The 121,226-nt window shown below is 35.3% G+C and overlaps 2 long non-coding RNA genes across 2 annotated transcripts; one reads left to right on the top strand and one right to left on the bottom strand.

Annotated features, from left to right (window-relative positions):
• Positions 1-3,491: 3,491 nt before the first annotated feature.
• LOC118142999 (uncharacterized) lies at positions 3,492-28,604 on the bottom strand. The gene is made up of 5 exons (XR_004727008.3): positions 28,335-28,604; positions 27,392-27,489; positions 9,508-9,748; positions 7,976-8,284; positions 3,492-3,695 (listed from the first exon to the last, which is right to left on the bottom strand). It is a non-coding gene; the product is annotated as an uncharacterized LOC118142999 (long non-coding RNA).
• Positions 24,758-115,423, top strand: LOC118143000 (uncharacterized). The gene is made up of 6 exons (XR_008473000.2): positions 24,758-28,800; positions 68,233-68,326; positions 82,021-82,054; positions 85,185-85,253; positions 85,817-85,991; positions 115,136-115,423. It is a non-coding gene; the product is annotated as an uncharacterized LOC118143000 (long non-coding RNA).
• The last annotated feature ends 5,803 nt before the right edge of the window (positions 115,424-121,226 follow it).

The following is a 121,226-nucleotide window of genomic DNA, read 5'->3' as shown; positions in this document are numbered from 1 at the left end:
GCCTCAAAAAGATTTCATGTGTAAAGAATTTGATTCACATTTATTAACTTTATGAGGCATAATAACCTCTAATGACACAAGATACCAAAAATATGCAGTATTGCCATGGAGTTAAAGAATCTTCTAGTTGTGACAGCAACCAACTTAACGAGCTGATTCTAGCAATAATTGAATTTCTGTGCTTTTCTTTTAATTTCACTACCTGATGATACCTGAGAGCAGCAGACTTTATTTCAGAATCCCATTAGGTACCATTATGAGATCCTATTTCCTAGGGTTTTAAAATCTAATTGTCAGTCAATGTGTTACAGTAAGCCTAGCTTTCATTTGATTCTCATGGCTCTACACAGTGGGAAAAAAACAAAAGAAGTATGTTCCATCATCCTGTCAAGGAGGTTTCTTAACAAATTACCTTTCCCCTCAAAAGAAAACACAGGGAGACTTTTTTGTTGCTTTAACAATTCTCATAGTTCGTATCTTCCTTTCTAAGCTATTAAAGGGAACAAAAACTGAAAACCCATAGACGAGTACAGACATCCTGACAACTGATGTCCTTAAGATTTATGAAGAATTTTAAGTATTCAGTAACTGTATGAGACTAAGCTGCACTTTTAAAAAATATTTTAGATCTATTCATAACCCTAAGCTTTGTCTAAAAATACGTATCTAACACATATTTTATTTGACCTGGAAGAACATTGGATTTAAAGTTTGAAAATAATTATTTCCTTTTCTATTAGATATTTTGTGATGAAAGATATCTTCTATGTCTTTTTTTGGAACACTTTATTTTCTAGTTCTAGCACATTGCTGGATTTTTAAAATCACACATTTTGAGTACAGTCCAATTCATTTTGGATTTCCACAAGATTCACCATGGCTACAAATCCGGAGTAAGCAACTCAAAGCTAGGGAAAGATTAAGTTATATGTTAAATTAGCTGGATGTTTTTGTAAACCCTGGGTTAGATATATTTAGGCTACAGTTATTTCACATAAAATAATTTTTACAAAGATAAAAATCTATCTGTGGGCTGGTATAATTCATAGATTTCTTACTGGTTTTTCATTGCATGTGGAAAAACTCCTCCAGTGGTGTAAAACAAAAGTCCTTCAAAGACTGCAGAAAGAACAAACTGCTGCTTATGACATTATGACAGCAATTGCTTATATATCACATGCCCCATAGGACTAAAAAATAATGAATGAAGGCATGCCTGTCTTCCTTCAAAATCTTAAAGATCTTGGTCATTTGCTTTTAGCTTGATGGGGAGAATTGGTTTATAAAAGGTCTCAGATTGATCTGTCAAAACACACTGAAGTGGCCCTGGGTCCTGGTCAAAGAGTCAGCACAGCATGTGTGTGTGTGTGTGTGTGTGTGTCATGAATGCAGCTGTCCTGCTGTGATTTTTCCAGGTTTTGTTTAATGCATTAAGTTATAGAAGTATGAACTCAGCACTCAGTTCCCTCATACAGTCTGTCATAGACTATCCTGATCTGTAGTTTCCCTCCAGAAGCAGTAGGAAGAGCAGCACACAATAGTAAGATATAATGTGCCCTCTGGGCAGGAGCTAGCCTTAACACATGACTTTCAGTTCCACCCTTACTGCACTTCCCATTTATCCACACACACTTCTTAAGTTATTAAAGAGCTCAGGCTAGTGAATTGTTTCCCAATGAATATATAAATAGATGGGAAAAGAAAACAGACTTATAACATCAGCAGAGCAACAGCCCTTTGGAGATGCGAAATCTGGAGTGAAAGCAGCAACAGAGAAACTCCTAAAATAAACCTTCAGGCTTCCAGTAATTCTTAGATGTTAGGAATAAGGGTTAGTAACTGAGAAAAATGTTAATTTTTGAACAATCACTTGTATCCAGCACTGCGTTTTCTGTTTTTTTCATTAACTATTTGCAGTAGTCTAATGAAGTAGACATAACCTTCTCCATGATACAAATAAAACAGCTGACACTGCCAGAGCTTTTCAAGGTTACCTAGTCAGTAAATAGCTAACATGGTTTTAAATGCACATCTTCGTGATTCCAAAGGCTGTGCTCATTATACCCAATGGTCCTTTAAATCTCATGCTCCTAAATCCATGAAAAATATAAGTACTATAAACTGTAGGAAAAGAATAACAAAAATTTACTTTTTATTATAATGTTTTTCTTCAGGTTTTAATACATCTCTGCTTACAGCACTTTTCATTGACTTCTTTGACTCCAAAGGCATTGATAAATGCTTAACCACAAGCATTTTATTTTGTATACTGTGCTGCACTCACTCTACTTTAGGCTGATGTCTTTGAAATATAAATAAAGTATAAATAGGCTTGAAATATGCTGTGAGTCCCTGCTATACAAACAAAGATTTAGAACATCAGCATATCACATTATAAGAAAAACCAGACATGAATATCAGATCAGACACTGTCCTTTAAAAGGCAGAAGGCAAATAGATGTTTAGTCACCACTTTTCTTTAGTTATTAGGCTAAATATAAGAATTCATGACAAGAAGATACATTTACATTTATATTAACACTTGTTGGTTTGTGTTTATAAATTTAATTCTGCTGGGATGGTAGATAGTGTATGCGTAACTTTTTCTAAGGGTTATTTTTGTAATTTGACAGTTATTAATAGATTGAAAAAATAATTTACTGTCTAAGATGGGACATTTTAAGAATTAACAAGGATATTAATAGTATCCTGGAACAAAAGGCATAAATGAGAATGTCCGAGGAAAATCGTGGTATCTGGTCAAATCTGGTCATTCTGTTTATGAAATGCCTATTTTGTGTTTAGGTTTATTCTAGAGGTTGTGGAAAGGCATAAAGAAATTAAAGGATGACCTCAAATGTTGACCATATTGTTAGAGAAGCAAAATTTACCAGTGATACATCTAGAGATAATCTAAAACAGGACATGACTAATTGCTATACACAAAGTACTTTCTAAGAGAAGCAAAATTTACCAATGGTACATCTAGAAGATGATCTAAAAAAAGGATATGACTAACTGCTAAACATAAAGTACTTTCTAAAAGTACTATTTTAATTTCAATAGAGGAAAGTTCCTTGTGGAAAGGATTCATGCAGGGAAAAAAAGTGAATTTTGCTGAGTATAGAAATCTGGATTAATATACAGAGAAAAGCTAAAATTTAAGTAGCATTAATTTAATACTCCTAACCTCTTTTTTATTTCTAACGCCTGATTAACAATTCCACAGGACCACAAAAGGGTTATGAATAGATACAAAAGGTGACAGTAATAGAGGAAAGCTACCTTATTGTCTATGGTTGAAAATACATTGGACTTTAAGTGAGAAAACATTAATATCCTCTAACATTATATCATAACTCTAAATAAGTTTATCAAAATGTTTCTTTTTGTATTCAGTGAATTCATCCCAGAAGAGTGATATCAAAAACCTGGTGCCATAACCTGCTGCATAAAAAACAACCCCAAAACTCAGTTTTTGAAACCAGAATGTATTTTCATTGCCACAAAGTCTGTGGAGTGACAGTGGTTCAGCTGATGTAGATGGGGCTTGCATGGATAGTTATGCTTCAGGCTGTGTATTGGTTACACTTGGATCCAGGCTGTGGTTTGCTTCAGGTCTCATCCATGTTTGCTCATTCTGTGACCCAGAGGCACAGCAGCTTCCTTGGGCATGTCATTTTCAAGGCAAGGCACTGGAACAGAGTGAACAAAACCACACATATGTATTTAAAGCTTCTACTTGTGTCATGTCCACTAAAAATTCATTGGCTTAAATGAGTTATATAGTCTGGCCTAACATTGTGGGATGAGGAAATTTACACTCCATCATCAGAGGATTATAAATACTTATTGGGCAATAATTTAAATGATCACAGGAATTATCCACCAGGAAACCCTCGTTTTGTGCAGACTGTCTTTAAATAGAGTTTTCATCTTGCCATTTCTGATTGTGTTGTCGATTCTCCAGAATTAATTATTTTCATTATCTAATGATTATGTAAAGACCAGAAGAGTATCAGTCAGAGGCTCCATATGTAAACAGATTTTACAGTTGAAGAAAGAATAAAAACTACTATTTACTACCTCTATTATATTGGAAACCCAAGTCAAGATATGAAGAAACACATTTCTGTTTAAATAAACAATTATTAATTTGTTCGAAAACATTTTCTTGGAGCATCTACTCAATTCCAGACACTGTCACTAGTACCAGACTCTAAGAACAGAAACATAAAAGCCACCCTGGAGCAGCCCACAGGCTATATCAGGGGGCAAGGTATGAGCAAGTGCAACCTCACCGTGTAAGTTTAACTTAGTTATAGTGATGTTGATAATGTTACATATAACTGCAAACCTACAGAGGGAGTACCATGGACAGGACACATTCTGGAACTAAAATGAACCAGTTAAGTAATATTGATACAAGTTGGAATAAAGCACGATAAGAGCTATAGATCCTCATTTTTCTTTTCTGCCTTCTTTTCAGCCACAGTACTAAACCTTAGAAGAACTGATTGTTTAATAATACCATTCAATCTGGAGAGTGATTAATCAAATATGCTTTTATTCTGTTTCTATGATTTGCCTGGTGTCCAGTGGTTATATAGGATAGAAATGATAGGTTTTATGTTGACATTTTTACATAAAGGGGCTGAACGATTTAGGACACTGGTTGTCAAAGTTCAGTGTAATTAAAAAAAAATCACCCAGGGTAGCTTATTAAAGGCAAGTTCAAGGCTTACATTCCCAATATTCTAGTACAGTATTATGGAGTGAGGCCCAGTACATTGCATTGTTAATAATCAATCCCTCCCTTCTCATTCCCCAGTCATTCTGAGGGAGAACGAACTTGTTTCAAATGTGGATACATTGCTTTACTCCAAGGTATTAGTGTTAATACTGGCAATGGAATTTGCAAAATTCTGCCTTTTATTATCCAATGTAATAATTTAGAATCACATGTTCGTTGTTGTAAATGAAGATTCAGTTTCACAGGGGCCAGGAGGAACCATTAAAGGTTAAATGAAAAGTAAAAAATGACTGACTGACCTTGCTTAGAGCAGAGTCTCCTTAATTGAATGGCCTATGTGTAACTTCTGCTCACATAAATATAGTTAAGAGTAATGAAAAGAAATCCAATTAAAATACATAAACACAAGTTAAGAACATTTGACAAAATACATTTTAAATGGAAAATATTTAAGAGAATAAAAATAACAAATTGTAATAAAAGACAAATTTATTAAGGATGAGAGACAGGAAAAGAGCTAATAGTGTAAGTAAACACCCAAGATAAAACTTATTCTGGTGAAAGTTTCAGGGAAAAAACTAGATAAATGATTTATGCAAAGATAAGTATAAGAAAAAAAAGATAAATAGAAAAATAAGTTATTGAGAAAAGACAAAGCAGGCTATAAAGTTTTGAGATACATTGAAACAGATAAGGCAATCAAATACGTTATTTTAAAAAAACACGGAATGACTAAAAGATTAAAAACCATAATGGTAAAGTAACCGAGGTAGTAAAATGGAAATATAAAAATATTGAGTGAAAAGAAGAAAAAATCTAAAGGAGAAAACCCTAAAAGCTAAAGGAGGCAGTAATAGTAAATCTAAGACCCACTGTCTGTATGAAGCAGCAATAGGGTGTTATATACCAGCTGCAGAAGCTTGCAAATTTACAGTCAGTGTTTGGGCCATTGTTTCAGAACCTAGAAACCTGTCTTCTGGGGCCAGGGGTCAGAAAGCAAAACTGTTTTTTGTCTTTGCTATCACACTCCAGGCATTCAGCCTGCTACGTTATCTGTAGAGAAAGGTCAAAAAACCAAACACCTTCTGGACCACATTTTTTAACCCTGTAGCAACTCCATACATTGCCTTCTGCTATTAAGCAGTGTGGTCCTTTGAGAAAGTTGCTTTGGTTTCCGTGCAAAACACCCAGTTTGTTGATGAGAGTGGGAGAATAGTACTTTCCTCTGCCAACTGGAGAGCTTACTTATATCCCACCTACTCTGTAGAGTTTATATATATCTGAAAAATAAGAGTCTTATTGATTTTCAGAAAACAGTTAAAAAGCTTTAGGTAAAAATCTTAAATTTTAATTGATAATAAAATTTTATTATTAATATTAAAAGAGCCCTGAATTATCTCAGATAATCTCTGACAATATGGGTATAAAGGTTGTCTTGTACTTTGTCACTCAGAGTTATTTAGCTTAATTAAATATTGCTGGCACTTAATAAGTATTAGTTTTTTCTTTCTTCCTTCATTTATTCGTTGACTTGACAGATACTCACTGAGCACCAGCCATATGTCAGGAAATGTACTAGGTGCTGATGTGTAAAGGTAAACAGGATAAACCAGGGGATTATTCTAATGAAGCTAATATCTTGAAAGATGACTAAATAAGAAAAAACAATAAACAGCCACAATATCAGATAGTGATATGTCTTATGGAGGGATTTAACTGTGTTGTTATGCTAGTGAGCAGCTGCTCTGCTGTGAGATACAGAGTAGACGCCTATGAGAATATGATTTTGAGGCTGAGCTGTGAATCTCAAAAATGTGCCATCCATTTATAACTAAAGGAGAAAAGTCCTAAGAGGGGAATGAGCTCGCCATGCTCTAGGAACTGAAGGGCAGCCAACGCAGCCAAAGCAGAGGAGAAAAGAAGTGGTTGTCAGGTGACATTCACAATGTATGCAGAAGCCAGATCAGAAAGGTCTCCGTGAACCTGATGAAAAGGTTGTATCTTATTCTAAATGCAACAGGAAGGTGTTGGAGGGTTTTCAATGGGATTGCCATGACCTGATTCACATGATTAGGGCAATCTCATTCTTGCTGTTGTGGGCAAATAGGTCAGATAGGACAAGAATGGAATCAGGAGATTAGTTCACTTTGAGACCTGCGGTAGCAGTTTACTCAAAGAGATCATGTAGGGTGGAAACAGTTGTGATGGGGCGAAGTGGTATGATCTGGATACATCTCAGATGGCAAAGTCCATAGAACTCTCTGCTTGCTGGTGTAATAAAAGAGGAACTTAAAAGTATTATTTTTTAAGCAACCAGATGGATGATTGCTATTCTTGTTGAGAGTGGGGAGCATTGGGAAAGAGAGAAGGCTTGGTCAGAATCAAAGTGAAATAAATAGGAAACCTCCCTTGGCAGCTTGTGTCTAACATGCCTATGTAGTTACATCCACCTAGTAATATAGGGTTCTGGGCAGAGAGTTACTACAGCTCAAATCATAACTGTGGGAATGTGTTGATTTGTTGATTGATTAGAAACTTCAGTTACTTTTTTATCTCCTGTGATGTCACTGTTTTCTAAATAACTCCTAGTAGAATACATTCTTTGTAGTAATCTTTATGAAGAATTAGGCCAGTCCTATACGTCTGCATTGTAATAATTTATGTCTGTTGGTCAATTAAGTTTGCTCATCAGTAAACCCAAGGACATTGGCAATGTATAATCTACATGACTTGTAGAGCTGTTGGATATGTCCTTCCAGAAACCTGGTTTTTAAAATATTTTATTAATACTCTGCACCTTGCCTATTCTACCACATCTTTTTCCTTCTTTTGTCTGTAAATTGTAGTTTTCTGAAAGCTTCAGTTCTTAGTAATGGGTCCCCTCCCTGAAATTTAAATATAACAGTAAATTTTTAATCACAGTTTTTCTCTTTCTAAAAGGATGATAAAATTATTATTGGCCTCTTAGGATTATTACAAGATATGATATTGGAATGAGACTTCCATTTATATAGATAAATATTTTCAGTATCATTGTTACTGGCAGAAACAGTTCCTGCTATCCATTTTATCAATATAAGAAAAATAAAACATAAACAATATTATAAAGAGCTTTACTTTCAGTGATGTCATCACGTTTGTGTTTTCCTTGGTTTAAGATCCTTTTTGTTGAGTTCACCTTAGCAAGAGGAAATTTAATGAAAGAATATTAGGGACTCTTACATAATTGACAGCCACCTGGGAGACAAATCTTGGGGGATGAGCAGAAATCAAAGGGGCTCCGATGGGAAGAAGACTCAGACAGCAGGGAGCTCAACAAATAATATCCTGAAGTTAATTGGGCCTTTCCCATGACTGCTGCTGCTGCTGCTGCTGCTGCTGCTGCTGCTGCTGCTGCTGAGCTATAATAAATACTTCGAAGGGTACTTGCTTGTCCTGTTTTGGCTAGGTCGACTTAAAAATTCTGGGAGAGAACTCTTTGCCTGATCTCCACTGGAGTATAAAACAGCGATATAAGGCTCTTCTGGTCACCTTCAACAATTCAAGTAAAGAACATGTCACTTCTAACAGAACAGTTATTAAAGAAGGAGAACAGATGCTGGACTACTAAAAACTTACCAAGTACTACTATAGCCTTTTGTAAATAGTGTCTTCTTAATTAAATTATCAGTCATTTACAAATATCCATTATATATATACTTAAAAATATGTAAAATATATATGTATGTGTGTATGTGTGTGTATAATATATATATAACATAGGATACACAAAATACCAATAAATACAATGCTTAATAGTGTTTGGTAGATATAAATAATGATTATCAATATCATTGCCAACATAAATATGACACAGGCAGTTTATGTCAGCTGTATAAAGAAAGTAAAACATTCACAATTTATTTTAGATTATACAGTAGCTTATAACCCAGTGTTTAAAAAGAACCCTTGTCTATTGTAAACCCAATATCTTTCAATACATATTTGTTTAAATATATAGAATTAACATTTTAATAAGTGCAATTGAATTTTTAAAGAACCAAATATCCAAAATAATTTGAATATATGTTCAAAGTGCAGTAGTTCATTTCACCCTAATAACTTGCCCTTCTAGTTATTGCATTTTTATGTTAGTGCACTGTCAGTTCTATAAAGCACTGTTTTCACAATTTCCCCAGATAAGTAATGTACAGAAGGAGGCATACATTCTTATTAATCAACAAAAGTTTCTGTCAGTCCCAGCCTTCAAATGTTAAATTGTATTCTCTTCAACAAGCCACAAAGCCCTTTTTGATATTAAAATATCTTTAATCTCATCATGGCATGCTACACAGTCCACTCCTTTAAGCTATTAATCTAATTATATAACCTCCCTGACCAAGTCACTCACTTTAAGAGGACTTCCATTTTCCCATCAATTGTAAAGGCCCAAGAAAAAGAAGATAGCTCTTTCCAAACCTCAAAAGGGAAGAAAGTGATCTATTCTTTATTACACTCTATTATGTCCTTAAAAATCTTATCATGTATTAGTAGTAATATTCATGACACCGGAGTATACTTCCAATAGTCAGTTCTCATGGTTATCAGAAAGCTTCACTTTAGCATTTAATCAACTCTAAAAGCCATTCATTGGTTTGGCTATTCCCAGTGCAAGGAACATTATCCATAAGAAGTTTTTTTTTTTTTTTTTTTTTTTTTTGCATGGAAAAGTAAGATGGCGTAGGGGATGAAAGGCAGCTCTACTAGGGACTTACCTAGTTTTTAAAATGGCATTTTAATTTCCATAATAGCTGCTCCAAAGAACCAGTTGAGTGGCTGTTTAATCTACTGAGTTTAGAAAAAACTGAAAGCCATCTTGCTTTCTGTCTTTAGGGATCCTTCCAGGGATTGAGTATCTTGGTATAACCTCCAACAAAGCAGCACCCCAAAGGCTGAATTTTGTAGCTGTAGTAGAATCTTCTTTCTTTTATGATGATTATTGGGACACAGAAAGTTCTGTCAAATCCAAACAAACTTTTATTTCAGTGGTGATAATATCTGTTGTTCTTCCAAATGAATTAGCTTCTTAGAAGCATATTGATTGAATCTAGGTTAGGAGATTTGAATTTCTGAAAGCATAAAACCCTTGAACCTCTACTTTCTACTTACCCCGTGAAACATCATCTCTGAGGACTTTGGGGAGCAGATAAGCTATTACTATTGTCTCATTATTATTACTATATTTTTATTAGCTTAATAGGAATTCAGTCATTGTTTCCTTAAAAATATAACCCATTTATCAGCCTGGAGCTAACAACACTGAAGGAATAAGGAGTCGGCTCTCTAAGCAACTCAACCCCAAATCCACAGTTGCTTTTACTTTGTGTATTTATTATATGTGACCTCTATGATGTGTTTAATACTTGATTTAACTTATTCTTACCCCTTTTATTGTCTGTGTTGCCCTTCTATATTTGTGACCATTCATTACCTACTTTGCTAATTCTGTTTGTCCTTCTGAAATCTGCCTTGTGAATGTTTACCAAGCTTACAGTCTGAAAAATGAGGAAAACCTTTATTTTCTTGCTCTATGAACTTCAATTCTTGCTTTTACATCTGAGCTCTAATCTCAGATCATATTACTATTTTGAACATTATGCTTGAAATTCCTACAGGAATATCCCATTAGCACTTTATGTACAATAATTAAAATGCTCAACCACACACAATTGTTTAGTGTATGTATGTTTGCCTCTGCTTTTATTATCAAATATTTGAGAGAATGGACAGTGTCTCTACTCCGGTTATCCCACTACAATTCCTCATTAGTTTTACATTACAGGTACTGTATAAAGATGCTGTTTACTCATGATGAAGAAAATTACTCATTATAAAATAAAGGTTTGTGGCAAGCTTTGCATTTTACTTACTTTATTTTACAATGATCTATGTCAGTATCTTCTAAGAACTAATGCTGATAATGTTAAGAAAAGCTGAAGCTGGACAGTAGTTAAAACAGTAAAAATGAACTTTATTCAGGAGTTACTGCAATAGAGGAAGAGATATCTCAATATAGAATTGGGCTTAATTACAAATACAACAAAGAAAAGTGGGGATGAATAGCAAAGGAGCAGGTTTGTGGTAGTGGTAGAGGTGGGATGGAAAATGATTAAGAGGAGACATAGAGGATGAGAATTGAATATTTGCTGAACAGGTCAGAGTGATCAGATATTGAGGGTAGGGGATGTGGAATTTCATTAGATATTGAGGATCAGATATCAAATGTGGGGAATTCTCTCTAAACTGACTTAGTATGATTCTTACTGAAACTGGGCAATGAAGTCCAGATAAAGATGGACACTAAAGCCCAAATTGAAGCATAGTTGGGAAGAGGGCTTGGAGGAGCCTGACTAAGATTTGATCAAGGAGACAGTAATTGTCAGCAAATATACATGTAGCTACCAAATAGCTAAAATTCACATCAATGTGCTTGACAGCATGTTAGGTCATTTGTATATATTATCTTATTTCAGTGCCACCACATTATCTTGTTCAGGGCTCAGTCAGTCTGGTAATTTTCTTTATTATCTATATTAGAGCTAAAGAAATTGAGGTTCAGAATAATTAAGCCACTTGTTCAAGATCTGGTCACTAACAAGCAGCAGAGTGAAGGGTCAAACCCAGGTCTGGCTGACGCCAGAATTTTACTTCCTAACAACTTGTCAGGGAGACAGCAAAGCTTCAGGGAGAAGAGCCCCAGTACTCTGGCATGACAAATACATTGCTCTCAGGCCTAAAGGGAACGTATCAACTGAGATAACAATAATCATGAAACCCAGACAATATAGAGAATGAAAGACAGATGAAGAGAGGGCATCCCCAGTATGTTGGCTTTGGATGTGGCCCAAGTGTTTTGCCTTCACTAGAGGATGGACACTTTTAAAATGGCTTAAGGCAGAATTTTCTCCAGCACTATGGACTGGGGACTCAGTCTAAATTAATGTCATTTAGATAAGAAATGAGGCATGCATTATTTTTACCCATAGGGTTACAAGGATGAAATTTTTATGTTTTTCCCTTATGTACTATAGCTTTATATTATTAAAAATCTATAGTCTTTAAATTCAGAAAAAATTGTGCAAAATTCACTTGTATATGTTAAAATTTACAAATTCAAAGCTTCAATTAAAATGAAAGATTACATGTTTTCTTCTCTTTGCCGTACCCTTTTATTCTTCTGGAATAAAGACTAAAAATCAGGGGCTGTGTTCTACAAAGATGTAGACATGCATGCATTAACCTCGTTTCCATTTCTGAATGATTTGGTGGTTGAATTTCCCAACAGTGAAGTTGCACCTAAACTTGATCAATTTCAGTGTCATCCACAGATGTCCCTAAAACCGTTAGTGACTAATGAATTGTTTAAAGGACCTTAGTAGCTCATTTGTCTCATCCAAACCCCATCAACTCAACCTTTGAAAGCATATTTTTTTGTCATTAGAAAATTGAGTCCATTGTCCTTTAATTTTTAAATGACATGTATTTCAAATCAATTAAGGCAGAAAGACCAATTATCTGGTGAATGTGTGACAACCAAAGTGTTTGGAATAGCTGATGCAAAAAGATAGCTACAATACATAGCTAACTATGTACTGACGAATCAGGTAGAGAAACCAAAAAGGAGATACTAACATTTTAGTTCCTAAAGGACTATTAAGTAACATATGTATGTCTTCTTCCAATAGCTCCCAGTGGTTTTTTTAGTTATGAAAACTTGTAATTAAAGGCTTCATCTTTTCTATACCTCTTTGAGGGATTCAAAAATATTCATGGCTTAAAAGTTCTCAGTTGTTTCTTACTGTTAAACACTTTTATCTTTTTTATTCTAATCTTCCAATATCTTGGGTTATATAATCTGCAATTTATTCTGTAATTAAAACATAACACTTTAATTTATAAAATTCATTCTTAGAAAAATAAACCAGAGATGTTTTCCCTTCATGTTTTGTATTATCTATAGTAATACATCTGATCCAAATTCTGGTCAGATAAATGCACATGCTATGCAAAATTACAGTATGTTTATTGTAATTTTTGTAAATGCTACAGTCATGGGATTTTAATGCACTTTTAATTGTCATAGTGTCACTGAAAAATTGGGTATATTTAGCAAGTTAAAAATAAACCCTTTGCTTTCATTCTTGCAAAACAGTTACTTGAATGCATATATGTGGTGAGGAAATGTGTATGTACTTGTAAGATACTCCAACTACATGATGTATTATTGAAGTTTTTACTTTATAACAGCATTTCCCTATTTTTAATCATACTGACTTCATCTAATATATTTTATTTTAAAAATCCAAACTTTTTACTTATAAATTATCTCACTTAGCAAAGAAATAGGTGAAAAATATCCTAGATTTGATTTAATACCACCAAGTTGTTTTACTCCTAATTTGATTAAGCTATTTTTTTTTGTAGGTGAGTAATTTAAATGGGGATATGTCAGGAAATGCCTTGTTGAATAAAAAGATTTATCCCTTTGTAAAAAATATATAATTTAAATACAGGAAAATAACGTTTTTAATGTCCAACTGTACAACTTTTGACAAATTCATATACTTGTGTCACCATCATCAAGATAAAGATATAGAATATTTCCATTGCACCCCAGAATTTTCCCTGAGTCCCTTTGTAGTCAACTTCCTATCTCATCCTTAGCCTGTGGGCAACACTGATCTATAATCTGTCCCTATAGTTTAGCCTCTTCCAGATAGTTTTATAAAGGGAAGTATTTAATATGTGGCATTTGGAGTCTTCTTGTAAATTGCATAATGCTCTTTAGAATCATCTATATTGTTGGGTTTATCAGTAGTTTGTACCTCTATACATCTCAGTAGAATTCCATTTTCTAGATGTACTAGTTTGTTCATCTAGTCTTCAACTGAGAGACATTTAGATTGTTTCTAGGTTGGAACAATTATGAGCAGATCTGCTTTAAATATTTACATAAAAGTTTTTGTGGGAACAAAGGTTTTCCTTTTACTTGGGTGAAACCTATGAGTAGGACTGTTGAGTCATATAGTAAGTGTAAGTTTAATTTTATAATAAAATGTCAAACTGTTTTCACAATTTGTCATTTCATATAAGCAACATATGAGAATTCAAGTTGTTGTACCTCTTTGTCAGCTCTTGCTGGTATCAAATAGGTCTGTTGTGGTATCTAGTTGCAATGCTGATTTGCATTTCCCTAATGGTTAATGGGGTTGGCATCTTTTCATGTCCTGATTTGCCATTCTTTGGTGGGTGAGTTCAAATTTTATTTACTTATTTAATTTTTAGTTGTTACCCTTCTTACTAAGTTTTAGAAGATGTTTATATATTCTAGATATGTGCTTTATTTTATATGTGCTTTGAACTTAGTTTCTTTTAGTCTGTCACTTTCAATTTAATAGTGTCTTTCAAAGAGCAAATGTTCTTAATTTTTATGAAGTCCAATTTATTCATATTTTTTGTTTTGATTCATTCTTTTGGTTTTTGTATCCAAGAATATCTTACCTTAACAAGGCTCACAGAAGTATTCTTCTTTGTTTTCTTCTAGATGTTTTATGATTTTATGTATTGTGTTTAGGTCAGTCATAGATTTTGAGTTAAGTTTTGTGTATGACATGAAGTAGAAATAATGATTACTTTTTGGATACGAATGCATACTTTTTATCATTCTTTATTGAAGACTACCCTTTCTCCATTGAATTGCTGTTGTAACTTTGTCAAAAGATTGACTCTATATGTGTGGCTTTATTTTTAGGCTCTCAATTCTGTTCCATTAATTTATGGGTTTGTCCTTTCTGCAATAAAATGTGGTCTTGATTTCTGTAACTTTACAATAGGTCCATATTTTTGGTAGTTTGAGTCCTTCAACTTTGTTCTTATTTTTTGTTTTTCTAGGTCTCTTCATTTTCATATATAATTCAGAACAGCTTATCTATTTCCATGAAAAAATAAACTGTTCAAATTTGGATTGGAATTGTGCCAAATCTAAGGAATAGTTTAATAACTCACATATTAAATATATTGAGTATTCCAATTTATAAATAGAATGAAACCCTCCATAAGGTGTTTTTTATTTCTTTAATCAGTATTTTGTTTAATCAGCATAGAGATCAGACATATATTAGTTTTATACATCACTATTTCCTGTATTTTGTTCTTACTGTAAATAGTATTTTTAAATTTGAATTTTCAATTGATCATGTTTATACTTTATTGCAGCACTATTCACAATAGCAAATATGGAATCAACCTGTGTCCATAAACAAATGACTAGATAAAGAAAATGTGCTATATAAAAAATATCTTTGTATACTATTCAGCCATAAGAAAGAATGAAATCATGTCTTTTGCAGCAACATGGATGGGACTGGAAGTTATTACCTTAAGTGGAATAAGTCAGAAACAGAATATCAAATACCACATATTCTTACTTATAAGTGGTAGCTAAATAATGTGTACACATGGACATAGAGTGTGGACTAATAGACATTGAAGACTCAGGATGGTAGTGGGGTGGGTAGGGGGTGAGGCGTGAGGAGTTACTCCATGGTACAATGTACATTATTTAGATGATGGTTGCATTAAAAGCCCAGACTTCATCGCTACACAATATATTCATATTAAAAAAGCTTCATTTGTACCCCTTACATTTATGCAAATAAAAAATAAAATAAGAAATATATGGGCTGGGCGTGGTGGCTCACGCCAGTAATCTCAGCACTTTGGGAGGCTGAGGCGGGTGGATCATGAGGTCAAGAGATCGAGACCCTCCTGGTCAACATGGTGAAACCCCGTCTCTACTAAAAATACAAAAAAAATTAGCTGGGCATGGTGGCGCGTGCCTGTAATCCCAATGACTCAAGAGGCAGAGGCAGGAGAATTGCCTGAACCCAGGAGGCGGAGGTTGCAGTGAGCCGAGATTGCACCATTGCACTCCAGCCTGGGTATCAAGAGCGAAACTCTGCCACAGAAAAAGAAAAAAAAAAGGAAATATATTTATTTTGTATATTGACTTTGTGTGCTGTAGCATTGCTAAACTTACTGCTAGCTCTAGTGTACATTTCATTTGTTTGTTTTATTTTTGAAGATTCCATAGAAATTTCCTCATAGGCAATCTTCCATTCTAATTTATATTTATATTCTTTTTATTGCTTTCTTGAACTTATACAGCCTCTGATGTGATGTTAAATAAGAATGGTAGAGCAAATATTTGTGCTTTGTTTTTGATCTTGGGTCACTGAGCATTAAGTATGATGTCAGCTTGTAGATGTTTTATAGGTCTCCTTTATTGATTTGGAGATGTTTGCTTCTCTTCCTAGTTTACTTAGACTTTTTATCATACATGTGTGCCGAAATTTGTCTAGTGCTTTTTTCTCATTGCCGATATTGAAATGATTATTTGATTTTTTTTCATCTTTTGTCTGTTCATATGGTGAATTATCTTGATTGCTTTACTAAGTTAAATGAATGGTGAATTCCTGGGGTAAACCCTATGCAGTTATAACGTTTTATTCTTTTTAAAGATGGTTTTATTCAATTGCTAGTGTTTTGTTTACAAGTTTTCCCCTTGTATACATGAGAGATGTAGGACTTTGCTTCTCTTTAACATCTTTGTGTTAATGCCTTTGGTTTAGGTACTGGAGTAATGCTAGCCCCATAAAATGAGTTGAGAAGTATTAACTCCTCTTTATATTCTGGAAGGATTTGTGTGTAACTGGAATTACTGTATCCTTAAATATTTGCTACAATTCACTGCTGAAGCTACTTGGATCAGAAATTTTTATTTTTGTAGTGTTTCCAATTGTAAATACAATATCTTTAATAGACACAAAAAGTTAGATTGTCTGTTTCTTCTAAACTGAACTTTAGTGGTATTTTTCAAGGAATTTGTCTATTTTATATAAATTGTCAACTTTGTGGATACAAGTTGCTGTAGAATTCCATGGTCCATTTTGCTTTTTGTAAAGTATGTGTAATGAAGTGATGTCCCCTTTTTCTTTTCTTAAATTTGGAATTTGTGTCTCCTGCCCTGTCCCCTTTCTCCCAACCATACCTCCTTTTAATTTTGTTTAGTCTAGCTAGAATTTAATTAATCCATTAATTTGTTTACTTTACATTGAATTGCTCTTTTTTTGTTCTTATTTCTAAATCTCAGCAAATTTATTATCTACCTTCTTTTTGAATACAGTCTTGTGCCACATAATGATGTTTTAGGTCAACAACAGATTGCATATACTACATCAGTGGTCCCAAAGATTATAATAGAACTAAAAAATTCCTATTGCCTAGTGATGTTATATCTCTTGTAACATCACAGCACAATGCATTACTCATGTGTTTGTGGTGATGCTGGTGTAAGCAGACCTACTGGGCTGCTAGCACTGTAAAAGCATAGCCTATACATAGTACATAATATTTGATAAACTACTATGTTACCAGTTTGTGTATTTACTATACTATACTTTTAATCATTATTTCAGAGTGTACCCCTTCAGCACATAAAACTTTTATCATTAAAGAGTAACAGGCAGGTCTTTCAGGAAGTATGTTAGAAGGCACTGTTGTCATAGAAGATAACTCCATTTGTGTTATTTCCCCAGAGGACTTTCCAGTGAGATAAGTGGAGGTGGAAGAAAGTGAAATTGATGATCCTGACCTTGTGTAGGCCTAGCCTAACATGTGTTTATGTTTTAGTTTTTGACAAAAAGTTTAAAAAGTAAAAAACCATATACATAAAATTTCAAAAACAGAAAAAAGCTTATGAAATAAAGATATAAATAGAAAATGTGTTTTTACAATGTGTATTCTAAGTGTTATTACCAAAGAATCAAATATTTAAAAATTAAAAGTTTATAAAATAAAAAAGTTACAATAAGCTAAGGCTAATTACTGAAGAAATCAGAAATTTAAAAATAAATTTTGTACAGCCTAAGCGTACAGTGTTTTTAGTTCATAGTAGTGTACAATAATGTCCGAGGCCTATACATTCACTCACTACTTACTCACTGACTCACCCAGAGCAATTTCCAATCCTTACAGCTTCATTCATCAAAAACGCCCTATATATCATTATGTGTCTTTTATTCCACGTTTTGACTGTATCATTTCCTGTGCTTAGATATGTTTAGGTAAACAAATAATTACCATTGTGTTATAATTACCTGCAGTATTCAGTACAGTACCATGGTTTACAGATTTGTAACCTAGAAATAGGCTATACTATGTAGCCTAGGTGTATAATAATCTATACCACCAAGCTTATTTAAGTAAATTCATAATGTTTGCACTATGATGAAATCACCTAATGATGCTAATATGGTTTGTCTGTGTTCCACCCAAATCTTATCTTCAATTGTAGCTCCCATAATCCCTATGCATCATGGGAGGGACTCAGTCGGAGGTAACTGAATTATGGAGGGTGGGTTTTTCCCCATCCTGTTCTCATGATTGTGAATAACTTTTACAAGATCTGATGGTTTTATAAAAGGCAGTTCCCCTGTACAGGCTCTCTTGCATCCACCATGTAAGACTTGCACTGCTTCTTCTTTGCCTTCCACTATGATTGTGAGGCCTCCCCACATGTGGAACTGTAAGTCCATTAAACTTTCCTTTATAAATTACCCAGTCTCAACTATGTCAATATGTCTTTATTAGTAGTGTGAGAACAGACTAATACAAATGTGTTTCTCAGAAAGTCTCCCCCTCATTAAAGAACACTTGGTTGTATTAACATAAATATTTTTCCTTAATATTGCTTTAGTAGCACCCCTGGCTTTTCTTATTTTTTTTATTTTTTTATTTTTTTTTAATAGAGACAGGGCCTCACTCTGTTGTCCAGGCTGAATTGCAGTGACATAACCACAGCTCACTGTATCCTCAAACTCTTGTGCTCAAGGTATCCTCTTGCCTCAGCCTCCCAAGTAGATAGGACTACAGGTGCATGCCACCATAACTATTTTTTTTTTTAATTTAATTTTTTTGTTGAGATAGGTCTTACTGTGTTGCAAAGGCTGGTCTTAAACTCCTGGCCTCAAGTTTCCTTCCACCTCAGCTTCCCAAAGCACTGGAATTACAGGCATGAACTACTGCTCCCAGCCTCAAATTTTTATATATTATATATTAATTATTTAATTAAATATTTTATGATTTAACTTTCTAAGTTTTTATTTTGGTAAAATCCACATATAAACTTTACTGTCTTCACCATTTGAAAGTTTACAGCTCAGTGGTAATAAACATATTTGTATTACAGTTACCTTTCATCTCTCTCTTCCTCCTCCCCTTCCTAGATTCCAGTAATCACCAACTACTCTCTAATTTTCATGAAATTAACTTTTTTCAGCTTTCATGAATGAGTGCGAACATACAATATTTGTCTTTCCGTGTCTGGCTTATTTCACTTAACATAATGACCTCCAGTTTCATCCATGTTGCTGAAAATGACAGTATTTCATTCTTTGTTGTGGTTGAATAATATTATATAACATTTTTCGCATCTATTCATCTGTTGATGAGCACTTAGGTTTTTTCCATAATTTGACTATTGTGAACAGTGCTGCAATAAACATGGAAGTGCAGATATCTCCTCAATATATTTTCTTTCTTCTGGCTATATACACAGCGGTGGAATTGCTAGATTATATGGTAGTTTTATTTTTAGCTTAGTTTTTTTTTTTTTGAGGAGCCTCCATATTCTTCTCCATAATGGTCATACTAATGCACATTCCGCTTTCCCCACATCTTCACCAGCATCTGTAATTGCCTGTCTTTTTGATAGAAACTATTTTAACTAGTGTGAAATGATATCTCCTTGTGATTTTAATGTGCATTAATCTGATGACTTGTGATGTTGAGCATTTCTTCATAAACTTGTTTCTAAGTCATTTGTATGTCTTTTGAGAAAGTGTTTTACCATGGTATCCTCCCAATTTTATTCTGTTTTTTTTTGTGCTATTTTATTATGCATTTAACTCTTACATATGCCATAAATAATGGTGCACTGCTATAATTTTCATTCTAAGCATTTCTAGACCAATTACAAGAAGAAAAAATTATATATTTATCTTTATTATTCTATTTTTAATATGCTTCTGTTTTTTGTGTAGATACAGGGTTTAGCCTGGTATTACATTTTTTTATGTCTGAAAAACTTCAATTAAAACTTCTTGTATTTAGATTTGCAGGTAAAGAACTCTGCTTTTCCACATATGAAAAAAAAAGTTTTATTCTCTTTTGTTTTTGAAAGGTGTGTTCACAGGCCTAGAACTTTGAGTTGACAATTTTTAATTTGTTTTTAGCATATCAAGGTGTTACTCCTCTGCATTTTCACTTTCATAGTTCTTCACAAAAATTCAGATGCAAATTTTATCTTTGTTTCTCTGTATGTAATGTATTGTGTTTGTGGCTGCCTTCAAGATTTTGTCTTACATTAGTAGCTATTAGAGTAAGATATATATTGCTTTTTTCTGTTTGTTTTCCTTCTTGGTGTCCTCCAAACCTATTAAAACTGTGCTTTTATTTTTCATTAATTTTACAAACTTATTGTACATACTCATTTTTGAGTATTTCTTCTGCTGCCTTCTTGCCCCACAAGTCCTTGGCTGCTCTGTTTTGTCCTAGGCATTTTGTTTGTTTGGTTTAAATTTTCATTTTTCAATGTAACTTTTCTTTTGCTATCTGAGAAATTTCTGTTAATGTATCTCCAATTCAGTTGTTCTTTTCTTGTTCGTGTTACCTACTGAGAAGACCATCAGAGACACCCTTCACTTCTATTACTGTGTTTCATCTTCAGCATTTTCATATATCCTTTCTTGTAGTTGAGCTTCTGACAGTACTTGTTGCTTACCATTTTCTCTAGAGCCTTCAATTTATTAGCTATATTTATTTTAAATTCCATGCCTGGTAGTTCCCAAAGCATTCTCATATCTAAATCTGGTTCTGTTGATTGCTTTGTCTCTTCTGGAACATGTCTTATTTTTCTTGCTGCTTTACATATTTTAATTTTTGAATAAAAGTCAGTATCTTATTAGACTAGTAGAAACTGAGGCAAATAATATTTATTCCTAGAAATGCACACAACGTCTTTTTTCTAAGTCTTTAGTGTCCATGACTGAGTAAAGTTAATCAGAAATCGGGTTAGGTTTCCTAGACTTGGCTTGTTGCTGATATGACTGCCTTCAGTGCACCACAGGCTACAAATGCCTCTTGAATTTCCTTGTGTTTAGGTTGACAACTGATCTTACAGAAAATTTTGCATTGCTTATTCTACCTTTAGCTTTGGGTCTCCTCGTTGCACCTATACTTCAGGGAAAGTCTCTTCTCCTTTGATATTTTTTCCAGATTAAACAGCTATTACTCATTACGTGACACTTGCTGTGCTGGTAGTAGTGAATGGTGGACAAAGTTTCAGCTGTTCTGGTTCAGCCTCAGTGTTAGGCAGGTGTAATGTCCCTGGTTCTCAAGGGACTTCTCAGTGAGCCTATTCTGCATCCAGCTGTAGAAGAACTCTTACCCTAGGCTCAAAATACATTTCTGCCTTTACCTCAGAAGTAGAGGGTATTTTTTAGGTTCTCTTCCTTTAGCTGTAGTGAGTTTTTATCTATGGTACAAGGGTGATAGTTTTTGTTGCCATTCCTCTGGAAGCTTTAGTCTTTTTTTTCCATGAAGAATATAAAAGGAGGGTCCTGACTGTGATTCATATCTTTTCCGCAGTGGCTATTATTCTCTTCTCCAGACTGGCATTACAAATAATGCTTTCTCCAGATACTTGTCCTACAACCAGTCTTTCTTATGACACAATAAAGTTCCTGGAAAAGAGCCCTCAAAAAGGTGTCAATTCCTCTTGTGTCTGAAGCATCCCAAGTTTCTACACTCATATGTGAACTGTCACACACAGTTTTGTAATTGCAAGTAATATAATATGAGTTAGAAATGTGGGTGAATCTGTGTTAAGAAACATGTTAAGACAATTAGGATGGTGTTATTTTATTTGGTGTATATATATTTCTGTGTGTATATATAAAGTATATGTGTTTTAAATGTAATATGAAGTATAGAAAATATTGATAAGTTTATAAAGTAAGAACATAATATGTCTTGATTATTAACGAGAGGCAACTCAGTGATTCCCTGTCATCTAACCTAACAAACCTGCTAGTTTACATACCAGAACAATAATTTTCTTATAAATACAAAAAGTGAGATTTCAGTACTGTAATCATTTAACACTTGTAGTCCATGGGAACAAGAGCTGCTGAGAATTTTAAATAAAAATCACTATGAAAATCGTAATCTCAGTATTCATAATGCATCATATATAGGTGACCCTGTATTTACAGTGGGGTTACATGCTGGAAAACCCATCTTAAGTTGGAAATATTGTAAGTCAAAAATGCATTTAATACATATAACCTGCTGTATATCATAGTTTAATTTTGCCTGGTTTAACATTACCACAATGGTTACATTAGCCTATAGTTAGTCAAGACTATTTAACCCAAAGCCTATTTTATAATAAAGTGCTGAATATCTCTTGTGCTACATTTCACTCACATGGCAAAAGGTCAAGATTCTAAGTTTATTTAGATGATTTGACACCATCATAAAGCTAAAAAAATCATTAAGTTAAACTGTCATAAGTTGGGGAACATCTGTACTGATATGTTTATGTGTCCTTTCTCTTTTAAATGCGATGTTTTTCCCTTCTTTCAAAAAAGGTTCACTTGGTTATGAGAAATTTAGCATAAAATTTCCATTAAAGAAATATGCATAATGTTTTCCAAGATGGATCTTTGCTTTAAATATTTAAGAAGATTTTTAAAGGCTGTAGAATTAGAAAAATTAATGCATTTTATTATTAGAATAAAAGATAGTATGTTCTTACTATACTGAAAATACTGGTGACTGGATTTATTGGGGTATACATATTGGGCCTGCTTTCTTGCTATGGGTGGTTCAAATTAAAAAAATTTAAAACTGAACCTTCTGGTTTTTATTCCAGTAAATGGAACTATCAGAAATTAAATACTCCTTCCCTCATGTTATATAATACAAGATGTGTATAATGGGGCACAGCTTGTATTGGAATTTTGTTTATTAATGAAAACAAAGCCTTCTTATTCAAAGAGAAAAAAATAAAATAGCATAAAAGAGAGATATGGTATACAATAAAAATTATGAATGCTGGTGAGAAAAATAAAATCTCTCATACTCTTTTCAAAAACTTTTCATTGAAGTTCAATGACCATGTAGAAAGCATCACATATCATGAGGGTACAGCTTGATGGATCTTCAAAAATAAACACCCTGGTCTGGTCAGCTCTGAGATAAATAAAAAAACAAAACAAATTCCTCAGGTCATCCAACACCACAGAAGCCCCAGTTCTTTTCCTTCCAGTCACTTCCTCTGTGAGAGTAACTCCTTACTCTGGCTTCTAGCAGCATAGATTTGTTTTGCATGCTTTTGCGTTTTATATGTAGGACATTTTCCTGTATGATTTCTTTTCTTTCTGACTGTGTTTGTTCAACATTATGTTTGTTAGATTTATCCATGTTTTTCTATGTAGTTGAAAATCATCCATTCTCATTTTTGTGGGGTGGCATTCCATTGTGTGAATATAATACACTTTATTTGATGATAGGCATTTGGGTAATTGCCATTTATAAGGAATTATCATTAATTGCTGCTATGAACATTCCAATACATATCTTGGGAAGACAAATGCCTTTTGTGTAGGTAAACATATGGAACTAGAATCACTATCTTCTCAGGTATACGTAGTTTTAACTTTGGTTGGTTGATTTGTCATGCAGACTTAATAAGTGATTTCACCAATTTGTACACTCACCAGTAGTTTATAAGTCTCAAGAACTCCATGTCTTTGCTAACACTTTACCTTTTCCATCATTTTTCCTTTAACCATGTTTTTGTGTATTTTATGGTATCACATTGTTATTTAATTTAAATTTTCCTAATGTTTGTCCAAATTTCTACCCATTTCTATTGGATACTATGTTTTTCTTACTGACTTATCCAAGAATTTGATGTGTCCTAGAAACTTTTCCTTAGACAGTTATATAGTGAATATCTTTCAATCTATGAAATTCTTTATGCTATTGAAGATGACTTAAAAAGAAAGATGACTTCAGATTAGTTCTTAATTTAACATCATCTCATTTATTATTTTTTCTTTTATGATTAACACATTTTGTGTCCAATTTCAGAAATTTTTTCCAATTCACCTTACAAAATTTTCTTCTATTCATCTCCCTAAAAGCTTTATTGATTTACCTTTCACATTTTGATCAGCTATCAATCTTTAATTGATTTTTCATAAAGTATGAGGTAGGAATTTTGTTTTGCCATATAATGGACCCAGCATGGCTGATTGAAAAGATTATTCATTCCTCAAAGAACCACAGGGTCACCTTTGTCATAAATCAGGGGAGCATTTATATGTGGGTCTATTGCTTAACTTTTTATTCTATTCACATGGTAAACTAGTCTATTGTTGAGTCAGTATCCCATTGTTCAAATTACTACTTTATATTAGATATTGATATGTGAAGTAAGTTTTTTAGCTTTGTTTGCTTTCTTCAGGATTGCTTTGAGTATTTTTGTTTTTATATAGATGTTAGAATCTGTCAGTTTACACACACACACACACACACAGACACACACACACTTGCTGGTATTTTGGTATTTTAATTAAAACTGCACTCAATCTATAAATTAATTTTGGAAGAATCGACATCTTTATAATTTTTGAGTTACCACTCCATGGATGTTTATTTTTAAATCTCTTTTTTTAGTATCTCTTCTACTCTTTCCTACTTTTAAAAATAGAGTCATTGCATACCTTCTGTTATATTTATTTAAGCATTTGATATATTTTGCTGTCACTGTAATATATTTTTAACTGTGATTTTATGTGTTCTGCTAATATACATAAATATAATTTAATTATGTTTGGCTCTATATGCAGTCTCCTGGCTAAAATCATTTATTGAATCTAAAATTTAACTTTATTCTTCTGAACTTTTACTGTAAACAATCATGTCTTCAGATAATACAAGTTTTATTTCTTTTTCTAAACCTTATGCTGACCCTCTCCCTTTCCCCCTTGCTTTATTGTACTGGCTAGTTATAGAATGAATCAAATGTTAAATAGGAGTGATGATAATATGCATCCTTGTTTTATTCCAAATGCCAGGGAGAAAAGCTTACAATAATTGAATATGATGACTGAATTTATATTTTCTATAATTTCAATTTCTTTTACTTAATATTTTTATTCCACTAGGACATATTTAAATATTCAGTGGATCCATTAGACAAAGTTGGAAAGAGAGAAGGAAAAGAAATTCCAGAGAAAATGGAAAGAAATTATAATGGTTTCTTTCACTGGTCCTTAATCAGCCTGTCTAGAGAACAAAAATGTTTAAAGAAAACAGGAAAGAAGAAAAACAATTTAAATATGAGAGTTCTGGATAGCTGACATCCTCTCAGAACTGTAGTGTTAGGATGTGTAAAAGAAAATAATAAAGAAGACCTGATTATATGACTTCCCCATATCTAAAATACTTTTGAAATGGCATCTGTAATTGTTGCTCAAAATTACCGTGGAACGATTTAATGCACAGTAAAGAGATGCTGTATTTCAAATAGTCTGTGTCTCTTACAAAGTGAGATCATTCTTTAAATCCTCTATTTATTTATAATATCACTACATGGAGATTGTTATTGAAACTTTAAGGAATATATTAATGTCTTAAGACTTTAAAAATATTTTCAGGGCTTAGAATAATTAGCAACTTAGATACTGTATATTTATGAGGAAAATACAACATATTTTGGTTATCGTGGTATAGCCCATGGGTTATATTATGATATAATCCAAAGGTGTATGTACATTCATTAATGCAAAAATATGTATTGAAATATTATGTCCAAAATACCGTGATGGTCTATGGGAATACAAAGATAAAATATACAGACAACGTAATGTAATTTAATTTCAAGATTTTGTCAAAACATTGTCGCAAATAATTCAGGCAATAGTGTATGAGTAAGTTTTTAACATTGCATCTTTGGAGACAGAATTTCTAATTTGCACTATTTTTCAATTCCCATAGTGTAAATACTCTGCTAATAGCCAATTTCGTGCTACTGGTGCTATAGCAACTTGCTGATAAAATATCCAAAAATTTAAAAATTGTCTTTCTCAAATAAATATGAGTTGACTTCAACACATCACTAGATTTATCAAGTAACATAAAGTCACAAGCAAGAACAAAGCATTAATTTAGGGTAGTGCCTAAGTTTCATACACAGGATTTCATCCCTAGACAGTGTTGCAAATTGTATTTTAGAAATGTCATCTAGTAGAGTGGGAGGTGGTATAGCAAATTTCACATAAAATACTGCATTAGATTTTAAGAAATTAATACCTCCTTGCCCAAATACAATCTTTCTTTATAAACTAGATAATATTGAGGATATTTGGGATAGGATTTTAGCCTAAATTTCATATTTATGTCATGTTAACTTACATCCTTTATTAATAAAACTCCTTTGGGTGGCACCTGACCTAGGTAAAAAAGAAGCAAAGGACACCAAAAAGGAATAGCCACAGAAAAAGTCAGAAAACCAACTTGGTATCCAAGTTAAAATATTTAAGGAGTGTGTAACCGACTGTACCAACTGTTGTTGATGGGACAAGTTGACTGCAGTTAAGCATTACAGTCAACAAGGTGGGTCAATATTGCCCTTCATAAGAACAACTTTAGAGTGAAGGCCTGGCTTAGGAGGGCTTAAAAGATAAGAATAGGTGAGTCTCTAAAAGTAAGATTACAGTCGTGGAGATTTCCTATAAAAAGGAGAAAAGATGTGTGATGGTATCTAGAAAGAGAAGGGTGATAAGGAAGTTTTATGATGGGAAAAATAACTATGTCAATGGGTTGATGACAATGATACAACTAAAAAGAAACATTGATGATATGAAAGAAAGAGGGGAGAAGAGCTGGAGAGAGATGCTTGAGCAGATTAAAGGCGTCTAGTTCAGGAGTTGTGGATTATAGAGAAACATGGAAATTGGTCTATGGGCAACAGGAATGGAGGCCTATGGTCTGGATACATATACAGCTAAACATGTCAATATGGTCTTGGGACTCTGTGAACATTGTTTTCTGAAAGCTTTGGTTTTCTCAGTGAAATCAAGGGTTATCAGCTGTGTAATGAAAAACGGGAGAATGTTTGTAGAGTATGAGAAAGAAAATATCAAATACTACTCATCAATAACTGGAAAAGGTAGTGAACTATGTTCTTTATAATATACTGGGTCACAGCCACTGGGAGGCACCAGCAGGAGATCAGCTGGGGGAACGGGTAGAGAGGTTTGAAGTTTCAGTCCTCCAAATGACTTCTGCTAGACTGCAAGTTGGCACGGATTATATTTCTAGTGGGTAGTCTTTTCCTAAAGCCATAGCTCTCTCCAAAATGTAGTAATTCTTCCTTTCTCTTGCCACTTTAAGCCTAAAGATAATAACAAGTTACCACTGCCTGGTAGCCCTGAGGAGCTTCATAGTCCTTGTTGATTTACTTACCGAAAATGGTGTCCACATTAATCTTTCCTTAATTACCCCATTAGGGCGTGCCATCTGTTTTCTGACTAAAAGAGTGATTGATACCAGGAGTAGCCCTCCTAGGAAGAGATCATAAAATTAAGATTCTGGGATTCAGTTCTTTACATATTTAGAAGCACATGTATAACCTTATACCCTCATCCAGGGTAAGGATGGTAATGGACAAGTGTTGCCATCTCAGTTACAAAAAATGAACACCAGAAAAGACACATTAGAAAGGGCTGACAGAGACATGATTTTGTGACCAAGTGTCTATATAGTAACAATAGTGCTTATAAGGTTTGAAACAGGGCTAATTCCTCTGAGGGTCCCAAGAGCAATGAGGAAACAAAGTGCCAATCATCTTTGATGCCAATTGCAGTGTTCAGATGGAAATTTAATTTTAAAAGGCAATTCTAAAGGAGTTTCTTATGTCCTAATAACATAGGGTCAAGCACAGAGCCTGATTATAATCACAGTAAACTTTCAGAACAAAACTTGTAAAATGTACAATTCTACTAGATCTTTATTCTAAGAAAAGGTCCTGGTTGGGAAAGAGCAGATAAATCTGAGGAATTTGAATTCCCATATACACCTAAAACATTGTTAATTGATGCAGCTTCTTTATATATAAACTGGAACAGTTGCCTCTCATTGGAATTTCAGTTGTTCTCAGGACTCACTTCCATCAGCTTATATGTTCTGCAGGTCGATAAGAAGAATTAGATGCCAGCAGAGTTCAAATGGAGAAGTATAAATACTAATCTGAAATGAAATAGCCTATCTGCTGAAAGAGATGTAGTATCTTGCTGATCAGCATCAATAAAAGTCCAGAGAGCATGAAAGGGATTCTAAAATTTTTAGGTCCAGGAGCATGGAATATAAGACCAATATGGGTTTAATTTATTGAAATAAATGTACTCACTCAGCAGCCAGGATTTGTGTTGGTTTAAACACACTGAAAGTAAATAGTAATAGTTTGCTTGGATGAAGAATTGAAGGCAGACCTACAGTCAATGAAATTGAGATGCTGGAATTTGCAAGGCACACTGAACAGGAAAGTTGCCTGAAGGCCTAGAACATGTTGGAATGAATGTATTACGTGCTATCTGCTTAACCAGTCCCTAACTTCAACTCTAGGGAAGCCTGAGGGATACTTGCTTCTCTAAGCCTTCTTAGAAAGGTGACTGTCCTTTTGCAGCCTAGAAATAAATTCTACTATGGAATTGAGCGCCCCAGTTTCCATGAGAGCAGTGGAATCTTGAGATCCTAGAGTAATAAAGGTACTTACCTGTTAGCACAGAGATAAGCACAATTATCATAATACACTTTAGAGAGCACAGAGTACTCTCCCAAGCTAATTGACCAAAGGATCTCTAGGAATTAAATAGGTAAGGGGACTATTAGGCTGTTTGTAATATGTTAAGTGGGAAAATTCTAGGTCTGGTGAACAGAAAGCACAATTCAAGTTGATATAGGGTATTTATGGTCTCTTACTCAAGTTCTAGATAGAATCTATTTCACAGAATTAAAGCTATTTTTTTTAATGGAGAAAGCCAGATGTCTATAAGGAAAATTCTTCTTCAATCCAGCCACAGTGAATTTTTAAAAAATGATTTCTCTCAGAGAGACTAGAAGAATTTATGAGGGTGACTGTATAGCAGAGAAAGAGTAAAACTCAGCCCTAGGATGTTTTTATACACTGGCTTTAGACTGATACTAATGCTCAGGACTTGAGACAAACTGGAGATTGGGGTTTATTAAGATTGGAAGTTAAATGGAATCTTGGCCCAAGTCAAACTCATGGTGACTATTTTCTCAGTCAGAATAAACAGTGAAAATAGTTATATTTAATAAATAACAAAATATATTCTTTCTTTGGTAGAATGTTCACTCTTATGGTAGAAATAACCTAGTAGAATCTGCTGGAACATTCCACCTCCCCATAACATACTAAAGGCAAGATTCTGTTCCTAGGGAAATTTTAGAGATTAGCTTTACCATGAAATATTTGAAAAAAAACAAAACAAAACCAGGAATACTGATGACGACTATATTCCCAATTAACTCTCCTATTTGGCCAGCATGAAAGGCAGATAGATGCATCTTGAAGCATGATTGGATATTTGTAAAAGAGTAAAGCCAAAAATAGCTGCATATAATTATTGTATCTGATTGAAGCAAGTTAGTATGGCAACTGGCCTCAGCATGCAGCTTTTTTTTTCTTTTTCATTTTTATAGGCACATAGTAGGTATATATATGTATGGGGTACATTAGATACTTTGATACAGGCATAAAGTATTTAATAATCACCTCAGGAAAAATGGGATATTTGTCACCTTAAGCATTCATCATTTCTTTGTTTTACAAGCATCCTAATCATAGTCTTTCAGCTATTTTTAGATGTGAAATAAATTATTGTTGACTATAGTTGCCTTGTGCTATCAAATACCAGATCTTATTCATTCTATCTAATATATTTTTGTATCAATTAACCATTTCAACTTCCCCCCACCATTAGACCCTCATTACCCTTCCCAGGCTCAATCCACTCTCTATCTGCATGAATTCATGGAGATGAACAATCATTCTACTCTCTATCTCCATAAATTCAATTGTTTTAATTTTTAGATCCCACAAACAGGTGATAACATGCAAAGTTTGTCTTTCTGTGCCTGGGTTATTTCACTTAACATAATTTATTTCAGTTACATCCATGTTGTTGCAAATGACAGCATCTCATTCTTTTTTTATGGCCAAATAGTACTTCATTGTGTATATGTACCCCATTTTCTTTATCCAATCATTTGTTGATGAACACTTAGGTTGCTTCTGAATCTTGCCTATTGTGAACAGTGCTACATCAAATATGGGAGTGCAGATATTTCTTCAAGATACTGATTTCATTTTCTTTAGATATATGAACATTAATGGGATTTCTGGATCATATATATGGTAGTTCTGTCTAGCTTTTTGAGGAACCTCCACACTGTTCTTCAGAGCGGAAGTAGTAATTCATATTCCTACCAACAATGTAAGAGGATTCCTTTTTATCCACATCCATGTTAGCATTCATTATTGCCTGTCTTTTGGATAAAAGCCATTTTTACTGGGGTGAGATAATAACTCATGGTAGTTTTTATTTGCATTTCTCTGATGATGAGTGATATTAAGTGCCTTTTCACAAAACTGTTTGCCATTTGTTTGTCTTCTTTTGAGAAATGTCTATTCAGATGTTTTACCCATTTTTAAATTGGATTACTATTTTTTATCCCATTGAGTGGCTTGAATTCTTTAGATATTCTGATTATAAATCTCTTGTCAGATGAATAATTTGTGAACATTTTCTCCCATCCTGTGGCTTTTTTTTTCACTTTATTATTACTTCCTTTGCTGTGCGGAAGTTTTTAATTAGATGTGATTCCCATTTGTCCATTTTTACTTTGATTGCCTCTGCTTTTGGGGTATTTCTCAAGAAATATTTGCCAAAACCAATGTTCGAGTCTCCTTCTTCTGCATATAAATATCTAGTTTTCTCAGAGCCATTTATTAAAGAATGTGTTCCTTCTTCCAATATATATTCTTGGCACCTTTGTTGAAAATAAGAAAACACTGTATGATATGGTTTGGCTGTGTTCCCACCCAAATCTCATCTTGAATTGTAGCTCCCATAATTCCCATATGTTATGGGAGGGATGTGGTGGGAGGTAATTGAATCATGGGGGCGAGTTTTTTCCATGCTGTTCTCGTGATAGTGAATAAGTCTCATGAATGCTGATGGTTTTATAAAGGGGAGTTCCCCTGTACATTCTCTCTTGCCTCTATGTAAGACTTGTATTGCTCTTCCTTCACCTTCTGCCATGATTGTGAGGCCTCCCCAGCCATGTGGAACTCTCAGTCCATTAAACCTCTTTCCTTTATAAATTACCCAGTCTCAGATAGGTCTTTATTAGCAGCATGAGAATAGACTAATACACTGTAGATGTATGAAATTATTTCAAGTTTCTTTAATCTGTTCTATTGTTTTATATGTATGATTTTATACCAGTTCCATGTTCTTTTGAGTACTATAGCTCCGTACCTATAGTATAGTACCTACAGTCAGATAATGTGATTCCTCCGCTTCTGTTTTGTTCAGGATGGCTTTGACTATTCTCGTGGTTTTTTGTTGTTGGTGGGTTTTTTTTTTTTTTTTTGTGCTTCCATATAAATTGTAGGATTTTTTTTTTTCCATTTCAGTGAAGAATGTCATTGGTGTTTTAAAAGGGATTACTTTGAATCTGAAGATTGTTTTGGGTAGTATGGCCTTTTTAACAATATTTTTCCAATGCAAGAACATGAACTAGCTTTCCATTTTTTGGTTTCCTCTTCAATTTATTATGTCAATGTTTTATAGTTTTCATTTTAGAGAATTTTCACTTTTTTGATTAAGTTTATTCCTAGGTATTTTATTTTATTTGTCTCTGTTGTAAATGACATTAATTTCTTGATTTTTTTTCCAGGTTGTTTGCTGTTGGCAAATAAATAGAAATGCTACTGAATTTCATTGTTGATTTTGTACCCTGAAACTTTTCTGAATTTATTAGTTCTAACAGTTTTCTTGTGGAGTCTTTAGGTTTTCCAACTATAAGATGATAATATCTGTAAACAAGGGTAATTTGACTTGTCTTTAATTTGCATGCTTTTTTTTTGTTTGTTTGTTTGTTTGATTGTTCTAGCTAGGACTTCCAGTCCTATATTAAATAACAGTGATAAATGCAAGCATTCTTGCTTTCAAAAAAGAAGTGTCGTGGTCACTTTCGAAGGGAGCATTATTTTCAACGTAAGATTTTTGCTTCAGATCTTAGAGGAAATGCTTTCACTTTTTCACTATTCACAGTTTAAAAGCTGTGGGAGTTTCATTGTGTTACATATTTCTTCAGTATCCAATTTTTTTAGGGTTTTTATCATGAACGCCTAATGAATTTTATCAAATTTTTTTCAGCATCAATTGACATGAACATATGGTTTTTGCCTTTAAATCTGTTATCACGTTGATTGATCTGCATAGGTCGAACCATCCTTGCATCCCTGCAGTGAATCCCACTTAGTCAAAACGAGTAATGTTTTTAATGAGTTGTTGAGTTCAGTTTGCTATTATTTTGTGGAGAATTTTTACATCAATATTCATTAGTAATAGTTTTCTTTTTTTGTTGTATCTTTGTCCAGTTTGAGGATCAGGGTACTTTTGGCCTCATAAAATGTGTTTAGAAGTATTCTCCTCTCCTCTATTTTTAGAAACAGTTTGAGTAGGATTGGTATTAATTTTTCTTTAAATATTTGGTAGACTAGAGTAGTGAAGACAGAGGTTCCCAGTCTTTTGTTTGCTGGGAGATTTTATTATGGCTTTGATATTTTTACTTGTTATCAGTCTGTTCATTTTTAAATTTCTTTATGGTTCAATCTTGGTAGAGTGTATGTATCTAGGAATTTATTTCTTCTAACTTTTCCAATTTATTGGCATAAAGTTGCTAACAGTAGCCTGTAATGAGCCTTAAATTTCTGCAGTATCAGTTGTAATGTCTCCTTTTTCATCTTTATTTTATTTATTTGGGTTTTTGCTCATAGTTTTTCATAATTATCTTGGCCAAAAAGTTGTTGATTTTACCTTTCCAAAACCACCTTTTCATTTTGGTGATCCTTTGTATTTTTAAAATTTCAATTTCATTATTTCTGCTCTACTCTTTATTATTTCTTTAACTAATTTTGAATTTCATTTGCTCTTGCTTTTCTAGTTCCTTAACATGTATGATTGAGTTGTTTATTTGAAGATCTTTTCTGTTTTTTTTTTATGTAAATGCTTACTGCTATAAACTTCACTCTTAAATCTGCATTCACTTATTTCATAGGTTTTGGTATGTTGTGTTTTTATTATTGTTTGTTTCAAGAAAATTTTCAATTTTCCTGATTTCTTGATTGACCTACTGGTCATTCATGAGCACATTGATTATTTTTCATGTAGTTTTCAAATTTTCTCTTGTTATTGATCTCTCATTTTATTCGATTATGTTCAGAGAAGATACTTGACATAATGTCATGCAAATGGAAGCCAAAAAAGAAAAAAACAGGGTAGCTATACTTATATCAGACAAAATAAATTTTAAGAGAAAAAATATAAAAAGATATAAAGAATGTCATTTCTGAAAAAACTCTTGTTTAATGGACAGTACTGAATGGATGCTCCATAAGCATCCCAATCTCAAGATGCTTAAAACTAGCCAGATGTTGAAGCTTACACCTGTGTTTCCAGCACTTTGGTAGGCCAAGGCAGATGAATCTATTGAGACCAGGAGTTCAAGATCAGCCTTTGCAACATGACAAAACTCAATCTCTACTAAAAATACAAAAGTTAGCAGGGTGTGGTGGCACCCTGTAGTTTCAGCTACTCGGGAGGCAGAGGTGGAAGGATTGCTTAAGGCTGGGAGGTCAAGGCTGCAGTGAGCTGAGATTGCAGCACTGCACTTTAGCCTGGGTGACAGCGAGAACCTAACTTAATAATAATAATAATAGTGTCAATGCAGCAAGATGATACAACAATTGTAAATATATATATACCCAACACTGGAGCACCCAGACATGTCAAATATTAGAGCTATTGAGAGATATAGACCCCAGTACAATAGGAACTGGAGATGTCAACACCTCACTTTCAGTACTGGACAAATCACTCAGACAGAAAATCAACAAGAAACTTCAGACTTATTGAGAACTATAGAACAAATGTACTTCATAAATCATTGCAGAGCATTTTGTGTAATGGCTGAAGAATATGCATTCTTCTCCAGCACACGGATTATTCTCAGATAGACCATATGTTAGACTACAAACAAGACTTAAAAAATTCAAGAAAATTAAAATTGTACCTATTTATGTGTTATATTTTTTATGTCTTAGAAAGGAAAGTGTTTATTAGTTTTGATGGATTCATATTTTAATCTTTCTACTCAAGAGTTTACACATGACAATTACTGTGTTATAATATTCTGTATTTGTCTGTGTATTTACTATTACCAATGAGTTTTGTACCTTCAGATAATTTTTGTATTGGTTCTGAATGTCTTTTTATTTCAGATTGAAGAATTTCCTTTAGCATTTCTTTTAGGACAGTTATGGTGGTGACAATATTCCTCAGCTTTTGTTTGTCTGAAAAAGTATTTATCCTTCATGTTTGAAGGATATTTGTGCTAGATACAATGTAAGTATTTTTATTTGAGTACTTTATCTCCCCATTCTCTCCTTCCTGCAAGGTTTCCACTGAGAAGTCTGCTGCCAGATGTATTGGAGCTCCAGCATATGTTGTTGGTTTTTGTTTTTGTTTTTGTTTTATTTTTCTTTTGCTGTTCTTAAGATCCATTCTTTATCCGTTACCTTTAGGACTTAGATTATTGAATGCCTTGAGGATGTCTTCTATGGGTTAAATCTGCTTGGTGTTCTACAACTTTCTTATACTTGGATACTGATATCTTGCTTTAAGTTTGGGAATTTCTCTGTGATTATCCTTTTGAATAAACTTCCTACCCCTTTCTCATTCTTTACCTCCTCTTTAAGGCCAATAACTCTTAGAGTGGGTATTTTCTAGATCTGTAAGTATGTTTCATTATTTTTTCTTTTTTCTTTTGTCTCTTCAAGTAGCCTGTAAATTTTCAAGTAGCCTGTCTTCAAGCTCTCTAATTTTTTTATTCTGGTTGATCAATTTTGCTATTAAAAGACTCTGATGCATTCTTCAGTTTGTCAATTGAATTTTTCACCTCCAAAATTGCTCCCTGATTCTTTTAAGTTATTTCAATCTCTTTGTTATATTTCTTTGATAGGATTCTGAATTCCCTCTCTGTGTTATCTTGGATTTCACTGAAATTGCTTAAAACAGCTATTTTGAAATTTCTTTTTTTTTTCTTTTTTAATTGTACTGGGATACATGTGCAGATTATGCAGGATTGTTGCATTGCATAGGTACATACATGGAAAGGTGGTTTGCTGCCTCCATCCCCCCATCACCTATATCTGGCATTTCTCCCCATGTTATCCCTCCCCAACCTCCCCACGCCCCACTGTCTTTCCCCTAGTGCACCAACAGACCCCAGTGTGTGATGCTCCCCTCCCTGTGTCCATGTGTTCTCATTGTTCAACACCTGCCTATGAGTGAGAACATTTGGTGTTTGATTTTCTGTTCTTGTGTCAGTTTGCTGAGAATGATGGTATCCAGATTCATCCATGTCCCTACAAAAGACACAAACTCATCATTTTTTATGGCTGCATAGTATTCCATGGTGTATCTGTGCCACATTTTCCTTGTCCAGTCTATCATAAGTGGGCATTTGCATTGGTGCCAGGTCTTTGCTATTGTAAATAGTGATGTAATGAACATACGTGTGCCTGTGTCTGTATAATAGAATGATTTAGAATCTTTTGGATATATACCCAGTAATGGGATTGCTAGGTCAAATGGAATTTCTATTTCTAGGTCTTTGAGGAATCACCACACTGTCTTCCACAATGGTTGAACTAATTCGCTCTCCCACCAACAGTGTAAAAGTGTTCCTATTTCTCCACATCCTCTCCAGCATCTGTCTCCAGATTTTTTAATGATCATCATTCTAACCAGCATGAGATGGTATCTTCTGAAAGTTTACATATCTCTGTCACTCTGTAATTGGTCATTCTTGCCTTATTTAGTTCATTTGGTTCAGGTAATGTTTTCCTGGATGGTCCTGAAGCTCTTGGATGTTAGTCAGTGTCTAAGTATCAAAGAGTTATTCTAATCTTTCCAATGGCACTTGTTTGTACCTGTCCAAGGAGATTGAGTATTGTGATCGAAGCAGTTGTTCATCTGCAGCCTTATGTGCATTAGGGGGCACTGCAATCTCAGTAACACTGTGACTCTAGCAGACTCATTGAGGCACTGCCTTGGTGGTCTTGGGTAAGATCAGGGAAAATTCCTTGGATTACCAGGTAGGGACTCTTGTTCTCTCATCTTACTTTTTCCCAAGCAAACAAAGTGTCTTTGTGTTCAGCTGCCTGGAGTTATAGAAGGGGTGCTGTAAGCACTTCTGTGTCCACCACCATTGGAACTGTGCTGGATCACACCTGAATTCAGCACAGTAGTATGTCTTGCCCAATGTCTATTGTGACTATTTCCTGGCTACTGCTGATGTGTTTTCAAGACCCAAGGGTTCTTTAGTCAGCAGATGATAAATTCTGCCAGAATTGAGTCTTTCTCTTTAGCGCAGTGAGTTCCCTTCTAGCCCATGGTGAGTCTAGAAATGTCATCCAGGAGCTAAGCACTCCTTTGGATTCTCTACCTCATGTTTCACTGGGTCATGTGCATGGCAAGTCCACTGGCTCTGAGCCCAGCACAGCAGCTGGATTTGCCAAGGAACGGCAGGTCTTGTAGACTATGCTGCCTTTCAAGTTTCTTTAGGACCCCAGAGCACTTAACCCTGCGTAACAAAGCTTTGCAGACTCAGGTCCCAATACTGGTATGGATGATTCTTCTCTGGCAACAGGTGGTTTAAATGCTCCCAGCAATTGGTTACCAGTGGAATTCTATCCTGTTTTGCTTTTCACTATGACAGAGCATCACTGAGTTCTAATGCAAAGTCCCATAATCACTTTGTGATAGCCTAACACACTCCATCTTAGATTTAAGCCTGACAAACTTCGTCTTAGCCTCTCCCTCCCAACCATTTCTCCTTTGGGTGCACACCTGGGTTGGGCTGTACCCAGTACCTTGTAACTGTTGTAACTACATCCTGCTTGGTGAGTCTACCTGCTATTGTGAATAACCTACTCCCCTTGGTGATTGATTGTATGGAAAGTCCCCCCTGCTACCCGCCTTGGTAACGAACTATCCTGGGAACCTCTTGCCTCCTCGTTACCAGCTTCCTTACCTAACTTGCTTGTTCTGCTTCTGTAAAATTCCACTTTGTCACCCTCCTTCTCTAAGCAAAGTATAAAAAGGAATCAAGCTCCTTCTTCAGGGCTGAGAGACTTTTGAGCCTGAGCTGACTCTCGGTCGTGAGCAAAAAAAGACTCCTGATTCAATCTCAGTGTGGTGCTTTTCCTTATGACTAGCTTGGTTAGAACAACTTTGCTCTTCCTCCCTTATGCACTGAGATTCTCTCTCAATACACGTGGCTGCAGCTAGCAGATGGAAGAGGGGTGACTTAGGCAATTTAAGGTTGTCTTTTCTACTTTCTTAGATGCCTCTTTCTTTGATATAAGGTTAAAACCAGGTACTATAATTGCTCAACCTAATATTTGGTACTATGAAGGTATTTTTATGTGGATAGTTGTTCAATTTGGTGTTCCTTTGTGTGTGCGTCTGTGGGGGATTTCCTGGAGAGTTCTATTCAGCTATCTTGCTCTGCCTACTCCTATGTAGCATGCAGCTTTTAATAGAGCATTTTTCTCTTTAATTTCTATTAAATTAGCTATTTTCCTTTTTATAGCAGTGACAAAATTACATTTTCACTGTCTTACCTAAGGATTTATTTTTTTTCCAATTTCCTGCCTTATATCATAATAGACCAGCAAAATTTTTATATTTTTATGATTATACAAAATACCACATTTGGCTTTATTATTTTGATGATATTATGCTAACTAGATATACCAGGTAGGGCACAGAAAAAGTTTTAATTGACTTAGACACATGATTGGTAGACGCTGGGAGATTAACTCCAAATGCCACCTGCCAAATCAGTGAGACTTCTGGGAATACAGTGCTCTTGTCCATGTTGAAAGAGACCCTGGAAAATAAGAGATAGGTTGTGGAGCCATTTACAGCCCACAAAACAAGTGACACACACTTGTTTGAAGAAACTCTGAGTTTTGGAGATAATATACATCACACCTAATTATGCAGCTTCAAATATTTTGCTATGTAATTTAAAAGACAATTTTAACTTGGACACAAAGAAATAAAGGTTCTATACTACTATAAAGCTGTCATACAAGTAGCCCTGGACTTGGACCTCATACTCAGCAAACCAAATAATGTAGAATATATGGGTAGCAGATTGAAATATTGAATGGATTTTCTGACAGATTCCAACGGGGATTTTGTTATGGCAGCAACTATTCTCCATTTCAAAAGCAGACTTTAGATTTCTTCTACACTTGAACATGGGGCATCATGTTACTATGTGACTTGAACTTCCCATTAAAAAGGATGCTATTTAATGTAAATTAAAAAAACTGAATGTTCAGCACAGCATTTCATGCTGTGTCAAGCATGGCTGAAAAGTACAGATTCATAACCACATGGCTCAGACTTCCCTGGAATGTGTTCTTTATTCCTGCATCTTTATTTGAGGGTAAAGGAAAGGAAGGGGAGAGAAGGAAAGCAAAAGAAGAAGCCAATGATGAAGGAATACCTCTTCCTATATTGAAAACCTAATCACCAATCTGATGGCATTAGGAGGTGGGACTTTTGACAGGTGCAATGTTTTGAATATTTCTCCTCCTAAATTCAGGCATTGCCAATGTGATGGTATTAAGAGGTGGGACTTTTAAGAGGTGATTAGGCCGTACTAATTAATAAGGGAGAAGCCCTCATTAATTAGATTAAGGAAGAGGCTTCATTTAATGTTTGCCTAGCTTGCTTGCTCACCCGTCTATCATCCATCATGTGAGGATGCAACAAGAAAGCCATCACCAGGCACCATTTGCTGGAATATTGATCATCAACTTTTTTGCCTTCAGAACTATGAGAAATACATTTCTATTCTTTGTAAATTACCTAGTTTCAGGTGTTCTGTTATAGCAGCACAAAATGATCTAAGACAGGAGGTGATTAGTTAACGAGGGTAGAGCCCTCATGAATGGCATTAGTGCCCTTATAAAAGAGGCCTCAGACAGCTGTCTTGACCCTTCTACTATGTGAGAACACAGCTAGAAGGAACAGGCAGGCCCTCACTTGCCAACAAATCTGTTGGTGCAGATTGGACCTCTTAGCCTCTGGACTGGACAAAATCATTTTCTGTAGTTTAAAAGCTACACACTCCATAGTATTTTATTATAGCATATCAAATGGACTAAGACAGATTGGCTAAAAAGGACAGGACTAGAAGAATTGTAACAAAGAGGCTGAAATCAAGGAAATGTGAATGGATCTTTCTGAACCAACAGAATATGAAGATATTCCCATGGAAATAGTCTCATGTAATGTCTACTGCAGGGGAACGTTTCAGTAATTCATTTGACATCACAGCCCTTCCTCTGGATGCCAGTCAGTTTTCTCTTCCCATTCCCTAGCCCCTTGCTTGCTCAATAGGCCCATTTACAAACTGGTAAAAATGGTGGCTATGTGTTAGTTCAACATTATAGACTTCTTGCAATGGCTGGTTGGAATACTACTACTGCTTATTGCCCAGTCTGCCAACAGCACAGGCCAATGTCGAGCCTCTGATAAAGCACTGTATCCCTGGCTGAGCAGCCAGCCATTTGATGGAAGTGCTAATACTTTCCATAATGAAGGAGAGAAGTTATCCTCATGAAAAAGATATATTTTCACATAAAATGTGCTTTACCTTCCATAGCATGTAGCTAGATAAAACATTGGAATGGCCTGCTGAAGGCTCAGTTAAGGTACCACCTCCAATACCATGGAGCTTTCCTATAGGATGCAGCATATGCATGAAATCTAAGACCAAGATATGGTGTCTCCTTCCTTGTAATTCGTGAATTTAGGAATTAATGCATAGAGGTAAAGTGGACTGTATCTCACTATTATATACAATAACTGTATTAAAGGACACTATGAATTGTGGCCCCTCAAAATGTATATTTTGAAGCCCTACCACCCAATCTGACTGTATTTGGAGATGGGCTTTTAGGAGGTAATTAATGTTAAAAGAGTTCATAGGGGTAGGGCTCTAATTTGATAGGATTGGTGGTTTCGTAGGAAGAGGAAGGGAAAGATATCTCTCTCTGTGTATATACACACTCACGTACACACACACTCACACACACACTCTCTCTCACTGAGGAAAGGCCATGTGAGCACAAAGCAAGGAGTCAGCTTTCTGAAAGCCAGAGAGAGAGCCCTCACCAGAACCCAAAATGCTGGTACCCTGATCCTAGACATCCAGCTTTCATAACTATGAGAAATTTCTGCTGTCGAAGCCCCCCAGTCTCAGTATTTTGTATGAGAGCCCAAGCAAACTAAGACAAAGTATTTTTGCTTCCATCTCATGATCTTATACTATAGGTACTCAGAGGTTTTAGTGTTCATGGTAGAACAGAGTACTTGTTTGAATAAATTGGAAGCTGAGACTGCTCCATAATCATTTTTGATGCTGCAAGCTGCTGAACAGGGAGAGAAAGAGTTCATTATATTGTTAGCATGACTGAGCTCAATTACTTGGTGAAAATGGGTTGCTTCTATACAATGTAAGCAAGAAAGTCACAGAACTGAAGGGCTTTACTGGGCTTACTGAAGTTTTAGTACTTCATTGTATAATAATTAGATGAATGGAAAAAAGAAAAAAATAAGGCAAGATCACAAAGCACTTAGATTTTGTGAGAATTAAAAATTGCATAATGCCACCAGTTAATAAGCCCATCCATTTGGAACGCTGGTAGAGAGTAAAAGAAACACAGAATGAGAGGAGGACAAAGACAGGTATACCTACTGAGGCTTGCCTTATGTCCAGTTACAGAGACAGGAACTAGAAAAAATAAATATATGCTGTCAATTTTCTCCCCATTTTTTCTTGATATCTTTGGAAAAAAGAACAGAAACATTAGCTAACATTTTCAGTTTGAAGTACGAGTGTGACTGAACCGACACCATGACATGCCAACCTGATAGGAAAGCTGAGGGTATTTTGTACATTCCTTCTCTGGGGAACATGAGGAAGAAAGACAAGTGTAGGAGCTAAAGGACAAAGAGGTAGACTGTCATTTATCTTCCATTTTCACCATTTCCATTCAACAGTCAATGGAACTATTGCTATTAACAGATTCATTCTGCATCCCCCCTTTCTCCCTGTTGATCCTAGGAGCCTTGCCTGTGTGAACAGGGCTCCCATAAGATTTGGTACTAATTGGAAGTGACCAATGGAAAGCTTGGACAGCATAGCAGTCAGAGGTAGGAAAGCGGGATCAGGGGTTTCATTTGGAGTTCCACCACCTCCTATTTCCACTTTTGAAAGTGTCTGGCATTCCATACATGCTGTGTGATCTCTGTGCCTTTTTATATAACATGCTCTGTCTGAAATTTTTTTTCCTCTTTTGCCTTGGAAAATCATCCATCAGAGTAAGTTCAGGTGTAGCCTTTGCAAGGAAACCTTCCCTGTCTGTTCAAGTCATTCTTGCTACTTTCATTTTATTTTTGTGTATATTATCAAGGTCATTGTTCTAAATATAATATGTCGTAACCACCAGTCTATGAAGTACTCTCTTCCCCAAAACTTGTGATCATGTTTTCTTTATATTTGCATTATAAGCTATAAACACGATACCTGGCATTGAGTAGGTTCTCAGGAGCACGTAAAGAGTCAATGAGAGAAGAGAAGGAATAGGCTACAGAGTGACATTGGGGGGATTTTGGAAGGTGATTTACCAAGATAGGCCTCAGGATATTGGGATGGTGCTGGTGAGTGAAAGGACAGCTAAACAATAGAAGATGTTGAAAACAAACTTCTTGTGTTATATGTCTTGTTTATAAATAGTTTTGAGTTCGAATGCAAAGCCTTTGATACAATGGAGTTTTATTAATATTCATTAGTCAAAGGAAAACAGAACAAAAAAATGAGACTATGTCTAAAAGCAGTGGTATCCTAGAAATGCCAGTACAGATCCAACATGTATTTCTCCACTGTGGCTATTCCTAGTTACTTCTAAGCCCGGAGCAAAACTGTTTTCCAAGGCCTACTCCCACTTGTAAATGCCCTAGCTAAATGCCGAAGGCAGTTTCAAATGGAAAAATTAAGGGCTTAAGAGAGATTCTCATAAACACTTTAAAGACTCTTACTGACTGAGCTGTCCTTAATTCTACTAGACTCCTGATATCCATTCCCATTCTAAGCTATGAATGTAACTCTAATAGTTTACTACATACACTTTGGACAGCAGGCATAATAAGCTATATTGATTTAAAATTATGTTATGAGTCAAAGTTGCATATGTAAATTTATCTTGAAAAATTAAGAGAAAGACATCGTTTCTAGGGAAGTTTTTTTCCTTCTAAAAAATGCTCTATGATGTTCTAATTTAAGAAGTACTCATAAAATAGTAGAATTTGGAAAAAAATTCAAAATAGGATGTATTTCTAAAATAAATGTATATCTTAAAACTTAGGATGTAGAAGACATTTAAAAAGTATTTGTTGAGTGTCTGAATCCTAGATTAAGTTTACTGAAATTGAAAATTGATGGAACTATTACTATTAATCATATTAACTACAACAGGAAGATTTTCTCTTACCCTGCCTTCAGGTATCTAGCACAGCATATGGTGATGTGCTGTATATACATAGGTAAATATGCTGTAGGAGTCACTGCCCATAATCAGCGATGAAACTATAAGTTATATGTATATGCCTCAAGTATTTTTAAGTACTTCCTTTCTGAATATTGTAGTCCTGCTGTCTCTTTCTGCTAACGTGGTAAATTGGACTTGTTCTAAGATTACCATGTTCTGAAGATTTATTTATTTATTTATTTATTTATTTATTTATTTATTTCGAGACGGAGTTTCGCTCTTGTTACCCAGGCTGGAGTGCAATGGCGCGATCTCGGCTCACCGCAACCTCCGCCTCCTGGGTTCAGGCAATTCTCCTGCCTCAGCCTCCTGAGTAGCTGGGATTGCAGATGTGCGTCACCATACCCAGCTAATTTTTTGTATTTTTTAGTAGAGACGGGGTTTCACCACGTTGATCAGGATGGTCTCGATCTCTTGACCTTGTGATCCACCCGCCTCGGCCTCCCAAAGCGCTGGGATTACAGGCTTGAGCCACCGTGCTGGCCCTTGAAGATTTATTTTTCTACACTCTGCTTGGAAGTAAGCATGCTGTTGTAAGAAATATAGTGAGACATGTTTATTGAAAGCTTATCAATTTTCCACTTCTCCAATAGATAATGAGTCATTTATTGTCTTCCATTTTGGCAACCTCTACAACCACATGCAGAAATTACACCTCCAGACACTTCATAATGCATACATAGCATTTCTTTTAAACAAACACAACAGTAAAACTTTAGCAAATAAGCATATTTTTACACTGAAAAAGTTGATGAGCTACTGTCAAAACCATACTCGGGAATATTCCAGCCTCACAGCTCTTGGTGATGTAAAGAAAAAAAAAGAATGTGTAATATGTGGATAATTGAAATGCCAGTTTATCTGCTGCTTTTGGGGTTTGGATGTTGATTGTTATTTATTCCTCCAGATTTTCCTTTTTTTTTTTTAATCCCTAGAATTTCTGTTGCTACTTTACATTACACAATTGAAAACTAGGGTATCTTTTTTTTAAATTTGAAATATAATGAAAACACAAGCACTGATTTTATGTTAGACCAAACAGTTTGAGATACGTGATTTATATGTTTGCATTTTATTTCTCTTTGTAATTTCTGCACATTTCCACTGAATTCTTGAATATCATGACATTAGGAAAAATATATTTTATTTCTGTGTAAAGAAATTTGCTGTTACTGCTTTGTAACTTTTTCTCCATCAAAATGAGAATTTCAAAATTGTCATGCCACAGCAAGTCTGATGAGATGGAACAAATGAACTGACAAGTGAAATAGAAGTTTAAGTGCATTTTGCATTTGTCTCATTAACCTTTTCCTCTCTATAGTCTAATTTATTCTTACAGAGAGGGTACAAGTTTTAAAATAACCTTGTAGTTCAATTTCAATGTCAAAAGCATTTGTAAATTGCCTTGTAAATAGTTACCTAAAGTTTTACATTTACTCCTTAGGAAGTAAGAACAGTACAGAAGAAATAAAGCAAAACAGTATATCTGCTAACTTTATATGGGATATTCAGTTTTTGAAATGTCACTTTTCAACATTTTCATAAATCATGAACAGTGTGGACCTTCCCTTAAATTTTCTGACCAAATTATTATAACAATTGAGTCTAAAATTATTTCATGTACTATTTAACAATCATTGTCAATTAAATCATAATGTAATTTCTTATGTAATTTTTATTTGATTATTTTGCAATCAAAATGATCAAGACTTATGTGGACATTTTAATCATGTGTCAAAACTGTGCATACCAATAAAGGAAAATAAGCAAAATAAATTGGTTAGGATATTCTTGATGTCAGCAAAATGACACCTAGAGATTCCTGACATCTATCCCCCAACAAGAAAGGACCAAGGTAACGAATAAACAGAAAATATTTATCTGCAGTGTCACAGGGGGACTGTTAGAATGCGTTTGGGAAGTGGAGAGGCACCTGTGGTGACAGGAAGTTCAGGAGGGCAGAGTGGAGGTATTCAGCCTCTGCAGCACCATCTTCCCCACATGGACTGAATTTGCTTGGCATCGGGAGTTACTTCCTGTTGTGACAAAAAAGTGTGCCCTCTTCACAGGGGAGGGCAGGAGCCACTGCCCCTTTCCAGCTCTGGGGCACTATCTTCATTATGCCAAGTCCACATTGGAAGTTGAATGCCACAACCTCTGCACTACAGAGCCTCGGCCCAGGATCAGCTGTGACTCTGGTTGTGCACAGTAAGGAAACCAACTACCACTCCCCTTACTTCCAGCCAGAGGAACCATCTGGCATTCCTGACCATTGTGAACCTGCCATTAGCCAACTAAACTGCTTCAAACTCTCCTCTATGTGGGAGTGGGCCTCAAGTCTCTGAGCAGCTGTCATGCTCTCCAGCTGGTGGAGTGGCAACACACTTTTACCCAGGGCCTAAGAAACAGCCATGGTACCCATCCCACTACAGCTAAGCCCCTGGCCTGCCCAATGGTTCTGCACCTGCTTTAGGGCTTGAGAAACAGCTGTGAAGGCCCCCTTGGCTGACCCACCCCAGGCCAACCAAGCATCTATGCACTCACAACCTTGGAGTGAGAAAGCGCCACAAGCTGCTCCTGGTAGGCAAGCCCACACCCGTCAAGCAGCTGTGTGTCTGCCGGGCCCAAGAAACAGCCCTAGAGCTGTTCCTGGCATGTCAGCCTCCAGGCAAACTGAGCAGCACTGCACCCACCTCCTGCACCTGAGAAGCATCCATATGGGCCACTCCAGCAGACATACTCCCAGGCCAGGTGAGCAGCTATGTGCCCTCCTGGGTCTGCGAAACATCCCCATGGGCTGTCCCTGGCAGGTATGCACCCAGACCAGTCAAGCAAACATGTGCATGTGATCCTGGCCAGAGCAACAGACCTATAACCCCAGTACCACCCCAAGTTGGTTGGCACAAAACAGGCACATGTCTCTGACCTGAAAATCAGCTTATCTCTTTGCCTCCCCTCTCCTTTTCTCCTCTCCCTTCCCTTCCCCTCCCCTCCCCTCCCTTCCCCTCCTCTTCTCTCCTTCCCTCCCTCCCTCCCTCTTTCTTTTCTTCCTTTCTTCTCTTTTTCTTTCTTCTCTTTCCTTCTCTTCTTTCTCCCCCTTCATCCCCTTCCCTTCCTCTCCTCCCTCCCCATCTCTCTTTCTTTACTTCCTCTTTCTTTTCTTTCTTCTCTTTCCTTCTCTCTTTCTTTTTTCTTTCTTTCTCTCTGTTTCTTTTTTTCCTTTTTCCCTCTCTTTCTTCTCTTTCTTTTCTCTTTTTCTCTCTCTTTCTCCCCCCCCCCTTCAGGACTCTTATCCAACATAGTGCTGGAATTCCTAGCTAGAGGAATTAAGCAACACAAGAGCATTTAAATGGGAAAGCATAAAGTTCAAACCATCCTTATTTGCTGATGACATAATCTTATATGTAGAAAAACCTAAATTTTCCATCAATAGAGCACTAGAACTGATAGAAAAATGCAGGAAAATTGCAGGATACCAAATTAACATAAGAAAATCAATAGTGTTCCTATACCCAAACCACAAACTACATGAAAAAGAAATTAAGATGTAAATCCCCTTACAATAGCTATAAAAAAAACCCTAGAAACAAATTTAACCTAGGAGGTGAAAAATCACTAAAAAATAAACTAAAAAGCTCTTATGAAAGCAATTGAAGATACAAATAAATGAAAAAATCCCATGCTCATTAATTCAAATAATTATGACTGTTAAAATAACCATACTAGCCAAGCAATCTACAGATTGAATGCAATCCTTATCAAAATACCCATGACATTCTTTAGAGTAAGAGAAAAAAATTCTAAAATTTGTATGTTACCACAAAAGACCCTAATACTCAAAGCAATCTTAAACAAAAAGAACAAACCTAAAGTAATGACACTATCAGACTTTGATGTATACTACAAAACTCGAGTAACGAAAACATCATGGTGCTGGCATAAAAATGGTCACATAGACTGATGGAACAGAATAGAGACTGCAGAAATAAATTCACACGTCTACAGCCAACTGATTTTTGACCAAGGCACCAAGAACATATATTGGGGGAAAGAGACACTCTTCAGTAAATGATCTGGCTAAAAATGGACATCTCACCCTAGACAAAAATTAAAATGAATTAAAGACCTAAATGTAAGACCGAAGACTATCAAGCTACTAGAAGGATATACTGGGAAAACATTTTCAGACATTGGTCTGGGAAGAGATTATATGAATAAGACCTCAAAAGCATAGGCAACAAAAGCAAAAAAAAAAAAAAAAACAAATGGGATTATGTCAAACTAAAAAGCGTCTGCACAGCAAGTGGAATAATCAAGAGAGTGAAAAGAAAGCCAACATAATGGAAGAAAATATTTGTAAACTATTCACCCAACAGGGGATTAATATTCAGTATATACAAGATACTTGAACATCGCAACAGAAGGAAGGAAGAAAGGGAGGGAGGGAAGAAAAGAAGGAAGAGAGGGAGGGAGGGAGGGGGAGAAGGAAGGAGAATCTATCCTATTTAAAAATGGGCAGGGGTAGGCCAGGGTTGGTGGCTCACACCTATAATCCCAACACTTTGGGAGGGTGAGGCCAGCAGATCACTTGAGATTAGGGGTTCCAGACCAGCTTGGCCAACATGGTGAAATCTCATTTCTACTAAAAATACAAAAATTATCAGGGTGTGGTGGCAGGCACCTGCAATCCAAATACTTGGGAGGACAAGACACAAGAATCCCTTGAACCCAGGAGGCGGAGGTTGCAGTGACCTGAGATCATGCCATTGCACTCCACTCCAGCCTGGGTGACAGTGTGAGACTCTGTCGCAAAAAAAAAAAAAAAAAAAAGAAAAAGACAAGAAAAAAAAGTGTACAAATATCGAAAGAAGACATACAAATGGCCAAGAAATTACTTTTTTTTAAAAGCCCATTACGAATTATCAGGGAAATATGAAACCACACTGAGGTATCATGTTACCCCAGTTAGAATGCCTGTTAACAACACAATACATAATAAATGCTGGTGAGGATGCAGAGAAAAGAGAACTCTTTTACACTGTTGGTGGAAAAATAAACTAGTACAGTTACCATGGAGAACACTATGGGGTTTCTCAAAAAAAACTACATATAGAACTACCATATGATCCAGCAATCCCACTACTGGGCATTTATCCAAAAATAAAAAGGAAATCTGTATATCAAAGAGACATTTGCACTCCCATGTGCTTTGAAGTACTGTTCACAGTATCCTAGATATGGAATCAATCTAGATGTCCAACAACAGATGAATAAAGAAACTGTGTCATATATAGAAAATTGAATACTACTCAGCCATAAAAAAAGATTAAATCCTATCATTCATGACAACATGGATGGAACTGGGGGACACTGCATTAGATGAAGTAAGCCAGAAATAGAAAGCTGAACAATACATGTTGTCACTCATGTGGAACAACTAAAAAAAGTTGTTCTCATGGAAGTCAAAGGTAGAATGGAGAATATGAGAGGTCAGGAAGGATAGGGGAAAAGGGGAGATCGGGAGAGATTTGTTACGAGATACAGAATTACAGCTAGATAGAAAAAATAAATTCTATTCTTCTATAGCACTTTAGAATGACTATAGTTAACAGCAATATATAGTCTCAAATAGCTAGAAGGAGGGTATTGAATATTTCCAACACAAAGAGATAATATGTGTTTGAATGATAGCCATGATAATAACCCTGATCTGATCACTATGCATGTATGTATCACAACATCACTATGTACCCCAGAAATATGCACAATTATTATGGTCAATTATAAAATCTTAAGTTACTTCACAACACTTTAAAATTCACTGAATTGTCCAGGCTCAGTGGCTCATGCCTGTAATCCCAGCACTTTGGGAGGCTGAGGCTGGCAGATCATAAGGTCAGGAGATGGAGACCATCCTGGCTAACGTGATCAAACCATGTCTCTACTAAAAATATAATAAATTAGCCAGGCATGGTGGCATGAGCCTGTAGTCCCAGCTACTTAGGAGGCAGACACAGGAGAATCATTTGAACCTTGGAGGCAGAGGTTGCAGTGAGCCAAGATTGCACCACTGCACTCCAGCTTGAGCAACAGAGCAAGATTTGTCTCTAAATAAATAAATTCAGTGAATTATAGTTATTTCCAAGTAGAAGCTGTATATCAAATGTGGGCACAAGGCAAAAATTAAAATGTTTCTAAAATTTCTTCGTATTCAGAATCTGACACTCCTGAATTACTTTTTGACATGGAGTTACACAATTTTTGTCTACATAATATCCTTCTTTGTGTTTCTCTTAAGTAGAGCTCTAGTATTATTGCCAGAATTTTCTTCCAAGCTGCTGATCCTAATTTTATAAGTTTGAAGCACATGCACAGAAAAAAAGACAGCTATAACATCATGACGTTCACCTGCTTTACAGTCTTTGTAATATACATTCTGATTTCAGACATACTGAAATATGAAAAAAGTCACTTAGAATCAACTATGTTATAATGAGAGTGCAAGAGTATTTTTATCTGTCCTGAGAAATAAAATAACCACTGTAGCAAGATCAACTACATTATTCCAACCATCCTGCAATTGCATTATATCCTGGAAAATTAAGACAGTTAAAAGTGATTCAAAGTAAAAGATGAAAAAGTGTGTGACTGAGGGTAACCAACATCTCATGACAAAATTTTTGGAGAATAAAATAAAATATTCAGCTTTTCTTTCAAAAAATATTGGTTGGACTTTTAAAAATACTATAGGCTATTCTATGATGCTACGCCACTGAATTTGTAATTCTATAGATATCACTCCAACATGTTCTACTTCTGTTCATCAAAGTATTAAATTGATCATGCTGTAGCTAATTCATTACAGTTGCTTAATTACTTCACAACTTATAAATAACAATGTTTAACAATAAATTGTATGAACTTGTCTTTGAGAAATCTTTATAATAGTCTGAAACAATGTTATGAAATTTTATTTTTTAATCCTAAAACTGAGTATATTATTGCCAGTAATCCAAAAAACTTCAGTTGGATTTTGTTTGTCTTACATCGAGTGTATCTAGACTGTCCTAAATATAAGACCTGGCATGATCGTTTATGTTAATAAGGTAGTTTGTGAAGATCTGAAAAAGATCTTTTCTCCAAATTGCCTGAGATCATCATATTTAATGTTTAATACTTCCAACACAATTATGAGCAACTGTTCACTGTGTCAAATTTTAAAAATCCCATTTAATTGCATTTAAATACATCCATTTTACTATGACATTATATATGTCTTCATTTGTATTATTTCAAAAATGTTTATTTACAAATACATTGTGTGTCACTATGAATTAAGATAGTCACTGCATCATTTTTTCATTTGGTAGAGAAATGCAAATATAAAATTTTTCTCGATGATACAGTTTAGATAACAAAATGTGGTCATGCTTTCAGGAAGTAGCTCTTAAACGCTGAAAATGAATAAAGCAACAAGAAATTCGATGAGGAAAAGAGAAAGAACAATGTGAACAGAAAGAGAAGGAGGAGATGTTAGACAGATTGATATGTGAGAAATGTCGAAAAACCCCAAGCTTAAAATTGGTTTCAAAATATCAAGTGTCTGCCTGTTGCATTACAACTAAAGATTTTTGCTGAGTTTTCTTGATAAGGTATGATGTTTCAGACTTGAACTTAAATATGGACTGAAGTTAGCTACTCTGTCCAAATTCTCAGCTTTCTTAAGGAAAAAAGATAGAAGAGTCTCAGATAAAAGGAAAATTATGAAAACATTAAAACATTCCTTTATTTAACTGAACTTCCTTTTTAGAGTAGATTTAATAATGAAATGACAATATTTCTATACATAAAATCTAATATTGAATAGTCTTTGTTTTCATTGTGAATTAAAAATTGTGTTCTAGGAAGAAAAAGACATAATCTGCAATATTACAAAAAATTAAATGACAGATTATTAATATCACAATAACAGAATTTTAAGTTTTTAATTGATACTGAATTATATTTAGATAATATACTAAACAAAGTGTTTACATTTAAAATTTTCAAAGGGGTAAAATGTCATTCTGCCAGCTGTTTAAATTTATTCAGAAAAAGAGATACCATTTATACTTTCGCAACTCAGCCAAATTTTAAAAATCTTATGGGAAGTCAAAACACTGGACTTTATGCTGTAGCTTGAGCTATTTTACAGTGACTTTAGTAAAAATAATTTTTAAAAAGTCTGTTTACCCTTCTCAGTACAATGACGAAAGATTGAAATTCTCATTTTATAGACTCAATATTTTTGCTCATAGCATCTCATTTAATCCTTATCAAGTGGTCAGTGTCATATGTACAACAAACCCATACATATATACATAAGGAATTAATGTTAGAGATAGAATTAAGGTTGCTAATGAGCTGATCTTAAAATAGGGAGATTATTTTGGATTATCAAGTCAGGTCCAATGTAATCACATCAGACCTTAAAAGTGAGACAGGAAAGCAGAAAAGTGGATCAGAGATATGAGAGAAAAGAAGAAAGCAATTTGAAGTATGAGAGGTACTTACTTACTGGCTCTGCTGAAGGAATTGGACCATGTGTCAAGGATGGCAGGTGGCCTTTAGAAACCAGTAGAAGCCCTCAGATAGCCAGAAAGAAAACAGAATTCCAGTCCTATTAGGAAAAAGGACTGAATTCTGCTAATCACCTGCAAGAACAAGGAGAGGAATCCTCCCACAGAACCTCCAGAATGGAACTCATTCCTGTCTATGCTTGAATTAATATTAACAAATTAACACATTAATATTTCATATGAAATTAAATATGTGTGTACATATACATTATATATAATTATATTTAATGCCTCCTCATGGAAATTTATTTGGGAAATTAAGAATTAAGTATTAAGGAATCTTTCACATGTTATCATGGACATGAATACAAGCAGTTTTGTTTAGCCTCTGGTTGCCTTGTCCATGATATGAAATGAATTGCATTTTGAACTAGTAGAGAAGTGATAGTGGCACATTTTTCTCTGTAATTGTCAATTTTTTTCTAAATACAGAACATATAGTTTGCGTTAAATTCAGAAAATAACAAACTTTATTTCTTCCCTTTTTAAATGGACTCTTCTGTCACATTCCTATGTCAGTTCACACTGTTTTCAGCTTGGCTGCTTGCTATACTGTACCCATCATTGAATGAACATAAAATGGACAATATAAGAGAAAAGTTCCTGAGCTGGAGGAAACATTATCTCTTCATTTCTGTTATATCTTCCTGTATTCTCTAGGACCTCTATGCTCATTGCTGGGCTTAAATATTTTTATAGTGTAACCCTCTTTATTATCATCTTTACATCTACCATAGATCTAAGTTTGATTCAAATATTGAGGTTGTAGTACTACAGTTTTGGCTGAATTGCTTTATTCTTCTATAATGAGTATTAATTTGGTGGTTTTAAATATTTCAGATTTTTCTCTCTGGGCAGAGTAGTAAAAATTTCATTTCATTCTTCTCTAATAATCTACCTTTACAAGAAGACACTAAAATTCAGTTTTGAGAAGATATCAACATAACATTATTGTTTTCATTTTCATACATTTTCTGTTCAACATCATTTGTGAATTCTTTTGTCCTCATTCACTGGCATAAATTTGGGACTTGCAGTAAAGTTCAATATCTGAAATGTCAAACAACAACAAAAAAAGAGAATCCCCAAAAGAAATGTGATCACAGCCATTTCTTGGGTTCCTATTTTGTTAGGTTCCAGCTCATCCCTATAAACCTGAGCTAAATACAACTCTCCTCTTTCCTACTGTTGTCATGGAGCCACTCAAGGACATTGCCCATCAAAACAACATTCTGATAGTTTGCGTGGGGTACGAGTTAGTTCCCCATCTGGGAGTAACAGTAATCTACAGTCTAACTGCTCTGTCTAATTTGCCTTTCACCCTAGTCCTCACTTTTGTATTCCACTACTTGAAAGAGTTCATTTCACATGCTAAGACATCTACACAAATAAGAGCTATAGATTTTGGAGATAGATAACATGCCACAGATAGTATTAAGAAGCAATAATCTCCTTTTTGGGGGCACCTTTATTCTCTATGTTGCTTAGTTAATAGCAAATTTAATTGCAACATGGAAACTTTAAATTTTGTAAATGGTTTAAAAACTGTTAGATGTTTTTCTCTTGAAACAGAAGTCTATATACTAGAACCAATAATTTGAAGCCTCCTATAAGGAACATTTTTCTAGATCACAAACTCTTCTTTAATCAGAAAGTAACAAAAGCTAAATAAACAATATGTCTGAAGTAACTAAACAAACACAAACTCATATCATAAGATCACTTTTCAGATTGTATAACTATGACATATCCATCCAGATCTCAGGCTGTTTTGGATAAATGGGGATTTTACTGATGTTACTTCAGTCAGACCATATTTGAAAGATGCCATTTAATATGAGATGCCATATTTTAAGTTACAATAATTGTTTATTACTCCATAGGGTTTTGTGAATCACACAGTAAGGCCATATATATTAAATTACCCATTTACTTAATAAATATGTACTGATTATGTAGTAGGACTATGTTGATATTAAGGGCATGTGACAAGTAAACCATAGACATAGCCATCAAGGAAATTTGGGCATTGTTGTCAAGCTGGAAATTGCTAGCCCTGCAATGGTGAGATTTGTAAAAGGCAAAAATAGCTGAATTCAACGTTTGAAATGTTTTACAAGCAAAGTAATAGTAGTGGTTGGGTATACTGATAAGTTAAAAATAGTTATTAAAGATGAAGTGAAATTACTACATAAAAGAAACCTGGAAAAATTACCAATATTTTAAAAATATTGTTAAACACATATTTAAGAATTTTTAAGTGCATAAGATTTAGCATGCCATTTTTTTTGATTTTCTGAAAATAAAATAGAAATGACTATTCTAAGAAAAGCATACTTTCAGTGAAATGAGTATAAATCTAGATGTTGGTTGAATATCTTATTTATAGAACAAATAGAATAAATGAGATTTGTTAAATTAAAGCAAAATATATAAACAATTAGAATTTTCTGATTATATTTTTAAATTTAATAACTTTATTACCATATAGTTGAAATTCAATAAAATATATATGGGGTAAATTTAATGTTATGACATAAGTAGGTATATAACCATGAAATCATTTATATAACCAAGGTAAGATCCTAGTTTTCTTGTGTCTATCTAATCCTTTTATCTAACTCCTTTTCTCTCCATCCCATCCCCAGGCAGCTACTAATATTACTTCTGCTAATATATATTTGTCTGCATTTTCTAAAATGTAATGAAATTGGAATCATTCAGTATGTACTCAATTTTGATAGCTTTTTTCACTCAGCCTAATTATTTTGAGACTCATCCATGCCCTCATACACATCATCTGTTCATTTCTTTCTATTGCTGAGAAGTGTTTCATTGCATAGAAACACCATTTGTATGGGAGTAACATGGGAATAACTCATTTTGATGAAAATTTGGGTTGTTTCCAATTTTTGGCTAGTACAAATAAAGCTATGAACATTCACTGGAGTGTTGACATACATTTTATTTCCCTGGGATAATTACTTAGATGTGGAATGGCTGAATATCTGATACTGTAGGTTTGCAATAAGAAACTACAAAACCATTTTCCAAAGCAATTGTACTATTTTCCAGTTGCACCAGCTTTAAGAGACTTGTGGTTCCTCTACATCCTTACCAACATTTCGGTATGGCCAGTCTTTAATTTCAGTGATTCTAATGACTGTGTAGTACTTTCTAATTATGCATCTAATTTGCATTTCCATAATGATTAACAAGGTTGAACATCATCTTCTGAGCCTTTCATCTGTATATCTTTGGTGAAGGGTCTATTCTAACATTTTGAGCATTTATATTGGGTTGTTTTCTTATTGCTGAACATAGAGAGTTTTCGATATACTCTAGAAATTAGTTCTTTATCAAATACATAATTTGGAAATGTTTTCTTTCAGTCTTTTCCTTCACTTTAATGGTGACTTTTGAAGTAGCAATTTTTTGAAATTTTGATAAACACCAATTTATTATTTTTTTCTGGAATGTACTTTTGATATATCTAAGAAATATGTGCACAATTCAAGCTAAATTTTTTTCTCTTTATTTTTTTCTGAAAGTTTTACAGTTTCAGATTTTACATTTGCCTATGGTCCATTTTGAATTGAATTTTCTATATGTTATTACAAAGTAGTAATCAGAGTTCAATTTTTTTCTTTTTACATAGGGACATACAATATTTGCAGCAAAATGTTTTGAAATGATCATCCTTTCTCTACTGAATTTCTTTGCACATGAGTCCAAAATGGTTTTTCATATGCACATGGGTCTATTTCTGGACACTCTTTTACACTATTGCTCTATTTATCTGCCTAAAGCCAGTACTACACTTATTTTAGCTTTATGATGAGTCTTCAAATCAGCGCATATTAGTTCCCCTGTTTTATTCGTTCCTTTTTCAAAGTTGTTTGGATTTTTCTAGCTCATTTGAATTTCCACATAAACATTAGCATAAAAGGATGTCAAATTTGATAAAAACAATAAGAAGAAAAAGAACAACTGCCGGGGTTTTCACTGGTATCACACATTACATTAGAGGACATTAACATCTTAACAATAGAGTCTTTTTAACCCATAAACAGTATTCACGTCATTTGTTTAGGCCTTCCTTATTTTCTCAGGAATGTTCTGAAAGTTTCATTATTCAGATCTTGCGCATAGTTTGTCAGATTTATGTTTAAGTATTTTATATTAGGGCAAATGACATTTAAACATTCATTGATTATTCCTAAGATATAAAAATACAATTAGTTATTATATTGATTTTGTACCCCGAAGCCTTGCTAAACTGATTTATTAATTGTGTTAGCTTTTTTTGTAGGGTCTTTTAAATTTTCTGTTTAGATGATCATGTTATTTTTGAATAAAGAAACACTTTTTTTTAAACTGGATGTATTTTCTTTCTTTTTTTTAACTGCATTTTAGGTTTTGGGGTGCATGTGAAGAACATGCGAGATAGTTGCATAGGTACACACGTATGATTTGCTGCCTTCCTCACCTTCACCTATATCTGGCATTTCTCCCCATGCTATCTCTCCCCAACTCCCCACCTGGCCCTGTCCCTCCCCTATTCCCCCCAACAGACCCCAGTGTGTAGTGCTCCCCTCCCTGTGTCCGTGTGTTCTCATTGTTCAACACCCACCTATGAGTGAGAACATGTGGTATTTCGTTTTCTGTTCTTGTGTCAGTTTGCTGAGAATGATGTTCTCCAGGTTCATCCATGTCCCTACAAAGGACATGAACTCATCATTTTTGATTGCTGCATAATATTCTATGGTGTATATGTGCCACATTTTCCCTGTCCAGTCTATCATCGATGGGCATTTGGGTTGATTCCAGGTCTTTGCTATTGTAAACAGTGCTGCAATGAACATTCGTGTGTATGTGTCCTTATAGTAGAATGATTTATAGTCTGTTGGATCTATATCCAGTAATGGGATTGCTGGGTCAAATGGAATTTCTATTTTTAGGTCTTTGAGGAATCGCCACACTGTCTTCCACAATGGTTGAACTAATTTACACTCCCAACAACAGTGTAAAAGTGTTCCTATTTCTCCACATCCTCCCCAGCATCTGTTGTCTCCAGATTTTTTAATGATTACCATTCTAACCGACCTGAGATGTTATCTCAATGTAGTTTTGATTTGCATTTCTCTAATGACCAGTGATGATGAGCATTTTTTCATATGTTTGTTGGCCTCATGTATGTCTTCTTTTGTAAAGTGTCTGTTCATATCCTTTGCCCACTTTTGAATGGGCTTTTTTTTTTTTTTTTTTTTTTGTAAATCTGTTTTAGTTCTTTGTAAATTCTGGATCTCAGCCCTTTGTCAGGTCAGTAAACTGCAAAGATTTTTTCCAATTCTGTTGGTTGCCGATTCACTCTAGTGACTCTTTCTTTTGCCATGCAGAAGCTGTGGAGTTTGATTAGGTCCCATTTGTCTATTTTGGCTTTTGTTTCCAATGCTTTTGGTGTTTTGGTCATGAAGTCCTTGTCTTCTCCTATGTCCTGAATGGTTTTGCCTAGATTTTCTTCTAGGGTTTTTATGGTGTTAGGTCTTATGATTAAGTCTTTAATCCATCTGGAGTTAATTTTAGTGTAAGGGGTCCAGTTTCTGCTTTCTGCACATAGCCAGTTTTCCCAACACCATTTATTAAACTGGGAATCCTTTCCCAATTGCTTGTTTATGTCAGGTTTATCAAAGGTTGTATGGTTGTAGATATGTTCTGTTGCCTCCGATGCCTCTGTTCCATTCCATTGGTCTATATCTCTGTTTTGATACTGGTACCATGCTGTTTTGATTACTGTAGCCTTGTAGAATAGTTTGAAGTCTGGTAGTGTGATGCCTCCCGCTGTGTTCTTTTTACTTAGAATTGACTTGGCTATGCGGGCTCTCTTTTGGTTCCATATGAAGTTTAAGGTAGTTTTTTCCAGTTCTATGAAGAAGGTCATTGGTAGCTTCATGGGGATAGCATTGAATCTGTAAATTACTTTGGGCAGTATGGCCATTTTCATGATATTGATTCTTCCTAACTATGAACATGGAATGTTTCTCCATCTGTTGGTGTCCTCTCTTTTTTCATTGAGCAGTGGTTTGTAGTTCTCCTTGAAGAGGTCCTTTACATTCCTTGTTAGTTGTATTCCTAGGTATTTTATTCTCTTTGTAGCAACTGTGAATGGCAGTTCATTCTTGATTTGGCTCTCTTTCAGTCTGTTTTTGGTGTATAGGAATGCTTGTAATTTTTACCCATTAATTTTATATCCTGAGACTTTGCTGAAGTTGCTTATCATTAACAGGAGATTTTGGGCTCAGATGATGGGGTCTCCTAGATATACTATCATGTAGTCTGCAAATAGAGACAATTTGGCTTCCTCCTTTCTTATGTCTATTTTGTTGATCTTTTCAAAAAACCAGTTTCTGGATTTATTGATTTTTTGAAGGTTTTTGTGTCTCTGTCTCCTTCAGTTCTGCTCTGATCTTAGTTATATCTTGTATTCTGCTAGATTTTGAGTTTTTTTTTATCTTGCTCCTCTAGCTCTTTCAATTTTGATGATAGGGTGTCAGTTTTGGATCTTTCCACTCTACTCATGTGGGCACTTATTGCTATATATTTTCCTCTAGAGACTGCTTTAAATGTGTCCCAGAGATTCTGGTATGTTGTGTCTTTATTCTCGTTGGTTTCAAAGAACTTCTTTATTTCTGCTTTCATTTCATTGTTTATCCAGTCAACATTCAAGAGCCAGTTGTTTAGTTTCCATGAAGCTGTGCAGTTCTGAGTTAGTTTCTGAATTCTGAGTTCTAACTTGATTGCACTGTGGTCTGAGAGATTGTTTGTTATGATTTCAGTTGTTTTGCATTTGCTGAGGAGTGATTCACTTCCAATTATGTGGTCAACTTTAGAGTAGGTATGATGTGGTGCTAAGAAGAATGTATATTTTGTGGATTTGGGGTGGAGAGTTCTGCAAATGTCTATCAGGTTTGCTTGTTCCAAGTCTGAGTTCAAGTACTGGATATCCTTGTTAATTTTCTGTCTGGTTGATCTGTCTAATATTTATAGTGGAGTGTTAAAGTCTCCTACTATTATTGTGTGGGAGTCTAAGTCTCTTTGTAAGTCCTTGAGAACTTGCGTTATGTATCTGGGTGCTCCTGTCTTGGGTCCGCTTATATTTAGGATCATTAGCTCTTCTTGTTGTATCGATCCTTTGACCATTACGTAATGTCCTTCTTTGTCTCTTTTGATCTTTGTTGCTTTAAAGTCTATTTTATCAGAGACGAGAATTGCAACTCCTGCTTTTCTTTGCTCTCCATTTGCTTGGTAAATCTTCCTCCATTCCTTTATTTTGAGCCTTTGTGTATCCTTGCTTGTGAGATGGGTTTCCTGGATACAGCACACCGATGGGTTTTGGCTTTTTATCCAATTTGCCAGTCTGTGTCTTTTGATTGGTGCATTTAGCCCATTTACATTTAGGGTTAATATTGTTATGTGTGAATTTGATCCTGCCATTTTGATGCTAGCTGGCTGTTTTGCCAATTCGTTGATGCAGATTCTTCATTTTGTTGATGCTCTTTATCATTTGGTATGTTTTCGGAGTGGCTGGTACTGGTTGTTTCTTTCTATGTGTAGTGCCTCTTTCAGGAGCTCTTGTAAAGCAGGCCTGGTGGTGACAAAATCTCTGAGTACTTGCTTGTTCACAAAGGATTTTATTTTTTCTTCACTTATTAAACTCGGTTTGGCTGGATATGAAATTCTAGTTTGAAAGTTCTTTTCTTTAAGGATGTTGAATATTGGCCCCCACTCTCTTCTGGCTTGTAGGGTTTCTGCTGAGAGATCTGCTGTGAGTCTGATGGGCTTCCCTTTGTGGGTAATCCGACCTTTCTCTCTGGCTGCCCTTAGCATTTTCTCCTTCATTTCAACCCTGGTGAATCTGACGATTATGTGCCTTGGGGTTGCTCTTCTTGAGGAATATCTTTGTGGTGTTTTCTGTATTTTCTGGACTTGAATATCGGCCTGCCTTGCTAGGTTGGGGAAGTTTTCCTGGATAGTATCCCGAAGAGTATTTTCCAGCTTGGATTCACTCTCTTCATCACATTCAGGTACTCCTGTCAAACGTAGATTAGGTCTCTTCACATAGTCCCACATTTCTTGGAGACTTTGTTCATTCCTTTTTGCACTTTTTTCTCTAACCTTGCTTTCTCGTTTTATTTAATTGAGTTGATCTTCAACCTCTGATATCCTTTCTTCTGCTTGGTCAATTCGCCTGTTTAAACTTGTGCATGCTTCGCAAAGTTCTCATGTTCTGTTTTTCAGCTCCATCAATTCACTCATATTCCTCTCTAAGTTGTCCATTCTTCCTATCATTTCGTCAAATCTTTTTTCAACATTCTTAGTTTCTTTGCATTGAGTTAGAACATGTTCTTTTAGCTCATGGAAGTTTCTCATTACCCACCTTCTGAAGTCTGATTCTGTCATTTCATCACACTCATTCCCCATCCAGCTTTGTTTCCTTGCTGGTGAGGAGTTGTGATCCCTTGTAGGAGGAGAGGTGTTCTGGTTTCAGGTGTTTTTCTCCTTTTTGCCCTGGTTTCTTCCCATCTTTGTGGATTTATCAACCTGTTGTCTGAGTAGTTGCTGATTTTCAGATTTGGTCTCTGAGTGGATGTCCAGATTATTGATGATGAAGTTATTTCTGTTTCTTAGTTTTCCTTCTAACAGTCTGGCCCCTCTGCTGTAGGACTGCTGAGGTCCACTCCAGGCCCTGCTTGCCTGGGGATCACCTGCAGCAGCTGCTGAACGGTAAGGATTGCTACCAGTTTCTTCTTCTGCTATCTTTGTCCCAGAATGATGCCATCAAATGTCAATCTGATCAGTCCTTTGTGAGGTGACTCTTTGGATATACAGGAGTCAGGGAGCTGCTTGATGAGACAGTCTGTTCTTTATAGGAGCTCAAGTGCTGAGCTGTGAGCTCCACTGTTCATTCAGAGCTTCTAGGCAGGTACATTTAAGTCTGCTGCAGCAGAAATCATAAACCCCCCTTCTTTCCCCAGGTGCTCTGTCCTGGGGAGATAGGGCTTTATTTATGAGTATCTGTTGTGCTGCTGCCTTTTTTTTCAGGGCTGCCCTGCCCAGCAAGGAGGCAGCCTAGTCACTGCCTGCCTGCAGAGGCTTTACTGAGCTGCTGTGGGCTCCACCCTACTGCCCTGTGAACTTCCCTGCAGTCCTGTGTATATGGGTGTGGTTAGAACTGCCTTGGCAATGGTGGCCCACCTCTGTAATGGCAGCCTCTCTCTGTTATGGTGGGTTGCCTCAGCAATGGCAGGCTGCCTCAGTAATGGTGGACTACCTCCGTAGGGGTGGAGTGCCTTGGTAATGGCAGACGCCCCTCCCCCACCGAGGTGCACCATCCTGGGTTCAGCTGTGCTTGCCGTGAAACTCTCAACCCCAATTGTTTCCAATTGCTGGGTTTTTTTTGTTTGTTTTTGTGGTGGTGGGACCTGCTGAGCCTGAACACCTGGCTCCCTGCCTTAGAGCCTTTTTTTTTTTTAGGTTGAACAGTTGACTCTCTCCCAGGTGTTGCAGTCACCTGCTGAAAGGGCGCCGGGATTTTTGTGATTTTTCCATGCGGTGACCTACTGTGCTGGCTTAAACATAGGCACTGCCTGGGAATCTCGTGGCCTGGCTCCCTGTTTCAGACCCGTTTAATCAGATGAATGGGCGAATCTGCCTTCTCAGAGCTCCGATTGCCAACTTAAAAGGACAACCAGATCAGTGTATTTTGTATGGAAAGCTGCTGCGCCGGGGTGCCGGCAAAACAGCTGCATCAGCCAAAACAGCCACACTGGCCAAAACAGCCACGCTGGTGTCCTGTGGGGCTTCTCCACCTGGGAATCTCCTGGTCTGTGGGCAATAAAGATTTGCCTGGATATGTGGCGTCCACTCACCCTCTGCACTTTCACTGGGAGCTGCAATCCTGAACTGCTCCTAAAGGGCCGTCTTGGATCTTCTCCTATTTCTTTATTTCTTGCCGTAATGCAAAGTGTCAAAAAGAACTCATTTCTAGAATGTATAAAGAACCCCCAATACTGAACAATATGAAAACAGTCTCTTACTATTAAGTGTGGTGTAACTGCAGGTTTTTCATGGATGCCTTTTTTCAGGTTGAAGAAGTTCCCCTATGTTCCTAGTTTTGAAGAGTTTGTATAAGGTGTATAATTAGATTTTGTCAGATGTTTCTCTGTTTATTTTGAGATGATCATATGGTGTAAAATTTTAGTTTGCGGGTATGGTGATTTTTGAATGTTAAATAAAACTTTCATTCTTGGGATACATTCCACGTTGTTATGATGAATTATTATTTTAATATATTGCATTTGCTTTGCTAATATTTTGTTTTAATTTTTCTATTCTCTGTTGGTTGAATGCATTGTTATAATGTGTTTCCCAGGTTTTGGTATTAGGATAATGCTGGCCTCATAGAATAAACTGGAAAGTGCTATATACATACAGTTTCCTGGAAGAGTTTTTAGATAACTGATAAAATTTGTTTATTCTGTATATCATAGAATTTTCCAATTAAACCAATGGGGCCTAGAGTTTTCTTTGTAGAAAGATTATAACTGCGTATTCAAATTCTTTAGTAGCTAGGGGTTTATTTAGACTGACTGTTTTTCTAAGAATAAGCTTGTAAACTGTGTCTTTCAAGAAATCTAGCCATTTTATCTAAGTTGCCAAATCTACTAGCATAAAATTTTTACATAATATTCCACTAGTGACCTTTTAATATCTGTAGAATCTGTAGCAGCATCACTTTCTCAGTCCACACATTAGCCATTTGTGTTTTCTCTCGATTTTTCTTGGTCAGCCTAGCTGAAGGTTTGTTGACTTTTTGATTTTCTCAAAGAAAAAGTTTGTTTTCATTGATTTTCTCAATTGTTTTCTGTTATATTTCTTTCATTTTTCTTCTTTCTTCTGCTTCCTTTGATTTTTATTTGCTGTTCTTTATTTTTAAAGGTAGAATCAGGCCATTGATGCAGGACATCTATTTTCTCCTAATACAAAAATTGAAGGCTATACATCCATCCCTCCCCACCAGCTACTGCTTCATTAACACCATTCAGATTTTGGTACCTGGTATTTCCATTTCATTTCATTTTATTCAAAATATTTTAGCTTTCTCTTTGATTTCTGTTTATGGGCTACATACTTCGTATAGATACACTTTCTATCTGGAATAACTTTCTTCTCCTGAAGGACTTTCTTTCCTTTTCTTGTTTTAGTCTTCTGGCCATGAATTCTTTCAGTTTTTGTATGTCAACACCTCTCTATTTTGCCTTTATTTTGAAGAGGTTATTTTTGGGTATATAATTCTACATTGATATAATTTTCTTTTCTTTTTTTTTTTGAGACGGAGTTTCACTTTTGTTACCCAGGCTGGAGTGCAATGGCACGATCTCGGCTCACTGCAACCTCTGCCTCCTGGGATCAGGCAATTCTCCTGCCTCAGCCTCCCGAGTAGCTGGGATTACAGGCACGCCCCACCATGCCCAGCTAAGTTTTTGTATTTTTAGTAGAGACGGGGTTTCACCATGTTGACCAGGATGGTCTCGATCTCTTGACCTCGTGATCCACCCGCCTCAGCCTCCCAAAGTGCTGGGATTACAGGCATGAGCCACCACGCCTGGTTGATATAATTTTCTTTTCATATTTGAAGGATGTTTCTCTACTATTTTCTTATTTGCATCATGTCCACAAGACCACAAATCTTCTGTCATACTCTGTAGAGAGTATAATCTCTCTGCCTTTTTACTTTTAAGGTTTGCTTGTTATCACTGTTTTTGGTTTTTGACAAATTAGATTTTAGATATATCTTAGTCCCCTTCATGGTGTGCATGTGTGTGTGTATTTCTGTCTGTGCACTTGAGGTTCATTTGGCTTCTTTGATATGTGGGTTTTCTAATTTTTGAAATCAAAATAGTATTTTAGACCATTTTTTTTAACCTCATTCCTTCAGTGTTTTCATTTACACATAATTAGACTGTATGAAATTGTTCTATAGCTCACTGACCCTCTTTTCATTGTTTTAGTTGTATTTTTTTCTCCATGTGTTTCATTTGGATAGATTCTATTTTTATACCAAGGTTATTACTCTTTCTCGAGTCAATGTTTAATCTGAAATTACCTTAATCTATTTAGTGTTGTTATAATAGAATAACAGAGACTGGGAAATTATAAAGAAAAGTAATTTATTTCTCATGATTCTGGAGGATGGGAAGTCTAACATCAAGGTGCCAGCCTCTGATGATGGCTTTCTTGATGCATCATCCCATGGCTCCATGGCAGATGGTGAAAAAGCAAGAGAAGATGCATAAAACAGTAGTAGGGGGCCAAACTCATTCTTATTATCAGAAGCCCATTCCTGCAATAATGACATTAATATATAGATTAAAAAGTGATCTAGCCACCTCTTAAAAGTCCCACCTCTCCACATTGTTGCATTGGGAATTAAGTCTCTAGCACATGAATTTAAGGGATACATTGAAACCATAGCACTCATTAATCTCATCTGGCTTATTTTTTCTCTCATTCATTTTAATTATTATCTGTAGAAGTTTGATTTAGATCTTTCAAAATATCTTTGATTCTCTATTTAAATTTTTAACACTTGGAATATAGTATAGTGACTTTCTTAATTTCCTTGTCTACTAAATCTAACAATTGTGTCTGTTCTGAGTTGTTTGATTGACTGATTATCTCTTCATCATAGAATGTTATGTTTTCTTGCTTTGCATGCCTGTTAACATTTCTCTGGATTCTAGTCATTGTATATTGTACAACTTTGAGTGCTGGATATTTTTGAATTCCTATATATATTATTGTGTATTGTTTTAGGATACAGGTAAATTGTTTGGAAACTGTTCAATACTGTAGGGTTTCAATTCAAAATTTGTTAGATTGCAACAGAGCTACGTCCCACCTAATACTTAGGGCTAAATATGTCCACTACTGAGTATTCTATGTGCATATTCCTGACTATCCTATATGATGCCCTGCAAATTATGAGGTTTTCTAGTTTGCCTGACAGACAGGCTATTTTCAATGCCCTACGTGAGCACTGGATATTCCATTTAATCCTTTTGGATTGTTTTTTTCCAACATTGGATAATTTCCTCACACACATGAGCTAATCAGTATTCTGGTGAATACACAGGGGAAATCTGTAATTCTCTGGCCTTCATCCTCTCTGCAGCACTCTCTCCCCTCAGTAGTTTGTCCTGTGATCTCTTGCTACCTTGTCCTTTCCAGATTCTCAACTGCATCAATAGAACCCAGACAGCCTGCCAGGTTCTGCCTGAGATTTTCCTCCCTGCACTGTGATCTGGACATTCTCTTGAAGCAATACAATGGGAAATCATAGGTTCACCTGACTGTCTGCCATTTTTTCTGCGATCACCATCTTGTATTGCCTGTCAAACCATTGTTTGATATATTTTCCTTGATTTTTGTTTGTTTCAGGAAGGAGACTCTTTATTACTGTGTCCTGGATAGAAGTATAAGTCTGCATTAATTTTATAAACCCTACTGTGGATGATTTAATTCTGTCTCATCATAGAATACACCTATGTGATGAATTATGTTTTCAATTTTCAATTCAAGGGAGAGAATTTTCATAGCTTTCACCTTTTTGTACAAGTCGTTATCATTGAAGATGGATTTCTTAAGGATTCATTACTTGCTTTTTTGTTTTTGTCCCTAGGAGCTTGCAAAATGCCTAGAATATGGTAGATTGATTGATGGCCTAGATGAATAGAAGGCTCAATGAAAGCATGTTCAGAAGAAAATAAAAAGTGGAGTGTGGTGTTGAATATATATTTGTTATGAGCTGAATGTTTGTCTTCTTTCCAAATTTACATGTTGAAACCCTAGCCCACAGTGACTGTATTTAAGAACCTAGTCTCTAACAAGTAATTCAGGTTAAATGAGGTCATAAATGTGAATCCTTGATCTGATAGGATTAGTGTTTTTGTAGAAGAGACTCCAAGAGGATACTCTTTCTCTCTCTGTGTGCACATAAAAGGAATCATGTGAACACATAGGGATAAGGTTACTGCCTGTAAGACAGAAAGAGAGCCCCCTCCAGAAATCAACCATGTTGACACTCTTATCTTGGAGTTTCAGCATCCAGCGCATTGAGAAAATAAATTTCTGTTGTTTAGGTGACCCAATCTATAATATTTCATTATGGGAGCTGGAGCAGACAAATATTCTATCTAAATTGGATAGATAAATCAGAAAAAAAATATCAGTGGGAATCACCTAAGTTGTTGAAAATCTTTACAAGTCTTTAGAGACTACAACTAATGAAAATACAATTCTCTCAAACAATTTTTCTCGCACTAATAGTCAACTTTTCTTGTTTAAATCACCTTGGAGAAAAATATATTTTAGGTTTTTATCAAAAGAAGTTTTTCATAGAATGACAAAAGCTGTCCAGAATAGTAGCATTTTACATAGTTCTCACTTCCAGTTGATATTCCCAAATTTCTGGAGCCCTATATCAGAAACTACAGGAAAGAGACTAATCATGGATGATATCCAGCAGATGGAAGTTTTTGTGGTTTTTACTTAAGGTGAAGATAGTTTGCTACATGCTTCTCAATTCCATGAAGATTGTGATGTTTATAGCTTTTAACATTAAAAAGACATATATTCTAAGAAAATGCATGCAAATTATCAAATTGATAATTTTTGAACTTTCCTATTGCTTTTGTTTATTTTAAGAAAATATAGGATGTATTTTCTTTTAATAGATCATATGAAGTCTTTAGACTTTCTGCTGGAACTGTGTTAGAGTCCTTGGGACTAAACTTTATAAAGTCCTCTGCCACTTCCTATTGTTGTTATTTTTAAAATTTGTTATTTGAAGAAAGATGACCATTCATTATAGTCAATACCTTTGTGTAAACTTCTTTTGAGTTAACAAAGCACTGAAAGTTCACAAAGCCCTATCAAATCAACCTTTACATCAACTCTCAGATATACATGGCATGTAACAGCCTCATTTTTGAAGTAAGAGAACAGAAACTGACAGACAATAAATGACTGTCTTTGGCAACCCCATTAAAGAGTGATTGCCAGAGGTCAGGTTATAACTGAGATCATGCTCAGGTCTTAGGAGGAGACCATCAACTTCTTAATTAGTGCTTATCTTCGGGTTAAAGTGGCCAATTGATGGTTTGTATAGTTACAAATCTAAGCTTAAGATTTAATGCTTAATGTGAAAGAAACCTGTTACTCTTCATCTGACATTAAGAACATCGCCCAAAGTAAACTCAGTAATATTTAGCATATTAATTTAAAATCAGAAAGGCAGAATGTTTTCCAGATCTGTGGTCTCACATAGATAGATATTTGTCAGAAATGAGACTTCAGCCCCTTATGACTGACATGGTGAAGTTTCAAAAAACTTTAAAATAGCTGAAAATAATAAAAATTGTAGCATTTTGGAACAACTCTACTTCAGAAAATTTTCTGAAAGAAATCCCATTAGCAAATCTAACAAATGGTTAGTGATACAAATAGGAGAAGATGGAAGGAATAATGAGATATCCTAGAGGAATCTTCTTTTAGTTATTAGTTCAAGATGATTGTAGGCTTCAAACTGAGTTCTTGTCAGGGAGAAAAAGAGATAAATCCTCTTTAATTCCCATAATGCTATTATGACACTGGGTACTCTTTCTCTCAAAATAAAATGCAATATATCAAGGCTACATACTATGTGGTTTGAAGTAAATGAAAGAACTATCTAATGCAGAAAAAAAAATTGGTTTAAAAATAGCACTTTTCTTCCTTACCCCCAATCATCATATCTTCAAACAGTGGTGGGTACTGAATTACTTAGTATTTTTAATTTTAGTAAAGGTAAGATTATTATTCTGAAGAGTGAGTTACAAATAAGGGCCATGGTAAGAAGTAAATACAGTATGGCACTTTATCAATATCAACCCAAATCAAAGTTTCTCACCTTTTCCTTGACTAGTACCGAGTTGGAACACTGTCTAGCACATGGTTAACACTAAGCAAATGGTAGCAACTATTGTTATTATCTACTTTTCCTAAATGAGATTTTTGTCAGTTTAGCACTTCACGTAACTGCTAATCTGCAGTTTTTCAGTTTTCACTAGAAAAATATCATTCTTCTAGTGGCCAAATAGAAAGATTTGTGACACTGTCTTCCCATAAAGCTTAAGGGCAAATGACGTAAGACTTGCCAACGTGTTCTAGAAAGGATTACTAGTCACATCTTCAATCTCTACCATGATTTTTCTAAATAGCATAGAGATTTTATTAGTCAAATTTATTTACTATGTACCATAGTCCTCCATATCACACTGTGATAATAAATTTAAGATTATTTTCTGAAAAACACCACATCATGTTATTTAAAACAATTCCTCTGAAAATTAAGCCTCTGTAAGTCATGTAGCATGTGTGAAGGAAATGAGGTATTCAGGTTCTCAGTACACTGTGTCCGATGGCCAGTTAGCTCACCATATTGGCATGGTGGAGTATAAAAACAGTATTCTATGTTCAAATTAAATGAGATTGGTATGTTAAACAAAGCAAAACAAGTTATTATGCTTTAGAATGTCTTAGAGCCTTGCCTGTCCAAATTCATGTTATAAATTTCCTAGGGGGAGCTACAGAACAGGCAGCATTAGCCAAACATATTTGCCGGTGGGACCTATTTTTCAGGCACATTGGTAGAATCTCCCTAAGGAAAAACAGGTAAGGATTTATTATTGTAGCAGTCAATTGTAGTGAATTTTTGTGACTAAATCATAGCTCAGATACAGGAATATTTTAACCAATCAATCAATACTAATAGGGATATAACTTAGAGGAAAATGCATTTTATTAATTTTTAGTAGATCCTATCATTAGATCTAAAAGGATCTAATAAAATAAATAGCTTTATTAAATTTTAATTTTTCATAGAAAGGCCATACAATTGAAGGTAAATATCTTATATACTCTATTTGATTTATAAAATATAAATCATATTTTTATAATTAAATGAGTTTTGATATATTTAAAGTATATTTTAGTTTAGAAAGAAAATCTGAATTATGGGTGAGATCCACAAGAAAGTAATGAAAATGATAAATTATGAGGGTATAGTCAACATTCACTGTTTCTTACTCTTTTGTAAAAGTTGTCAAAATGAACAATAGGACTTCAATAAGTATACTGTTCTCCTGAAAAAAAATAAAAATTTGAATAAAATATTATAAAATATAATTTTAGACTTGTGATCTAAAAGTGAACATGTATAAATGTGAGCTGGAGTTTTTTGTATTTGAGGTAAAATACAATTGTCATGATGAATTTTCCATTGGAAAGATTAGACTTAAGGGATTGGTTTTAGTTAGGTATTTCAAAGTTTAAAAATATATGGAGATGTTGGTACTAAATAATTCATAGCTTAAAGATTTGAAAATAAGGCCTAACAACAAAAGATTAAGAAATCATAGTTAATTAACTTTGGGAACAGAAGAATAAAGATAGGCTATCTGCAGGATGAGTTTAACAACCATGGAAGGAACTAGAAATATAACAATTACCAACATAGGTAAAAGAACAAGAATACAGCTTGGGAATTTTTTTTTTGATAGAAAAGAATACCATGAACTGTTACATAATAATAAAGCTTAAGGCGTAGAAAGCAATGATGTATTACAATGATGTTATATACAATTTTGTTTTTAAATATGAAGAAATTACATATATATATTTCCTTTGAGATAGATATATATACATAAAATATATAATATATCTATCTCAAAGGAAGATATTTCTTTTGTGTAAGGAAATCCTAATTTCCTTTGAGATAGCTCCTTACCCAAAGGGCTATTTTAAAGTTACCGAAGACCCTGCCCAACTGAGAATGCTTGATAATGTAACATATGGACAACTCAACCAACCAAAGTTTTTAGTGATCTATTTTACAGTGGAAAATTAGATGAACCAGATAAATAAAGTTGTTAAGATAAAAAGGTGATATAACCTACTGTCTCTTCATATATATGCAAAATGTGGATGATAATACACACATTTTGATAGGGTTATTAAATATATTGTAAATATAATATCTGGCCAATAAAGATAGCAGTGCTTATTGATAACTTACAGATTTTTAAATTAATTTTATAGCTATGTTAATGGATACTCAGAAAAAATATGATATAAATAGGAAGAGAAAATTCCTGTGATCTGAATCTATCTCCCTGATTTATAACTCAGTACCCTCTCTATCCCACCATAGAAGCTTCTCTCTGCTTTCTGTAGTTCATCACAATTTCACATTTCCTTTGTTGAAGATCTATATTTTTATCTATTATGTTTGTTAATATGTTTTTAAAGCTCATGCATATTTATATCCTTCAGTTTATTTCAAAACTTCTTAATATATTATAGATGTTTCCAAATTCTTATGGAATGAAAAAATTAATGAATTAGGAATAGCCACAATAATTAAATTCCCTTACAGTAGATCCAAGAACTCACCTAATTCTGGATTCTTCTTTGGTGAATACATTGGTATGAGGATGCAGCATTTAAAAGTCATTAAGAATAACCCAACTGTACCTTCTGGCAAGACACTATGTAGGTGTAGCATCATGATGTTGATTTGAGCTTACATTTAATGTTTCTCGATACTTGCATTGCCATGATACTGCTCTAGATTTTTTACACTACTTGACTGTCTAAAACTTTTGTGATTACTTAAAAAAATTAATAGAAGTAATTCAATTTCACCTTTTTATCATGATTTCATACAGTTAATAAAATGCTGAAAACTGTACTAAATTACATTTTGATAAAAAAATTAAAGGAATTCCTGTATGGAGACACATTGCATATTTTGAATCCTAATGCAGATATTAAAAGTTAATCATTAAATGCAATAGAAAGTCATCTCTGGTTAATAAGTAGATTAGTTTTAAAAAGGAGTTTGATGTTATAATGTACTCTTATGCTAGAAATAATAAATTACAAATTTCAAATGATAACATTTAAGATATAAATGTTAAGAATTTTGGAGAACTATTTTAAAGATAAGACAGAAAACAGAGTTTGCTTCTGATTTGTCAGAATTGCAAAATCCATAGATAGGAATCAGACTGAGTGATGTCTCTAACCTGCAATCTAAGACTTGATGAGAAGCAGCTGAGTGAGGATTACCAGGAAGAGATGACACCAAATGAAATGGAGACATATGAAAATACTCAGGCTCACACTGCAAAATGGTAGTATATGTAAATTCTACTGGAATCTTTGAAAGTTTATGATTAAGTGCTCAATCAGCACAGTAGCAAATGTTTTTCTCTCCTATAGTCTATGTTGAAATCCTCATGCTAATTATTATTACAGGCAAATGTCACATATGGATTTAAGTGGAAATTTCTGAAAGCTATAAAATACAGATTCTGTATTTGATTGAAAATAGTTGAAGAAATGCATGAGGAAAGAAATTGCTCTATATGGAGATTAAGACAAAGTCAATGGCCCCTTGGGACACATTAATTTTATTTTATCCAGGCTCATCTATAACACCTGGTATTTTTGTGAAACTGCAGTCCTAACAATATAGTAATTGAACCAGTAAGCACTTGTGGGTGAAATACCAAATTTGAGAAGCCAGGCAGTCTCAAAAGAAATTGTTAAAACCAAACTCTTACTAAGGGAGCCAACCAATATACACATAATCAGTTCTTCCTTTAGATACCTTTGTTATAGCTCTCTAGTTACTTTTTAATTCTTTCCATTAGAAAAAGTGCATTTGTAATTGTTCTTTTTTTAGCTACTAGTTTTTATTTTGAGGGTAGAAATGTTAGCTCACAGCAGCTCAGAAAAGGAATTTTTTGAAACCCAGGACTATCAGAATAAATGAGATACATTTAATCCAAATATAAGTATTATTATACACCTAACACTTCTATACTAGGACTTGTGTGACTTTGAAGGGTGTAAAATACAAAGCTTGCAACTATAAAGTACTTGCAATTCTGTTGAGTATGTGAGATATACTTCATCTAACAGTTCTAGCCAAGAATTTTATGTATTCATTCTGTTCATCCACTCTATAGGTAAGGTCTCTTGGCATGACCTCCAAAATCCATTTCAAATCTTTTAATATCTTTGCCAACACTTCACTCTGAGTTTCCATTACTTTCTCCAGGACTAATGTAATAGCTTTCTAAAGAATCTCTATATCAACTGTTCCCCTTCTCCTTGCATACCTCTCTACACAATGTATCCTCTAAAAACAGCAAGAGTAAAATTTTTTTAAGACATATTCCTTGACTGCAGATAATCTATCACTGACTTTCCACCAAACTTGGAATAAATCCAAGTATGTGGCCATGGCCTTTGCAACTTTAAATAAATTGTCCTCTCCCTACTTATTTAATCTCACTTTATACTACTTTTACTTTCTTCCACTGTGTATAAACCATATAGGCCTTCTTTCTGGTTCTGAATACCATGTGCTGTGAGTACTTGAGTATATTTACATTAGCCATAAGCACTGTCTAGAATGTTCTTCACTTGGTGTGTGCTTAGGTGTCTGCTTATAATGTATGTCTCAGCTTAAACATTTTCTCAGGTAAGCTGCATTATTGATATATTGCTGTGCAACAAATTATTCTATAACTTATTATTTAAAACCACAAACATTTATTATATCAAAAGTCCTGTGGGTCAAGAATAACTTAGAATGGCTTAGTTGATACCTCTGACTTACCGTCAAAGTATCGGTCAATGCCACAGTCATCTCAAATCTCCACTGGGGGAGGATTCACTTCCTAGCTCACTTATATGTCTGTTTACAGCCATTAGGCACTGATTAATATTGGTTTTTGATATGTGGCCCTCTTCATAGGGCTGCTTACAATATGGCAATTGGTTTTCTTCCGAGTGAGCCAGCAAGAGAAGGAGAAAGGCTGCCAGAGATAGAAATCATGTTCTTTTTATAAACAAATTTCGGAAGTTACAACTCAGCACTTCTGTTGTATTTAATTCATTAGAAACTAGTCAATAAGTTTAAGAAACACACAACAAGAAGAAATTACACAAGGATGGGAACACCAGAAAGTAGGGATCAACCATCTTAAAGGCTGCCAATATCGGTCTATCCTAAGGTCTCCAGTGATTCATGTCTCCTCCCTGTGCAAAACACACATCATCCCAAAGTTTTCAGAAGTCTAATTCTACCATATCAGGAGTTGAAAATCTAGAATTTCATAATTTAAATCTGGTCTAGATATGGATGGGGCCCCTGGAGCATAGTTTGTTAAGTATAGCTAAGTAAGTATGCTTCTTTTTTATGCATATAACTATGAAACTATGGAGATAATATCTGCTTTCCCCACCCACATACATTTAAAATGCAATGGTGAGACAGGCATAGGATAATCACTACAGATCCTCTTTAAAAACAAGACATAGAGAAGTCACTAGTATAGTACTTATGAAATCCAGCTAGAGATAAATGTTGGAAATTTCTTGATTAATTAATTTCAAGGCCTGAAAAATAATTCTTCAGGTTCCTAGCTCTATCCTGTGAGTATTCTTCCTTTTTCATGGAAGGTGGAAGATGTTTTCAGATGAGTAGCTTTCTCAGTCCATTTCTTGCCAGTAGAGTTGTGAAAGTCTAACTGCCTCTTTTCCTTTTGTACTAACTCTGTCTCTTTCCTCCATGCTGGTAATTTTTCTGCTGCTATAATTCTTTGAAAACTTTCTGGGCCGCTTGTGTATTTCACTGGAGTTAACTAAAAAAAATCACTCCTGCAGATTTCTTCTAAGTCAGCCCTCTTTTATTTTGGGATCCTAAGATTGAGGGAATGTGTTCTTTTTCCGGGTTCACAAGGGGGTATAGTTTTAAGGGCAAGAACTTCCCAGTGCCATGTCCCCTTCCCATCTCTCTCCATCCAGGAGATTTAACCATTTATGTTTAGATTTCCTAGGCGCAGGAATAAACTAAGAGTCAATCACACCAGCAGAAGTTCTAAGGAACTCCTTTCATTGGCCTGGGGTCTTAGAGAAGATAGGGGTTCCTCCCAGGTTAAAGTCCCCTTCTTCCACACTCCTTCAGACTCCATGTTTGCATCCCCCTCTATGAACATTCTTGTGGAAGCTGTTTTCCCTCTGTCCTGGATTTTCCTTCTGGAGTCCCCTTCCACACTCTCATGGAAGCCTGTCTTCCCCTCCTAAACACCATCTCTCTCTTTATTCCCTTCCACTCAGGGTAGAAGCTGCTTTCCTCTCCTGGATTCCATCTTTCTGGATTCTCTCACTCAGTGTGAGAGCAGCTTTCCTTTTCTGGTTTCCCCCCTCTGGGAACCCTTCTTACTCAGTGTGAGAGCAGCTTTTCTTTCTCTCAATCAGTATGAGAGTTAGCTGTTTCTCTCTCCTTCTTTTCTCTCTCTAAATAAATCACTTTCTACACTTTTGAGTCCAACATTGATTGCATACTGCACCGTGGTCCCCAGTCTCATTCTTAAGAGAGCAGGAGACCAAGAACCTGAAGAAAAGTCCTCTCATGGGAGCTGAGGGCAACCCCAATATTACAAGATGACTGAAGGACAATGCCCTTAAACTTAGTTCAACCATTGTGGAAGACAGTGTGGTGATTCTTCCAAGGATCTAGAAACAGAAATTCTATTTGACCCAGCAATCCCATTAATGGGTATATACCCAAGGACTGTAAATCATTCTACTATAAAGACACATGCACATGTATGTCTATTGCCACACTATTTACAATAGCAAAAACTTAGAACCAATCCAAATGCCAAATAATGACAGATGGGATAAAGAAAATGTGGTTCATAGACACCATGGAATACTACCCAGCCATAAAAATGAATAAGTTTATGTCCTTTGCAGAGACATGAATGAAGCTCAAAACCATCATCCTCAGCAAACTACCACAGGAATAGAAAACCAAACACTGTATGTTCTCACTCATAAGTGGGAGTAGAACAATGAAAACACAGGATGGGGAACATCACACACTGGGTCCTGTTGGGGGGGGGTGGGGGTAAATGCAAGGAAGGGCATTAAGGCCATATCTAATGTATGCCAGGCTTAAAACCTAGATGATAGGTTGATAGGTGCAGCCAACCACCATGGCTCATGTATACCTATGTAACAAACTTGCACGTTCAGCACACGTATCCCAGAAGCTAAAGTAAAATTTAAAAAAAATTCTAGTGACCCTCTTGCTTAATTGAAAGAATCTGTGAGACACATACTTAGTCTCTCTCATGGCTTTTTGTGTGACTGAGTAGCACACTGAGCAAAACTTTTGGTCTTAACAAAAGTTTCAGAGTCACATCTTCAGCTTCATCATTCCATCATCGTTTTCTGTCAGTACCATGGATTTCATGTGAGCTCAGAAGCCATTTCTTCAGCTTTAGAATAATTTGCTGTGTAGAGAGGCTACGAATCTTCAGAACCATCAAGTCCTGGCTCTTTTTTGTTTACTAGTCCTCCCGTCTAGCTCTCTCATCTTGCGTATTACTAGAAGTAGCAAGAAGAAACCAGGGGGCATCTTCAACACGGATTTTGAAAATGTTCTTCACCACATCACTCATCACAGTTCTTTAGGTATACTTTCTACATTATGTATAACTTCTCACAGCAATGTTGCTACATGTTTTGCCAACACGTACCAAGTATCTGCCTTCCTTAAGTGTTTAATAAGATTTACCTCACTTTGATGCAAGCCCTCACCTGCAGCATTCTTAATGTCTAAAATTCTATGAACAGTGTGTTCAAGGCATTTTACCCTTTTATTAAAACTTTTCCCAATACCCGCTTCCCAGTCTAAAGGTGCTCTCACATTTTCAATATTTGTTATGTCAGCATTCCAATATCAGGTACCCAAATATGAATTAGTTATCTATTGTTGTGTAACAAACACTCAAAAACAAAGCAGCCTAAAATAACAAACACTATGTATATTTTCTGTGAATCAGTAATCCAGGCACAGCTAATTGAATGCCCCTGGGTCAGTGTCTCTCAAAACTACAACCATGCTGTTGGTCAGGACCACAGTCATCTCAGTATTTCGCTGGAGAAGAATCCTCTTACAAGCTCACTCATGTGACTATTGTTAGATTTCAGGTCCTTACTGGTTGTTGGCCAGCGACCTTGCCATGTATGCCCCTTCATAGCTGGCTCCCCTAAAAGTGAGCATAGCAAAAGAACAAAAGAGGGAGCCCAAGGCAGAGCCACAGTCTTTTTACAACCTAATCTCATAAGTGGAATCCCATCACTTTTGCTGTACCCTGCCCTGTTTATTAGAACTGAGTCAGTAAGTCCAGCTCCCATTCAAGGAGGGGGATTGTATAAGGGTATGAATACTAGGAAGTGGAGATCATTGGGAGACATCTTAGAGCTACTCACTCAGGGTGAGTTATAACCACTCACTCATTGCTTATATCATCCTATATTCTACCTGTAGTAATTTTATCTGATAGATGATTCATTTATGTCTGCACTCATTGTCACAAATTAGAAACACAAGACACAGCTTCCAAAACAGACGAGCAAGTTAATGGAAAACGTATAAAGTATGTCAGGGAGAATGACATGATCAGATCTGCATTTTGGACTCAGAAAAGGAGGGCTAAGATATACACCAATTTAGCCTGGTGCCAAAGGGAGCTCATCAAAGATAAGGATGATTTGGCATGAAAGATCGAAATTAGGTCAGGCTTTATAAATGTGGATATCTAGATTTTAGAAGACATAGAGGTAGGAGAAAATTTAGGTGAAGGAAATAGGACAGAGGTTTGAAATGAGAATGTCTCTTCCTGGATTTGTAAAGAGTTTGACAGAAGGAAGAATATCGAGAGACAAGATTTCAAATACAAAATTGATACATTAAGTTTTAATAAGCAATTGCTATGAATATTTGGAAAACTGCTGATCAGCCTATCTGTTTTCTTCAAAGCCACCCTACCAAATTATCTCTAAATGTGATTTGAAACATTATGATCTTGATTGGAAGCCTTTTTAATATTCTGAAGGGCAAAATTCCAAGGCAAATCCAGATAATAAAGCACTCTGTAAGGTTTATTCCATTGTCTACCTTAAATAACTGTATCATGGAGAGTGTTGAGGGGATTAGAAAAGACTCTTCGAACAAAATTAGAAGAGAAGAAAATAGTTTATTTTCAGTGATTTTTTAGAGCTGGCAATCCAGCACCCTGAGAATATGGGAAAATATGGTCAGATAATCACCTTGGAAACCACAGTAAAGGCATAAACCTTTTTCTCTCTGTCCCACCTAAGTGGAAGCCAAGCTGTCTACAACTTATTCTCAACAGTGCAACAATTCCCTTAATTTGTTCATATTAAAATCTCCGCACAGGTTTGTTAAATGGAATTAAGTTGTGCCTCTAGTTCTGTAATGAATTCTTCAGTGTGACTGAAAGAGTTCTGCTGGGTACTATGATGTGACATGTAATGTGACATGGAGGATCGACTCTAGTATTTTCTGAGTTGCAAAGTCATTTCTCTGTGCTCAATGTATAAGGAAAAGCAGGCCACTTAAAAAATTATCCCACAGGCTGCTGTTTAGTCAAAACCACTGACATAAATGATAATTCTTTACTTTTTTGTCTAGCTCACAACACTTTGACATTATTACAATTCTGCATGAACAGTTGAGAATATTATAATATTTATGCCTTATAATATCTTAAATTGATTCAGACTCGATAATATGTTTATAGAGCAAAACAAATACTGCTTTGGCAATAGTTGTCACCCACTTTTATCACCACGTATCATTTATAACATGGTAAAATTAAAAATTCATTCAATCATATAAGTTGAGTGAGCAATATGTGCAGTGAATGAAGCGTGTATCTACTTTTAGTGGTGACTTTTTTAGACAGAAAATAAAATCAATATTTAATTCAAGTGTTAAATGTGTTTGTATTTTAAGTACTCATTAAAATTTATATGTATACATTTATAACAAGTATTCCATTGAGGAAGAATGTTCTCTCTCTCAGGTTTAGTATTTGTAGAACTTAAAAAAATGTTCATATATGCAGCATTAAAAATATGTTATTTAAGCAGACTGAAGTAAGCTAGCAAATACTTTAAGATCAAGATTCCATACAAAGTAGAGTTGACTATAATTTTAAAAAAACACACATAAAAATAAAGAATCTGAACAAACAAAAGGTTTATAAAACAGATACTTTTTAGACATAGGTGTTTTATAGAAATGAGAGACTTTTTAGTGAAACTGGAGAAGAGAATTTGTTCTCTATATATATTTTATAAATATTAAAAATGCATAAAGAAATTTTTAATGTGACAATCGTCTATATATTACTTTAGAATAGTTTTAGGGATAACAGAAGGCCAGTATGTTCTTCAATAAAGTTCAGTGTTACGGATCTGGTTGTAACTATATCCACATTAGTAGATGCTATTCAACTGGAGTTGTCAAAACAATCTTTAGTATTATATCTTTGCTTAAAGGTGATTTTTTTTAAAAAAAAAGCACAGTACATTTGGTCAAGGACATGTCGTATGAACTCATGTGATTACTTTCCCCACACTGTATTCTGAAATGTGTTACCATTATATTGTTCACAGTTTTCTTTTTATATATAGGTGTACAAACTCAGACTTATAATGAATCTAAAGAAACAATGTCAACCGAAACCACTTTGTGCTCCTTTTCTGTGTAATTTATCTTTTCAGTTACAAATAAAACTCTCTAACATTGTCAATATCACTCAGAAGATTTGGACAAAGACCCTGATGGGTACCATTACCTCATAGCTAAAGAAATCAATCAGTGATCTTTGTTGACACTTCACTACTCTGGCCTTCTTCCCTCCTAACCACGTGTAAATCCCACTCAATTTGAAGCACTACCCTGCCTTTTGAGTCTTTAACTAGGGCTCTATCTATTTCTGTAATGAATTTATAAAGGATATGTTGATGTGATCTTAACAAAAACTCTGTTGTAGCAAGGGAGACATTAGGAAGAAAAAAAATGAGTTTCTTTGTTCAAAACAAATCAAGCCAGATGGTTTTACAAACTACAGTAGCTAAATAGTATATCATTGATTTCAATGTGAATGATAAAGGGGTTTAGGGACTGATCCTCTCATACATGAGGTTTTGGTTTCCAATATCTAGCAATCTGGATACTTGCCATGGAAATAATTACTTCACGTGGGTCACAAACCCCACTTCAAAGTAAAGAAACAGTATAATGGAAAAGATTTTGAAGAACAGATGACGAAAGTGAGTAAAACTGACTAAATAAAATATAAATTCTTATTTTATAACTTTGAAGATCATGATTAATCTTTACAGTTTCAGCGGACTGAACACTTCTGTTTTAAACATACCTTATCAAATTTATAGTGAGTAGTACTATTTTGCATTAGCTTCCACCATAATCACTTGCTGGACTGTCACTCAAGGAATGTAGAAGGGTTTGAAATTACCCATGAAGCTCATTTTGATAGTTCATATAAAGGTGTATTTATTATTTGTTATTGAATGTTAAGCTGAGAGCTTTAAAGCATTAATTTAATAATTTTTCTTGAAATTATTTTTCAGTTTAGAGTGTATCCTTATTGGAAGTACTCCAAAAAAAATGCAATGCTATTATTTTCTTTAAAAATCTCAGGCCAGGCAAGCTGACTTATGCCTGTAATCCCAACACTTTTGAAAGCCAAGATGGGAGGATCACTTGAGCTCAGGCATTCAAGACCAACCTGGGTAACATAGTGATACCTCATCTCCAAAATTTTTTTATAAAAAGCTTGTTCAGTGCTTATATTGTCAACAATGATAAAGTCTTCCTAACCTCTAACCAAAATTGTTTTAATTTAATCATACATTCCAAAGTCAATGATGGCATGGCCATACAGGTTATTTAAATGAGCAGAGCAGACTAGACACGTTGGAGAGTATAGCAATCCAAAAGCCACATCTTACCCAAAAGAAATTGAATTGTTTCTTAAGAAAACGAAACAAACAAAAGAAACCCTAGGTAGCCAAACAAAATCAATCTAGGAGTTGAGTTGTGACTGGGGTGGCGTGGGGATTACCATATTTTTACCCCTTATGTCTATGACAACTATTTATGCTAGATGTAGAAGCTGAAAAAGCTGTGAATAGCTATTTTTATTATTCATTCACTTGAAGAAATGTTATATGTTCTGTTATAATGCTTTAATGAAAATATGAGATGTATGGTTAATACAATATTTCTCAGCTCTCTTTTTTTTTCTCAACTCTTACCCAGAATTTATCATATTTCTGACCATAAATGGGAGATTTGTGAAGATAACCTCTATTCTATCCATTTATAATTTATAGTTAAGAAGAACAAGACCTACAGAGGTTATGTACTTTACTCAGTATCCCCTACCCAGTTACACAAGATTCAAAGGCTTTAATTCAGACATAGTTCATGAATATATGTGAAGAATAAGGAGAAAAGTCACAGAGCATATGTTTATGTGTCACATTAATTACTGTAAATCTCTCAGTCAGTATCATGCCTCACTCAATGTCTTACCACTACATTCTATACTGAGCCTGACTAGTATTTATCAGGTATATTCCAAATAAGTTTTGATTGCATTTTAATTTTGTTTGAGTAAATGACATTTTCAAATAAATCAGAAGCACTCTTGGCAAAAATTAATTTTTTGGGATTGAAATTATACTGCCTAAGTTGTATAGTGATCTCTATAATCTAGCACAGGGTAATGTTAGTTTAACTTTTCTTCCTTTTTTTATAACAGGCTTTGTTTAAATATGCAGAAGATAAAAGTTATTTTTAAAACATCTATAAATGCTTATAGTTTCATCAAACAAGCAGGATGGTCTAAGAGTTGATTCTATCTTTGGTGTTTAGAAAGCAGAAAGATGTTAAAGAGGAAATTAACACATTTATCCTAGGTAACAAGGGCTATTCACTTCAACAGATGTTCCAGAGACCTTTATAATGATCTAGGGAAGCTTGTAAGTAGAGGGAAATATAAGGCAGTATTTATAGAAGTAGAGCTTAAACAGTGAAATTAAAGCATGATTTAATTGAAACAGCACAAAACAGTATTTAAAGAAGTCTTCAAGTTCTGGCTCTATCTTGTGCCTAAGTTTCCTTACCTGAAAAATGGCGATAATGATGTAAGTTGGGAAAAACTCTAAGAATGATCCCTGGTGACTCTCACTCATATATAATGTCTTCCCTACATGTGACTAGACCTGTGAATATAATGAGATATCAGTCTTTCAATTATGTTAAGTTATATGGCAAAAGGAAGATTATTTGGTTGGGCTTAATCTATTCACGTGAGATTATAAATGCAGTTTTCTCCAGCTGATAACAGAAAAAGAAATCAGAGATTCTATGCGTGGAGGGATTTGATGTACCATTGCTGGTTTTGAAGATGGATGAAGCCATATGTAAAGGAATGTGAGAGGTGGGAGTAGCACTCAGCTGACAGCCAGTAAGAAAAGGTGATCAACCACAAGAAACTGAATTTGTTCAGACTTGAATATCTCAGAAGTGAATTCTTCCCCAGAGCTCCAGGTAAAAGCCTAGCCTGGGTGATACTTGATTTTGGCCTTGTGAGGCCATAAACAAAGTTTCTAGGTGAGCCAGCCAAGACTTCTGAGCCTCCAAACTGTAAGATGGTAAATGAGTATTATTAAACACCAGATATGTTGTGCAGCAATAGCAAATTAACATACTATCTCATAGGGTTGATACGTGGATTAAATAGTATAACATCTGCAGATTTCTTAATATATGCAACTTCTTGTCAAGTTGTAAACACTCAATCAGTGGTAGCTATTTTGTTGTTGTTGCTGTTAGATATGTTATTTTGAGCAAACCTCAGAAACCCATAGACTCTGGAAACCTCATACTTCTATCTTTAAGAAGATAATTGTTCTAGTACACAGAATTCTTAAATGATACATGATAATGCATATTCGTGTGCTTATATAAATTAATATGCTAATGTTTTCCTAAAAATGTCATTTTATTAATTTTATAAGAGAGAAAGATTATAATATTATAATCAGTGAAGATTTAACTTAAAAACCAAGACCTGAACCTGAAAAATGAGTTAGATTTATATGAGTGAGAAAGACAAAGAAACGGACTTAAGAGGGAGGTGATAGGGTTTGGCTCTGTGTTCCAACTCAGATCTCATGTTGAATTGTAATCCCCACGTGTCAGGGAAGGAAGCTGAAGTAAGGTGATTGGATCATGGGATCAGAGTTTCCTTGTGCTGTTCTCATCACAGTGAGTGAGTCATGAGGTCTGATGGTTTAAAAGTCTGGCACTTTCCCCTTTGCTCTCTCTCCCTTGCTGCTGTGTAAGACACGTCTTCTTTCCCTTTTCCTTCCAGGACACTTGTAAGTTTCCTGAGGCCATGTGAAACTGTGAGTCAATTAAACTTCTTTTTTAAAATAAATTACTCAGTTTCAAGTAGTTCTTTATAGCAGTGTGAAAAAAAGACTAAAACAGAAAATTGGTATTCATAATGGGGCACTGCTGTAAAGATACCTGAAAATGGGGGAATAACATTGGAAATGGGTAACAGGTAGAGTTTGGAACAGTTTGGAGGGCCCAGAAGAAGGAAGGAAGATGTGGGAAAGTGTGGAACTTTCCTAGACACTTGTTGAGTGGTTTTGACCAATATGCTAACAGTGATATGAAGGATGAAGTCCAGGCAGAGGTGATCTCAGATGGAGACTAGGAACTTACTGGAAAGTGGAGTAAGGCCACTTTTGCTGTTTTAACAAAGGAGCTAGTAGCATTTTGCCCCTACCCTATAGATCTGTGGCACTTTAAACTTGAGAGAGATAATTTAGAGTATCTGGCAGAAGAAATTTCTAAGCAGGAAAGCATTCAAGAAGTGACATGGGGGCCGGGCGTGGTGGCTCAAGCCTGTAATCCCAGCACTTTGGGAGGCCGAGGTGGGTGGATCATGAAGTTAAGAGCTCGAGACCATCTTGGTCAACATAGTGAGACCCCGTCTCTACTAAAAATACAAAAAATTAGCTGGGCATGGTGGTGTGTGCCTGTAATCCTAGCTACTCAGGAGGCTGAGGCAGGAGAATTGCCTAAACCCAGGAGGCGGAGGTTGTGGTGAGCCGAGATTGCACCATTGCACTCCAGCCTGGGTCACAAGAGTGAAACTCCGTCTCAAAAAAAAAAGAAGTGACATGGGTTTTTCTAAGTGTAGGCTTATATGTGTGAAGAAAGAGATGGTCTGAAATTGAAACTTATGTTTAAAAGAGAAGCAGAGCATAAAAGTTTGGAAAATTTGCAGCCTAACCTTGTGGTAGAAAAAAAACCATTTTCTGGGGAGAAATTCAAGCCATTTGCAGAAATATGTATAAGTAACAAGAAGCTGAATGGTAATCAGCAAGACAATGGGGAAAATTTCTCCAGGGCATGTCACAGATCTTCACAGCAGCCCCTCCCATCACAGACCTGGAGGCCTAAGGGTGAAAAATGATTTCATGGGCCAGGTACAGCCTCAGGATTTGGTGCCCTGCATCCCAGCTACTCCAGCTCTAGATATGGCTAAAAAGCACCAATGTATAACATGAGCTGTTGCTTCATAGGATGCAACCCCCAAACCTGGCAGCTTCCACATATTCCTGGTCTTAAAGGAGCACAGAAGGTAAGAATTGTGGTTTGAGAATCACCACCAAGATCTCAGAGGATATGTGGAAATGCCTGGATGTCCAGGCAGAAGTCAGCTTCAGTGGTGGAGCACTCATGCAGAACCTCTGCTATGGTAGAGCAGAGAGGAAATGTGGATTTGGAGCTACCACACAGAGTCCCCACTGGGACACTGCCTAGTGGAGCTGTAAAAAGATGGCTGCCATCCTCCTGACCCCAGAATGGTAGATCCACTGACAGCTTGCACTGTGCACCTGGAAAAGTTGCAGGCACACAACCAGTAAAAGTAGTTATAGGGGCTTTACCCTGCAGAGCCACTGGTGCAGAGCTGCTCAAGCCCATGGGAGCCCTTGCATCAATGTTCCCTGGATGTGAGACGTGGAGTCTAAGGAGATTTTGGAGCTTTAAGATTTAATGGCTGCCCTGTTAGGTTTTGGACTTGTATGGGGGTCTGTAGCTTTCTTGTTTTGGTCAATTTCTCCCTTTTTGAGTTGAAGCTTTTACCCAATGCCTATACCCCCACTGTATCTTGGAAGTAATTAACTTGTTTTTGATTTTACATCATAGGCAGAAGGGAATTGTCTCAGATGAGACTTCAGACATGTACTTTTCAGTTAATGCAGCAATTAGTTAAGACTTTTGAGGGGCTGTTGGGAAGGCATGTTTGGCTTTTCAATGTGAAAAGGATATAAGATTTGGGAGAGACCAGGGCAGATTGATATCATTTGGATCTGTGTCACCCAAATGTCATGTCAAATTGTAATCCCCATGTGTCAGGGGAGGGACGTAGAGGGAAGTGATTGGATCATGGGAGCAGACTTCCCTGGTGCTGTTCTTGTGATTGTAAGTTCTCATGAGATCTGTTGGTTTAAAAGTGTAGCACCTCCCACCTCACTCTCTTTCTCCTGCTGCCATGTTAGATATGTCTTACTTTTTCTTTGCCTTCCACCACTATTTTAAGTTTCCTGAGAACTCCCAAGCCATGTGGAAGTATGAGTCAATTAAACCTTTTTTTTTCTTTAATTACCCCATCTCAGGTAATTCTTTATAGCATTATGAAAATGAGCTAATATAGTGGGGGGACCAGCTGAATAAAGGATTGAAAGCAATATGAGCATTATTTTATTTTTTATTGCCAGCAAAAGAATGTCTGGACTCAACCAAATGTTTTCTTTACTATTATCGTTACTTACCAGAGCACATCTAGGAGATTGTAATATGCTAAGTATGGTTAATGTCCAATTGGGAGTAGAGGTGTTTTGTGACACATATTAGATTATGAGCCCCTCTATTACCCTCTCTTCTTCTAATATCATCTCATTAGTTTTTTTTGTTCACTTAGCTTTTGTTTTCTTTTAAATCCTTAAGGCTGTAGACACTATGCCAGGGCTGAGTATAAAAAGGCATGCGAGATCCATATAATTCTAATCCAAATAAAGAAAGATATATTTTTAGCTCTGAAGAGAAAAAGTGGACAGGAGATCTCACTAGTTCTTTTCAGCTCTTCAAGTCCAAATTAGTTTCCCTATTTTAATTCTGTGTGTTAAGCCTGGTCTCTATCTAAAGCTTTTAGCAGAATTATACTATTTAATGAACATGATATGTCTTCTAATAGCTGTGCCACTTACTGGCAGCAGTGGGAGATATGGACTATTATTTCCAGCTTCAGAAAAGTTTCATCAATAATTACATCCATGTACAATACCTCAATATTCTGAATATAAATAGTTTTCTAGTCAACACTGTAGATTTTCTAGTAACACAACTGAAAGTGGATATCTTTCAGTCATTGTTTAAAACACAAATCTCTGCTATGAGTTTCAGCAGCTAGAAGTAATACCAATCAAAAAGAAATGTGGATATTTCTCTCCTGTCCAGCTTAAAATGATCAGTTCTGAGATTTATCAACAAAAGAGTTCATTGGAGGAAAATTACTTTTCTTGAAAGGTGAGCATACATTGTGAACTAAGAATTGTTTGTAAGTGTTCTTTGGAGAAATTAGCTGTTTAATTTGACTTTTTGATCAGTCATTTTACAGTTCCCATTTAACAATATTCATGCTATAAAATAGAGTAAAAGTTGAAGTCTTAGTTTCAGAAAAGTATTGAAAATATTGAAAATTCTTTTACAAAGAATGATAAAAATGGACTCTAGCCTTATTTCTATATTCATCTGACTATTCATTATCTCTTAAACCCATTAAGGTATATGGCTGGTAGGATGTCTAAATTGTGTATATATCTTTTCATTTCAATGATATTTTACCATAAAAACATGTGTAATAGTTTGAATTTCAGTTGGAAATAGCATTTCTTTGAAAAGTTTGGAAGGACATTATTAAACATGTTAATAGGATGTTTCTAAGATTAAACAAGTTGCAAGAATAAACACCTCAACTCTAGTAAATTCCTTATGGGCACTCAGTTATTTAAGACCAAATTAATAATTTTGATTTAAAAAGAATGTAATAAAGCATTTGTTTGTTTGTCTGTTTTTTATTTTTTTTTAAGAAAGAAAGAAAGAAAAAGGAATGAAGAAGAGGAAAAAGGAAGAGGAGGAGGGAGAGAGAACGGGAGTGTTGCTTAATTGCCCAGGCTAGAATGCAGTCTAAAAATGGGTATTGAAAACCTCCCTTATACCATCAATCATGCTTAATAATGGCCAACCAATATTTCATTTAAACCTGTGAGTAGGTGTGATGTGGTACTGATAAGAGTGCGTATCTTGTGTGTTTAAAGTAGAGAGTTCTATAAATGTTTATTAAGTTTACTTGTTCCAGATCTGAGTTCAAGTCCAGGATATCCTTATTAATTTTCTGTCTCATTGATGTATCTAATATTGATGTTGAATTCTCCCACTACTACTACTGTGCGGGAGTCCAAGTCTCTTTACAAGTCTTATGTATCCTGTATTGGGTGGGTACACATCCAGGATCGTCAGCTCTTCTTGTTACATTGATCCTTTTACCATTATGTCCTCTTTTGATCTTTGTTGCTTTAAAATCCATTGTATTAAAGCATTTTTTCATGACTTTATAAACAAATTTATGATGCACATGAGCTCTCTGGTATCTTTTCTTGTAAGAATATTAATCCTGTCAGGGACCTACTCTTTTGACCTCATTTAAAAGTTAATTTCCTCCTTTATAGGAAATATTCGTATACAGTTTTTAAGTAATAAATTTTGCAAATAACCAAAGATTTTTGTTATCTTCCATGAGTCATATCAACATTCATCAAGCACTGGTTATAAGAAAGACACTTATTGAGATTCAGTGGAAAGTAGTTGAATAAGATTTTAACTACCTAACCAGAAAAGAACATCTTCTAAACATTAAAATACCAACTAAATAAATCCAAAGGTGATAGGTGCTTACTGATATCAAACAAAAGATAAAGTGGGCCGGGCGCGGTGGTTCAAGCCTGTAATCCCAGCACTTTGGGAGGCCGAGGCAGGTGGATCACGAGGTCAAGAGATGGAGACCATCCCGGTCAACATGGTGAAACCCCGTCTCTACTAAAAATACGAAAAATTAGCTGGGCATGGTGGCACGTGCCTGTAATCCCGGCTACTCCGGAGGCTGAGGCAGGAGAATTGCCTGAACCCAGGAGGCGGAGGTTGCGGTGAGCCGAGATCGCGCCATCGCACTCCAGCCTGGGTAACAAGAGCAAAACTCCGTCTCAAAAAAAAAAAAAAAAAAAGATAAAGTGAGGGTAGATATTTAAAAAAAATACAGTCACATTTTTTAGATGAATTCTAAAGAAATCAGGATATCTATCATATAAAGTGTGGCTTTATAATTTCTTTTAAAAAAGCATACTACTTGATATATTTGACACAAATCAAGTAAATACATACTTGTAAGTTCTTATGAAGGTGAAACTTTCATTAAAATTCTGGTAGACCATGTTATATTCCATGACTTAAAATGTATCTCCAGACCCAGTTGATTTTTGCCTGTGATGTGTCTTTGGGTTTTGTTCACTAATGTTTATTCTCTCTACCAACTGGGGTATTGCAATAGTCTTCTCTTGAGTTTTCCCATCCCTCACACAACACGTCAGGAAAAACTATATGCAATTAGTGCTTAAACTGTGATCTTTGAATTAGAAAAGCCTGAGTTTATATTCTGGATCTATCATTAGTTAGCTCTGTGACATCAGGTAAATTATGGAATATCTACAAATGGAGGGTTAAGTATATTGCATATGTCATATAATTATGAATATTAAATGCCATGATGCAAGTTGAGTGCTTCCTGCATGGCATGTAATAATCAATGATTTATTACCTATCATTACTATATCATATGAAAACGAGACTGTAATAAGCACATTTCAGTAAAAGAGCAACATAGTCAGTTCTGTGCCTTGGAATATCTGATCGCAGTATCCTAAATAGATTGGTTTGAAGAGGCCTAGTTATAATCCCAGTAATTAAGCTTTATGCAAAAGATAATTATCTTATCTAGGGCAGCAGTAACAAAGCACCCCAGGCTGGGTGGCCTAAGTGGCAGACATTGATTTTCTCATAATTCTGGAGCCTGGGAGTCTGAGATCAAAATGCCAACGTGGTTAGTTTCTGGTGTGCAGGCAGCCACAATATCCCTGTGTGTTCACATGGTCTCTTGTTTTGTGTGCACACGGTGGAGGAGGAAAGAGGTAACTTTGATTACCTCCTATAGGCCCCATCTCCAAATATAATTACACTGGGGGTTAGAGTTTCAACATAGGAATTTTGGGGGAACACAGTTCAGTTCATAGTATTAATGAAGGCCTAGTATAGGATACCAACCATGGGAATGTCATGAAAGGATCAATGGAATTTGTGAGTCAGTTCTGTTAAAGATGGAGAGAATTTGACATCTATTTGGCAAAGGTAAAGACAGCCATAGAATCTAGAAAGTGACCTCCAGATTCTCACAAAGGTGACTAGAGGAAAGCAACACAGTAACAAACAGTAACAAATATTAAAAAGGGAAAGAAGCAAATGAAAAATGAAAAGATGTAAAAAGGTGATGATGACAGTTGTAGTTTTCCAGAAGTCAGTTGAAAATTCAGTCATTAATTCTTGTATGCATTGATCCCTAACCATAAGCATTCTACTGGGACCTTGCAAATGAACTGTGAGTAAGAGAGAGTTCTGTCCTTGAGGACATCCTAGTCTGGTGAAATGTTGGACTAGAACTCAGTGAGAAGACCAATGCTAGAGCTTAGGGACTCATACACATTAAGGTATTAGTAAAAATTATATGCTTGGCAATGAACAAAGTATCAGGATGAAATATGGGAGAAGACTTTGTTTAACTATTTTAAATGTTACTGATCCACAGTAAGTTTTGCTGCATAAAAAGCGCATGTGTATATACCTTATTTTAAAAATAAACTATTTTTGTCAAAAGGATTCTAAATAACTGTATTTAGAGGTCAATGTAGAGATTTCACCCTTAGCAAAATAAAACAAAAATCCACAGTTCTCATTAACATTTTTTCATAAAGGGTGGTGCTAAGTTTCATACACTACAGGAAGGTTGTATATTGTATGACTATTAAATATCTGGTTAAACAATAATAAAATAAATATTCTGCCACCACTTCTTACACGCAGCTTATATGTTCTTTGTCTTTCACCAATAAGATGAAATTCACCAAACTATTGCCACATACATGAAACAAAATAAAGCTCCCCAGTGTGATCTCAGAAAATCTTGATTAGTACTTTGTGCAAAGTGGCATTCAAAGCAGTTAATAGGCTCTTTTGGTTTTACTTAGCTTTCCAATAAAAATTCTTTGTGACCCTGGGTTTAAAAGGGAGGTAAACTGGAATTTTACAGCAAAGGGCAGAGAGAGCTCAGGGAGAGCAGGTCATAACTTTGTTTAAAATGAACTTGTCAATGGGAAGAGGAGGGGGCCAGTTTATACAGCTGCAATAGACACTGTGAGAAAGTCTCTAGCAACGTAATAAATGTACTGTCTTTATACCCAGTTTAGTGAAAGTTGGAATATAGTTTAAAAACATTCCTTTTATCTTTCTCTTCTTCCTAAAATGAATCAATTTATGGAAGAAAATAGTAACACATCTATTCACATATCTGTGAGAATTTTCTCTTTTGGTCATGCAGGAAAAACAGACAATCTTTCTTGTTATCCGCTTCATACACACAATAAAAAGAGAAGATATTAGACATATGTTGTTTTGCTCAATGCTTTATAACTTAGGAATTTTGACAGTTTAATGATTTTATTAATGACTTCATTTTGTACCAACTTAAAAATTTATGATTTTCATTTCAATAGATTCTGTGAAAACCAAAGAATATTGTTAACAGGAAATTTAAGCAAATCCTTTAGGAAAATTAAAATTTTTTCCAATTACAAAGTGTCTCAGTACTGTGCATGTGTGTGTGTGTGTGTGTGTGTGTAATTCATATAAAAGGATTTAGTGATAATTTAAAATGCATACATTCTACACTAAAAGATACAAGATTATATTACTTTGAATACTGTAGATCTGTGCTGACCAGTACTGTAAACTGCTAGTCATATGTGGTGATTTAAGTTGAAACACCATATTTAAATTAAAATTTAGGCCCTCCATTGCACTAGCTACATTTCATGCTCACACTACCTATACATATCTAGTGGCTACTATACAGGACAACAGAATTTATGAAATATTTACATCATCACAAAGACTTATATTAAATAGTGCTATTGATTGTATAAATTTTGTCTTAGACAAAGCCCTACCTTCCATCTGCTGACTGCCTAATAGGGAGAGCTGAGATTAACCAATTAACTAAAATACTTATGAAAAACTTAAAGACAGAGTAGGTGCTAGATTTCTAGTAGAAAAATGAGAAAGGTAAGTTTTTTGTTCTTTCTGTGTTCACAATTCTCAAAATTAAGTAGTTCAAAACATCTGAGTCTTTTAGGAATGTTTCTTCCTTAGAACTCATTATGACATGTTAATTTTAATCTTGTTAAACTATGGGTTTGTGGATAGGATTCTACATAGCCACATTAGTCTGTTAAGAGTATTCCTCTAAACATAAAAAAAACCCACAAGTATCCAGATAATTATCAAGCTACAATTATTTAATAGATCTTGTACTCTGTTTCCAAACTGTTACACAAAATTTATTTATAAGCCATATATAAAACTAAGAAGGAAGATAAAATGAGTCACACCTTGTGATGAGCAGAGCACTCTACACTCCATATACTGTTTGTTTTAACACTGAGAATTGGATGACTATAGAATTCCAAATAATTGAGGACAGAGGAGTTGCTGTGAAGACTCCAACTGAGTAGACAGAAGAAATGTTAACACGTTGCAACATAACTATCCGCAGTCCCAAATTTGACAGCAGTAGACAGATTCACCTGGCATATAACAAGACAACATCAGGTGGCTCTGTTTGAGGTAAGCTTCCATGCAGTCAGAGAGATGAAGAGACTAAGCCACAGAATGTGACGAGTCTTAAATATGAGTGTCTGGCTAAGCTTCTATATGTTGGCACAAGGATTATCTGAAACACCCGAGGATTTTAGTTCCACCTTTATATATGCATCATGATATTGTCAGTGACATTTAGAGACAACTTAGGAACACTTGAAAGGGAGTGCACTTAATTAATGGTTTGATAAAATCATTTTCCTTGTCCTTTAATTATGGTTATTTTATAGATTGTGGAAATAATGTGGAACTTTATAAAGGGTCACAATCAAGTTTTCATTCTACTCAGTTGCTCCTTTTTATTTGATCCAGAGTCCATGTATAAATAAAATTTGCATGATTATTGGAATCTCTGCGATGATTCCAGACATGCTCTACCCACTGAGACCTATTAACCATTCATGAATGCTCTGTGCTGTTTACACCTCCAGGCACTTACTTACAGGGCATTTCTGGAATGTCATTCACCCACTCAATATTTTTTATTCCTCCTTCATAAAAAACTCAGGAGTCAACTCCTCTTTCATTTGTATGTTCCAAAAATGCTTAGTGGGTGCTTACTGTATTCCAGGCACATTTCTAGGCTTGGGGAAACAGCAGTGAAAATAAGAAAGAATGAAATCCTTGCCCTTATGAAGCTTAATGTCTCTGGAAGAGGCAATAAAATACAAAATAAATAAATGCTGTTAAAGCCAAGGCTGTGTTAGTTACATGAAGAAAAGTAATACAGGATATAGAATATGAGTGGGTTATCTTAGGCAGACCGAGATGCATGTGTATCTGTGGAGGGGACACTTTGGGAAATTTCTCAGTGGAATGAGAGAGTGAGCTATAGGACCGCCATGAGCAGAGCATGCCTGGCAGATGGAACAGCAAAACTTAAGCCTCCAAGTTAGCACAAAAACACAAAAGTAGTAAAAGGTAGCTGTGAAGAGGACAGAAATGAGAGTTGAGTTTAGAGTGAGCCAGAAGCCAGAGGAAGAGGGTACTGGAGGGCCATTGTATTGAGTTTAACTTTGCGTGACCAGAAAGTGTTGCAAAGTTTGAAATGTGAAGTCACAAGATCTGTTTTAAGATTACTTGACTGCCTAGGTGGGGCTAGATTAAAGGGTTGGGAAGAGAAGCTCAACATCGGTTGGAAGGTCATTGAAGTGGGTAGGTGAAAAATGACGAAAGCTTAAACTAAAGTGAGAGCAGTAGATATTGTAAAAACTGGACAAATTCAAAACAAATTTTAAAGATCTAGGCTATAGTATTTGCTGATATGTTGAACATGAGCATGAGGGGAAAAAAAAAGCAAAAAAAAAAATCTCTTAGATTTTTGGCCTGAGAAACCAGGTGAATGCAGCCAATTAAGATAGGAGAAGTTGAATGGGTGTGGTAATGGGAGTGAGGGGTCATATATTAAAGGTTCTTTTAGTTATGAAAAGTTTCAGAAGCCTACTAAGCATCCAGGAGAAAATGTCAAGTTGATAGTTGAACACATGCATTTGGAGGTTGAGAGTCATCAATGTATTGATGGCCTTGAGAAGCCAAGGAGTCAGTTGAGGACCTAGAAGGAGAATATTGAGAAGAGGGGAAGTTCAAGGAGTAAATCACTGGGCCCTAACTCATATGGAAATTGGCAAGAAAAGGAGCTGATGCAGAAGAAATCACTTCCACCACTGACCTACCCCTAAAATAGGTCTATCATAGTAGCTAACCACATTGCACTGTGTTTATTTTACTCTTATTACTCACAGCTACCTAATAGATTTCTTAATTATTTATTTTTGTATCAAAAATGTCCCTCCCTGAGTTTAACACATAATGGCACTCAAAATATATGTGGAATTAATAGATACTTGAATAAATTATTTGTAAGTGGCCTAGATAATTTTGAAATATTATTATGGAAAAACTATAAATGGTACAAGGCAACACTTAAATGTACTAGTATTCTTGGAAAACAATGATAATGTATTCTTCTGTAAATCAGATATTTTGTTTCTTTTCTCTAAATTTCCTCTATTTGCTATAGACATCTCAACTATCTTTCAATTTGCTTTTACTTTCATTCTATGTTTATTATTTATTTATATTCTCTTACTAATAATTTTTTTGAGACTAAGCTCCTTTTCCATCAACTTTCTTTCTATTATTGAATGTGATATAAATTAATCCATTCCAAATAAAGGTCAGTTTCCACTAAGGACTTGCAATCACAGTCCATTGGTTCAGTGAGTTATACTTTATGGTATACACCACATATACGACTAAACACTGCAGATATAGAGTCTACAGGCTGTCTGGTATCACACCTATTCCTGCAGGCAGGTATCTGCAGATGATTGGCTTCAGGTGTTTGCCTGCAGGAGCTTATTAAAAGTCAATGCAATGAGGCCATTTTCCCTAACAGAAGACATTAACCTGCAGGAAACTTGTAGGCACAGGTGTATTTTGGGACAATAACAGTACACTTCTTAAATGTATATATAATATTATACATTAATCATGAATAGTAGGTCAACAAAGTGAAGAATGCTCAATAAAATAGGTGGAAGAGGAGGAGGGGACTCAAGATGGCGCTGTGAGAACAACCCAGGATTGGAGCCCGCATTGAATTCGCAAACGGTGAGTCAGTGCTGCATTTCCAGACTGATCTTTGTTGCCCACAGAACGGGGAAACTCCCAAGTATAAAAAGACATGGGACGCCAGGCAGTAGGTCTGCCTGGCGAAGCCGGCAGCCGGGGCGGCGGCGGCCGGCCCTACCCAGCAATCCCCACAGGGCGCGCTTGTCCGGGTGCCTTGTTGAACCGGCAACCTGAGACTTGAGAGGGCTGGACTTGAGACTGAACGAGACTTGCACAGTAGCCCAGCCCAGGGGATTGCAGGGACAGATCGGTTGGGATACCCAGTGGGACGAACAAAACCGCGATTTCAAACTATCCCGGGCAGACGGTCCAAGACGCTCTGTGGGGGAGGGGCGTCCACCACTACGGAGGCAACCTGCCCCAACTGATATACACGCCCACTGCTGAGGCAGCCAGCCGTTGCCGAGGCAACCCGTCCCTACTGAGATATACGCCCACTGCTGACGCAGCCTGCCGTTGCTGAGGCAACACGCTACAATGAAGAGACTCCGCCGCAGGGCGTGGCGGAGACCACAGCAGAGCCAGCAGGAACAGCGCGAATCACACAACAGCAGGGCGGAGCCTAGGCAGCCAAACAGTGGCTAGTCTGCCTTCAAGCTGGGCAGGACACCTGATCGGACATCCAAAAATAAAGCCCAAACCCCTCAACACAGAGCATTTGAGAAAAAAAAAGGGTTGTTTAATGAGCTGTGTTGCAGCAGAATCAAACATAGCAGCCTAACAGCCCTGAATGAACAACAGAGTGCACAGCTCAGCAATTAAACCCCTATAAAGTACAAACTGTCTCCTCAAGCAGCTCCCTGATCCCTCTATACCCAAAAGACTGTCATTAGGCAGGCATCATCCTGGGACAAAGAGAGCAGAAAAAGAAACTGGTAGCATCCCTCGCTGTGCCACGGCTACTAGAGGTGCACCCCAGACAAGCAGGGTCTGGAGCAGACCTCAACAGTCGTACAGCGAAGGGGCTAGACTGGTAGAAGGAAAACCAAGCAACAGAAATACTTCATCATCAACATTCTGGGTGTCCACTCAGAGACCCAAACGAAAAGTCAGCAACTACGCAGACGACCAGCGGAAAAATCCACAAAGATGGGAAGAAACCAGCGCAAAAAGGAGGAAAACACCCGAAACCAGAACACATCGCCTCCTAGAAAGGACCAAAACTCCTCACCAGCAAGGGAACAAAGCTGGACGGAGAATGACTGTGACGAAATGACGGAATTAGACTTCAGAAGATGGATAATGAGAAACTTTTGTGAGCTAAAAGATCATGTATTAAATCAATGCAAAGAAACTAAGAACCTTGAAAAAAGATTTGAAAAAAGATTCGAGGAAATGATAACAAGAATGGATACCTTAGAGAGGAATATGAATGAATTAAAGGAGCTGAAAAACACAATACGAGAACTTCGAGAAGCAAACGCAAGTTCCAATAGCCGAATTGACCAAGCAGAAGAAAGAATATCTGAAGTCGAAGACCAACTCAATGAAATAAAACGAGAAACCAAGATCAGAGAAAAAAGCGCAAAAAGGAATGAACAAAGTCTCCAAGAAATGTGGGACTATGTGAAAAGACCTAACCTACGTTTGATAGGTGTACCAGAAGGGGACGAAGAGAATGAATCCAAGCTGGAAAATACTCTTCAGGACATCATCCAGGAAAATTTCCCCCATCTAGCAAGACAAGCCAACACTCAATTGCAGGAAATACAGAGAACACCACAAAGATATTCCGCAAGAAGAGCAACCCCAAGGCACATAATCGTCAGATTCAACAGGGTTGAAATAAAGGAGAGAATACTAAGGGCAGCCAGAGAGAAAGGTCGGGTCACCCACAAAGGGAAGCCCATCAGACTCACAGCAGATCTCTCGGCAGAAACACTACAAGCCAGAAGAGAGTGGGGGCCAATATTCAACATTCTTAAAGAAAAGAACTTTCAACCCAGAATTTCATATCCAGCCAAACTGAGCTTCAGAAGTGAAGGAAGAATAAAATCCTTTGCGAACAAGCAAGTACTCAGAGATTTTGTCACCACCAGGCCTGCTTTACAAGAGCTCCTAAAAGAGGCACTACACATAGAAAGGATCAATCAGTACCAGCAATTCCAAAATCACACTGAATGCTAAAGAGCTTCAACATAATGAAGAATCTACAACAACTAACAGGCAAAACAGCCACTTAGAATCAAAATGGCAGTATCAAATTCACACATAACAATATTAACCCTAAATGTAAATGGACTAAATGCACCAATCAAAAGACACAGACTGGCAAATTGGATAAAAATCCAAAACCCATCAGTGTGCTGTATCCAGGAAACCCATCTCACATGCAAGGATACACAAAGGCTCAAAATAAAGGGATGGAGGAAGATTTACCAAGCTAATGGAAAGCAAAAAAATGCAGGAGTTGCAATTCTCATCTCTGATAAAATAGACTTTAAAGCAACAAAGATCAAAAGAGACAAAGAAGGCCATTACATAATGGTAAAAGGATCGATACAACAAGAAGAGCTAACGATCCTAAACATATATGGACCCAACACAGGAGCACCCAGATACATAAGGCAAGTTCTTAATGACTTACAGAAGGACTTAGACTCCCACACAATAATAGTGGGAGACTTTAACACTCCACTGTCAATACTAGACAGATCAACCAGACAGAAAATCAACAAGGATACCCAGGGCTTGAACTCAGACCTGGAGCAAGCAAACCTGGTGGACATTTACAGAACTCTCCACCCCAAATCCACAGAGTACACATTCTTCTCAGCACCACATCACACCTACTCTAAAATTGACCACATAATTGGAAGTAAAGCACTGCTCAACAAATGCAAAACAACTGAAATCATAACAAACAGCCTCTCAGACCATAGTGCAATCAAGTTAGAACTCAGAATTCAGAAACCGACCCAGAACCGCACAGCTTCATGGAAACTGAACAACTGGCTCTTGAATGTTGACTGGGTAAACAACGAAATGAAGGCAGAAATAAAGAAGTTCTTCGAAACCAATGAGAATGAAGACACAACGTGCCAGAACCTCTGGGACACATTTAAAGCAGTCTCTAGAGGAAAGTATATAGCAATAAGTGCCCATATGAGGAGAATGGAGAGATCCAAAATTGACACCCTATCGTCAAAATTGAAAGAGCTAGAGGAGCAAGATCAAAAAAACTCAAAACCCAGCAGAAGACAAGAAATTACTAAGATCAGAGCTGAGCTGAAGGAGATTGAGACACGAAAAACCCTTCAAAAAATCAATAAATCCAAGAGCTGGTTTTTTGAAAAGATCAACAAAATAGACAGACCACTAGCCAGATTGATTAAAAATAAAAGAGAGAACAACCAAATAGATGCAATAAAAAATGATAAAGGGGAAATCACCACAGATTCCACAGAAATTCAAACCATCATCAGAGAATATTACAAACAACTCTATGCGCATAAACTAGTAAACCTGGAAGAAATGGATAAATTCCTGGACTCCTGTGTCCTCCCAAGCCTAAACCAGGAGGAAGCTGAAACTCTGAATAGACCAATAACAAGGTCTGAAGTTGAGGCAGCAATTAAGAGCCTACCTCACAAAAAAAGCCCAGGTCCAGATGGGTTCACAGCCGAATTCTACCAGACACACAAGGAGGAGCTGGTACCATTCCTTCTAAATCTATTTCAAACAATCCAAAAAGAGGGAATCCTTCCCAAATCATTTTATGAGACCAACATCATCCTGATACCAAAACCCGGCAGAGACCCAACGAGAAAAGAAAACTTCAGGCCAATATCCATGATGAACATAGATGCAAAAATCTTCAATAAAATATTGGCAAGCCGATTACAACAGCAAATCAAAAAACTTATTCATCATGATCAAGTAGGATTCATCCCGGGGATGCAAGGCTGGTTCAACATACGCAAGTCTATCAACGTAATTCACCACATAAACAGAACCAAAAACAAAAACCACATGATTATCTCAATTGACGCAGAGAAGGCATTTGACAAAATTCAACAGCCCTTTATGCTAAAAACCCTCAATAAACTCGGTATCGATGGAACGTATCTCAAAGTAATAAAAGCTATTTATGACAAACCAACAGCCAATATCATACTGAATGGGCAAAAACTGGAAGCATTCCCTTTGAAATCTGGTACTAGACAAGGATGCCCTCTCTCACCACTCCTATTCAATATAGTACTGGAAGTTCTAGCCAGAGCAATCAGGCAAGAAAAAGAAATAAAGGGTATTCAAATAGGAAAGGTGGAAGCCAAATTGTCTCTATTTGCAGACGACATGATAGTATACCTAGAAGACCCCATCGCCTCAGCCCAAAAACTCCTGAAACTGATAAACAACTTCAGCAAAGTCTCAGGATATAAAATCAATGTGCAAAAATCACAAGCATTCGTCTACACCAATAACAGACTTAAAGAAAGCCAAATCAAGAGCGAACTGCCATTCGCAATTGCTACAAAAAGAATAAAATACCTTGGAATACAACTCACAAGGAACATAAGGGACCTCTTCAAGGAGAACTACAAACCACTGCTCAACGAAATCAGAGAGGACACAAACAGATGGAGAAACATTCCATGTTCATGGTTAGGAAGAATTAATATTGTGAAAATGGCTATACTGCCCAAAGTAATTTACAGAATCAATGCTATCCCCATCAAGCTACCATTGACTTTCTTCACAGAACTGGAAAAAACCACCATGAACTTCATATGGAACCAAAAGAGAGCCCGCATAGCCAAGTCAATTCTAAGCAAAAAGAACACAGCGGGGGGCATCACACTACCGGATTTCAAACTATACTACAAGGCTACAGTAATCAAAACAACATGGTACTGGTACCAAAACAGAGATATAGACCAATGGAACAAAACAGAGGCACCGGAGGCAACACAACATACATACAACTATACAATCTTTGATAAACCTGACAAAAACAAGCAATGGGGCAAGGACTCCATGTTTAACAAATGGTGTTGGGAAAACTGGCTAGCCATGTGCAGAAAGCAGAAACTGGACCCTTTCCTGACACCTTACACTAAAATTAACTCCAGATGGATTAAAGACTTAAACATAAGACCTGGCACCATAAAAACCCTAGAAGGAAATCTAGGCAAAACTATCCAGGACATAGGAGTAGGCAAGGACTTCATGAACAAAACACCAAGAGCATTGGCAACAAAAGCCAAAATAGACAAATGGGACCTAATGAAACTCCACAGCTTCTGCACGGCAAAAGAAACAGTCACTAGAGTGAATCGGCAACCAACAGAATGGGAAAAAATTTTCGCAGTCTACCCATCTGACAAAGGGCTGATATCCAGAATTTACAAACAACTCAAGCAGATTTACAGGAAAAAAACAAACAAGACCATTCAAAAGTGGGCAAAGGATATGAACAGATACTTTACGAAAGAAGACATATATGAGGCCAACAATCATATGAAAAAATGCTCATCGTCACTGGTCATCAGAGAGATGCAAATCAAAACCACATTGAGATACCATCTCACACCAGTTAGAATGGCGATCATTAAAAAATCTGGAGACAACAGATGCTGGAGAGGATGTGGAGAAAAAGGAACACTTTTACACTGTTGGTGGGAGTGTAAATTAGTTCAACCATTGTGGAAGACAGTGTGGCGATTCCCCAAGGCCTTAGAAATAGAAATTCCATTTGACCCAGCAATCCCATTACTGGGTATATATCCAAAAGACTATAAATCGTTCTACTATAAGGACACATGTACACGAATGTTCATTGCAGCACTATTTACAATAGCAAAGACCTGGAATCAACCCAAATGCCCATTGATAATAGACTGGATTGGAATAATGTGGCACATATACACCATGGAATATTATGCAGCAATCAGAAATGATGAGTTCGTGTCGTTTGTAGGGACATGGATGAATCTGGAAAACATCATCCTCAGCAAACTGACACAAGAACAGAAAATGAAACACCGCATATTCTCACTCATAGGTGGGTGATGAAAAATGAGAACACATGGACACAGAAAGGGGAGTACTAAACACTGGGGTCTATTGGGGGGAAAAGGGGAGGGCCAGTGGGAGGGGGAGGTGGGGAGGGATAGCCTGGGGAGAAATGCCAAATGTGGGTGAAGGGGAGAAGAAAAGCAAAGCACACTGCCATGTGTGTACCTACGCAACTGTCTTGCATGCTCTGCTCATGTACCCCAAAACCTATAATCCAATAAAAAATTAAAAAAGAAAAAAAAAAAAAAATCCCTGGTTAAAAAAAAAAAAAAATAGGTGGAAGAGGAGGTAAGACATAAGTGACATGGTACAATTGGAAATAATGCTTTTGTATACTTCTCTGCATGGTATATTTCATGTCTGCCACCATTCTAACTCTCATTCTGCCATGATTTTAAGAAAAAACAATTTTAAAATAATCTTAAGGCAGGTTGATAAAAGGACAGTGAAAGAGAATCAAAAGAAATTTATTTGGAATTATGCTGTGTCTTAAATACAGAAAATTTATTAAGTTTAAGCTAAACTGCATAAGGTTCAAAATATTTTTCTGTTTCTAAATGATACTAAGTATTCAATACTAAAGTTTAGTAATTCTGTAAGGTCACATTGAGCTATGTAACTGGATAATAATTGAAAGGGTAGTCTAGATTTTCTACCTTTGAAAATTGTTACCCTTTTTGATACATTTTAAAAGTGAAAGGATAAAAGAAGCTCACCACTTTCTCTAACTAACCACCTCCTGGTGATCTTTTCCTAACCACAGTTAGTGTTTTCACAGTTTGCACTTCTTCATTACACACATGCTGAAATGTTGCCCTAGGAACCAATGATTTTACTTATATAAGTTCTTTTCCCATCATCACGTACATTCTAACTTTCCTGAAACTCAGATATGTATTCTCTATTTATTACACATCTTCCCATCCTTGCCTCCACAAGATGCATTCTTAACTGAATTGAATTGTATAGCAAATTCTTAAAACTAAATGGTTTCTTTGAATGTATAATGGAATTACTAGGATACAAGACAATATTTGTGGGGGTGGAAGGGAAGTTTCAATGCTTTATGCGTATCACACAACATTCAAATTAAAACATATATTTGACATTTGCAGGGGATTTAGTCCTGCCATAATTTCATATGCAGGTGGAAGCTTAATAAATAATTTTTGGCGACAAGCCAAGAAATGCTGTATATAGGATTTGAACATATGCTCTATGATATTAATAATAAAACATATGTTTAAAAACATTTTTATCCAAGCCTGGGACATAATGCCTTCATCCTTTACTGAACATCTCCAAAAAGGCCTCCTCATCTTGAAATTAAAATGTTTTAAAATCTAGGAACATTCCCTTGCTCTAGTTCTTCTTCCTGCTTGCCAGTAATGTAACCTTCAAACAGGTAAGTCTGAGATTGCCTGCCTTGCTTAAAAAATTTCAAAATCTACAGCATGGCGCCCAGGACCCTTCATACATTTACAGTCTGATCCCAATAGCTTTTCCAGCCTTGTTTTGACTATGTTCCCACCCACCCTATTAAACAGCAATTTGTTCATCATTCTCTGAACACAACATGAAGTTTCACACTTCCATGCCCTTTTTTAGTATAAAGGAATCATCCTGGAATGTGTTTTCCAACTAACTCTACATCCTAAGCACAACTAAAACTCTAGCTCCCTTCTAAAAAGTTGTCTCCTCTGAGAATTCTTCCCCTATTTCCTGACCCTCCTCTCACCTGTCCTGTTTCACCTCTCAGCTAACTTTTCCAACTTGGTGACTCTCTTATTTGTATGTTCACACTCCCTGTGGCTTATCTGTAATGAGTATGGGTAATAGCTCAGCCAACAAGAATAACCATGGTTAAGTAATATTCTTTAGGCGATTCCTCATATCTATTTCACTCATTCTGAATACTTCATTTTACTGATTTTTTGGTAAATAGCTCTTAAATTTCAGAAACCACATGTTTCTGTAGGAAGAATTTGAACCTTAAAGTTATACATGATAAAGATATGTAGAAAATATGTAAAGTAAAATTTATTCAATTCATCTAGTTTCTTGGTTCGGAAGTAAATATTTTAAACAGCTTGATGTACATTCTGTCAGACCTCTTTTTGCTACACATAGTCTCAGATATAAAAAGCTAGTTGGAATTTTTTAGAAAAATCATATTTTTTAATATGCAGCTTTATTTTATCCAGTTGTAATTCTTTTTGTACATCCAAACAGCCAGATCTACCCTACATCTTTATAGCTTGTCTTATCCCTTATATCTTAAACCTCTAATGTCTCTATAGCTGAGCTATAGATTACTTATTTATTGTTTTTGATTAATATTTAGATCGTATTCAATAGCCAAAAAATGCTTCAGTATACTTTCTTGGATATATGTCTTTCCCCTGGTGCAGAACAAGATAGACACCAAAACCTAGGATCTATCTTGTTCTGCTCCCTATTCTTTAGAATAATAAGAGTCATAAGTCAGAAAAAAATAAATATAAAAGGAGATTGATTAATCGCATAATATGAAAAAAAGTTGCATATATGACTCATTTAAATATGATATATGTAGCAAACCATAAATATTAAGTAGCAGAGTTCTCATTCAGTTTTCCAATTCCCCCTCACTTAATCTTTGCAGCTCTTAGCCTGTGTGACTGAAGAAACTGTATTTTATCTAATTTGGAGTATTTCTTTTCCTTAGCAATCAACAATCAATAGTCTCCTCTACCCCTGTTTTTTTTTTTTTTTTTTTTAATTTCATGAGATACTTATTCCACACTTATCTTTTTTTTTTTTTTAATTTTTATTGCATTTTAGGTTTTGGGGTACATGTGCAGAACATGCAAGACAGTTGCATAGGTACACACATGGCAGTGTGTTTTGCTTCCTTTCTCCTCTTCACCCACATTTGGCATTTCTCCCCAGTCTATCCCTCCCCATCTCCCCCCCACCCCGCTGGCCCTCCCCTTTTCCCCCCAATAGACCCCAGTGTTTAGTACTCCTCTCCCTGTGTCCATGTGTTCTCATTTTTCATCACCTGCCTATGAGTGAGAATATGCAGTATTTCATTTTCTGTTCTTGTGTCAGTTTGCTGAGAATGATGTTCTCCAGATTCATCCATGTCCCTACAAACGACACAAACTCATCATTTCTGATTGCTGCATAATATTCCGTGGTGTATCCACACTTATCTTAACTGGGATAATCTTTTTAAAAAATTTAGGGTATTGCTAATTAAAGACTATTCCCAGTTCCTGCATCACTACTGCCAGGGGTTAAATGCATAGTTTCCAGTCACTGCATGTAATGGGAGTTACCTTCCTATGCTGCATTGCAAAATGCTAGTTTATTTTCATCAGATTATGAAGGTTATAACCGTTTTCAGGACTCTGAGGCATTCTGCTTTAGTTTTCAGCTGTATTTATGTCTCCGAATACTTGTATCTTTGCGTGGACAGCTACTTTTAGTTTATTTTTTGCTGCTATTTGCCACTCTTCCGGCAGAGAAAATTGTGCTATTTTTCAGAGGAAGAAATAACTCCCAGAGTGAGGATTCTCCATGAGGAAGATCCATGTGGAGAAACACTATTTTACACCCCTCTGGCTATAGCAGCCTCTGCTTTTACTATTTAACTATTTCTTACTACCCTATAGTAGGCTTTAATATGACATAAATCAGATTGTATTGTGTCTATGTGAACATGTCCTTATCCTGGCAGAAATGTGAGCTACTTTTAGAAATGGTGAATTCATCATTGTTCCCCACTACTAGGCAGAATATTTGACTCAAATTACTCAATCATTCTTTGATGAAAGAAAAAATATATACCCAAATGAATAAAGTTAACATTTATTAAGGATGGAATTTTAAACAGTGCATTTTTATGTTAGAGGTATTGATAAGATTGATTCAGTTGGAATTGTTATTTGGCAAGAAAACAGTAACCATAGCTTAATCTAAACTACAGTGTTTTAAGTTTCTCATAAGCCCTGAACAACGTTTTTGGGGAGTGTGTCTTTTTTAATAATAAAGAAGAGAAGAAAGAAAAGAATAAGGAAGAGAAGAAAGGAGAAAAATTTCTTGCTACAATATACTGAAAATCCAAGGGTGGATTTTTTAAATCTCTTGCACAGAAGCAATATTTTATTTTTTAAAAGAAGAAAAAAGATGATGTGCATGAAGAAAAGTTACAGTCAAATTAATATTTTGAGCAAATAATGGCTATTTGGGAAAAGAAGTCTTTATGCTTATACTTCAAGTTGAGGAATAATTTTCTCTGATCATATTAGAGCTTATTCTTTACAGTTATGTTCTTCATGTTTATCTCAGAAGACAAATTAGAAGGCAGCAAGAAGGGGCAATCTACAATTTTGTCAAAACCAACTGTTCAACCATGTTCTCAGTGAATATGTTGACCATCTGATGATAGAATGAACACATAATGGAGGCAGCAAACCATGAAGGCTGTTCAAACCCTTCATTTTCATTTTCATTTGTGCTTGTTTCCTCAGCCATCCTTCTGCAAATAATTGTATCTCTCTGTAGGAACAATTTTGACTGTCATTGCTCTTAGATGCTTTCTTTAAATGTACTCTTTGAAAAAATATGACTGGAAATGATTTCTGAAGCTGTGTATACAATGCCTTAACCTCAGAACTTGAACATGCTGATGCCTCTCTTTAATGAGAATAGAAACTAGCAAATGAAGTTTCCCATGAATTCAGCCTCCTGTATAAGTTTGAGAAAAATCCATATTTAACTTTCCAAAATTTATTTCTGGTCACCAGTAGTAGTTTGTACCATAGACAAATTCTATACATATCCACTTACCTTTGTAAAAACTCTCTGATTAGCTTGTATATTTTAACATTTTTCTATGAAATGCATAAGTAGATATTTGTTTATCTACTTATATTGTTTTATACAGTCAAAAATTAATTGACTTTCATAATCATTTTTGTAGTATGCTTTCTCCATCTAATTTTTTGAGTAAGTAAACTGTAGAAATGGAAACAACAGCCTCCAAATGAATTAGTTTGAAAATATTACAGGTAAGTTTCTTTTATGATTTCTTTGTCCAGAGCGCTACTAATATTTTATTTTTTATTTTGAATTGTTTCCACTATGGTAATTTTGAGTAAAAGGCAGTCAGAATCCTCAATGTCTGCTTAAAGACATATTGTCCAGTGAAATTCATAATATTCTATAAGGGGCAATTTATACTGATATATTTACAGTATTTCCCTTCCCTTGTCTCTTTGCATACTAAAAAATGAACAAATGTAGGAATATAGTGGATTCACTACATAATATTAGTTTGAAAAATATGTGAATAACACATTGGGATAATATCAAACTTTTTAGCCTTTATCATAACTGTTTTATCAGTATGCAGGAATCTTCAAAATAGAAAGCAATTATGCATCTTTAGTGAAGCTTTTTTTTACTGACTAAAGTGATTGACCTAGCAGTTCTAAAACCCCATGGAATTATATCAAACTGGCACAAGACATCCAATTGTCAATTTTAGTTGACATATTAATCCATCTCTCCCTTGGCTATGCTTTAGTAAGTCAACTGCATTGTATTAATCAGAAGGCTAGTGGGTGTAATTGGATAACAACTGTGTAAAAGGGGAAGAGTGTGGGAAAATTGTATAAATTCATGTCTGTCTTAGGACCGAAGTAGAAATGTATAAATAAATCTATGAGTTGGCCATTAATTCATATGGATTAATATCAGAAAGCTATAATCTCTGAAGATACTTTCTAAATGAATTAAGTTAATATAATTTTCAAAAAATATGGAAATGTAGGAACTTATGAGCAGACATTTAGTATCTATGCATTCTTATGTGTTACATAAAAACAATAAGAATTTTCTGCACCTTCATTAGTTAGGGTGACCAATCTAAAACTGTCCATTCTAAGCTAAGTTCAAACTCTACTTGTTATTTACTACTGAATGTCATTTGGAGATTTATTTCCTAGCATGTTATTATGTTCTGGTTTATGATATGTTTCCAGAGAGTTAACACTTTTTTGTCATTATTAATTCAAAACATATTTATTAATTCTAGTTAAGAATTTAGAAGTGCTTTTACTATTTTGCCTCTCTAGCTCCCAAAAGAGATGTATGGTGTGGATTTATCAAATTAGTACATGGTTATGACTTATTTATTCTGAAGTGATAGAACGTTCAAAGTATGTTTAAGAAAATTGTAACAGTGAGAAATTTCATATATTTTTCTCTTTTCCCAGTCTTCTGATTTTCTTTCTCATCTTACCTCTAAGAAGCTTTAAAATATTGGCCAGGTTAAAATGATACATAAAAATTCAAACTTTTTTTTATCCCTGATAATAACTTGTGGTAAGAAATGAATTTGGGATGGATATGGAAAGATGTAAGAGGAACTTGACACACCAGTATAGTCGAAACTTACATTATAATTGTTCTTCATAAGGTACTTTAAAATTACTTTTAAGGTTTGACATCTGAGTTTTACCCAAGAGTATTGTTTACTCAGATGACAGAAAACAATTTAACTTATGATAACTGTACATAATTAGAAGACATTTAGTCATTTTAATTTTACAAATGGATTTTCCAGAATGATATGTTTCGAATCTTTCTATATGTGTGTAAGGAAAGAAAGAAAATAGAAGTAGTTAGAGCTCAATTATAAGCTATATTTGTCACCATGTAATCATAACCTTTTTCATTTATGTTTCAATCGCAAATGTCATTTCCACTCTTTAAGGATTTTTATGAAGTTGTTAGTAACATAACATCTAGAATGTAGGCCTGGAAAGCAGAGGAGCATATTGAGTAGATGGAATGGAATATCTCTGCACACCACGTCCACTAAAATGCACGTATATTGCTCAAATTCTAAGAATTCCATCTTGAATTAAATTTTATGGTACGACAATATTATTGATAAATTCTGGAATAAAGTTTAAATAATAGCAGCCTTATACTTGGAGCATCTGAAAGTTCTGTGTTTGCAGATATAGAGTTTATGGATTTTTATGTGACAGGGAAAGCTCTTCAGCAATAAAGTAATGGTGGATGGAAACAGCCTAGTTCATTAAGAGGCTTCAAGACTCTGAGGAGGGGGTGGTTAGAGCCAATGCTAAATGGGCAGTAGAGTATCTCTTAAAGACAAAGCTCTAAAATTGATGTGAACTTAGAAGTGGATGCCTTAGGCTGTATTATCATCTTGCAAATAAACACTTATCTTTGAGGACACTATTTTTTAATAGTGAGCAAATAATCTGCAATTTAGATAGATAAAAAGAGATATGCATATTAGTCTCTGATGTTTGAAGGGAAATTCAAAACAAGCTTCTTGGTAAATTTTTTGTGTCTATGTGCAGAACTACAACATTCCTTTGCTTTAGATAAAGCATTAACATCAGTCCAAATCAGTAAAGAGAGTCAAATTTTCAACAGGAATTTTTGATAGTTTTAGATCAAAGGATTAGCCCATATTCAATGATATAACTAAAGTGTCTGCAGGGATTGCTTTGGATGCTTACATAGTAGCTGTGTCTTCACTTTTCAAGGTAATGTTTCACAGTACATTGATTTAAAAAATATGTGTAATCCAAAATAGAATTGAATTCAGCTTTTTTGTTCTTTCCACCATGTAACTTTAAATAGTTTATTAGAAATGATTGGCAGCTGGATTTCAAATTTCATATATTTCATTTCAGAGGGAAATAAAATTCCTTCTTGTTGAACCATGCATTTTGCATGAAGTTTTGTATTTAATTTGTTAGATCATTTTCCTTCTGCTTGGACATATACTCAGTAAGATTTTGGTTTTCTTTTCTTGATTGTTGTTAATGTTGCTCTGATTTTTTTTTCTCTCAACAACCGATACTTTATAATAGGACAACCAACACCATTATCAAGATAGATGAGATGTGTTATAATCACAGACAATACTTTTATAATTATAAAATCAGTAAAAAGAATGCCAGAGTGGGAGAGGAGTGACCAAAAAAAAATCACACAAAAGTCAAAGTAAGTGCTATTGGACACTTACTGCACATACTATACAAAAGTTAAGATACTGATTTTTAAATATCCATACTTTATTCCTTAGAAAGGAAATGAAACAAATATAATGCAGTTAGGAAGGCAAGTTACATCATTACAAAAGTGAGTGAATTGAAACATTTTTCAGGCTACTCAGTGGTTGTCATACTTGAATTACCAATGCAACCAGACAAATGACCAACCACCAAGGTTTTGCTTCCGATGCTGCTTGTCTCAGAGTCCTTTATTATTTCCTTTGGGTTTTCTTTGCATATTTTACCCTTGCTTCTCTCAGAATATAAGTTGTCTAAGCTGTATTCAGTTACAATTACATAAAGTCAAAATCAGTGCTAAATAAGGATATTTAATAATTACCGGTGAGCTTAATCCCAACCATGTAATTCATAGTGTATAAACCCTGAGTTTAAATGAAATCATACAGTTTCATAAAGGATATTCTATGAGGTTTTTGTCTTTCAGCACTTCAGCATAACAATTAAATTAGATTGCACAAAAAATTAAAAGCATTTTCCATAAAGCCATTGATCAAATTTAAAAAACTAGCTCTTATTATGTTTTTAAAATCAAATTGTATTAAGCTAATTTTCTTTATTCTTATTTATTCAATGACTATGTAATTAAATCCATTCTTCTCTATTATGCCATTATTCATATATAAATACTATCACAGTAAGGTTTTTGCAACATCCAACTAAAATGTCTAAGAAAAGATGTATTCTGAGACTAGAGTGACGAAGAGATTGTAAAGCTATTGCTGAATTAGCTAAACTTGCCATACTGATTAAAGTAAGCATTTAGGTTTCACACACACAGGAAACTTCTAGTTTTCTTTTTCTGAGTTACTGTCAATTATTAAAATGGCATGTTTAACTGCTGCTTCTGCTCTTCAAAAATGTTTATACAAGAATGATTGGGTATTGCCAATGAAAATTATGCAGGAAATAGTTTACCTATGAAAACGACTATGCTGTTATACTAATTTGTACTAACATTTTAAAATCTTATATTAACACATATGTTAGAAGATTTGCTGCTGATAGATCACTGTAATGAATGCATGTGGGACTGTATAGACTTGAGGAAAGTAAATTCACTATGGTCATAAACATGGACCTTGCTTTCTGACTGTTTTGGCCTCTTTCACTTAGATAACCACTAGGTAGGGCTAACCTGGAATTTATTTATCATAGTGGTTTCCAAGGTACCTCCAAAGCACATTCTATTTCCTACTAATTTCCACTAACTTCCTTTCCAACTTTTCTTTTACCAATATCTTTCTGACTCAGTTCCGATTCCGAGGCCTACCTTAAACATGCTTCTTTGCCTGGCTCTTTTCATCTCTGGTATTTCCATCTCTTTTCTATTCTTCCAAACTGTCCAAAGTTATATTCTGAATGATAAGTCAACCAGTAGATGAGATACATATGCAGGGAACTACCCTGCCCTTCATTGTTTCTGGCTCTTCAAACGATCTAATTCAGTAATAAATATGAAAATTTCCAAGTTTTCTATTAGGACTCTTATTGCTGTGCTTAACATTTTAATATTTTATATAAAGTTTCTGACATTTTAGTTCCATTTATTTTAAAAAGTCTAAATTAATTTGACTTTACTTTAAACACATTTGACTATTCTCTCACATCTACAGCCAATGTAGGATTATAACAATCTTTAGAGACACCATAAATGTTTGAGGTACGTCAGATCTGTAGTCCACAGCAATAGGTGTCCAGATGAGGATTTTTTTAAATATCAGATTTATACTTTATTATAATTTTGAAGTTTAGATGGGCTTTCTAAAAAATGAAAAATTATTCACATGAAAGTGATTAAAAACTTGAGTAAAGCTATAAGGAATCAGAAAAATGATCATTGTAATATATTAGTACCTATTCACATAATTCTTTTTAGTCTTTTATGTTTTTATATCATAAGGTAATGCTGAATATGCAAGCTAGTATCTTGCCTTTAAAACATTTATTTTTATGTAGTTTTATATCACAGGTATTTCTTTATATTCTATATAGATACTTCTGGTAATATTTAGAACTTAGACTCTGGAGGCTACAAACCTAAACTTTGTTCCTGGCTTTGCTCCTTTTAGCTGCATAACCTTGCATAAACTCAAGTTCTGTGAGCCTCCGTTCTTATATATATGCCACAGAGATAATTATAAGGCAATGATGGCTAATTTTATGTGTCTACTTGAAGGGCATTTTGGATGAGATTAACATTTATATCAGTGAACTTTGAGAAAGCAGATTGCCCTCCAAGATGTGAATGGGCCTTATATAATTAGCCTTATACAATCTACTTTTCAGTAGAACTGAAAAGAATTTAAAAAACAGGCCACCCCAAGCGAGAGGGAATCCCCCCATAGAGTGTCTTTGGACTGGGTCTGCAATATTGGCTTTCCTGGGTCTTCAGCCTACTGGTTCTCACTGCAGATATTAGAGTTGTCAGCCTTCATAATTGTGCAAGTTAAGTTTTTATGGTCAATCTCTGTGTGTGCGTGTGCGTGTGTGTGTGTGTGTATGTACATGTGTATCTTAATGATTTTGTTTTTCTGGAGAACCCTGAATAATACAAGTGCCTACTTCTTTGAGTTGTAAAAATTAAATGAAATAATAAATGTAAAGTACTCAGTTCTTGTCATATAATTAATGCTATATAAGAATAAGCTAGTCTTCCTTATAATGCTTTTCATAATATTTAAAAGGCTATATATTTTTAAACTACAAATAATGCTGTAATGAACATCTGAAGTCATCTTTTTTATTTTTCTAAATTTCTGGTTGTTTCCATAAGAAAAGATTCATAGGCATAGAATTACTGGGTTAATAGAAGCAGCTATTTAAATTCCCCTGCAACAGTTTGGCAAATTAATTTCCAGAGAAATCACCACATTATTCTCAAGCCATATATGAAGGAGCCACACTAACTGCACCCATGTCACATGATGTCATTATGAAGTGATGCTCTTTCCTTTTTCTGTATTGACATAAATTGTGCTTCTCAGATTTAGAGAGGGTTTTCAGGAAATTACTATGTTACTGTGTCATATACAGCATGCAGTGTTCTCGTCCTGCATCTGGAAATCCTCTGGTATACTTGTGTTGCTTTCCATATTACAAAAAAATAAGCTCTTGTTACTATGCATGGCTACTCACATGAATAAATAAAGCATATTTCTACATCAGCAATATGTGGAGGTATTCTGGCCAATAGTTCTGTCCCATATACCCATTTTACAATTACACAGGTAACCTGAACAGTTCTTCATACTTACCAAACTTCTGCTTCTCATTGATTTATCTTCCTTATAAATCATTAGTTGAGTTTACTAAACACTTTGCTCCGGATTTTCTTATTGCTGTGTGTGTGTGTGTGTGAACATGTTTTGCGGTAAGTCAGTTTCTTGTGATCTAACCTCCAGCTTCTACTGGCAAGTAAGCTCCTCAAAGGCAGACATGAGATCACATTTATTTTACATTAAAACATGACTAAAAAAATACAAGTGCTTACAAGTAAATACAGGCTAAAATTGTCAATACTTTTAAATTCTCGGCATGCACTGAAACGTGCTGATGGGTGAATTTATTGTTTCAATGAATTGGCAGGCATTTGAAAGCAAAGATGAAGGTTTCTAAAGGAATGCCCTGACCGCAGGAAAGAATGGCTAAAGAGATCTTTTTCTTAATTTACTACTCTTAATCTTCCATGGTTTTAGAGATTATTACTTCACTGAACATTAAACCAAAGAAATAGCAAAAGCCAGAAAGAAAAAAATAGCAAGAAGTATAGATAAGTAGAATTGAGAGTTCTAAAAATTTTCTTGATGCTCATTTCTTTAGTTTTAGCTTATAAAGTATCTTTCTAGATATAAGTTGCAGGTAATAGAGCTCCATATTCCCCAAGGTTTCTGTTGCTTTCTGTGATGTGGCCTTAAAGTCAGAAGCTGGATGATTTAGCTTTAGAAATTTTTAATGTTCAGTAGAATTTTTTAAGCAGATTACAAAACAAAAATTCCAAAGGAGAATTCATTCTTTTAAATGACAACAAACTTAGCTTTGAAAACAACAAAAAATGGAAAAAGGTGTTGTAGGGGATGTTTCTGGATAACTGTGGCTGTATAATGAGTGGAGCCAGGATGAGACAACAGAAGTCACAGAATTCAGGTATAGAAGAATGACAGTTGGCTGTGTGTATCTTGCAGCTTATTCATGTCAAACAATACTGCATTTATTGGTCCATCTCCCTTTATGCCACAAACAGTACCAGGATTTCTGACTTGTTAGTAAATTTTAATTAAATCACAGTAAGATTAACCAAATTTAACTGAGTGAAAGAATCTTTGTAGTTTCTTCTACTGTATTGTTTATAGGGTACATCATTGTCTCAGTTAAGAAACATGTCACTGTGAATAATAAAGCAGTAACAGTATTTTAGTGTTTTCTAGGTGTCATGCACAATATTCGGCATTTTATGTAGAGCATTTTTTAATCATCTCTTTCAATTATTCCATGAAGTAGGCTGTTACGACATAAATGAGAAAATTGTGGTTAACTTGCATATGGCAGAACTGGGTTGCAAAAATATACAATGAGAGCTAGCAAAATATGTGTTTAGGATAAAAGTCCACTTTTAGTGTTAAGAAGCATGTATTCTTTCTCTCTATTTCTTCACAGAACACTGTTTTTATGTCAAATTTTCTCCATCTTCACTTGCAGGTGGTCACTTGATCTGTCCAAATTAGAAAAGAATGGCACCTACATGGTCCCTAGATTTTCTAGGTTGATATTTCAATAACTGTTTCATACACCCTGAAGACAAAATAGATACTTGTTTCATTTATTAAGTAATTAAGTTAGAACAACTTAATAAGCATTTGGAAAAAATGCACAGAAATTAAAAGAAAAAATCTTATTTTATTTTAGATAACTACAATTACAAACAAGTGGGATGCCTATGCCTGAGTACTACATACTCAAACAGTATAATTTGATCAAATACCACCATCTTAATTTCCTGTGACACATTGTTTTTTGCATGAGACTTGTTTTTTATCACAGCGATTGCCAAAATCCTAGCTTTGCAAATACATGACACCACTACAAATAATGTTAACAACCCAATGTTCAAATTTTGAACTCCCTTTAACTAGCAGTTTGCATGGTATTTGACAGAGGTTGAATACTTCAACATTTAAAAATTCCTTACAGTGGTTCTGTGAGTTTCTTGTAGCACCCAAGGCTACACAAAGTTTGGAAACCATGGGAATATACGTTTTGTGCTGGTCTCCAAGGCACATTATTTATATGGAAATCTTCTTCTGTATTGGCAGAGAATGTTCAGGAATTGACACTTTTATATATAGATATTCCCAATTATGGCTGAGATAAATAAAGTCATTAAATTTTGACTCTATCACAAGTTTCTAACTCTCAGTTGTTGTTATCTTTTTTGAAATTAAGAGAGAAAAGCAGGCAATAAATACTGACCTGTATAGATTATTATAAGTTCTCAATTAAGTAGTAGATCCACTTTTATTTCTTCCATCTGACACTAACCGCCATAAAACCATGGGCAATCACTTTGCCTGTCTAGCATTAAGCTTCCTCATGGATGAAATGAGGGGCTTGAGCTATGTTGCCTCTGAAAAAAGTTCCTGCTCTACATGTCTTTGTTTTCAGGACACTCAATAGATTTCTTTGACTTTGTTCATCTAACACGAAGTTTTTTGCTAATATTCTGTACATACTGGCATTTACTACATATTGACATTTAGTTAAAGCCATACCCACAACACTGATTTGTATTATCATATTTTTTACAACACTCATTAATTATTTTTCTTTCTTTGCAATTTCTTTGGATTGGAATTATGTCACAGGCAGCAGTTGTGTATGTGTGTTTATCTTTTGAACTGCTACACACATTAAAAAACCATCAAAATCTTCAATAACGGAAAAGTCAACAGTTTGGAATTATCCTTTTTTTTCACAGAAAGTTATATAGATCATATTTCATTTTGAATAGAAATTTCAATATTTATTTTTAACTCATGTGAGTATCCCATCAGACATAATTTTGTCTTCAAAATTTTGGTTGTTTGACTGTATTTTCTTTGGAATGCATATAAAGGAGCCACTGAGAAACAGAATCTCAGTCTATTTTATCAAGAAATGAAAAGGAAGAGAAAAAAGAGCAGATGTATCTCAGGGAAGAGAAAAAAAGGATGGGAATCTCTAAAGAGGATGGGCTGTAACAAGATTTACTCTCTAGCATAACCATATTGGAAGAAGCAATTTAAATGCATATGGCAATCTGAGTCTATTACTACTTCAAAATCCTACCAATTTTCTAAGTTTGCTGAAATCTGTTGACTCATTTAGAATAAGGAACACATTTGGGAGAAAAAATTGCTCATAAAAATTTTTAATTAAGACTTTTTGATATTTAATACTTTGACTTTTCCAAACCTCATCAAGTATTAAGTAAAAAGATTTATATTGGCAGAAATAACTAAATGTTTTCTACCTTCCTCAAGAATTTCAACCAATATAGAATAGGAATCCCCAAGAGCAACTCAATGAGCTAAAAAAAAAATACTTTGTTCATACTTAGTAACTTCTATTTTAGAGGCTACGTGGATTTCATTCCTAAAGCAACAATTGCAGGTTCAGTATGGGGCCCACTGTGACAAACAGCAATGGTGGTGGGACTGGCATTACTTAATACCACCTCAAGTTCCTAAATACGGTTCTGAAATCTGCATCTATAATCTTGGCTTAAATTTTAACCTGTAGACTTTAACCATCTGCAGGGCATCTCTGCCTAGATTTTATAAACTGTAAGAATTTCTAGTGCAACAAATCAGAACAGAACAGTATAAATTTCCAGTCAGACCCGCATGGCCCTGCCCCTGTGCTACCCATTGCAGCCACCAGCATCACCATGCCTCCAAAGATTCAAAAAGCCATTTTTAAGTCCAAATATGTCATCAACTTTCACATTCAATAGGAAACCAAGCCCTGTTCATTTTTGTTCCATGATATTTATATAGTCTGTCTGCTAGTCTTCATTCCCACATTATTGCCTTGGTTATATCCCTTCCTATTCTGCTAATGTCCTAATTAGTCTCCTCATACTCTACTCCTTTTCACATTTAATTTAATCTATATGCTAACTTCATAATTTTCTTTCTGCAACAGAGCTGTGTAATTTTTGTTGTCTACAAAAGAAACCAAAAAAAAAACCTTCCACCTTCACAAAACAAAACAAAATGTGAACTCCCATTGCATTTAAGTCTCAATGCAATCTGATCTCCAGCTTATGTTTCTAGATTTATTCCCCTAGATCTCCCATTCACACTCACACTTCGGGTTTTCTAGTAATAGAAAAACTCACTCTTCGTCTGTATTTGTCTGACAGTTGCTTAGCCCAACCTCTGAATTCCAATACCTCAGCCTGAAATGCTGAGGAACCACTCTTCTACCGCCTAAATTCTTTGTTAAAATTCTGCTCAGTTTACTCTAATTAGGGTCCAAAAAGTATGGAACCTTATCCAATAACAAATAGAATGACTTGATTCCCTTGCAATATTCCTATAACATGTAATTTTTAATTCTATTATATTGCAGGCTGATTTGCATCGAGACTATCTCTTCCTATGAGAGTATGAGCTCCTTGAACAAAGGAATCACATCATCTTCATCTTTGTACTAATCTATTTCATGGGCAGATGCAGAATAAATAGTTGCTATGATGAAGTTAATTACAGATTGACCAGATAGAATTATTACAAGATTGAGTGAGTTGATCAAGCTCAGAGAGGACAAATATTTCCCCCAGACCCTTTGATCACAGTGCCTCTGATATCAGCAGGGAAGCTGCTCCCATGATTATAAGAAGCCACTGAAACTGGAAGGAGCAGAACACAGAGCTCCCCGTCTTTGCCCCAGTGGGGAATTCTTCCCACACCATGGCAGGGAGTCTAGTTAGGATCCTTGATGTTTCTGCTACAAACTTTATCATCAAAAATGGTTGCATCAGGTTCTGTGTCTCTTGCCATAACTCTGTTTCAAATCTAAAACTTACAAAATGCGTTTGGCAGAAACGAAGTACAGCAGAACTCCTGAGATGAGAAGATTGGGAAGTATAGCTTGGATTTTCTAGCCTCTTCAGTACAAGATAGAACACCACCAAGTGTCTGGAATGGAGGTTATGTGTAGCCAATGCACAGTACCTACAAATTCTCTGCTGGAAATATTTGTCATCCATACATACCCTTCATCCCAAGTTTAGGCTTTCAAACAAGAGCATTTGGAATCACAATATGATGGCAGCTAACATGATATGATATTCCTATATAAATTAAATTGAGTTTTTTTTAAATTGCATTTTAGGTTTTGGGGTACATGTGAAGAACATGCAAGATAGTTGCATAGGTACACACGTGGCAGTGTGATTTGCTGCCTTTCTCCCCTCCACCTACATCTGGCATTTCTCCCCATGCTATCTCTCCCCAAATTCAATTGAGTTCTATCAAGCATGGTTTTCATCTCTGTGTGATCATGTATCCTCTAATTCTGTCAGAACCCTGAACCAAGGATGAAATTATAAAGTTAACCACCACCCACATTGAAGATAAAATTATAGGCGAAAGGATGAGATGAAGGAAAAAAAGTGAAGTTAGCTGATAAAAATATACACATAACAGAACAAGGAACAATACGTTAGGTACTGAAGACCTCATTTGTACAGCTGGTAGTGATATCTTAGTTAATATTTATGATTTGGTCCTGCTCTTTCAGGTCTGTTCTTTACTTCTCATCCAGTGACTAACAGGACTTTTTATTTGGATGAGTGATTCAAACATTCATATCTGAATGGTCTGAGTTTTTAGAAGATCTCCTTACATCGAAGTGCTGTATTTTTCCATTATTATTATTATTTGCAATGAATATGGCAGTTCTATCAGGCACACAAAGGAATGCACTGGGTTCCAGATCTTTCCTATGTCCCTAATGCACAATAGTCACCTTATTTCCCCTGATTAATGAGGACCAATCACACTCACCCACCCTGTAAAATTCTTTGTAAATATTGAATAAATATTATGAGAAACGGGAATGGCCAGGTGGCAAGCTCAAGTCTGACTCCAATTGAGCTATCATTGTGTTTCCTGATGGAAGAATTTCTTCTTGAGTACTAAGATCTCCAAGCCAGGAGAGGTTAAGGTCACAGGGATTGAAAGCAGCATTTTGTAAATGAGTCATAAAGTGGAATCGTGAGAGGTGAACTCCCTACCCACTTTCTTACCTCCCAGACTCATGTATTTCAGCTGTGACAAAAACAAAACAAAACAAAACAAAACACCATTATGCTTATTGGTTAAGAAGTTAATCCGTATGTACACATCAGGCTATTTTTTAGTTAGCAGCATTACTGAGCAGCACATATAGCCTTCCACTCTTTTAAAGGCGTCCCAAACTCTGGATGATGGAGTACACAAAATGACCCTTCAGTGCTGTGACAATTATCCCTGTGTTCCACTTCTTTTGCTCTAAAGCAAACTTCTTGGTCAGAAGGAATGTGGATATATTAGTGTGAAGAATGAATGTAGTAAACTCAGAAATGTTGTTTGTAGAATCACTGTGGGCAAAGAATACACATCTGTATGCAGAATAAGTGTGTTCACTATGGGCAAATTGCTACTTATTCTATTATTGAAAGAATACACATAAGCAACATTTTGCCGGGAGGTAGGTGTTTTTTCCAAGTTATGGTGTTGTATTAGAGGTCCAACATTACTTTATCTGCTAGTAAATAGGGTACTTAGGCTATGAAATATAATGTTATTCCAGATGTCCATGTGGCTAGCTAAAAATCAGGAATTCTAGAACTGAGAGAGAAACAGATGTTAGGAAGCAACTCATTGGTTCTGCCAGAACACCAAATCCAACGGTGCTGGGTAATCTAATCTGGGTTTAAATTCAGGTTATTTTAAAATTATTTACTACAGTTTAAAAATAACCTGAATTTAAACTGAGACTAGATATAATATTGAGAAAGTATTACAAATTAAAATTTAAATAACTATTGAGAAATGCTGCTAGGTCATTTCAAATGCCATCTCATATTTTCATAATAATTCAAAGAACCTATTTTAATATAAGCATTTAATATATTTGCTTTAATATAGGCTTTTAAAAGACTATGATAGTTTAGGATTTTGCCTGGAATCAGAGGGTCAGAACAAAAAGATAAGCCCATCACTTTTCAAACTCTACAGCCATTTCTTAGGCTGAGATAATGCTTGACTTGTTACGTGATTGGATGGAGTAGTTAAATTTTGGAAATGTCTGCAACATACTCAGTACTGTTGTGCCAGGCAGTTTGTTAGCATACCATATATTTTCTTATTTAATCATAATGACCAAATGAAACACATATTGTTGTCATCATCTCCATTTTGCAGTTGAAGAAATTAAATAATTTAAAATTTTACCCAAGATTATAAGATTATATAGCTAATATGCAGGATTAATTCCAAGGCTATAGGATACCTGGGTATGTATTGCTAAATATATCCAATTCTGCTTTTGTAGGTAAGATTAGATGGTACCAGTGACAACTGAAATACTGGAATAATTTGTTTTAAGAGTTAGGAAAACATAAATCTGGACTATCATAAAAAATGCCTATTTCTATGCAAAGAATTAGCTGAATAGTATAAAAATAGTCTAAACAAAAATTTAATGTAATTTGTATTCTACAGAAATATTGAAGCATGGATTTCAACAAATTCTTTTAAAACCAAATTATAGTGAAAGTGAGTACTAGACATCATGTGTATCGTCATCCTAAAGAGGAAACGCATTCACTTTTATATAAATATATCTTTATAAATTATTCTTTTTAACAGCCAATTTGTGACCTAGATTTTTACTTGGCAAAGAATTGAGAATTAGCATTTAAATCAGACATTTGTGTTTAGAATTACAATTTTTAAAAATAATTCAACATCATTTATGTGGAATAAAAGTCTAAATATTCTGACATATTGCAGGAGTTTTTAAAAGAATAAGGAAATCTTATTGTACTCTAAATGTAGAATAGACTCATGTACAACACAGATCAGAGCAAATATTTTATCAAAAAAAAAAGTCAGTGAAGCAGCACTCTAAGAATAGTAAAATGCTTAGCTTCCCTGGAATGTGTTTGACAGTAAGATTTTTAAAAGATCTAAGAGGCTGACCTTTTCCTCCCCACCACAAAATAAGTAGACTTTTTAAAATGAGCACATCTGGTTTATGTTCCTAAACCTCTGGCCTTTAAAAGCTTTGTTCCCAATTCACACAAAATACCATTCAGGATTGCTTGACATAGTGACCCTTCCCTGTAGGTGGTTAGGCGAATAAAGTGATTAAGTAGATTCAGGAATTTAGCATATACCTAACAAGTTAACATTTGCATCCTGAAGTGATTAGTAAACAGTACTGTTCATTGGTATACTTTAAGCAGTTTTACTTTTTGAAGTTCTAATTATAAAATAGTATTGTTTTTCAAAAAGCAGATTTATCTTTCTTGTAAATAATTATACTTGTGTTATTATCTTGGAATTTAGAACAAAGCACATAGTGTTATAAACTAAAGGTATTTTGTTTTATTTCAAAGCTCCAATGCTGTTACTAGAAAAAAAAAAAATTACTGAAAGGGAGGTTGGTTGGATCCATAAATCTAGATGGCCATTCAACATTTAACCAATTCTTTGGTACTCAATTGAGTTAAACATTAAGTGGTGCATTGGCAAGGAAGATTTTATTTCTATGAGGACCACTAATAAAATACTCTGAGTTATTTGTGTAGAATGTAATTCCTTCTGTCTTTGCCTTCCATTTGCCTTGAGGATATACCAGTTTAAAAGTGTTCAGCACACTACACCATGCATAACAGGTAATCTGCCTAATTAAATCCTATAAGGATGTTCTCAGTAAAATGCTGAAGAGCTCCCATAACCTCTGCTTCACCCTCCCCATGCACCAGAGCTTCTGAGATTGAGAAACCCCAGCCATTAACTCAAGTGTTTACACTTGAAGCTCAAATTCTACTTTGCCAGAATGGCTCATTTCACATTTTACAAATCTGTTTTCTCATTTATAAGCAGAAAGTAATTTATCAATTTTTAAAATATTGTAATTCTCAACTTGTTCTGAGAGAAAATGATCTAATATACAACTGCAATTCTTATTGCAAAAATCACACTGTGACTGGGACTGCTATATTCAGAGATCTAATAAGATTTACATCTGTATTTTGAGTGCATTCATTTGGTATATTTCAATGAATTATTAATTATGACCAACAATAAAATATTATTTTGCTCAGATGCACAGCAATAGGAAAGATGCCCAAGAGAAATTTATCTGACAGCTCAAAACAAAATGGCCAAAATTCACTCATAGGTTACTAGTCCAGCGCAGCATGATGCATATTTGCCCATCAAAAGCACTCTGTGTGTGTTTTTCTCAGCTTGTCAATGTTTTGTCAAGAGAATAAAAGACAAACTTGAGCCTTCAGATTAAAAAAAAACCTTAAATTTAATGATTAAAAATAAAATATGATTTTTGGAAAGCTCTTTAATTATATGGAAATTGATAATGATTTAACAATGATTCAACTAGCATCAATATGGACAGAATCTTCACCATATAACAAAATTACATATTGTATCTTTTATTGGCCTATTTCTGTTGACGCAAAAATACTAGCTCTTATCATATTCCCTTCTAATCATTCTTTCTATTCTACTCAGTAAAATCCTTAGAGAGAAACGTCATGCAAAATACTGACTCATCTTTTTTCTTTTATTGCGTACATTGGACTGATTGCCAAATCAATGTTACATATTTACTCAATATACATCTCTCAAGTTTGCTCCTTTTTTAATCCTTAGATAGGCTGTTTCAGACTGGGCTTTTGGCAGTATCTTTTTTCTCAACTGTACAAACAGCACAGTAATAAACCCTCCAGTCTGTTGCCTGGCAGGTGTCTTAGGGATAGTTTGGAGATGGCAACTAGGGCACTGGCTAGTTCCTGGTAAGCTTCTTCAAACGACTTCAGTTGAGTTGCCAGCATCTAGCTACTAGTCACTAGATTCCCTGTCCCAGAAATAAGTTAATCATAACCCCCCCGAGATAATGAGTCCTGTGAAGGGCAGCTGGTAGCTAAACATACATACACCTGATTTTAGATGCAAATGATTGGAGATAGATTAGTGTGTTTACTGGGAACACTAACATTCTAGTACAGAAGAGCTGGGTTTAATTTCCTGCTATGCAAGAATCTCAGAGAAGTTGCTTAAATCTGTGTCTCAGTTTCTTCGTCTGAAATAAGGATACAATTAAGCTTTATTCAGAAGACTGAGAAAATGTTTATATGATGTTTGCAAAGCTAACACAGATCAACTCTCAAAAGTTATTATTGGACCAACTTTCAAAAATCAGGAATCAACTTTTCATGTCAATATAGTTATCTCATGTCATTGCTTAGACTATATCTGCTATTATTCTGTACTTAAATTTTCACAAATCACTCATGATCTTCAACCTGTACTTCAAAATCAGTATACTGGATTTTCCACTTCTCTCCAACTGCTACATTTATTTTTGCTTGTCTCTCTCATTTTAATCTTTTATAGGAGCTTTTGAACAGAAGTCACAGACTCCC

This window comes from Callithrix jacchus, chromosome 7 (assembly GCF_049354715.1).
Source record: "Callithrix jacchus isolate 240 chromosome 7, calJac240_pri, whole genome shotgun sequence".
Lineage (NCBI taxonomy): Eukaryota > Metazoa > Chordata > Mammalia > Primates > Cebidae > Callithrix > Callithrix jacchus.
The sequence above is the reverse complement of the archived record's forward strand: the minus strand, read 5'-3'. Positions and strand labels throughout refer to the sequence as shown.